Genomic DNA, 144,179 nt, shown 5'->3' on the forward strand with positions numbered 1-144,179 from the left:
TGGTGTTGAGCTGGGGGGAGGCGAGGCAAGTTAGTTAGGAAGGTGGGAAGTGGGTGCAGGTGGGGGTTGATGGTGATAGGTCAGAGTGGAAGGTGGAGCAGATAGGTGGGAAGGAAGAATATCAGAAGTACAAGAGGGTGCCGAGTTGGAGTGTTGGTTCTGGGCTACAGTGGAGCGGAGGGGAGATGAAGAAACTGGTGAAGTCGATGTTGATGCCATGTGTTGGAGGGTCCCTAGGCGGAAGGTGAGGTGTTCTTCCTCCAGTTGTCAGGTGGGTTGGATTTGACAGTGGAGGAGGCCCAGAATGTGCATGTTCCTGGTGGATTGGGAGGGGGGAGTTGAAGTGGTAGATTTGTCTCTCAGACCCCTCCTGATAAAGGGCATAAAAGATGCTGCAGAGACTTTACAAATTCTGGTGCCTTCAAAATCAGCCATCAGGTCTTTTGACATTGAACATAAAGTCATAGAGTCGTAGAGATGTATATCATGGAAACAGACCCTGCGATCAAACCCGTCCATGCCGACCAGATATCCCAACCCAATCTAGTCCCACTTGCCAGCACCTGGCCCAAATCCCTCCAAACCCTTCCTATTCATTTACCCATCCGAATGCCTCTTAAATGTTGCAATTGTACCAGCCTCCACCACATCCTCTGGCAGCTCATTCCATACATTTACCACCCTCTGCGTGAAAAAGTTGCCCTTTAGTCTCTTTTATATCTTTTCCCCTCTCATCCTAAACCTGTGCCCTCTAGTTCTGGACTCCCCGACCCCAGGGAAAAGACTTTGTCTATTTATCCTATCCATGCCCCTCAATTCTGTAAACCTCTATAAGGTCACCCCTCAGCCTCCAATACTCCAAGGAAAACAGCCCCAGCCTGTTCAGCCTCTCCCTGTAGCTCAAATCCTCCAACCCCGGCAACATCCTTGTAAATCTTTTCTGAACCCTTTCAAGTTTCACAACATCTTTCTAAAAGGAAGGAGACCAGAATTGCACGCAATATTCCAATAGTGGCCGAACCAATGTCCTGTATAGCCACAACATGACCTCCCAATTCCTGTACTCAATACACTGACCAATAAAGGAAAGCATACCAAACGCCTTCTTCACTTTCCTATCTACCTGCGACTCCACTTTCAAGGAGCTATGAACCTGCACTCCAAGGTCTCTTTGTTCAGCAACACTCCCTAGGACCTTACCATTAAGTCTATAAGTCCTGCTAAGATTTGCTTTCCCAAAATGCAGCACCTCACATTTATCTGAATTAAACTCCAGCTGCCACTTAGCCCATTGGCCCATCTGGTCCAGATCCTGTTGTAATCTGAGGTAACCCTCTTTGCTGTCCACTACACCTCCAATTTTGGTGTCATCTGCAAACTTACTGAATGTACTTCTTATGCCCGCAGCCAAATCATTTATGTAAATGAGAAAAAGTAGAGGACCCAGCACCGATCCTTGTGGCACTCCACTAGTCACAGGCCTCCAGTCTGAAAAACAACCCTCCACCACCACCCTCTGTCTTCTACCTTTGAGCCAGTTCTGTATCCAAATGGCTAGTTCTCCCTGTATTCCATGAGATCTAACCTTGCTAACCAGTCTCCCATGGAGAAAATTGTCGAACGCCTTACTGAAGTCCATATAGATCACATCTACTGCTCTGCCCTCATCAATTTTCTTTGTTACTTCTTCAAAAAACTCAATCAAGTTTGTGAGACGTGATTTCCCACGCACAAAGCCATGTTGACTATCCCTAATCAGTCCTTGCCTTTCCAAATACATGGAGAAAGTGAGGACTGCAGATGCTGGAGATCAGAGCCGAAAATGTGTTGCTGGAAAAGCGCAGCAGGTCAGGCAGCATCCAAGGAGCAGGAGAATCAACGTATCGAGCATGAGCCCTTCTTCAGGAATGAGGAGGGTGTGCCAAGCAGGCTAAGATAAAAGGTAGGGAGGAGGGACTTGGGGGAGGGCCGTTGGAAATGCAATAGGTGGAAGGAGGTTAAGGTGAGGGTGATAAGCCAGAGTGGGGGTGAGGGCGGAGAGGTCAGGAAGAAGATTGTAGGTTAGGAAGGTGGTGCTAAGTTCAAGGATTGGGACTGAGACAAGGTGGGGAGAGGGGAAATGAGGAAACTGGAGAAATCTGAGTTCATCCCTTGTGTTTGGAGGGTTCTTGGGCGGAAGATGAGGCACTCTTCCTCCAGCCATCGTGTTGCTATGGTCTGGCGATGGAGGAGTCCAAGGACCTGCATGTCCTTGGTGGAGTGGGAGGGGGAGTTGAAGTGTTGAGCCACGGGGTGGTTGGGTTGGTTGGTCCGGGTGTCCCAGAGGTGTTCTCTGAAACATTCCGCAAGTAGGCGGCCTGTTTCCCCAATATAGAGGAGGCCACATCGGGTGCAGCGGATGCAGTAAGTGATGTGTGTGGAGGTGCAGGTGAATTTGTGGCAGATACGGAAGGATCCCTTGGGGCATTGGAGGGAAATAAGGGGGGAGGTGTGGACACAAGTTTTGCATTTCTTGTGGTTGCGGGGAAGGTGCCGAGAGTGGAGGTTGGGTTGGTGGGGGGTGTGGACCTGACGAGGGAGTCACGGAGGGAGTAGTCTTTTCGGAATGCTAGTAGGGGAGGAGAGGGAAATATATCCCTGGTGGTGGGATCCGTTTGGAGGTGGTGGAAATGACGATGGATGATACGATCTATATGGAGGTTGGTGGGGTAGTAGGTGAGGACCAGTGGGGTTCTGTCCTGGTGGCGGTTGGAGGGGCAGGGTTCAAAGGCGGAGGAGCGGGAAGTGGAGGAGATGCGGTGGAGAGCATCGTCGATCACGTCTGGGGGGAAATTGCTGTCTTTGAAGAAGGAGGCCATCTGGGTTGTTCGGTATTGGAACTGATACTCCTGGGAGCAGATGCGGCGGAGACAAAGGAATTGAGAATATGGGATGGCATTTTTACAGGGACCAGGGTGGGAGGAGGTGTAGTCTAAGTCGCTGTGGGAGTCGGTCAGTTTACAGCAAATGTCCGTGTTGATTCGGTCGCCCGAGATAGAAATGGAGAGGTCCAGGAAGGGGAGGGAGGAGTCTGAGTCGGTCCAGGTAAATTTGAGGTCGGGATGGAAGGTGTTGGTAAAGTGGATGAACTGTTCAACCTTCTCATGGGAGCACGAGGCAGCGCCGATACAGTCTTCGATGTAGTGGAGGAAAAGGTGGGGGGTGGTGCCAGTGTAGCTGCGGAAGATGGACACATATCCTACGAAGAGGCAGGCATAGCTGGGGCCCATGTGGGTGCCCATGCTACTCCTTTGGTTCGGAGGAAGTGGGAGGATTGGAAAGAGAAGTTGTTCAGAGTGAGGACCAGTTCAGTCAGTCGAAGGAGGGTGTCAGTGGAAGGGTACTGGTTGGTACGGCGAGAAAGGAAGAAGCGGAGGCTTTTTTGTCCATCGTGATGGGGGATGGAGGTGTACAGGGACTGGATGTCCATGGTGAAGATAAGGCGTTGTGGACCGGGGAAGCGAAAATCATGGAGGAGGTGGAGAGCGTGGGTGGTGTCCCGAACGTATGTGGGGAGTTCTTGGACTAAGGGGGACAGGACCATGTCAAGGTACGCGGAGATGAGTTCTGTGGGGCAGGAGCAGGCTGAGACAATGGGTCGGCTCGGGCAGTCAGGTTTGTGGATTTTGGGCAAGAGGTAGAAACGGGCGGTGCGGTGTTGTGGGACTATGAGGTTGGAGGCGGTGGATGGTAGATCCCCTGAAGTGATGAGGTTATGGATGGTTTGGGAGATGATGGTTTGGTGGTGGGAGGTGGGGTCATGGTCAAGGGGTCAGTAGGAGGAAGTGTTCGCGAGCTGGCGTTTAGCCTAAGTGGTGTAAAGGTCGGTGCACCAAACTACTACCGCGCCTCCCTTGTCTGCCGGTTTGATAGTGAGGTTGGGGTTGGAATGGAGGGAGTGGGGGGCTGCACGTTCCAAGGGTGAGAGGTTGGAGTGGGTGAGAGGGGTGGACAGGTTGAGGTGGTTAATGTCGCGGCGGCAGTTGGCTATGGAGAGATCGAGGGCAGATAAGAGGCCAGCACGGGGTGTCCAGGTGGATGGGGTGCATTGTACATCCTGTCCCTCAGGATTCCCTCCAACAACTTGCCCACCACTGAAGTCAGGCTCACCGGTCTATAGTCCCTGGCTTGTCTTTACCGCCTTTCTTAATCAGTGGCACCACATTTGCCAACCTCCAGTCTTCCGGCACCTCACTTGTGACTATCAATGATACAAATATCTCAGCAAGAGGCCCAGCAATCACTTCTCTAGTTTCCCACAGAGTTCTTGGGTACACTTGATCAGGTCCTGGGGATTTATCCACCTTTAACTGTTTCAAGCCATCCAGCACTTCCTCCTCTGTAATCTGGACATTTTGCAAGATGTCACCATCTATTTCCCTACAGTCTATATCTTCCATATCCTTTTCCACAGTAAATACTGATGCAAAATATTCATTTAGTGTCTCCCCTATTTTCTGTGGATCCACACAAAGGCCACCTTTCTGATCTTAGAGGGGCCCTATTCTCTCTCTAGTTACCCTTTTGTCCTTCATATATTTGTAAAAACTCTTTGGATTCTCCTTAATTCTATTTACCAAAGCTATCTCATGTCCCCATTTTGCCCTCCTGATTTCCCTCTTAAATATACTCCTACTTCCTTTATACTCTTCCAAGGATTCACTCAAACTATCCTGTCTCTACCTGTCATATGCATCCTTCTTTTTCTTAACCAAATCCTCAATTTCTTTAGTTATCCAGCATTCTCTATACCTACCAGCCTTCCCTTTCACCCTTACAGAAATATACTTTCTCTGGATTCTTGTTATCTCATTTCTGAAGGCTTCCCATTTTCCAGCCGTCCCTTTACCTGCGAACTTCTGCCTCCAATCAGCTTTCTAAAGTTCTTGCCTAATACCGTCAAAATTGGCCTTTCTCCAACTTAGAACTTCAACTTTTAGATATGATCTATCCTTTTCCATCACTATCTTAAAACGAATAGAATTATGGTCGCTGACATCTCAGTCATCTGCCCTGCCTTATTTCCCAAGAGTAGGTCAAGTTTTGCACTTTCTCTAGTAGGTACATCCACATACTGAATCAGAAAATTGTCTAGTACACACTTAAGAAATTCCTCTCCATCTAAACCTTTAACACTAAAGCAATCCCAGTCGATGTTTGGAAAATTAAAATCCCCTACCATAACTACCCTATTATTCTTACAGATAGCTGAGATCTCCTTACAAGTTTGTTTCTCAATTTACCTCTGACTATTGGAGGGTCTATAATACAATCCCAATAAGGTAATCATCCCTTTCTTATTTCTCAGTTCCACCCAAATAACTTCCCTGGATGTATTTCCAGGAATATCCTCCCTCAGCACAGCTGTAATGCTATCCCTTATCAAAAATGTCACTCGCCCTCCTCTTTTGCCTCCCTTTCTATCCTTCCTGTAGCATTTGTATTCTAGGAGAAAGTGAGGACTGCAGATGCTGGAGATCAGAGCTGAAAAATGTGTTGCTGGAAAAGCGCAGCAGGTCAGGCAGCATCCAAGGAGCAGAAGAATCGATGTTTCGGGCATAATTATCTTCCTATCCTATGTGCTTTGACTTTTCCACTAACCTATTACAAAAGAGATAACAAACGTCTTCTGAAAATCCAAATTCACCACATCTACTGCTTCTCCCTATCTGTTCTACTGGTTACATCCTCAAAAACGTCCAATAGATTTGTTAAGCATGATTTACCTCTTGCTGGCCTTGTCCAATCCCAAATTTTCAAATAATCTATTATCATGTCTTTTATAATAGAGTCTATCATTTTGCCCACTAATAATGTTGGGTTAACTGATCTGTAATTCTGTTTTTTTCTCCTTCTTTTTTTAAATAGATTGGTCACATTTGCCATCCTCCAATATATAGAAACAGCTCCAGAGTCAATACAGTTTTGAAAGATGACCATCAATGCATCCAATATTTCCAGGGCCACTTGCTTTATTACTCTCTTCAATGGGTCAGTTTCTGCACCTCCAGCACAATGATATCAAACATATCTTCCCCCCCATCACAGCATTATCTCCAAGATATCCAAGTCCACTCCTCAGCCAACAGCAACACCATGTCCTCTTCCTATGGCATCTTTCTATAAAAAAACAAGACATGCAACACTGCTCATTTACCTCCTCTTCTCTCACCATCCAAGGCTCCAAACACTCATTCTTGGTGTATCTGATTTAAGTATACTTTAAACTTTATCTACTGTATTCACTACTCTCTACTCTGGGACACCGAATGGAGATTTGGTGACCACTTCATGGAATACCTCCATTCAGTCTGTCAGCATGACCCTGAGTTTCCAGTGGCCTGTCATTTGACATCTTCCTCTCACACAACACATCTCTGTACTTTGCTTGATGCAGTGTTCATGTGAACAGCACTTCACCTTTGAACTCGGCCTTCCAGTCTCAATGCTGGGCTCAGACTCTAATCTGTTTCCCAATTTGACTTTATTTGCTTCTTTCATTTTTTTTCCAGTCAGCATCACATTGATTCTAGGCACATCTTCATTTCTTTGTTTCTTTTCTTGCACCATCACCAATTGCTTTGACCATGGAAGACTTTCATATTCTGTGGTCTCAGAACTACCTTTTGTCTTTATCCCGCCCAAGCCTTGCTGAGAGCTCATTACATCTGTAATTTCTCCTAGTTCGGATCAAAGATCACAGATCTGAATGCCAATTTCACTTCTCTCCGCAAAAGTTCTCACAAACTGCAAAGTATTTCCAGCAGTTCCTGCTGTTATCTCTATTTACAAGCAGAGAACTATAATTAGAAGCATCTATCTCATTTATTTCAAATGCAGAAGATTGGTGTGGAGTGGTGAAGGTAAAAAAGCTGGGAGTCTTTTCAAAGCAGGGTTGAGGGCATGTCCTTGATGAGTAAATGAGAAATTGGGTCGAATCACAGAATTGTTACAGCACAGAAGGGAACTATTCAGTCCACAGTGTCTTTGTCTGATCATTTAAATCATTGCCATTTTCCAGCCTTCCCCTCTTAATCATGAAGTCTTCCTTTTGAGGTAACAGGCGAATTCTCTTTTGAGTATACTGTTATGGATCAGACCAGATCCCCTCAAAATATATTAAGAAGGTAGCCTTGGTTCTAATTTAAAGGTAAATGTCAGGTGTTGTGTTCCAGATGCAATTTGATTGGTCAGACTATTCAAAGTTAAGCAATATAAATTTATTCAAGCACTATTGTCAAAATACAACAAAAGAAAGGAGAACTTGCAATAACCTAATTCTGTTGGAAAACTTAATAGAATAATAAATACAGTAATAGTTAACTGTTTCAATATAGTAACATCTCATGAACACACCCTTGGCAACTGGGCAAATTCAGAAACCAGACCACTCGAAACATTCTTAAGCAGGTAGCCCAGACCATAACTTTGCAATTTGTTTTGTTAAGTGCACAGCGAAAATTAAATTAGCAAGGTTGACGACCAGGTTTAAAATAGACAAAAAAATTTATTCACAAAATTACACAATTGAACACGAAAAACAGAATAATGAACCCCGATAGAACTCAGTCTATCCAAACTAGACTTAAGTATGCTGTTCCAAATATATACAACAGTCCCAATAAGCAAACCTCCTTTAAAACACAGTACAAACAAGGGTCAAATGCTTACAGGTTGAAGTTAGAAGGACAGGAAGAGAGAGAGAGAGGGCGCGCGAGAGAGAGAGACTGTACAGACAGTCCACTGCTGAACTTCCCAGCCAGTTCTGGACTGAACTAAACTGCTCAGCCAGACAGCTGACCACTCCCTTTTCATTCTACAGGTCACTTCTAAAACATGACCACTTTGGCCTGAAGTCTCATCTGTTTACAGATAAACAAAAGGCCTCTCAAAATCCTTTTCATCTCTGTACCAAACCAGTCTGATTGGAGCCTGACCTGATTTATTACCCCTCTGAAAAAAAAACAATGACAGAGTATCCTTGAGCCAAGGAACAACTCTTAGAAAAAAAAGTCTAGCCTTGTGACAGTATTTATCAAAAGACAATTCTGAGAGACGGTGCTAAAACCTAACAAAAAATCCTGCATTTGTGAGAGCTTGACTATACCCACTCAGGCTGCTCCTACTGTTCCAACTTGAAAAAAAACCTGAGGCTTCACAAGTTGTTTATCTTCTCATAGACTGCTTGCTACCTATCCCCTATTATCTCTCTAAAAGAAACCAGGACTAAACACATCTCTTAAAACCACATTATCATCACAATACAAATCAGAACCTGCCTCCATCACAGTTTCGGGCAGCATATTCCAGATCCTGACTATTCACTTCTCTATTTCCTTTGTCAATTACTTGAACTCTGCATCCTATCATTCTTAATGCTTTCAAGAATGGGTACAGTTATTCCCTGTCTACTCTGTTCAGACATCTCACAATCTTGGACATGTTAGATCTCATTTCAACTTTCTCTTTGACAAGGCAAACAGTCTGAACATCCTAATGTAATTCTCAGAAAGTCATAGCACTTCATTCCCTACTGTACTCCCTTCAATTAAGATCAATAGGGGGATGCTGGTGAACGTGATCATTCTCCATCTCTTGGGAACACATTGTCGTGTTGAGACACGAACAGTGAAATTCATCATTGTCCCCAATATGCTAGCTTGGTTCTTCAGTCGACTGAAAAGAAGAATATTTGAGAACCTGGTTTCTCAAACCTGGGACTGAAGTCAGGGTCGACCAGACGGCAATGATTCCTGTATGCTTGTTTAAGTTAGATATTTGACTGAGTGGGCTGCATGTATTTTTCCGAATCAATCTTATCAAAGATGGCATGACACACCTCTCAAGCAGGTTCAACCTGGACCCAGACCTTCTGCCTAAGGGTGAGGGACATTACCACAACACTGTGAGAACCATAATTCAGACTTTTGAACAGACCTCACATATAATAGAGTTGACTTTTCCCTGTGCTTATCAGTAGTTTTCATACAATATTTAGCAGGCTGTTCTTTTACCCTGTTTTGCTTATTTAAGGTGTGATTTGCTTGGATAGCACACAGATAAATACTTTTCACTAATACTGGAGATCACAGTGAGTCAGGTAGCATCAGAACAGAGTGAAAGCAATCTAAGGTTTCGAGTCTAGATGGCTCTTCATTAGATTCACTGTATCTCGATACATGGCAGTAATAAATCAAATCAAAGATATTTTTCTAATCAGCCTGTCATGACATATCTCTCGAGCAACTGGGGTTTGAAACCAAGCCTCCTTGATCAGACGTAGGGATATTACCACTGCACAAGAATTATTTTCAATATTTTTTCTGATGCTATTACACACTTCTGACGCAGCTGGGACTTGAACCCACCTAGGCCTCCTTGTTCAGAGATAGGGACATTACCACTGAATAAGAGCTATTATCCGTTTTTTTTCCTGATGTTATTACACACATCTGGAGTGGATGGGTCTTTAATCAACCTAGGTCTCCTGGATAAGAGTCAGGGACATTACCACTGCACAAGAAGAACGATTATTCGTTTTTTTCTGATGTTATTAGACACTTTTGCAGCAGATATGTCTGTAACCGGCCTATGCTCCTTGTTCAGAGATAGATTCATTACCATGGCACTACAAAGACCCCTGCTGCAGAACAAAAGAAAGTGGCTTCACCAGCATGCCTCGGAAAAGCGCATGCGCGGCCACCCCTACGCTGTTTGGGGCGCATGCGCGTCCCTCTCCCTGACGGGACAGGAACGCATGCGCGAGTCCTCCAGAAGGCGAGGATATCAAGGCGCCCCCGGCTCTCCCGAGGCGGGACCTGACGTCATCCCGCAGCCGGTCCTTGACACCGATTGGCTGAAATGCCGACCTATGAGAAGGCACCTTACTGCGGGCCTGGTCCGTGCTTCGGCTGGGGCCGGCCCAATGGGTGCGCGGCTGTTTGTGGGGTGGGCGAGTGGGTAGTTGTCTCTCTGGATGCTGGTCGCTGTGTTGACGGGACCTGTAGGGGGGGTGGGAGGGGGAGGAGGGAGGAGATCGCGGATCCTGTTCAGCATCAGTCGGTGAAATTTATGGCTGTGTGGGATTAACGTTGCGGCAGTGACCCGCGGGATGAGAGCGGTTGGGCCGGCGGCCGGTAAGGTGTGTGTCAGAGTGCGGGGCCCTGCGAGCCTCGGGCTACCCTCAGGGGGCAGAGGGAGCCTTGGCATCCTCCCCGGGCCCGGTGCCACTCTAACCCGCTGTCATTCATTGTGCCGCGGTGTTTCCAGCTTTACCTTCCCTCCCCGCCTCTTTACAGGGTGTTTAGTTGACACCCAAACCCCTCAGTTTGCTCAGTTATTGTACCGTCGATTAAACGAAATACAAACCAGTTATCCATATGTTTTTTGAGAATATTTCTCACACGGCGCGTCTGAAATCTATCTGTCAGTTCAGATCAGCGTTTCTACACAAGTGTCACATTCCCTTGTTCGGTGTTAAACACAGTTGTAGTATCTTTAATTTCTCTATTAATCCGGAAGGAGACCTTCTGACCTATTATGCCTCTGAAACAAAATCTCCAGTAAGTCCTTAACCCTCCTCTCTTTCCTCATTACCCCTGCCGGAGTCACATTTTTCAAACATTTATCCAATTCACTTTCGAAAGGTACCTTTGGATGGGCTTCCATCACTCTTTTTTTTGTACGAGCACGAATGTCAGTTTTCCTTGTGATCGATATGATTATAATCAACTGCTGCAAATGTGTTGCTGGTCAAAGCACAGCAGGCCAGGCAGCATCTCAGTTTTAGAGAATTCGACGTTTCGAGCATAAGCCCTTCATCATGATTATAATCAAGTTATTTGCTTTGTTCTGTTCGAAGAATGCAACGGTGCTAATTCATCTGTCATGTTAACTACAGTTTAAATTTACTTCAATAAATCTTGTCTTGCATTTTCTGTTGAATTCAATAGTTAAAGCACATAAATGTTTCTCTATGCAATTGCATAAATGGGGTTACTTCATCTTTTGTTAAATGCGTTGTTACAGAAGTAATGGTTAGTATGATTGTGTACTATATATTACCTGATATTCTATTTTTCATCAAATTATTTATCCTTTATAAAATGAGTTCTTTAATGTTCTGTTTTTAGTAAATCAGTCTTTCTGGTGGGATGGATTTAAACCTTACAGAAAATAAATTGTGTGACAGATGTGTGTCTCCAGTTGCTCCCAGAAACATGCTTCAAGGGTGAAATAAACTGTATCGCTACAAACCAGTTTGATTTTTAAATTGTGCATTGAAAATTTTAGTTTAGAGGCTCAGTGATTGCTCTGCATGAGATCTATTTAAACAGCTTTTCTGTGTGAAAAGATGAGTATAGAAACTAGTTATTGCGCATGTAATAACTTACTGTTTTTACAAAGCATACGCTTCAATGTAAACTCTGTCAAGTATTGGACGTAGATCTCTCAAGTTGATTTTTCAAAAATAATTCTTGTGGGAAAATTTTGTTTTCCTGTGACACTAGCTGAGAAATGTGTTGGTGTGCAAATAGGCCCTCTTTAATGGGGTTGATTTTTACTTTTACTTTGACACTGACACTGACCCATTACACCCAGCTTGCAGTGTCACTACATTTTTATATGTAAGCAGTTGAACCTCATTAAGATAGTTGACAAGTTCTTCTGTACTTCAATCAGGAGTATTTCTTAAAATTTTCTTTCATGTTGTGATTTATTCTGCCTTATTAATTGTGCTAATGCAGAAGTTGCTGGTGTATTCATCAGTAATCAGTGGCACATGAATGCAAGATAAAATACAAGATTTTAGGACAAAGTTCTTCACATTGTCTTGGTTCACACTGATTTATTGGGGTGTAGGTCCTTCCGCTGATACAATGAGATGCTGTATTGGACTAGAGTCAGAGTTACAGCGTCATAGAGATGTACAGCATGGAAACAGACACTATGGTCCAACTTGTCCATGCTGACCAGATATCCTAACCTAATGTAGTCCCATTTTCCAGACTTGGCTGATATCACTCAAAATCCTTCCTATTCATATACCCATCCAGATGCCTTTTAAATGTTGTAAATGTACCAACCTCCACCACTTCCTCTGGCAACTTGTCTTATACGTGCACCATGCTCTGCATGAAAGAATTGCCCCTTAGGTCTCTTAACTTTGTTCCCCTCCCTCCTAAACCTGTGTCCTCTAGTTCTGGACTCCCCCACCCCAGGGAAAGTTGTCTATATTCCCTATCTATGCCCCTCATGATTTTATAAAACTCTACAAATGAACAGAAACATACTAAATTGGTGGCTTGTCACCGGCATAGAATATTTGTGTGTATCCCTCAGCATTTTGTAATTACACATTTGTAATTCTTAGATCTTGAGATTTTGTATTTTCAGAATATTATACACAGTACATAATTTTATCAGGTTGTGAGTTTGCTTGCTGAGCTGGTAGATTTGTTCTTGGATGTCTCGTCACCATGCTAAATAATGTCATCATTGAGCCTCCAGTGAAGCATTGGTGTTCTATTTATTTGTAAGCTATTTATTTGTCTCAGTTTGTTGTGGTAGGCGATATCACTTCCGGTTCTGTTTCTGAGAGGTTGGTAAATAGGGTCCAAATCTATATCTTTGATGGAGTTCTGGTTGAATGTCAGGTCATAGTCATAGAGATGTACAGCATGGAAACAGACACTTCGGTCCAACCCGTCCATGCCGACCAGGTATCCCAACCCAATCTAGTCCCACCTGCCAGCACCCGGACCATATCCCTCCAAACCCTTCCTATTCATATACCCATCCGAATGCCTCTTAAATGTTGCAATTGTACCAGCCTCCACCACATCCTCTGGCAACTCATTCCATTCACGTACCACCCTCTGCGTGAAAATGTTGCACTTTCGGTCTCTTTTATATCATTCCCCTCTCACCCTAAATCTATGCCCTCTAGTTTTGGACTCCCTGACCCCAGGGAAAAGACCAGAACAGCCGCAACATGACCTCCCAACTCCTTTACTCAATACTCTGACCAATAAAGGAAAGCACACCTTCTTCACTGTCCTATCTATCTGCGACTCCACTTTCTAGGAATGAATAGTTTGCACGGGTTATTTACAGAACATATAGTTGAAAAGAAAACACGCACTTTCAACTTTATAAGTGCTGTTGTTGGGTTTTAATAATGTCTACTAATGAGCATGTGAGATTATTGACCGTATAGTGAAAGGGAAAAAGTGAGGACTCCAGATGCTGGAGATCAGAGTTGAGAGTTTGTGGCTGTGCTTTTCCAGCACATCAGGCAACAACTGAGGAGCAGGGGAGTCAATGTTTCGGGCATTAGCCTTACGTTAATACAGCAAATTATACTTGTTTTCCTCCAATTTTGTGATTAATAAGAGACATTCATTTGTTAGGTAAAAACAAGGACTGCAGATGCTGGAAACTAGAGTCTAGATTAGAGTGATGCTGGAAAAGCACAGCAGCCAGGCAGCATCCGAAGAGCAGGGAAATCGTCGTTTTGGGCAAAACCCCTTCATCAGGAATAGAGGCAGGGAGCCACATTCATTTATTATGCAACTGAGTTGTCCTTTAGCACAGCTTCATCTGGTTGATTTGATATTTAATATTATGTTATTTAAAAATCCATAAATCAATCTCTAAGCCAGAGACTGATGGAAGCATTCTATTGCATATGGGTATTAAGTGAATATCAGTTTATATTTCAGTAAGTTGTCACATTCAGTAAAGCAGTTGCGAAAATTATGGGGAGATACGTCTCATTGATGTGAACATTTTAGTCCTCTCACTTTGATACTTGCAACTTCGGAAGTAGTAACTTGTCTCATGATAAAGTCATGTTGTAAAGCCACAGCCTAACCATAACCTGAACATGAACTTGATACAGAAGTAGGTGTGAGAGTTGATACTAAGAGATACGACCCTAAATTGTGGAGTTGTTACCAATTCTTAAGCTTCCTATTTATACAAGGCCAAGAATGAAGCAAAAAATAAACAAGTGTTGTTTCACTATTTGCAATTAGTTACTTTCACTCATCAGCCAGATCTTCGACATAATGGTCCATAATCCCTGTACTGTGGGAGAATAATCATCTTAGCAGCAGGCTATTTTGAAGAACAGGTTCATTTGTTTTTCCATAAGCACAAACTCTTTTTGTTATTTTTCATTTTCTGATAAGTATTAAATTAATGATTTTCATAGAATTCCATCCTTCTAATTCTAAAACACTAGTTTCTAAACTTATGAAACAGATTTAGAATTTGATTTATTTAAATTATTTATTTAAGTCAGAGGCAAGGAAATATTGGATTGTGTGTGTGTGTGTGAGCGAGAGAGAGAGAGAGAAATAAAAATGATAAAGAAGAAGTAAGAAAAACTGGCTTCCCCTTAAATTTATTTATGATATTTTACTCAACTACTCCACGTGTTAATAAGTGCCACATACTAACCGTTCTCTGGGGAAATAAGATTTTGTTTTCCTGAGTTCCTTTTTGGATTTCTCAGTGAATATCATTGCACTTAACTTCTCTAGATTTAGATTTCTTACAAGTTGAAATGTCTCCATATCCACCTGAAGGAAGTTTTTAGAATATGAAAAGGCTCAGAATTCAGAATGAAGAGTCATTGGACTTGAAATGTCATCCCTGTTTTATCTCCACATGCTGCCTATCTAGTACTTTGCTGCTTCATTCAGAACTTAAAGGCTCAATGAGCAAAAAGACAAGGCAAGGCAGAGATGCTGTATGCATTGAAGTAGGTGCAAAGTGAATGAGTATTGAGAAAGCAAGCTAAGAGCCCTGACATACAGCCTATGCCAATGCATGAGATTGGACCCTTTCCCTCTGTGCAAAGCAGTCTGGCAGTAGAATTGAAATGTTAGGTGTCGATGAGTTCCAAAGTGTCGTACTGAAGTGAGTGAGTCTGAGATATACTAAGATGATATGCTGTGGCTTGTGCTTGGCTGATGCCAGCCTCTGTCTGTGCAAGGTCCAGGCTCTAACTGTCCATGTAGGTTTTGTGGAATACTGGCCAAGATAGAATCCTGGAGAAGACACCAGGAAGTTGCAACTGCTAGGTATCCTCTCTGACTTCTATGTTGGGAATTGCCACTGGCTAGTTTCTCTTCACTGCTGTGGAAAATAGCAACCTGCATATAGATGGGGTGGAATTAGGTTACAATGATCCGATATCAATGCATGCAAATAGATCCCTCAATGCTCATGTGAGATTCTCATCTAGCCATTGAAACCTCCTGCACTAAATTGCATGTTTTTTTCGTCACCAGGCATCCAAAACCATACTTTTTTCATTTTCTCCTTATTTTCCTAGTTATCTCACCATTGCCCACAGTGTTCAGGGTATAGCAGAATTCAACCCTGGATTAGTTGGGCATTTTAACACAAATTGTGGTTATTCCATTGTATTTTGAGAGATCCATCAGCAGGTCAAGCAGCATCTGTGAAGATTTCAAGTCTGTTGAATATAGCCAGCATTTTTTTTGTTGTTGTTTTTAATGTCCTATTTCAAGCTTCTGCAACATTTTGCTTTGGTAATAGCAATGTCATATCTTAATGATAAGCCCTCAAGAAACCTAAAGAAGATAAATATATAATAAAATTTTGAATTTTAACTTACCTTCCTTCACAATATTTAGAATCTATCTATACAGTTAGTTGTGTGCTATTCTCTAATTATAGGGTGATACAGCATGGAAACAGACCCTTGAATCCAACTAATTCACATCAACCATGTGTCCAAAGTAAACTAATTCCATCTGCCTGTGTTTTGCCCATACCCTTCCAAATGCCTTTGAAACGTAACTGTAGCTGTATTCGCTACTTCCTGTGCCAGTTCATTCCACACACTAACCACTCCCTGTGTTTAAAAAAAAAACCAAAAAGGTTGCCCCTCATTTTTTTTTTAAACTTTCACCTCTCACCTTAAAAATATGCCCCTTAGATTTGAATTCTGTCCTTTTCTCTCCCCAGGGAAAAGACTTTTGCTAATCACTTTATCTATGCCCCTCATGATTTTATAAACCCCTATACGGTCATCCCTTCACCTCGTATGTTCCAGTGAAAAAGGTCCCAGCCTATTTTTATAACTTAGACCACCCATTAACGACAGCATCCTGGTGAATCTTTTCTGAACCTTCTCCAACATAGCAATACCTTTCCTGTAATAAGGCTACCAGAACTGCACACAGTATCTCAGAAGAGGCCTCACCAACGTCCTTTACTACCGCACATGACATCCAACCTACTATACTCAAAGATCTGAGCTATGAATGCAAGCGTGCTCAATACCTTCTTAACCATCCTGTCAACATGTAATGCAAATTTCAAAGAATTATGTACCTGGATCCCTAGGTGTCTCTGTTCTACAACACTACCAGAGCCATACCATTAATTGTATTAGTCTTGCCTTTGTTTGTTTTACCAAAATGCAATACCTCACATTTATCCAAATTAAACTCCATCTGCTGCTCCTGAGCCCATTGACCCAATTGGTCAAGATCCTGTTGCACCATTAGATAGCCTTCTTCACTGTCCACTATACCATCAGTTTTGGTGTCATCTGCAAACTTACTAACTGTGCCTCCTATATTCTCATCTTATCATTCATATAAATGACGAACAGAAGTGGACCCAGTATTGATCCCTGTGTAACACTACTGGTCTCCAGTCTATAAAACAACCTGCCACCACCTCACCTCTGTCTCCTACCATCAAGCCAATTTTGTATCCAATTTGCAAACTCATTCTGAATCCCATGTGATCCAACTTTACTAGTTAGCCTACTGTGCCGAACCTTATCAAAGGCTTTACTAAAGTACAAGTAGACAACATCTCCACTGTGCTCTCATCAATCTTCTCGGTTACTTACTCAAAAAAAAATCAAGCTTATGACCCAAGATTTCCCTCGCACAAAACCATGCTGACTATTTTGAATCGGTTCTTGCCTCTTAAAATGTATGTTAATCCTATAGTTCAGAATCACCTCCAACAACTTACCCACCACTGACATCAAACTCCGGTCTACAGTTGCCAGGATTCTCCTTACAGCCTTTCTTACATAACGGCACAACATTAGACACCCTCCAGTCCTCCAACACCTCACCCATGATTATAGATGCTGGACCCCTGCACTTTCACCCTCAACTTCCCACAATGTCCTGGGATACAATTGATCAGGCCTGGAGCTTTACCCACCTTTATTTTTCTAAGACTTCCAGCAATTTCTCTTCTGTAATGTGAAGTGTTTTCAAGACAACAGTTGTTAAATTACTTGCATAAAAACCAAAAAGAGACATTTTACTCCGAACTCTGTAAATGTGATATTTTCACTAGTTCCATTCCTGTGACATGAGGTATACAGTAAACATATCACTGCAATGTTAGCATTATGTTTTATTCCTGGCTGTAATTAGCTACATAAAAATGCATAAAGACAAGATATCGCCAAACAATTTGTACTTTCTCTCCTTCCTGCATTCAGTATTAAGCTTATGAGTTTAAAAGTTGTAGTTAAGAAATCAGCAAGTTTCACAAGCTGTCAAATGCAAGTACAATCACAACATTTAAAAGACATTTGGACATGTGGATGAATAGGAAGAGTTTAGAGGAATATGGGCCAGACTCCAAAAAGTGGGACTAGTTTAGTCTGGGAAATAGTCATACAGCATGGAGACAGACACTATGACTACAACTTTCCAGCAATTTCTGTTTTTATTTCACAAAGGTAGGTGGGTGTTGTGTGTGTGGGTGGTTGTTCAGTTGTATAGTTAGACATTAATTGGGAAAAAAAATGGCTTTACATTTCCTCTAGAATCCAGATATGTAAAGTCTCTGACTTTACCTCAAAATCACCAGACTTTTTCAGAATGTGTTGGGGAGCAGGGGACTTGCCTGGAGGAGGTTCAAACTTCTTGAGCATTTCTAGCACAGTCAGTGTGGTAGGGCTCACATGGGATCCTGATATACAACTCTAGTCATTCTGTAGTATCCAGCTTTAAGATCTGGGCCAACATCTTTGGATATTAAATGCTAATTCAACAGAATCGCATAGCCTTGTTTATAAAGTAATTTCCCCTTGTGTTTTGTCATCCACTGACCCAGAACAGATAAATGCTCTGCTCCCACAATTTTTCTATTCTTAAGTGGTCCACTGTTTACTAGGTCAGGTTAAGTGTGACATAACTTTGCTCCAAGCCACTATCTTTGATAGTTTTCACCCCCAAAGAACTAAGCATGCTAACACCCTTAAGTGAGAGGTTTTATTTTTCTGGCTAGAGCAAAAGAGCTCAATTGTAAAATCATGCAACGTTTAGAACGCATTCAGAATGTTACTTTGTGAAGTATGTTTTAGAACTAACCATGGAAAAGACCACTGTGGGTTTAGTGATGAGCAACAAACCAGAATTAGTTAGCCATCTAATTAGTAACTAAGTGATTGAATTTGTTGTTAGATTTGAGAGGGATGAGAAATGGTCATGAACTGTGAGGAAACTTTAACAAGATGAGAAGTGAATTAATTGCATTAAACTCCGATGAACTATTAACGGTGAAACTATAGACAAGCAGTAACGAGTATCTTTGGAATTCTCAACTCCAGAAGCCTGTGGATGTTCAGCTGTTGAATATATTCAAGAGTATTCACTAGGTTTGTTTTTAAACTGATTTGGCAGTTTAATCATACTGAATCCAATATGGTGATTTGGCAGAAAGGAGGAACTGAAATCAGTTCAACAATGTTGGAAGAATGTTGAGAGGTGAAGGGCTGTATGATCTACTTTTTGTTTCTTTTTGTTCTTATACTAAATTATTGCTTTGAATGCATGAAACAAAATCCATGCACGCACAGAAAAAGCAAAGGTTCTATTCAAGTAGCTAATTAATCACAGTCAGCAAATGCAGTAAGGACTTGAGTGAAGGCTTAACAAATGCCACAAAATCTAGAAGACCAGAAGAGTTATAAGAAGCAACCAATAAACAATTTTTTTTACAGAGGATGGTTTGTGTGTGGAATGAACTTCCCTGAGGAAGTGATATTTGGGTAGATACATGAATTGGGAAAGGTTTGGAGGGATATTGGCCGGGGAAGGCAAGTGGGACTAGTTGAGTTTAGGATTGTGTTTGGCATGGAGTAGTTGGATCTGAAGGATATGTTTTCAGGATGTATGATTCAATGACTGTATAAGCAACTAAGAGAAATGAAAGTAATTTGATGCGAAGAGAAAACATGAAAAGAATTTGCCAGATAACAGCAAAATACGTTAGGAGTATGTTGAGAAGTGTGGTAATGAGAATTGTGGACCCATTCAAGACAGATACAGACAAAACTCCAATGGATAGTAAAGAAATGACATTCTGACATAATAAGTATTTCTTGTGTGTTCACAGGGAAGGAAGGCGTACAATACTAACACTACAAGGAAATGTAAAAATAAGTCAAGGGGAGGAACTGAGTGGATTTACATTCAAACTGGTAGTGGAGAAAATAATGGAGCATAAGAAAAGAGAATTAGTCTAATTGCTCAAATTGCAGATTTGTTGGTCATAACTCTTCTTCAGCCTCAGAAATTTGTTTTTTTTTTGACAGTTGCAGAACTCAAACACTTGAGAGGGAGACACCAGTAACTTTAGACCTGTCAGTTTAACATCAGAAAGTTTCTCAATGAATGGCAAGACAGGAAGCTCAGAGGAGCAGAGGGTTTGCAGGGTGCTTGTCCACAGATCCTTGAAGGTGGCAGGACAGGTTAATAAGGTGTTTAAGAAGGTATACGGTTCACAGAATCCGGACAACACAGTTTCTGCACTAATCCTCCAAAGGGTAACCCACCCAGACCCAGCCTGTAATCCTCCAATTTATCATGGCTAAGCCACCTACCCTGCACTTCCCTAAACACAATGGGGCAATTTTAGCATGGCTAATTCACCTCCCCTGCGCATCTTTGGGAGGAAACCGGAGCACCAGAAGAAACCCTTGTAGACACTGGGTGAATGTGCAAACTCCACACAGTCTCCCAAGGCTGAATTAAACCCAGGTATCTGGTGATGTGAGGAAGTAGTGGCTTAATCACTGTGCCACCATACTGCCTACTTGGCCTTATCGTTTGAGGCATAATTCAGAAGAGCAAGGAGGTCATGTTGGAGCTGTACAGAACTTTGGTTAGGCCACAGCTGGAGTATTGTGTGCATTTCTGGTCACTGCATTATGCGGGGGAATGTGATTGCACTTGAGGTGCAAAGGAAATTTACCAGGATGTTGCCTGGGATGGAGGACTTCAGCAATGAAGAAAGGCTGAATAAGTTCAGGTTGTTTTCTTTGCAGCAGAGAAGGTTATGGAGAGGTATATAAGATTGAGGGGAAAGAACTGGTTGAATAGAATGTAGCTGTTCACCTTAATTGAAGGGTCATTAACAAGGGAGCATAATTTTAAAATGAAAGGTAGGGGATTTAAGCAAAATACTTTTTCACCAATGGGAGTCTGGAATGCACTGTCCAGCTGGATAGTTGAGGTGGGAAACCTCACAGAATTTGTAGAGCTAAAGTAGAAGGTGAGCCACCTCCAGAGACATGTGTTAATTTATTTTGATCAGTTCCGTGCTCAGACTATTACTCAAAAAAGGCAAAATTGGTGTAGAATTAATTCAAAAGTCTGAACAATGATTTGCTGTCTGATTTGAATGCATTTTTCAGCACCTTCAATGTTAAGGGCTCATACAGGCAGTTGAACTTTTGAACATTTATATTTTATATTTTTCAGCATCAACAATTTGGCTCATATATCAAAATTAAAGGGACAAAACTCAATTTTAACAAGAACTCACAATTGCTTTTCATAGTGCCTGCCAACTAAATCATATCAGAGCAAAATACTGCAGATGCTGGAAATCTGAAATGAACACTGAGAATGCTGGAGAAACAGAACAAGTCTGGCAGCATCTGTGGAGAGAAAAAGGGTTAACATTTGACTTTCTCAGAACTGACTCTTCTGGTAGACCTGCTGAGTTTCTCCAGCATTTCCTTTTGATTTTGTACTAAATGAGATACTTGGTTTCAAAACCACTCACCCTCTAACTTGTGTAAAATGTGTATTTTCTGTTAGGATTTTTTTTTCATCTGTTTGGTATAATTTTGTTTTAATTGTTCTTGTGATATAGTAACATTGGCAAGACTGCATTTATTGCTCATCCCAGTTTCACTGGTAAGGTGGTAACTGAATGATACTTAAGCCACTGCAGACCAGGTAATGATGGGTGACCTCCAAGTAATATTATTTAAATAATGCAATTGTCAAATGAAGGATCAGGTCTGCATCATGATTTTTATCTGTATGTAAAGGATACGGTTCTGTGATTTTTTTTCCCCCCCTTATTTTCCTCTTTTCTTTAAGAGGTATTCTCTACATCCTAAGAGAACAATCCTAGGCAACAATGTTATTTATAGAAAAACTTTCAAGACTTACTTTGACAACTGGATTGCTGTCTGTGCATAATGTTTAGCACAGTTTCTTTTCTCTCTGGAGTAAGATTTCATAGGCTAGTGCTGCTCACGTTTCAGAAGAATCATCAAAGCCATGTTAATGAACAATGATCCAGGTTCATCTTCCCATTGGTAAAAGACAAAAACAAGAGGGAACAGTTTTGAAGTCATTTGTAAAAGAAGCAATTGTATTGTGAGATAAAATGTTTGCGTAACAAGTATTTAGGATCCAGAATTAACCTGGTTCACAGGTTCAATGAAGACATTCAGGCGGGCATTAGGTGATTGTTTCTATTCAGACAAATGCAGTGTTATGGGGAAAAGGCAGGAGAATGACACTAATTCATGATGTTCATAGAGCTATTGCAAATGAATGGGCTGAGTGACCTCCTTTAGCACTATGGCAATATTAGGATTCTGAAATATCAATCACAATGACCATGTAAGTGTGGGATTGTTGTAAAATCCTATTTGGCTCACTAATATCCTTTAGGACCATCATCACCTGGTCTGATTTCAGGCCCACAGTTTGACTCTCAACTGCACTCTGAAAAAAGCCTAGCAAACCATTCAGCTAAGGGCAATTAGGGTTGAGCAATAAATACTGGCCATGCCTGACTACTGTAGCATATGAACAAGTTTTTAAATGTAAGACATGAATCTGGAGCTGTAGGCCGAAGAGTTAACCGTTTAGAGAGCTTTAGAGCTTGTATTTGGAGTTCATGCAGCTGGGCACATCATGTGAATTTCTGCTACTTGATGTGTGGCTTGTGTGTATTTACTTGTTTTCATTTTTCACGCAGCTTGTTCTGTGGCTCACCGTTTGGCATCACTCTGAAACATTGAAAGAATAAATCCAGATGACTTCTCAAATCTAGAAGACATGCTTGTCTCTATGTGGTCTACAACTATTGAGGAAATGGAACTGGAATTGGAGTTGGGGAAGGATCATCTGGAAAACTGGGAGGACGATTTTACAGTTTGGATAGCTTTCAAAGGGAGCATGAAGGATGATGATTTCGTGAATAAGCTAAACACAATCATTGATAATATGTCATGCCTTCTGGAGATGGGTAAGAACTCTATTCAAAGGATTAATGTTTTCAAATTATGCAGTCAGAATTAATTGCGTAGGACAGTACATAGATTTTGAATGTTACTTCTTCCCATCATTTTTAACTTGTTTCTCTTTATTATTATGGCCTAGACCAAGCCCCCTCAAAATATATTCAGAAAGCCTAAACCCTGCTTTTTGTTTATTTTAAGGGTAAGGCTTTGCGTTCCAGATGGAATGTGATTGGTCAAACTACTCTATTTTTAAGCAAAACAGACTTTGTATTTTAACTATAATGTAAAAATAGACAAAATTAAGATAAAAGAATTAGCTTAACAGTAACTATCGAAATGCTTAAAAAAAATATGTTAAATATTACCAATTAACTGTTCCAATATAGTAACATCCCATAAACATGCCCTTGGGAAAGGCAAATTCAATAAAATAGTTTGTCTCACATGCAAATTAGCAACTGGAAGAGAGCCTTAACTTTAGCTTTAACAGCGAGGACAAAGAGCTTCCACATCCAGCCTTAAGACCCCAGCAACGATAGAAAGCTAAAACTAAAAATCCTGATTGTATGGGAGCTTGACCCCACCCATTCAGGTTGCTTCTATTGTGGCAACATTTTTGAAAAAAACAAGGCCTCACAAGCTGTTTACTCTATTGGCTTTGAGCAGACTGCTCGTCGCCTCTGAACCTTTCTTCACAAAAAAACGAACAATATAGAGGTCTTAAAGCCATAGTATCCTCAAATTACCTTTTTAAGGTTTAAATATGTTAATTACTGTTTCCAGTCATTTTTATTTCAACTTGTTCTAATTAATACTTTATTCTGATATGAGCTCCTTCATCTGGTCAGTCAGTGAATGATGATGATACCAGTGTAGAGATGTTTGAACTAGCCTGTCCTGCATTAAAGAAAATTTGGTGGTAGTCAGTCTCTTGAAGGCTCAAAAGTTGGATTGAAAAGACTACAAGTACACATTGCGTTCATACTGAGCTGTGATTTGCTAGCTTTGAATACCAAAAACTCTGCTTCTGAGATGCCATCTAAAAAGGCTACTTTTTAATTTTTCAAGTCCTATATTAAACCATTAACCTCTGATCAGACCCTCTTTTTTTTTTAATTAACCATGGTTAATGGCTTTAATAGGGCATAATCTCCACCTTAGTGAAATGGCATTAAGTTAAATCATGATATTTGCAAATATTTCTTTTAATATCTTGAACAGTACTTTGGGAAGCAAGTACCAAATATCAAATATTTACTAACATTTCAACCAGATTCAGAGAAACTAAGGCCAGAGAAAGTGGAACCATGGAACAGTGTCCGTGTAACGTTTAATATTCCCCGTGAAGCTGCAGAGCGATTACGACTGATGGCTCAGAATAATAATCAACAGCTCCGAGATTTGGGCATTCTTTCTGTTCAGATTGAAGGTATTCTGTCTATTTCTGACATTTTAATGAATGCTTCATTGGATGAGTGGACATTCTAGTTGAGTTGTGCACAATTTCACCTAGATACTACAAATGGGTGAGAAGTCACCAAGTGCGACGGTTTACTGCGCAAACTCTGTGAATAAATTCAGTTTCTACAATGTTAGCAATGATACTTGATTATCAAAAATGTTTGCTTTTTTATAGAAGTTAAGATGAACAATTATTAATCCATATCAAACTTTTTATCAATAAACCTGTGACAGGTTGAACTGTGAGCTGGAACATAGAACATAGAACATAGAACAATACAGCACAGAACAGGCCCTTCGGCCCACGATGTTGTGCCGAACATCTATCCTAGATTAAGCACCCATCCACGTACCTATCCAATTGCCGCTTAAAGGTCGCCAATGATTCTGACTCTACCATTCCCACGGGCAGTGCATTCCATGCCCCCACCACTCTCTGGGTGAAGAACCCACCCCTGACATCTCCCCTATACCTTCCACCCTTCACCTTAAATTTATGTCCCCTTGTAACACTCTGTTGTACCCGGGAAAAAGTTTCTGACTGTCTACTCTATCTATTCCTCTGATCATCTTATAAACCTCTATCAAGTCACCCCTCATCCTTCGCTGTTCCAACGAGAAAAGGCCGAGAACTCTCAACCTATCCTCGTACGACCTATTCTCCATTCCAGGCAACATCCTGGTAAATCTTCTCTGCACCCTCTCCAAAGCTTCCACATCTTTCCTAAAGTGAGGCGACCAGAACTGCACACAGTACTCCAAATGTGGCCTAACCAAAGTCCTGTACAGCTGCAACATCACTTCACGACTCTTGAATTCAATCCCTCTGCTAATGAACGCTAAAGGAGGGAGAGATACTTCAATGTGGTTTGAGCAAGTTGAGTAAGTGGCTAAATGCGTGGCAGATAAAGTATAATATGGATAAATGTGATGTTATTCACTTAAGCAAAAACTGGAAGGCAGATTATTGTCTGGTAGGATGGTGCATCAAGACCTGGGTGTCTTTGTACACCAAATGCTGAAAGTAAGCATGCAGGTGCAACAGGCAATGAAAAAAAATGTTAGCCTTCATAGTGAGAAGATTCGAATATAGGAGCAGATGTATCTTGCTTCCTTGATGAGACCATACCTTGGAATATTGTGTGCAATTTTGGACGTCCTATCTGAGGAAGGATATTCTGACAACAAAGGGAGGGAGTGCAACAAAGTTTACCAGACTGATTCCTGGGATGACAGGACTGATGTACGATTAGAGACTGAATCAACGAGTGCTACATTCACTGGAGTTTAGAAGTAACCGATGAATTTCTAACAGGACTTGTTAGAAGGATGTGCCTAATGACTGGGGAATCCAAGATCAAGGGTCACCACGTAAGGATATGTATAGGCCATTTAGGATTAAGATGAGGAGAAATGTCTTCAGTGGTGAGCCTGCAAAGTTCTATACCATAGAAGGAGATTGAGGCCACAACATTGAATTTTTACAAGAAAGAGTTATTGTTCTTTGACTGAAGAGATGAAAGGGTATGGGGGAGAAAGTGGGACAGGATTCTGAGGTGGAAGATCGACCATGTCATATTGATTGCCGGAGCAGGCCGAATGGCCCACTCCTATTTTCTGTTTCTATGAAGAAAATTTCAAAAGTCTGAAAGTTTATTTTTTAAAAATATATGTTCTATTCCATTTCAGGTGAAGGAGTCATTAACTTGGCTCTGGGGCAGCAAAGAGGCCAAGAGATCAGAGTAAATGGGCCAGTGAATCAGATTAGAATGGAATCAGGATTTTCTTTACAAGGAGGCCAAGGTACGGAAAATATTCTACCTCAATGCACTTCTTGGAATGAAGTGATTGTATTGTTGCATTTTGAAAGAAATGGCAAATTAGATTCTGAGAAGTGCATTGTTGCTTTCTTTTTATGAAGTGAGACATGTTTCCATAGGAGGTGGGCTGGGCAGAGTATATAATACTGGCTGTACAGAGGAGTGATTATATAAGATGCAAAATCACAGTTATGATGAGAAAAACCATCTTTATTCACCTGTTCAAATCCCTTAAGCATCAATTGTTAAATTATTTCTGGGGTTTGTTTTCAGTAATTACACTGGATGTTGATCCCTCTTCTCCACTCTGGCACATAAGTAACATTGTAAAGTGCACTATTTAATTAAAAAGTCTTCTGAATTAACATAAATAAGCAGTGTGATTGTTGTATCTAGATCCCAATACATGATCAGTCTTAAGAGAGTTGTAAAATGTAATCAAAGAAAGAGATTGTCACTTGGTTAAAGGACTAGGCTAGGTAATGAGAGAGAGAGAGTAATGTTACTCTTTTTCTTAGACTACAGGATGCACCAGGAGCTTAACAAAAAATATTTAGGCATGACCTTTGGATCTTAAGGCATTTGGTAATTTTAAATATCTTACTCCAAAAACAGTGAGTCTTTTGGTCAAGCAAATACAATGACTAGGTGGATTTTAACTTTTCTCAACAAGGATAGTCGTTGGCTGTATTTACACATCTTGATATAAGAATACTGAGTTTTAATCTGAGGACCGCATGGTATGACAAAGTGAAATTCTGCATAAAGAAGAACATTCAGAGGCTTGCAAAATTGAATGCTTATTTGGCTATGTTAATAACCATGCATTAATGCTCATTAGTATTCAAAGTTATAAAATTTAGTATGGATCAGGATAATAATGTAGCAGAAGTAGGTGATGCCAATTGCAATTATTAATGAAACAATTATAATTCCATGTTTTGTTTTGGAAAAAGGTTTGATTAGAGTGAACAACCCATCGGCTTCCATGGTTCCTTCAAGTAGCAACATAGCAGGTTCCTTAGTTAGTAGTGGAGCAAGTTCAGAACTACTACAAAACCGAATACCGCATTCCTCAACTCGAACCACCACACAGCCTGGTAAGGAGGGGATTAAGCATGTTAAAAACTTATTTCTTACAGAGGCAATGCATGACAGAGAGCTTTCTGAAGGGTGTGCATCTTTCCCCATACAAGGCTAGTTCAGCAGTGGATTTGTTTTGTACATGTATTTGAATTAGTGTACACATTCCATAAAATACGTTACATTTTTCTAGCTCTTAACCTTGCTGTTACTATGCACTAGCAATTTGAGTGGTTTTTGCTACTAATAGGATGCTGCTGTCAAGCCACAAAGATATTTTGCCTATCACACAAATGAATCATGTGGTATGTGAACTTCATTGCCCATGTGTGCCAGGTATGTAGGCTATACGTTACAAAAACTGGCAGATTATGTCAAACAGCATATCCCTTCAGTGTTCGCTACAGGCCGGTACCTAACCAAATTGAACTTGCAAAGCTTACAACCCAGAGCATTAGCTGTGATTCTTCAGTTGGACAACGTCAGCTGGATATCTCGTATGTGAAGAATTATGCTGACTGACAATTTAGAATTGTCAGTCAGGCTCACACTGTGGCACACCTGTGTATATTGGAAGCTGCATACATTAATGCATAGGGTGCTGTTCTTTGCAGACAGGCATGTGAATGAGCCTAATTCAACCCAATAAAATTGGTGACTGCCATTTGCTAGTTCATTTCTCTGGCAATGCCATGATTAAACAGTCAGTTTTCCTGGTTTAAAATGTAAATAAAGCCGATCAATTAATTGTCAATCATTATTAATTGGTCCATTCCCTGGCATCACCTCTACAAATCTGAGTCTACTTGCTTACAATCAGTACTGTCCTCATACAGTATCAATGTAGGCTTTCCTATTTAATTGCAGAGTTTGCAAATCATCCTGATGAATACAAGATGAAAAGCTTCAAAGAAATCCTTTGTTTTTAGCAATTGTCTTCCGTTTGTAAATGTACACATAACGTTGCTTGAATATAATGTCATAGAGATGTACTGCATGGAAACAGACCCTTCGGTCCAACCCGTCCATGTTGACCAGATATCCCAACCCAATCTAGTCCCACCTGCCAGCACCCGGACCATATCCCTCCAAACCCTTCCTATTCATATACCCATTCGAGTGCCTCTTAAATGTTGCAATTGTACCAGCCTCCACCACTTCCTCTGGCAGCTCATTCCATACTCTTACCACCCTTTGTGTGAAAACGTTGCCCCGTATATCTTTATATCTTTCCTCTCTCACCCTAAACCTATGCCCTCTAGTTCTCGACTCCCTGACCCCAGGGAAAAGACTTTGTCTATTTACCCTATCCATGCCTCTCATAATTTTGTAAACCTCTAAGGTCACCCTTCAGCCTCCGATGATCCAGGGAAAACAGCCCCAGCCTGTTCAGCCTCTCCCTATAGCTCAAATCCACCAACCCTGGTAACATCCTTGTAAATCTTTTCTGAACCCATTCAAGTTTCACAACATCTTTCCGATAGGAAGGAGACCAGAATTGCACGCAGTATTCCAACAGTGGCCTAACCAATGTCCTGTACAGCCGCAACATGACCTCCCAACTCCTGTACTCAATACTCTGATCAATAAAAGAAAGCATACAAATGCCTTCTTCATTATCCTATCTACGTGCAACTCCATTTTCAGGGAGCTATGAACCTGCACTCCAAGGTCTCTTTGTTCAGCAACACTCCCTCGGACTTTACCATTAAGTGTACAAGTCCTGCTAAGATTTGCTTTCCCAAAATGCAGCACCTCACATTTATCTGAATTAAACTCCATCTGCCACTTAGCCCATTGGCCCATCTGGTCAAGATCCTGTTGTAATCTGAGGTAACCCTCTTCGCTGTCCACTACACTTCGAATTTTTGTGTCATCTGCAAACTTACTAACTGTGTCTCTTATGCTCATATCCAAATCATTTATGTAAATGACAAAAAGTAGAGGACCCAGCACCGATTCTTGTGGCACTCCACTGGTCACAGGCCTCCAGTGTGAAAAACAACCCTCCACCACCACCCTCTGTCTTCTACCTTTAAGCCAGTTCTGTATCCAAATGGCTAGTTCTCTCTGTACTCCGTACGATCTAACCTTGTTAATCAGTCTCCCTTGGGAAACTTCGTCGTACGCCTTACTGAAGTCCATATAGATCACATCTACTGCCCTGCCCTCATCAATCATCTTTGTTACTTCTTCAAAAAAACTCAATCAAGTTTGTGAGACATGATTTCCCATGCACAAAACCATATTGACTATCCCTAATCAGTCCTTGCCTTTCCAAATACATGTACATCCTGTCCCTCAGGATTCCCTCCAACAACTTGCCCACCACTGAAATCAGGCTCACTGGTCTATAGTTCCCTGGCTTGTCCTTACCACCCTTCTTAAACTGTGGCACCATGTTAACCGACCTCCAGTCTTCCGGCACCTCACCTGTGACTATCGATGATACAAAATGTCCTTGAGTTTTAGATCATTTCTCAAATTAACTCGAACTCTGGTCTTCTGGCTGTTCAGCAGAGAGTTTTTCTACTTTTAATTATTACATAAAGAGTTTTGAGCAAAGTATTGAACAGTTGTCATTGAATAGTTCATAATTCATGTTAACATAGTGGATTATTTAAACTGATTCTACATCTGCAGGTTTCCTGTGGAGCATATTCATGTATGTATTTAAGTTGTTCATACTAGCGTAATGTGCTGTGGCATAATAGGATGCACATTCATGTTTGCATATCCAAAAATATAAGGTCTCATTTTGTTGTTGTGTGAAAGAGAGATGCTTTACAGAAGTGGCAGAATGCACATTTTTCTGGCCCAAATAGGAAATTATATGGAAGGATGTAAGACACATCTAATGCAAATTAATAACCTTTCATATTTTGAATAGTGAATTTGCAAACCTGAATGCATTAATGCCAGCCAGGAACTAGTTTTGCATGAGACTTTTGTTTCTTTGTTAATTTTTCTACTGATTACAGACATTTTCATTTTCAGTCATATTGTCACACTGGAATTATTGGATATGTTCCAAATTTGTGGATTAGATGTTTTCATGGGATCAGTTCACTAGTCATTCCCATAAGTAGAATACCTATCCCATTATGAAGAGGGCATCTTATTCCAAGATATAGTTAAATGATGTGAACTGGTAAATGGAATGTCAACTGTTTTATCCATTGTCTAAGGTCATGTTGCACTATTTAAATTCTTCTCCGCATGAAAGATTGACAGTAAAGCATTCAAGCTAACTATATTTTCACATCAGCCTGGTGTCAGAGGGTAAGTGAGCTCAAGCCCTCTGATTGACCTACCAAGCTCTCAACAACCAAGGGCACTAAATTAAGTTAACCATGAGAATAATGTACAGTGAATGAATGTTGGCTAATTGTTCAATTTACAACTGGTGATGCAGTGATACTGTCTCTACCTCTAAGCCAGGAGACCAGAATTCAAGTCCCACTTGCTGCAGAGATATCTAAAAATATCTCTGAAAAGGTTGATTAGAAAATATGTGCAACTGATGACTCAAAACTTTGGAACCTGAATAAATGCGGATGGCAAATATTTTTCAAAGAGCTAAAAGCTTTAGTTTAAAGGCCATAGAAATTGTAGTTTCTTCCTGCAATTCTGGGTTAATATTGGGTCAAAATGTGCTGTATTCCATTGGAGATGCAATGTAAAAGCTGAACCTAATTGTTCTAGCAACATCAAATTTAAAACTGTAGCTGGGCAAGACAAATAAACCACAAAACTTTACAGAATCTTAAGAAGAGTCCTACTACATCTGAATTGTTAATAATATTTATTTCTGCTGATGCTACCAGACCTACTGAGTTCCTGCAGCATTCACTATGTTTGTTATATATCTAATTTCAATGTTGAAAGCATTGTACTTCTTATCATTTTATAATGTTTGAAATTAAATGCATATTCTTCTTTTTAAACAAGATATGGATTCTGTTTTGTCAACGCTAAACATTCAAGCATCAAGCCATCCCTCTGGATCATTGCCTTCACAGACTAATATCGTGCAAACGATGTCAACCAACAGGCAGATTGTCCCAGCCAACCTTCAGCCTCATCAACTGCATGGGGTGCGGCCTCCATTTAACCGGGCTCAAATTTCCATAGCTGCCACGTGGAACCAAGTCCCAGCTGCAGCAATCCAGTCATCTCCACAGGGGGCCTTAGGAACCCTCGCAAATCAGATCTGGAAGAAGGCTCCAATGCCTGGACAAATGCAGCCCCAGCAACTTCAGGTCAGACCGTCCCTAGCAACTGTGCAGACACCAGCTCACCCTCCTCCTCCATACCCATTTGGAAGTCAACAAACATCACAAAGCCTTCAAACCTTTTGTCAACCTTGCGGCTCCCCACAGTTTGCATCACCGCCCCCTAAGAACCATCAGGGAGGACCTTCTCGAGTACCTACGCCCTTGCAACAGCCTCACCTGACCAACAAGTCTCCAGTCTCGTCTCCTTCCTCTTTCCAACAAAGCTCACCTTCTTCTTCTCCAACAGTGAACCAGCCACAGCAGCACATAGGACCCAGGACGCCTCAGAGCAGCTCCCTCCCTCAAACGTTCCAGCCAGCTGTGTGCCAGAGTTCTCCAAGTCGAGGTCCTGTAGTTCAGCAAGGAAATGTGCCTGCTGGGTTTATGATGCAAGCAAATCAGGTGGCACAGAGTTCCCATTCTGGTATAGGAAGTAAGTATTGACACATTTGGAAATAAATTGCCAGGAAATAAATAATAATGCATTTTTATTTTGAGGGATCAAGTCAAATGCTACAGGAACAGAAATCTGAGGAAGTGTGAACCGTCCTGTGCATTGAGCACTCAATCACTATGAAATACTTGAGTGTGCATATTTTCCAATTAACCACAAAGCTAATTAAAATAATTAGTTTTGCTTCCCTCATGGTTAACCAATGCCCATTTTTAACATAAAACCAACATAATGCCTTTAGTCTTCATACATTTCTATTACTACTCCCATTGTCTTTGTTTTGCAAGTATTTGTTTTAGTTCATAAAATAAATGCTATCATTACTCAGAATATAATTCCCCCCACACCCACTTCTGGCTGCTAGTTTTAGAATTGATAGCTTTATACAATGATCCTTTACCCTAAAAAAAACTGATTGGAAAAGCCCAAATTCATTTGCCAGGCTGTTTTAAGCTTTGATTTACTTACAGCCTTGTAGCCAAGTGATCAGTTACACTTCCCTCCCATCCTTCCAGTGATCAAATTTTCAATTGGAACAGATCAGAAACTTTATAGAAGAGTTATATGCACTTCACCCTATTCAGAAAAGCACTGATATCGTTTAATGTGTTCCGGTGTTTGAGTGGAAGTACTGTATTAGTTCTGTTTTGGTGGAAACTCGACTGATTTGTGTGAATGATTTGCCATTCTATTGTACCTTCATCAAATGTTTAATACCAAGATTTGATCAGAATTAGTCAGGTAATCTTATTTCTTTAAGGCTCCTTTCTCAAATGTAAATATTGTGAAATGGGAATTACTAGCATTTAAAATTTGTCATCGAAAGGTAAGGTATCGAAGGTGATGCAGAGTGTATCTACTTTTAATGTTGTTGGTTACTATTGGAAAGAATTTATTTATTATTGGTTCTGATTATTCAGTGTTAATTTTCATTTAATTGATCAGCCATATAATCTCCTGTATTTTAAAAATACACCCACTAAATTCAGTTTGCTATTTAGAGGTGACAGAAATATTAACTGTGTACAGTCTGGATTGAAATCTTAATTCTCAAAGATGAAAAGAAAATGATTTTATTTTACATGGCATACCAGTTAGGCAATCGTGTTTTAATTGTCAACCAAGGTGCAGTAGATTCCCTCAAGATTGCAATATGCCATTTCAGAGTTCTGAGCTCATAATCTACTTGGGCAATTCATTGCTCTACTGAAGTAGTACTGCACTTTGAGATGTTATTTTTTGGGTACTATATGGTGAATGAGCTGGATGTAAAAGATCCAGCGATAATACTTAAAAAGCGAGGGAGTTTTCTGTGGTGTTTGGACCAATATTTATCCTACAATCGACATCAAAAAAACAAGATAATCTGGTTAATTTTTGCTTGTGACATCTTGCTGTGGGCAAACTGTCCCTTTTGCAAAGGTCACTGTCCTTCAAAAGAATTTCATTCTCTGTGAAATGCTTTAGAACATCCTGAGATCATTAGCATCAAGTTACTTTCTCCACTGCAAGGGCTGTTTTATGAAATGGCATTAAATTAGCAGCAATGCTGAAATGAAAACTCAACTGTCGCTCTTTCCCTTAGGCATGCCAAAGCGTCTTCCACCAACCTTTCCTCCAAGTCAGCCTAATCAGATCTTCACTCAAGCGCAGATAAACCAAGCTGTTGCATCGGGCACCTCAATGAACAGTGGAATTCTGCAGGCACAGCCCAACCAGAATGTACAGCATACAGGTTGTTTTATTTTCTCTCTCCCAGAAGATAGATTAGTATTTAAGCGTCATTCATTGAAGGAATTGACACAGGATGAGAGTGGTGGGGGCAGCTGCACTCTATGTGAGAAATGATTAAATCCCATTTCACTGTGATAATGGAATCAAACACATGATCCATGACATTATTGACCTAGAAGTCGGAGTGAGCCATTGCTTTTAATCATAAGCATGTTTTAATGATGAACAGAACTTAATTTTTTGAGTTCTGAAATGGAGGAACATTTTCTCCTTAAATGAATAAAGACAGGATTGGTTTGAAAAAAATTAATGCTGTTTTGCCTTTTGTTTCTAGGTGGTCAAAATAATGCTACTTCCCAAAATCCGATGAATGTACAGTCTCATGGGCCCCCTAATGTAATGCAGGCAAATCTCGTTGGACTTCATGGAAACCTGAACAACCAGCAATCTATCAGTGCTCCTCAAGTGAATGTGGGTAATGTGCAAGGACAGCAGGGCCCTCAATCACAGTTTGTTGGGATGCACCAACAGATTGCACCTACCCAGGGACAGATGATGAATGTTCAATCCCAAGGTCTACATCCTCCAAACCAGATGATTATTTCTCGTCCTCAGCTGATCCAGAATCAAATGATGATGGCGGCATCTCAAGGCCATAATATAATTCCATCTGGACAGAGAATGACTCCACCCAAGCAGTTGCATTCACAGCAGGGTCAGCAAATCATGACTACGCATGGGCAAATAATAGGAGCTCCAGGTCAAGTCATATTACAGCAAAGCCAGATGATGGGACTTCCTGAGCAAGTTGTTGTCAGTCAGGTGCAGGGAAACAAATCAGCATTCAATAATCAGAACCAGCAAAATACAATTGCAGGGCCAAGTCAGATGATGAGGGGACCTGCCACAAACACTCAAGGTAATATGGTTCAATTTTCCACACCGATGATCCAGCAGAATCCTCTGAATGGGAATTCTTCCCAAGGGATTGGAATGCAAGGACAAGTACTTAGACCTTCAGTATCTCATCTATCTCAGCAACATGGTGGTGACCTTACAACATCAGCTAGTGATGTCAATCTAACACAGATGCTCCCTGATGTACAAATGCAGCAAAGTGTAGTTGCTTCTCACATGCAGACAATGCAGGCAGGTAGCTCTGCGGGGCCACATTTTTCAGGGCATAGCATGCCTTTCAATGCTCCTTATAGCACCACTGCAAGTGGGAGTCCAATGACATTAGCCACTGCCTCTGGTTTTCCAAACAACAAAGATGTTACTCTGACCAGCCCATTGCTTGTCAATCTGCTGCAGAGTGATATCACATCTGCACAGTTTGCAATGACCAACAAGCAAAACAACCAGAATGCCAATAAACCGAAAAAGAAAAAACCTTCACGATCGCAGAAGAAAAAGAACAGTGGCGTTCAGCAGCCAGAAGAGCAAATGCAGCATGTGTAAGTTTCTTTTTAAAAGAATGGTGCTCTTCCCTGGACCATCTATGCTAGATGTTTTGGCTGGTGACATTACAAATTGCTTGAAATCAAAGGAGTCCCTTGTGTTTGAAATGCACACCACCTTGTCGCATCTTAACTCTGTTGTATTAGTATTGAGCTTGGTCTAAATTTTATTTTTTTTAATATAATAGTTTTCTTCATTTTCCTTTTCCTGTCAATTTTCTCCCCTGTCTTCCCCACCTTCCAAAAACATTGACCCTTTGCAGGGATCTAGCTCCACAGGTACCAAGAGTCTTCTGGCCATTCCTCATGCGTGAGCCAAGACAGTGAGTATCAACACGCTATTCTATAGTGTGGTCATTGTAACCAAGCCCAACCCTATCCTTACCCAACATTTTAATAAGGATCGTTGGAATGAAATGTTCCCTATTCTCTCCCGTCAGAGGCCAGTTGCACCTTCCTGTTTGTTTTTTCCTGTAACATTGCACAGATAAGTGATCAAACCCATGACCTCCATGATTTCTCCCCTTCAGGCCATCATTAACTTAACCAGCTGACTCTCCAAGGAAAGTATCACTTTATATCTTTAAGCAAACTGGGTTATAATTCAATCTAGTCCTCCTGTTCCCCGTTCTTCTCTAATGGACAGGAACCTAACTATTTGCTTCTGGTCAGAGTGTATGGAAATCCAAATGAAAATACTTAGTGGGCTCAACTTCACTCTTACTCCCTCAGTCTAATACTGAGTGTTAAAGGTGGACAAGTGGGTCAGATGCTCGATGATCTTCAGCTCTAAGTTCAGAAAAGAATCCCCCGCTATAGCAATGGGACATTCACAGTTTCCACCCTATGTACCCTGATGACATTGATGAAAGAAGCTATTAAAATACACACTTATTTCAAATTAGATAGTCTTTAAAAATAAACATTTTCTTTTGCTATGGGCTAGATGTATATTTAACAGCCTGTTTTTACATTGTACTCCAGCAACTGTAATACAGCATTGGGATAAAGGATTCAAACTGAATGACAGTTCAGGCTTGAAGGGCTGAATGGCCTAATCTTCCCAGTTTCTATATTTAGCAGGGACAGAATCAGGGAAAATTAAGTTCTTTGCAAGTGTCAATATTTTTACATTTTCTCTGTGTAAAATACTCTTTCTTTTTACAGGTGAAGTATTCCTGTAGTGGAGTCACTGTTGTAATATAGTAAAATGTGGTACCTAATTTATGTTAAGGCTCCAAAAGCAATCTGATAAATAATCTGATAAATGATCAGATAATTCAATTTGCTGATGTTGACTGAAAGGTGAATGTACCGTATAATCTTTCAAATCCACCCAAGAGGATATGCAGCTCATTGGAAGGATAACACATCCCACAGTTCACTCCTATTTAGGACAACATTGTTATGAGCCCAGAATATTTGTGCAATTTTCTGAAGTCTGGATGGACTTCAGATTTTGTTGAAGATGCTGCTATTGAACAATTTCAAACTTTTCTTTCGGTCTGCTTTTACATATCAAGATGCTTGTTGAGCAATTTACGGTTTGTTCGCTGATATTCTGTTGATCGATCTGAATATTAATGGAACAACAATAATTATTTTTCAGTTTTCACCATCTTTTTGGGAAAACGTCAGACTTCAGTCCTCTGCTTTCTATGTTTGTTTAGCTGATTGATACCATTGACTTCTGGGGAAAGTTAAGAGTTACAGTTTAATGTACAATTCACTTGTGTAATAATTCTAATTTAGCATTATAATTGCTTCTACCATTAATTCCAGATCTGTAACACACCATTTATTTGACAGTATATTTATTTTCAGTGCTTGCAAGGATAAAATGTAGAACTGCACTACTGGATTTTATTGGCTGTTCAAGTGACTAATTTTACATACTTGTCCAAGATTACACTTTACCATTTTGTTTTTTGCTGTCTCAGGCTACTTAGCTGATGCTTTCAGTTATTCTATAATATCCAATGTTTTTGTTTATATGTTCTTCATAATTGGTCTTCTATATTGAAAGAATATCTGTACATCTATATTTCATGGATAGACTAAATATCAAGTATTGAGGCTTCATGTCAGTGCAGCCACCTTCATCCAAACGGCCTGCATTCTACAGGTCAGCTTTTAAAGTGCACCTGTATTACGTATCTCCCACACTTGACAAACACAAGGAATTGTGGGTAATTATTCCATGAAGCAGCCTTGGAAAAAGATTCATTCAGATACAGAGTGATTATATCATCAGAAGCACTCCAAAATAGTTTTGCTTGCAGTGAAATATTCTGTGTAGGCAAGTGTATTATGTATCTTTCCCCTCAACTCCCACTTCCCCAAAATCCTTAGTTTGCTGTTGCATTTCTCATTAGCCCTGATCCAGTTAGCCTTACAGTCGTCATTCGGGGCAGCAGGGATCAATGGAGCTCAGACTGCCTGGTTTAGTTTCAGAATATGACTGCTGAAGAGCCATTGTTCATGGACTAATTCTCCTGAGTTGCCACCAGCAGGACTGAGAAGACAAATCCCGCAATCCAGTAGACTCCAGCTGAAAAGTTAGAATCCATATGTTCAAGCATATGTAGCCTCTACTACCTTCTAGTTTTGGCCTAAGTTTTAGTCCCAAATTCTGTATTGTGACTACTTCAGTTTGGTTCACAAATTCCTACTGTTGGCCTTAAAAACATATCACAAAGTATGAAAGATAAACTTTTCTGTGAGGGGTAAAAGCCACAAGCATCGAAATGAAAGTTTTTTTGGTATCATTGGCAATATAACTACTTCCTTTTGCATGCCTGCTCAAGCTTAAGGCCAGCTTTTTAAAAATTGACACAAATGAAATATGATGGTAGTATATCATGAGTTTCAAGATCACAGACTCCTCTTGTATTTTTTTCTGTCTTATTGCTTATTCTGACCAGTAATGATGTTCAAGTAAAATTGAACATTGAAGTTGTATTTTACTAACTTGGACAGAAGAATGCACACTAGCCTGATGATTAACATCCACACTTTCAATCCAAAACAAACTTTGGGCCATTAACAAGATGATGGAATAAAAGAGTATCATTCTAAGCAAGTCAAAACTTGACATGGAAGAGGAGATTTGAATATAACAAATGAAAATTATTTTTTACACTTCCAAGTCTCTGAAAAATCTGTTCCTTTCCTTAAGTTTCAAATCACGGTCCATTTCTATAATTCAACCATTCCATTTCTTTGTAGATGCTGATTTTATTATCTACTATCCTTTTACCTTTCATTTCTAATTTACTGAAAGCAACATACCTTTTTTATTTTGGTGACTGGTTACTTGCATTAAATCTTTTCTCTCTCCAACCTTCCTGCTCTCTGTCCTCTAAAACGATAAATGTACCTGGCAGAGATTGGCTATATTTGATGGCCTCTGGTAAGTAATTTTGGTGAGTTGCTGGTTTGATTTCATTTGTGATTTGAGTTCTTGAAATTTTTGCAAATCACAGTATGTTTCTTCCTTATTACTTTTCCTTCAAACTTCTGTGGTGCTGTTCAACTCTCCCTGCAGGTTTTCTGGCATGATGTATGAAATAATTTCATACGTGCATAGTATGGTAAAACCTTGTCACTTGCTTTAGGATTTCAGATGCCCGTCAGATGCAGCCAAGTCTGGATGATGCTGACCAGCAACAAATGACAGGAGAGCAAGGGGTAGGACTTGATCCAACAGCCAACAAACTGTCTGAATTTGCGAATCGACCTGCAGGTAAATACTATTTGTGAGAAGGGCTTGGGTTTGTTTATTTTTCAAACAACAGTCTATGTATAAAATACATTTATGCAATGATTTTTAAAAAATCACAGAAGAAGTGAATATGCACAAGTCTGAAGCATCTGAAGGAAATCATTTCAATATTTTAAATGGAATTCTTTCAGGTTGTTTTTATTTATGTAGCAGTTGTGGTTTATATATCAATCAGAAGTTATTTAGTTTCAGTTTTCAGAATTGGAATTCATGTTTGTCAGATTCAGGAAAAACCTTAGGCTTTTTCTTTTTTCTTTCCAGAATAATCTTTTTAATCTAAGTATTATCCACAGTTTTGATTTTGTTTTAAGTGGAATAGGTGCTATTTTCAATAGAAATGTGCAATGTAATTCCCTTTTCCCGTCCTCTTCCTGCCCCCACTTCAATCATTCTCCATAGAAACCATGGCTTTAGATAAGGTTTAAAGTACCTGACTTCACAGAATTAATGGGATAGTGATGATTCAAAGGATATCAATGTTTTCTAAAATAATTAAGTTTTTGTTTTTAAATTATTTTTTATGGAAGGATGTTTCTGATCCATGTTTCATGTTCCATACAGGATTTCATATGCAGACAGTCGATCAAAGGCCTCTACAACAGACAACTATTCAACCCATGCAGCAGTCACAGCAATTACAACCCCAGCAGCAGCAAATGATGATGATGTTGATGATGAAGCATCAGCAGCAGCAGCAACAGCAACAGCAGCAACAACAACAACAACAACAACAGGACTCAAAGGCAATTAAAATTCCAATGACACCAAGTACACATCCGTCAAAAACTGCCTTAACTCCTGATGCCTCAAGGATGCCAATGGCCCCAACTGGTAATATGCCAGTCATGGTAACCTTGCCTGGGCAGAGTGGAGTGCCACCCTCACCAGATAAATCAAGAATGCCTTTGTTAGTCGGCCATCAACCTGTCAGCACTCTGAGGAAGATGTCCTTTCAGGAAACTCTGCAAAACGTCCCATCGTCCGTACCTGAGGAAGTAAATCCAGTTACACATCATCCAGATGCAGTTGGAGCTGAGCTTCCACTTTCTGTTGGAACCCAAGTTAACTCTGGACAACAAGCTGTTCCTCCACCAAATCAAGTACTTATTACTGGGCCTAAGTCAGGTCATTCTCAAGTCCCAACACCACAAGGTGGAAATTCACAGCAGCAGGGAACTATTCCAGTGCAAGGCACTCATAATCTTCATTTTCCTAATGCTACCACTAACACCCAGACCTCAAGACCAAAAACACCAAATCGAGCAAGCCCCAGACCCTACTTTCCTCATACACCCACCAACCGACCACCTAGTACAGAACCTTCTGAGATAAGCTTATCTCCTGAAAGATTGAATGCTTCAATTGCAGGTCTCTTTCCTCCTCAAATTAATATCCTTTTACCTCCTAGGCAGCCACCTTTAAATAGAGGGTTTGATCAACAGGGTCTAAACCCAACTACTTTGAAAGCAATTGGGCAGGCCCCAACAAACATGCCTCCACTCTCAAATAATCCATCTGTTTCTGCTGCGTCACAAGTTAATAAACTGGATTCTGTTATAGTTAGTTCAGGAAAACAGGTAACTGGAAAACGAGCGAGTCCTAGTATCAGTAGGAGAGCAAGCACTAGCTCCAGTAGAAAAACTGGTCAAAATCCAAGTAGACAAAGTGGAAAAGCCTTGAAGTCATCACTGGTCCCTCAGCAGAACCCAGCCTTTTTACCAACCATTGATGTACAAAAGAATATTCTAGCAAACTCTGCACAAATGTTGTCAAATCCCTCTCCTGGAATTTTGAATGACCCTATCAACATAGTTTCAGGTGCACAAAATCCAACCATTCCGGTCAGGATATTGGGTAACAATCCAGAAGAAAACAAGGAAGGACCAACATTGTGTGGAAATGATAGTGCGTTGAAGCAAATCCCCATTAATAAAGAACAGATGACCTTTGAATGCAATCCTCAGAGCACACCCAAGTTGGAGAAGAAAAATGTCCCTCAAGTTCAAATAGCTATGGGAAATAAACCTTTGGAACCCAGTAAACCTAGCGGAGGTTGCGATGACAAAAGCTTGACCCTGCTACCATTAAGAGAAACTCCAATTTCACTTAATCAGCTTCTGGACACTTCTTGTAGTCCTGGTGTTACTAATAAGGCTACTAATTCCAATCAACTAGAACAGTTGATACCTTCTGGAGATAAAGCAAAAACAGTAATATCAGATGTTCCTACTATTAAGGAAACACCTAGTATGCCAATTCCACCACAGATTGTTTGTGAGAGTGGCAAGGCTATATTACGACCAGACACAGGCGAATTAGTTAACAATGTGACTCAAAGTGGCCTGACAATGGTGCCTACACCAGTCGTGTCTGCATCCATTTCTGTCTCAAATCAGATCACAGTGTTTGTAAGTTCTAGTCCCATTAAATCTACAACCAATGTTATGGCATCTGCACAGATCCAATCCCAACCTACTGTTGTTTCTTCTGTAGTCACAATGCCATCCCCAAACAACAAAGTGGTGTCTGAGGTACAACCAGCAGTGCAGTCTGGTTCACAACCAGCATTTATCACCACACCTGTGTTTATAAATACATCTGTATTTCAGGTTGTTAAAGAACCTTTGATACCTCAGTCAACCACTGTGCCTAAAGTAACTGTGCCTTCAACTTCTACATCGGCATCTCAGTCAGTTACTGTAATCCAGATACCACAATCGGCTCAGAGTTCATCGTACCCAGCAGTTTCACCCACTCCATCTGTTAGTAGCTCTATTAACTCCAATTATTCGCCAACGAATAGAACTGCGGTCCAGAGGTCATCACCAGTTCAACCACCATCCAGCTCTCCAGCTCCTCCAAACATCTCCTCAGCATCTCCTCATAGACCAGCAGCGGACTTCAGCCTCAATGAATCTCTTCAGAATAATGGCATTGTTGACCAAAGTTCTTCAGCTTCATCCCATACAACAGCAGTTGCAACGTCACCTACATCTACTAGCCCAGGTAGCTCTTCTAGTAGTAGGCGAAGTCCAATATCATCCAACAAAGGAAGAGGGAAGGTAGATAAGATTGGTCAGTTTCTTATGACCAAGGCATGTCAGAAGGCCTCCCCAGATAAAAAAGATGACCCAGTAGCAACTGAATTGGCTTCCCCAGGTGTTGATGATCAGGCACAAAAGGCAGCACTTCCTGGTAGTCCTGAAGGAGGAGTTCCTCCTACAGAAACCAAGCAGATTATTCTTCCAGCTAGTCAATCAGACATAGGCACTTCTGTTAACGTCACGCTTGGCTCTTCTAGCAGCTCTGCTTCTACTGTCTCTGTTTCCTCACCTGGGAGTACATTGAATAGCACTGCTCAAAACAATTTGACGTCAGCCATCACTCCCCAGAATCCTGAGCCTGAATCTGTAGTACCTGTTGGTGATAGCAGTCTTGCAGTCTCACAATCTGAGGGAAGTTGTTCGTCAGGAGAGAAAGTGGGAGCAAATAACGATCACCTACCAAATACAGGTATCTAACTGGTACAATGCATGTGTTTAAGGATTCTGTGTAAACTAAGCATCAATACAGAGCCTTACTCATTTTATTTTTAAGCAGACTTTAGTTCAGCCACCTTGTCTACATCTTTGAGCTTTATTTTCTAAAATCATTCTGATCCAATCATCCCTGGATACTAGATGAATCATGATCTACCTCTGCTCTGCTTGAGACTAACAGTTTTGTTTTTGAGGAGAAAGTGAGGACTGCAGATGCTGGAGATCAGAGTTGAGAAGTGTGTTACTGGAAAAGCACAGCTGGTCAGGCAGCATCCGAGGAGCAGGAGAGTCAATGTTTCGAGCTTAAGCTCTTAAGGAATTCCTGATGAAGAGCTCCTGCTAGAAATGTCGACTCTCCTGCTCCTTGGATGCCGTCTGATCGGCTGTACTTTTCCAGCTGAAAATGTGTTGCTGGAAAAGCACAGCAGGTCAGGCAGCATCCAAGGAGCAGGAGAATCGATGTTTCGGTCATGAGCCCTTCTTCAGGAGGGCTCATGCCCGAAACGTCGATTCTCCTGCTCCTTGGATGCTGCCTGACCTGCTGCGCATTTTCAGCTCTGATCTCCAGCATCTGCAGTCCTCACTTTCTCCTGTACTTTTCCAGCACCACACTCTGCGAGTTTTGTTTTTGAGCCAATGTTTTAATGCAGATCTTTGAATATAAAATTACAAAATTTAATGTTAATCTTTGAATCAAATTTGTCTTGATAAAATCTATAAGCTGCTGTTACTCATTGATAAGTGGTTTGATATCTAAATTGTGTGAACATCTTTGAAACTTAGGCATGTTGGTCATTACTTGAAACTTAAACTAGAGTACTGCTTTCACCTTTGCAAAATTGATTGTGGTACATACTATTGATTTGGGGTGAGTGGAAAAATTGGAATATTTCTGCAATGTGCCACCTAATCTGAAATGAAAGTTGTTGGTTATGATTTCAAATGTGGCCAAGTTGGTACAACTTCACTTCTGAATCAGATGATGATAGGTTCAATTTCCATTCCAGGACTTGAGCACAAAAATCAAGGCTGATTCTCCATTTCATTAATGAAGTAATGTATTTTCCGGATAAGGTGCTAAACCAAGATCCGATCCACCTGTCAAGTGAACTTAAGTCTTTAAGAAACTGCAAGGGAATTAGCCCCTGTGTACTCACCAATATTTATTTCTCAATTAATGTCACAGAGGCAGTTCATCTGCTCACATTGTAATTTATGGGACTGTGGTGTGTGCAAATTGACTGAATGTAGCATTTTCTGCATTATGACAGTAATTTGCACTTAAAGTGCTTCTTTGGTTGTAATAGCACTGTGAGAAGCCTTTATCCATGGAGGGAACTGTACAAATGCATATAGAGTCGTCTTCTTTAATTTGATATTTTTCTCTCTTCGTTTACTACTTCGACGAAAAATTGATTTGTCTTGTGTTTGCAAAAGAACATTGAAAAAATATTGAGAACTTTATTTATGTAATTTAATTTTACTGTGCCATTTTTCAATGCAGAGTAATACAAAGCATTTTAAAATAAAAAGAATGCTCAGTAACTGATTTGAATGGCGAAACATCCTTTCATTGTTCTGCTAATTCTAATTTAAAAAGCTATTTTTTTAGGGATCAGTTGATCCTCTCATTAATCCTTTCTTCCTAAATTTAGAATTTACTGGAACTTTCACATTGAGAACTGTTCCAAATGAAGTGTTTGACACTCAGAAAAGGAGGTAATTGATTTACATTCCAACCTGACTTTTGTGAAATCCAATCAAAGAACTGCATGATTTTAATTCAGTGGGCTTCTTAGCAAAATGAAAATCAATTGTTCATTTGTTTTTGTCGCATACATTTTCCCCAAATGGCTAAAAAATGTCTTTATCATGCCCATAGACCAAAGTACTGACTGATAATAACTTATGTGGTGTCACTGTCATTTTGTAACAAAACATAACTGCCAATTTGCAACAGCAAAGTCCCATAGATTACAGTTAGATGTAACATAAACCAGTTAGTTAATGTTGTTGCTTGAGGAATGAGTGTTAACTGTGATACTGGAGAAGCTTCCTGCTCTTTGTACAGTGGCATAAGTCTTTTGCAGCTAATTTTTACACAAGAACCTTTGCCTTGCAGGTGCACATCTGTTGTGCAATGTTTTACAACGAAGCATACAGTCATAGAGATGTACAGCAAGAAAACAGATCGTTCGGTCCAACTCATCCATGCCGACCACATACCCTAACCTAATCTAGTCTCATTTGCTAGCAGTTGGTCCAAATGCCTCTAAACCTTTCCTGTTCATGTGACCCATCCAGATGCCCTTTAAATGTTGCAGTTGTACCTATGTCCACCATTTCTTCTGGCAGCTCATTCCATGCACCACCCTCTGCGTGAAACGTTGCCCCTTGGGTCCCTTTTATATCTGTGCCCCCCCGCCCCAACTCGAGGGAAACGTTCTTGTCTTTTTCTCCTATCTATGCCCTTCATGATTTTATAAACCTCTATAAAGTCACCCCTCAGCCTCCAACACTCTCGGGAAAACATCCCCAGCCTATTCTGCCTATCCCTCTTTGTGAATCTTTTCTGAACCCTTTCAAGTTTCACAACATCCTTCTGATAGGAAGGAGACTAGAATTGTATGCAATATTCTAACCGTGGCCTGACCAATGTTTTGTACAGACACAACATGACCTCCTAACTCCTATACTCCATGCCCCGACCAAGAAAGGAAAGCATGACCAAATGCCGCCTTCACTATCCAATCTACCTGCAACTCTACTTTCATGGAACTATGAACCTGCACTCCAAGGTCTCTATGTTCAACACTCCCCAGGATCCTACCATGAAGTGTAGAAGTCCTGCAAAGATTTGCTTTCCCAAAGTGCAGCACCTCACATTTATCTAAATTAAACTCCATCTGCCACTCCTCAGCCCAGTGGCACATCTGATCAAGATTCTGTTGTACTCTGAGGTAGCCCTCTTCGCTGTCCATTACACCTCCGATTTTGGTGTCATCTACAAACTTTATTAACTATACCTCCTATATTCGCATTCAAATCATTTCTAAAAATGAAGTAAAGCAGTGGACCCAGCACCAATCTTTGTGGCACATCACTGGTCATAGGCCTCCAGTCCAAAAAGCAAATGTCCATCACCACCCCTTGTTTTCTACCTTTGAGCCAGTTCTGCATCCAAATGGCTAGTTCTTCCTATATTCCATGCGATCTAACCTTGCTAACCAGTTTCCCATGAGAAACCTTGTCAAATGTCTAACTTAAGTCCATATAGATCATGTCTACTGCTGTGCCCTCATCAATCCTCTTACTTCAGAAAGCTCAATCAAGTTTGAGCTTTGAGATATGATTTCCCATGCATAAAGCCATGCTGACTATCCCTGATCAGTCCTTGCCTTTCCAAATACGTGTAAATCCTGTCCAGCAGGATTCCCTCCATTGATGTGCCCACCATTGATGTCAGGCACCCTGGTCTATAGTTCCCTGGCTTGTCCTTACCACCTTTCTTAAATAGTGACACCATGGTAGCTAACCTCCAATCTTCCTGCACATCACCTGTGACAATCGATGATACAAATATCTCAGCAAGGGGCCCAGCAATCCCTTCCCTAGCTTCCCAGAGAGTTCTAAGGTACACCTGATCAGGTCCTGGGGATTTATCTTCTTTTGTGTTTCAAGACATACAGCACCTCTTCCTGTATAATATGGACATTTTACAAGATCGTCATCATCTATTTTCCCACATTCTATATCTTTCTTGTCCTTTTCCACGGTAAACACTGATGCAAAACATTCATTTAGTATCTCCCCCATTTTTTGCGGCTCCACACAAAGGCTGACTTGCTGATCTTTGAGGGGCCCTATTCTTTCCCTAGTTACCCTTTTGTTCTTAATGTATTTGTAAAAACCCTTTGGATTCTCCTTATTTCTATATGCCAAAGCTATCTCATGTCCCCTTATAACCTTCCTGATTTCCCTTTTACATATGCTCCCACTGCCTTTATACTCTTGAGGTTTTCCTTAACCAAAACCTCAATTTCTTTAGTCATCCAGCTTTCCCTACACCTACCAGCCTTTACTTTCACCCTACCGGGAATATACTGTCTCTGGACTCTTGTAATCTCATTTTTGAAGGCTTCCCATTTTCCACCTGTCCCTTTATTGTGAACATCTGCTCCCAATCACCTGTTGGAAGTTCTTGCCTAGTACTGTCAAAATTGGTTTTTCTCCAATTTAGAACTTCAACTTTAGATCCGGTCTATCCTTATCCATCTCTATTTTAAAACGAAAAGAATTATGGTCGCTGACTCCAAAGGGCTCCCTCATTGACACCTCAGTCACCTGCCCACCTTATTTCCCAAGAGTAGGTCTGGTTTTGCACTTTCACTAGTAGGTACATCCACATACTGAATCAGAAAATTGTCTTGTACACACTTAACAAATCCCTCTCCAATTGAACCCTTAACACTTTGGCAGTTCCAGTCTATGTTTGGAAAGTTAAAATCCCCTACCGTAAACACCCTATTATTCTTGCAGATAACGGAGATCTCCTGACAAATTTGTTTCTAAATTTCCCACTGACTATTAGGGCATCTATAATATAATCCCAATAAGATGGACAACCCTGTCTTATTTCTTGGTTCCACCCAAATAACTTCCAAGAAATATCATCCCTAAGTACAACAGTAATGCTATCCCTTATATTAAAAAAAAAGCCACACCACCTCCTCTCTTGCCATCCCCCCACCCCCACCCCAATCCTTCCTGTCGCATTTTAATCCTGGAGCATTGAGCTGCCAGTCCTGCCCATCTCTGAGCCATGCTTCTGCCATTGCTATGATATTCCAGTCCCATGCTCCTAACCATGCCCTGAGTTCATCTGCCTTCCCCGCTAGGCCTCTTGCATTGAAGTAAATGCAGTTTAATTAATCTGCCTCCCATTTATATGACTTTCCATTAATGCAAATGTGCTGTTTGTGCAAATAACTCAACGAGGGCAAGTGGTTAGTTAAAGAAGATTCTTTTCACTTCCTTCTAGAATATAACAGCCACCATATATTTTAGAGAATGGGGCAATGGTAATGTCATTGAACCAGTAATCCAGAGGCCTAGTCTAATGCTGTAGGGGACATGGGTGCAAATTCCACTACAACAGTGATGAAATTTAAATTTAATCAATAAAATAAAATCTAGAGTATCGAAGCTGGACTCTGTAATGGTACTGTGAAAGCACCATTGACTGCTGTGCTGATGAAATCTGTCAGGCTTAAATAAAACAAAGAACTGTGGATGCTGGACATCTCAAACAAAAACAGGAATTGCTGGAGAGACTCAGCAGGTCTGGCAGGACTTGTGGAGAGAAAACAGTTAATGGTTTGAGTCTAGTGACCCTTCTTCAGAATCTGCAAGCTTACATTGTCTGACACGTGACTCCAGAACCACAGCAATCTGGTTGGTTCTGAACTGCCCTAAGAGTGGCCTCAGAAGCCACTCAGTTCAAGGGCAATTAGGAATTGGCAACAAATGCTGGCCCATATTTCTTGAAAGAATTAAAAAACTGTCTTTTTTGTGCCCTACAGTGACCTCTTCTTGTTTGTTTTTTTTTGTCTATTTTTTTGAATTTTCTTTTAATTCTTTCTCTGATCCAGTCTTCCTGAAGAACCATTAGTTAAGCTTTACCTTCAGCTCATGTTATTGCAGCTTTCCATTAAATTATAGAGACAAAAAAAAATCTGCAGATGCTGGAACCCAAAGTGGACAGGCAGGAGTCTGGAAGAACTCAGCAAGCCAGGCAGCATCAGGAAGTGGAGAAGTCGACGTTTCGGGTGAAACCTTATTCAGGACTGGGTGTGGGGGGAGCTGCAGATAAAGGGGGTGTTGGGGGCAGGGTGGTAAAGTGGGGATAGGTGAAGACAGGCAGAGGGTACGACCTGGTTGGTCAATGGGAGGAATGAATCCAGCAATTTGCGCTGTCCTGACTGTACAATTCTGTGATATTGTGGCATTGCTTCCTGGTTGGAGTGTACTGGAAGAATGTATTTTTCCATCTCCATCTGTCAAATTCAGAATCTCCCCTATGTTTGTTGCTGTGACTACGTGGACAATGACTCATTTTTTGGAGAACAATTAATTTCAGGAGAGGTTGGAATTTTTAGGCTGGTTTCTTCATCTGGATAGTAATCAAGTCAAATGAAATTGTACTCCTATTGAACTGTTTCACAATTTTATTTGGTTGCTCAATACAACTTTTGGTCATAACACACTCTCCCAACTAAGTGAATCTGAATGTTCTGCATAAATATTGAAAAATACTGATATATAAAGGTTTGACTAAGTCGTTTAGCAAGGGTGTGAGGGTGCTACGTGTTTAACCATAGTTCTTTATATGAAAAGCTATTTTCATAAATGAAAGAGGTTCTTGATCACTGTTTTGAATAGAAATATTATCTTTTGAGACCAATCCTGATCTGAAGACCTTTTTTCATGTTTGAAAAACTTGGTTGAAATGAAGGCACAAGCACCACCCCAAATATTGATTTGTAGGTGGTACATTAATTTTAAAGCTCACTACTCCCATGTGGGAGTCTCTGATTTGAAATCTAGCCTCTGTCGGCAAATGTGCTCAGGCTTTCCGAATCAACTAAATTATGTTGAGAGCTGAACAGAGCACTATGTAAAAGTTAAGGAAATGTTTTCCTCACAGTCATACCTCCTTTCAGCTGAATCAGTACCAATACACTTTTGTAAAGGTGGACCAGTCACTGCAAGACTAACTCTAGTGTAATGGCACAATTCAGAACAAAATTGCAGCAGTGTAAAAAACGTATAGCAATTTTTTTCATTAGATATTGCCATTACCAGGTTGATCAGCCATTTTGTTTACACTGATAATCTAGTATTTTAAGAGTACAGATCTCTAACTTTCTTTTCCAGATGCAACAAAACAATAATTGTTTACAGTTTCATTAAGCTTCTGTAAACTCTGCAAATTGATGAGTAATTTTAAGAAACTTGTTCAGAGTTCATGCAACTTTGGTAGAAAAGGAGGAGAGGAAAGGGACATTTAAAACATAAATCTATGTTCAGTGCACCTTTTATGATTATAGTACACTTTTAAAAAATTTTGTAAATGTGTAAATACTGAAAAAGAATTCTTCTTATTGGATTTCATTTCTAATAATTTAGAAAACTCTTCTAGCTTTCTAAGTTACAAAATTTAGAAATCTAATTTGGCCCCACACTTCTCATGAAATCCTACAACACGGGAGCTATTATCCCTGAGTTGCAGCCTTGAGCAAGTGAATTAGTCTGACTCTCCTGTTCCTTCTCCACAACTCTCAAAAGGTTTTCCTTTGCAAGTCTGAACTTCAGTTCTGTTTTGAACGTTTTAGTGACTCTGGTTTCTTCATCCTTGAGACCGTGAATTCCACGTCATAATTTACTGCAAAAAAAATGAAATTTCATACTGCCTTTGTTCTTCAGCAAATTCGCATAGATAGGTGTTCTCTAGTTAAAGACATTCTTGCCAGTGGAAAGAATTTCTTCCTAATTGCACTTTTCAGAACATCTTCTGATTTGAACACTTCTGTCAAATCACCCTTTAACCTTCACTTTTTCTGCTCTGAAGAGAACACTCCTCTCTCCTCCAGTCTTTCCATAAAACTGAAGTCACATTGAGTCATAGAGTCAGATGGCACGGAAACAGACCATTCGGGTCCAAGTTGTCTATGCCAACCAGATATCCCAATCTATCCTAGTCCCATTTATGAGCCAAATGCTGGCATCCTTCTAATTCTTTCCTATTCATGTATCCACCAAGATGCCTTTTAAATGTTGTAATTGTACCCAGCTCTGGCAGCTTGTTCCATACACACATCACCCTCTGTGTGGAAAAAGTTACCCCTCAGGTCCTTTTCTGCCATCTCAATCCAGATGTTGTTGATCCAATAGAATGGACAGAGGTAACTTGCCTCTTGCTCTTTCTTTGTGCGCTTCAAGTGTTTTGTTCTTTTCTACCTGGTGCTGTTACTAAAAATTGGGAATTACAATAGGGAATTGTGGGTTTAAACAGCTGGTACAATTCATGAATTAGTGTTTGATAACCAAAACAATGTTGTGAAGTATTTTTGTGCATTTTAGTCTTTTTTTTCAAAAAAGAACTGATTCTGATTTGATTACTTATTGTAACATTTGTTGTCATTAGCTTAAAAAGATTGCTTCCCTATCTACTATTTTTATATACTCGTCTCTTGGTAGGTGAGCAGAATACAGAGAAAAAAGAGGCTTTGGAACTTTCAGATACAGGACCACTGCCTACAAGTAAGTCACTTCAGTGTTGTATGAAGATATTGTTTTTAGTTTCTTCCACAATAGTTAGGAGTATTTCAGTTGAAGATGCCTGAACTGAACCTGAGCTCTATTTGGATTCATGACTTTCAAATAGAAGTTGAAATGCACTCCAAAAATATTGTTTTCTATAATATTCTGAAACCAAATTTCTCTTGGTTATCTATTGTTGGCTTTTATGACTTTCCCAATCCTCTGATTTACCACTAATCCTTGCCACATTTGTTTGTTTTTAATTTCATTTTGGTGCTATCCTTACCTTCACTGGTTAACCACGGTCAGTTTGTCCCTATCCTAGAATCCTCCTTCCTCACTGGATATATCTTTGTTGTGAGTCCAAAATGGAGGTTGGTTTAGCTCAATTGGCTCAATATTTACATTGTGAAGCAGTGTGATGCCGACAGTGTGAGGTCAAGCCCCACACAGGCTGAGGTTACCATGAAGGACTCTCCTTCTGAATCTCTGTTCTTGCCTGAGATATGGTGGCCCTCAGGTTAAATATCACCAATCATCTCTGTCTAATGAGAGAACCGCACTACGGTCTGACATGGTGACCTCATATGATTTTGTTAAATGTTTGCTATTGTTTCTCATTTTCTGCTAAACTCCTTTCAGGGTCTGTTCCAGCCAACACTGTCCTCATTTGGATGCAACTATGTTTAGTGCAGCTTTTCCCAAGTTTCTCCCCCTGAAATGAATACTAAATTCTACGTTTTCACTGTTCACTAGGGTCTTTTTCAACTCTGAGATCATTCATTAAGCCTGCCTTATTACACATTACCAGATCCAAAATAGCATGATCCCTGGTTGGATCCACAATGTGCTATTCTCAGCAACTATCTGCAAAAGGCTCTATGGGAAAAAAAATTTCCAGTATCTCTCCACTTTTTTCTATTAGTTTACAAGCAAAGAACAGTAGTTTAAGACAGAATTTAGGTAGCTTTATCACCAGTTTTCTTAGAATTTCAGCATGTTCATACCCTTGAGGTGAAAGGCAAGAGAGTAAACACCCTTGCTCCTCATTTCCGTACTTTAAAAGTTCTGGCTACAAGTATTTAGGATTGTCTGCCATTTTGAAGTAAGCTACATTTTATACAGTGTTCTCTTTTCTCCTAGTTTCTCCCATGTCTCCATCAATTGTTTTTTTTCCTGAATCCAGGCTAGTTAAGTATTGGGACAGTATCTCTGCTGAACTCTGTGCATTGATTCTGCAAATATTGAACTACTATAGCTTTATCCTCCTTGCAGCAGCATAAAGATGTGGCTTGTGTCTTTATTATTTATATTGTTATTCCCTTGAAAGAAAACACTAGAAATTGAGATTAAAATTGTGCATTTGGAGACTTGCTTTGGTATACAGTGAGGTGGAGCAAGCAGCAATACTGTTTCAGCAACTGGCTTCACTGCTGATACTAGCAGGTTCCTATTGAGGAAAAACCTTCTGACACCTTTTCCATCCAGGTATTGTTTTGGTTGAGTAATTAATAACCGTATTTGGTCGTGCAGACCCCATCTTCCTGCCTCCTGCATTTGGCAGGGTGGGCAAGCAGCAGAGGTTAGGAATTGGTTATTTTTAATGTTTGAGACCCATTGGAGTGACTCCTTGATCCCCCTCCTACAATCCTTGCCACCTATGTTGGGGCCATTGTCCTGCTGGCTTGAATAACTAGGGCTGTAGTGAGGGGTTTAAACTAGTTAGAGGGTTTTTGTATGGTTTGGAAAGGAGTTTTACATCATAAAAAGGAAATGGCAGCATTGCAGACCAGCTATTTTGATTTAGAGAAAGCAATGAATAGGGTCAAAGTGGCAAGAAAAGTTTAAAAAGGCATGTTTATTTAAATATGTGTAGTATTCAGATCAAAATAAATGAATTAACAGCACAAATAGAGGTCAATGGGTATGTTCTTGTAATCATGTCTCCATACTAATTACAAGGAGATTAAATCGGGGAACTAAATATTCAGGGGTATGTGACTTCAAAAGGGCAGGCAGGAAGGAAGGAAAGGGTGGTAGGTTACTTTTGGCAGTACTAGACAGAATTATACAGTAGCAAGAAATTATCTTGTATCAAATTATCTTGTAAAATCCATATGGTTGGAGGCTAAAATTAACAAAGGGAAGAAGACACCAATGAGAGTAGTCTACATATCCACTAACAATAACAATTCTGTAGGACAGAATAAATCAGGAGATATTATGGGCATGTAAAAAAAGCCATTACATTAATTGTCTTAGATCTTTATTTAGATTGGGAAAATTAAATAGGCAGTGGTAGCTATGATGAAGGATTGATAGAATTAATTTGTGATAATTTCCGAGAGCAAAGCATTGAGGATTCAACCAGGGATCAGACTATTTGGATCTGAGAATATATAATGAGGCAGCGTTACTTAATGATCTCCAAGTGAAAAATCCCATAGGAAACACTGACCATAAAATTATAGAGATTTGGTACGAGGAGGGCATTTCAAGATGGCAATCTGTAACTAACTGTGTGCCACAGAGATCAGTGCTGGGGAACAATAATTGTAACATATATTAATGATTTAAGAGTCGTGGAGAAGTATAGCACAGAAACAGACCCTTCAGTCCAACTCATCCATGTCAACCAGATATCCCAACCTAGTCTAGTCCCATTTGCCAGCACTTGGCCCATATTCCACTAAATCCGTTCTATTCATATACCCACCCAGATGCTTTTTTAAATGTTGCAATTATACCGGCCTCCACCAGTTCCTCTGGCAGCTCATTCCATACACACATCACTCTCTGCATGAAAATGTTGTCCCTTAGGTCCCTTTTAAATTTTTCTTATCTCACCCGAAACCTATGCCTTCTAGTTCTGGACTCCCACCCCAAGGAAAAGACCTTGTCTGTTTATCCTATCCATGCTCCTCATGATTTTCTAAACCTCTATAAGGTCACCCCTCAGTCTCTGACGCTCCAGGGAAAACAGCATCTGCCTGTAGCTCAAATCCTCCAACCTTGGCAACATGCTTGTACACCTTATCTGAACCCTTTCAAGTTTCACAACATCCTTCCAATAGAAGGGAGACCAGAACTGCACACAATATTCCAAAAGTGGCCTAACCAACACCCTGTACAGCAGCAACATGACCTACCAATTCCAGTGCTCAATGCTCTGTCCAATAAAGAAAAGCATGCCAAACATCGCCTTAACTATCCTATCTACCTGCAACTCCACTTTCAAGGAACTATGAACTTGCACTCCAAGGTCTCTTTGTTCACTTTATTGGAGTACTCATTGGAGTTTAGAGGAATGAGAGGAGACCTTACGTGAAATCTGTATGAGTCTTAGGGAGCTTGACAGACTAGATGTGGAAAAGTTGTTTCCCCTTGTGCATATCCAGGATTAGAGAGCATAAATCTTAGAGTAAGAGGTCACCCATTTAATGCAAAGATAAGATATTTATTTTGAGTCATCAATCTATGGAAACTGGGCTGTTAAGTTTATTCAAGACTGATTGATAGATTTTTCGAGAATCAAGAGTCATGGGGTAAAGGCAGGAAAAAGTAGGGTAGAGGATTATTAGATCAATTGTGATCTTATTGAATGCAGAGTTGGCTTGTTGGGCCAAATAGCTTTTTTCTGCTTCAAAAATTGGGAGTGGATCACAATAAAATTAATACTTCCTACCAAACTCTGCAACAATCTTCTTTTAGTGCATTTATCCATTTCTCAGAAAATCAGTTTATCAGATAATCTGATTTATTGCAAGATTTGCTAATACAGATTAGTCTTGAGCAATTATCTAACTGTAATCAGTTGCTACTTCTGTAATCATAATTTGAGAAATATGGACTGATTGTAAGCTGAACATCAATCCTTCACTGGACTATCTTCCTCATTGCTGCCATCGTGGCTGAGTTCAAAATTGTGCAATGTTCAAAAGGACTATATATATTAAAAAAAGTACATATACAACTGATTTTACACAGTAACTTTTATTCTGCACACAACTGGAGCTCATTGCCAAAGCTGAAACTTCTGTACGTTACTGAGAAAATGCTCCATTTGCATTAGGTTCCATCTTTCAGAAGAGGGTTTAAGCCAAAGTCAACATTATTTGTTCAACTAACAATTCATTCTTCCACTGCCACAAATCAATTAACTGGTCGTTAATATCTTCAGTATTTATTGAGCAAATGTCTTCGCATAACTGTCAGCCAGGATTCGGGTGGGATTTAATAGTGGGACTTGTACTCTTTGAATCCAAGTTGCATCAATGTAATCAATCCCGTCCACTTTGTGGTATAGTCTCTGGGTTGATTGGATAATTCTCCTTATCAGCTGACTCCATTCTGAACAGGAATAGTTGGTATCATTCAGGTTATAAGTTTGTTCGCTGAGCTGCAATCATTGGTATTATTATATGCAGTTGTTTGTTGGGCTATGCTTTATGCTTATTAGCTAAAGTTTTAGTCAGCCATTACAGTGGCTTCACTTCAAGAGTACATGAATGACAGTGAGGCACTTCTGAGGAGTATGATAACTGACATATAAATACAAGTGCATTTGTTTGATTGTTTATGCTGCAAATGTGTTGCTGGTCAAAGCACAGCAGGTTAGGCAGCATCTCAGGAATAGAGAATTCGACGTTTCGAGCATAAGCCCTTCATCAGGAATAAGAGAGAGAGAGCCAAGCAGGCTGAGATAAAAGGTAGGGAGGAGGGACTAGGGGGAGGGGCGATGGAGGTGGGATAGGTGGAAGGAGGTCAAGGTGAGGGTGATAGGCCGGAGTGGGGTGGGGGCGGAGAGGTCAGGAAGAGGATTGCAGGTTAGGAGGGCGGTGCTGAGTTGAGGGAACCGACTGAGACAAGGTGGGGGGAGGGGAAATGAGGAAGCTGGAGAAATCTGAATTCATACCTTGTGGTTGGAGGGTTCCCAGGCGGAAGATGAGGCGCTCCTCCTCCAGCCGTCGTGTAGTTGTGTTCTGCCGGTGGAGGAGTCCAAGGACCTGCATGTCCTTGGTGGAGTGGGAGGGGGAGTTAGTGTTGAGCCACGGGGTGATTGGGTTGGTTGGTTCGGGCGGCCCAGAGGTGTTCTCTGAAGCGTTCCGCAAGTAAGCGGCCTGTTTATGCCCCTCATTCTCTGCTGTTATAAATATTGTAGTGTATGATTATTGCTGTTATTTCCATATCTTCTCTAAGCATATTATTTTATTCTTAGCACCTCAAATTGTCCCAGAACAAGTATCAGCCTGTACAGTACGACAAGGGACCATTGTGAAAAACGGTAGGATAATCGCAACTGAAATATTTAAAATCTCCAATATTTTTCTCACAGGAAGGCATTGGTAATGTCACTAAACTAGTAAACCAGAGACCTAGGTAAATGTTCTGGGGTCATGAGTTTGAATCACACCATGGAAAAAATCTGCAATTACTGTATATACTAGTGTAAAAATCGACCTCATGTCAAGGTCAACCCATTAGTTTTGGCCAAAAAAATCTTGTATTTTCCATTTTATATTGTGGAGAAGTTAACCCTACTATATCGTATTATAAACCTCTTATAAAGGAGACTGCATGTTCCCACTAACTCACTTAAACAAAATTGCAGTTATTCATACTAGTGACTCTACTGATCGCTGTTTGTTTACTATATTGCATCTCTATTCATTCATTTACTCATAACTCTATTCAGCCTATTTTGTTTACTATAGTACGTTTTGATTCATTCCTTCATTCAGACTGGTACTAAGTCTATCAGTACTTATTGCACTTTGTTCACTATACATCTAAAAGCTAATATCGTTAAAATGTTAATCATTTTAATTGTGTTGTATCTGAATAAAAGTGAGGTATATTAGCCTCATATATATTTAACTCTTTGCCAAATTTGTTAATGTTGCTGAGGTTCATTACATATGAGAGTAAATGGGAGGGAAATGGAAGAATTTGGCAGGAAAGTTAAAGACACATACACATTCAGAATTTAATAAATGTTTCATTTTAAGTGTGCCATTATACCAGGCCATGACAATGTTGAACAGCGTGATTTTGTAGGATTTCAATGAATCTTTGACACGTTAAATTTTTTTGTCAGTATGTATAAATAAAATTTACTACCAGTAATTCACTCTGGTTTCTCTTGCTTTTACCCGATAATCACCTTTACTGGAATTCATTGTGTATTTCTTTTTTACCTGGGATTAGTTGAGCAAACAAATCGACTTCTGCTAATAATACAGTATTTCGAACTGCAGCGTGAATTTCAGCTTTTCAAAACTAGTGCCCATGTAATGCTCAACCATATAAATTGAACATTTAAATATAGTCTAAAAAATTCGACACTTATACGAGTATATATGGTTAAAGCCATTCTAATAGTGGTAACCATTATCAATCATTGTTTTTAAAAGCAGGTCTGGTTCATTAATATTCGTTAGAACAAAGAACAAAGAAAATTACAGCACAGAAACAGGTCCTTCGGCCCTCCAACCCTGCCCCATCCTGATCCTCTATCTAAACCTGTCACCTATTTTCTAAGGCTCTGTATCCCTCTGCTCTCTGCCCATTCACATATCTGTCTGGATACATCTTAAATGACACTGTAGTGCCTGCCTCTACCACTTCAGCTGGCAATGCGTTCCAGGCACCCACCACACTCTGTGTAAAGAACTTTCCACGCATATCTCTCTCAAACTTTTCCCCTCTCATCTTGAGTAATTGAGTCCCCCATTCTGGGAAAAAATTTCTTGCTGTCCACCCTGTCTATACCTAACATAATTTTGTAGACCTCAATCAGGTGCTCCCCTCAACCTCTGTCTTTCTAATAAAAATAATCCTAATCTACTCAACCTCTCTTCATAGTTTGCACTCTCGTTACCAAGAACATCTTGGTGAACCTCCTCTGTACTCTCTCCAAAACATCCACATCCTTTTGATAATGTGGCGACCAGAATTGTACATAATATTCCAAATATGGCCAAACCAAAGTCCTATACAACTGTAACATGACCTGCCAAGTCTTGTACTCAATACCACAATGAAGGAAAGCATGCCGTATGCTGCCTTGACTGTTCTATCGACCTGCGTTGCCATCTTCAGGGTACAATGGACCTGAATACCCAGATCTCTCTGTCCATCAATTTTCCCCAGGGCTTTTCCATTTACTGCATAGTTCACGCTTGAATTGGATCTTCCAAAATGCATAACCTCATATTTGCCCGGATTGAACGCCATCTGCCATTTCTCTGCCCAACTCTCCAATCTATCTATATTCTGCTGCATTCTCTGACTGTCTTCTTCACAATCTGCTACTCCACCAATCTTAGTGTCTTCTGCAAACTTGCTAATCAGACCACCTATACCTTTATGTATATTACAAACAACAGTGGTCCCAGCACAGATCCCTGTGGAACACAATTGATCACAGTTCTCCATTTTGAGAAACTCTCTTCCACTACTACTCTGTGTCCTGCTGCCCAGCCAGTTCCATATCCATCTAGCTAGTACACCCTGAACACCATGTGACTTCACTTTCTCCATCAGCCTCTCATGCGGAACCTTATACATGAACTTCAGTAAGGTGTTTGATATGACATCTACAGCCCTCATCAATTTATTCCCTCATCAATCAACTTTGTCACTTCCTCAAATAATTCTATTAAGTTGGTAAGACATGACCTTGCCTGCACAAAACAAAAGTTTAAAGAAGGAAATTTGTCATCCTAACCTGTTGTGGCTTACATTTTACTGCAGACTCCTAGCAATGTGGCTGACTCATTACTGCCCTCTGTAATGGCTAAGCAAGCCACTCAGCTCACAGGCAATTGGGAATGGGCAACAAATGCTGGATCTGCCAAGGAGACCTCCACATCTCACACAAGAATAGAAAACATTCACTTAATTCTAACAATGATGCAATCTTAGCAGCTCGCCATTTCATTGTACTATTTATGTTAATCAACAGAACTGATGTAGTGATTTATTTAACAGTGAGGTACAGGTGCCTCCAAAGACACACATGACAATTTCTCTGAAAGCCTAGTGGTATGGTCACCTTCTCTGAGCTATGTAAACACATAAAATACTAGGATTCATCCCTGTTCAGGGTTAACTTAGTTAATCCTAGCTAAGGCATCAGTAGGGCACTGAAATTATATTATTGGTCATCTCCATAGCCAAAAGCAAAACAATTACATATACAAAGTGCACGTTATCAAATTGCTATGTGATAATGTAAAACTTCAGTTTTGTTAAAACATTTTATCAAAGCTTTTCATCTTGCTTGCAAAAGGTCAATTGATAAAACAGTATCTATTCTGTATGAAAGGAGAGTACTAATTAGTTTTATGTAAAATCTGGCAGTGAATAGATGACTTGTTCTAACTATCATCTCCTGAGCATTTTCTCTTTACTGCTGTCCTTTTTATTATGTCAGGGGTGTTAGTTTTGAATCGGAGATAGCAGTCTAACCTCCGTCAGTATGTCATTGTTTCCAATCTTCCTCTAAAGTGTTGAGTGCACAACATTATGCAACACATCTATATAGGTCTGAAGGAGAATTTCACTACTGAAGGTCCTGTCTTTGAAGTGAGAAATTAAGCTAGTGTCGCACTTACCTTCTTTGGTAAACTTAAAAGATTCTGTGGCATACCTCGAAGGTGAGCAGTTATTTTCTAGTGGCCTAGAAAATATTTATTCCCTGCTCAATATCGCTAAAAGTAATTTTTGGATAATTTACTTCATTGATTATGGGATCTGTAGTTGTCTCTATGTCTATACTTCCAGCATATTGCTGTGACCTGAGCTTGTGCAATGTAAATGTGTTGGTTCATTCTCGCGTATCTTTCCTCGTGAGCAGAATAAGTAGGTCTCAGCTACAAATGTATTATGCACCTTTACCTTGTTTTCGCTAATTAATTTATGGGCTTTCTTGTGCAGGAGAAGACTTTAATATTGGAAGTGAAACAGGTCAGAGGTAGGTTTTTACTGTCGGTATTAGTCATTTCATTTTTTATCAAGGGCAGAGGTACCATTATCCTTTTGTTAACACTCAATTTGTAGTTCCACTTTAACTTGGTGATTAAAAGATTTTATTGTAGAGAGAGATGGTTTAAATTTCCTTCATGAATTACCAGCACTAATTTTGGTGCAGATTAAGCTAGGGCTTTCCTAGATTAATTGGCTTCCAAGTTTTTGCGCATAACTTTTCTGCAACATTATTAGGGGGAAACTTAAGGTGAGAATCACGGGTATGAACAGTTCATTACCATTTTACTGTATTGAGTTGGCACGTCAGCTTGATTTGATGGAATGCACATCATCTTCAAATTTGTGTTTTACTTTAATTTTTATTTTCAAGAAGATTTTTTTTGTGGGTCCGATGATAATTGTTCCTAAAATATCAAGCTCCACACTTACTGCTATGTCTGTGCATCATTTTGGAATCTCTTCGAAAAGATCTTAATTTCAAAATCAAAATTTGTTTGACCCTCTTCCCACACCCCCACCCCCCTCACAACCACCCCAAACATTTTAATATTTTAATTCTTTATTCCCCTGTCAGCAGGGGCAGACCATAAGAAACAATCTCTCCTCCCCCAGCCTAAAGGTCTCCTTATAACTAATCCTCCTTTTATGAGAGGAACTGACTACCTTCAACCTGTGTAACTTTGATTGAGAGTTTACCAAAATTGACTGTAGCTGTGTGTTGGATTGTTTTAAATATTTTTCCCATTTTCATTTGACTCGTTTGCTTGCTAAATCTAAACACTAGCTTCTTGCGAAAAAAAAAGAACTTCGATCCTCACTGGGCACATACTCTGACTGAGTCAAAGGATGTGATGATTAGAGTTCTGGTTTTGCAATAGGGATGAATCTGACATAAATGGTTTTATGTAAAACGATCTGTCAAATATCTTTCCCCCAAACCGAGAAATGGAGAGGCTTCGCAAAGCAATCAAAAGGGGACTGCCCTGTCAGCATATTGAGATGCCTGGCTTGAGTTTGAATTCCTCTGTCGCGGGCAGTTGTTTTCAGTTGTAACTTTATTTTATGCTAAAGGTTGCTCTCTTTTGCTTTTTCACCAAGTATTGGCTAAAATTGTTGAAGGGATCTTGACTTAAATTAGCCCTGAGATTGCAAGGTGATTTTTAATTGTTTTTAAGACTGACGGGAAGCAACAGTTCATTAGAAGTGTATTTTAATAAAAGGTGGAAATAATGCTCACTTTTATATTTTATTGGCAGTGAAGCAAAGAACAATCTAGAAAAATCAAAAAGTCCCAGTAGAAGAAATATAAAGGCTGAAAAGGAGAGTGAGGAATCTTCATCCCTTCAGGAGTCTTCTGAAAATGGACAGCGGAAAAGACCTTCACGACCAGGGTCTTCAACAGGGACAACAAAAGGTGGAGCTCAGCTTCTTTTAGTGGTTTATATGGTGGCTACTCTGACTGACTGACTGACTGTCATTTCATAAAATTAAGATGGATGGTATCTTCCCTTTTTATTTAAACAAATTTCTTCAGAAAAATTAACAAATTTTGTCAGGGATTTGCCAATGAATATTCAGGCTTGGGGGATGACCTTTGTACCACCAGATGGTTACGGGTTCTGTTGCTGTCTTATGGCATACTTGATCACACAGTCCATTAAGTCCTAGTTCAAGTTTTAGTCTCTAAGTCACCAGTTGGAGCTCTGCAGTTGACCTTAATCCCTCATAACCTCACCCACTTCCAGGGTTGGGGGGGGATGGTGGAGGGGAGGGAAGGATCAGCTGGGATCCTCTGTAACCAGTGACCTTTTCAAGAAATTCATGTGTGTAAATATTATGATCTGTTATTAGTATTAGAGCCTTCTCCAGTAGGCCACTAATGTCTTCCTCTATTTAGGTTCTCAATTAAGTAATAGGTTTTGTAGAGATATTGCATAGCACCTTTCACAACCAGTGGATGTCCCACAGCACCTTACAGCAGATGAAGGGCATTTTGAAATTATTGTAAACTTCTCAGGTGACTTAGTTCCATCTTGTGTCAGCATGGCTTGGAAAGGAAGGAAAGTGGGGAAACTGGGTCTTGAGTACCAAGCTATCATTTAATTCCCTGAAGCAGTCTCTGGTGAAAGTTGTTCATCTTGCAAAACCAAAACTGGATAGGAAGACTGGATCAGGACACTTTGGAGTCATGTTAGTTCAACTTCGAACGAACTATTCAGTGAGAGTATACAATTTTCGCATCAGTGAAGTGTTAAAACACTTTGATGTGAGGAACAGGGCATTGTATCCTGTGGAGAAGTGTTTACCATACAAATGTTAATAGTTACACGTGTAAATATAGATGTTTTATTTCTTTCACGTGAGTGCAGCTCAACGACAGTCCCTTGGCACTCTGATTATATTGGTGGGCTTTCAATACTCTGTACCCTTGACAAAGTGAGGAGACAGGCCCAAGGTCTGTCTCCATAATTGAGGAATGGAGATTGGTGCCAGCTGGGTAAGTTTAATCTGAACCACATGTTGACCAGTTTGTCTAACCAGTCTCCATATGTATGTAGATACACTCTGCACTGGGGCAAAGCTTGTATAACTTCCTGGTGAGAACTTCAACAGTGAAAAGTGGAATGGGAAACGAGAGCATCTTTTGAGGCAGAGGAATGAGTGGAGGAACTTTAGTATTTAGTCAATTATTGACTCATGATGGTTACAGAAAAGCACTCCTGAACTGTTCTCATTTATCAAAGCTGTGCCCTACTGCTTTAGAACTTGTAAATAAAACAAAAACGGTCTCTTCATGGTGCCAAATGGACCAAAAGTAAGAATTCTGTGTGACGTTTTATGGCAGTTAGCAAAGGGCATAATCCTATTGCTCAGTGTTTCTTGAACTCTGATGGGAATATGGTTTTTGGGATACCTTCGGCAGGCGGCCACTTCTTTTGTGCAAAATTGAGTAATAGTGTTGGTAAGCACTTTGACAATGGGGTTATTCCTAATTTAAAGACAGCAATTTCTCCTCCCACATGGCTGAAGATGCCCTCCAACGCATCTCAGCCACATCCCGCACCTCCACCCTCGAACATCTCACTCCAACTGCAACAAGGACAGAGCTCCCGGTCCTCACCTTCCACCTCACCAACCTCCGCATAAATTGCATCATCCACTAACATTTCAGCCACTTCCAAACGGACCCCAACACCAGGGATATATTTCCCTCCCCGCCCCTATCCCCTTTCCACAAAGACTGTGTTCCCTCTGCGACTACTCGGTCAGGTCCATGCCCCCCAATAACCCACCCTCTCTCCTGTCACCTTCCCCTGCCACTGCAGGAATTGCAAAACCTATGCCCATACCTTCCTGCTCACCTCCATCCAAGGCCCCAAAGGAGCCTTCCACATCCATCAAAGTTTCAACTGCACTTCCACACGTCATTTATTGTATCCATTGCTCCCGATGTGGTCTCCTCTATATTGGGGAGACCGGACACCTTCTCACAGTGCGCTTCAGAGAACATCCCATCGCCCCGTGGCCAAACATTTCACCTCCCCATCCCACTCTGCTGAGGACATGCAGGCCCTTGGCCGCCTCCCCCACCACTCCTTCACCACCTGACGGCTGGAGAAAGAAAGCTCCATCTTTCGCCAAGGCATCAGTGTGGACTTCACCAGTTTCGTCATTTTCCCTAGACCCCACCTTACCGTAGTTCCAACCTTTCAGCTCAGCACCAACCTCATGACCTGTCCCACCTTTTCAATCTACCTTCCCACCTATCTGCTCCACCCTCTTCTCTGACCTATCACCTTTTACCCCCACCTGCATCCACCTATCGCACTCTCAGCTACCTTCCACACCCCCCCCCCCACCATATCTCTCCTCTCCCAAGTCAGCCTCATTCCTGATGATGGGATTTTGCCCGAAATGTTGATTTTTTCCTGCTCCTTGGATGCTACCTGACCTGCTGTGCTTTTCCAGCACCACTCTAATTTTAAGTCATTCCATCTTCACCCATTATACGCATAGTGTGTGTTCTAACAGATCTTGCAAACCCTATGGGTCTTCCTTTTAGGCAAATCATCATGTTTGGTCCAAGCAGGGGAGAGGCCAGTTATTACAATAGTCACACTTATGAGCATCGTGTGAAATGGTTTCTGAGATTTCAGTGTTTCGTGCCTTTTGTGTGGAGCTCCTCTCGTAGTAATGTAACTGTCAAATATTTAACCTGTTTCCACCTTGGACTAAAATGCAGATGTACATTGGGTACTGCCTTTACTAATTAAATAATCTCAGAATATCTACATTTTTTCAAAGAAACATGCTTATCTTTTTTCACTCCTTTTTCTCCTAGATACCAGCACAGGCACCAGCCCTACACAAACAAAACGAAGAAAATCCAAATGAAATCTCTCCTGTATACGTGTGAAGTGTAAATGTTTGTGAATTTAATTAATTTTTTCCAGGCTACTTTTCTAGCATGAACTTGTGTATAGAAAACTGTTTTAATATTTGTCCCACTGCAATGTGACTTTAAAAAAAAAATTCTTTATATTCTTAAACTGTTTAACAAGGTAAAAACCTGTCATACAGTCAGTTTAAAAAAAAAACCTTCCAGAATGTAAGTGTACTGGTAATTTCTGTTGCAAAGCTAAAGTAAATTGCCAGTTTTTGTCACTGTCATAAATCTTGTTAGAATGTAGTATCTTGTTTTTAATTGGTATTTCTGATTGTTGAAGTGAGTGTTTTAAGTCTTAAGTACTGTATGTGAGTATTTGTATCAGGGTGCAATGAACCCATCTCCACTGGATAGTTAAGTCCAAATTATATCCCTTTCCAGTTAGTCTGTGCAGTTATTTCACTTCAGTGAAAGCAAAATACAGTAGATGTTGAAAACCTGAAACAAACCAACAACACTGAAGAAACTCAGCAAGGCTGGCAACATCTGTGGAGAGAAAAATTCAACATTAAGTTTGGTGTGACGTTTCTTCATTCCAACCTCGAAACATTAACTCTGTTTTTCTCTCCCAAAGACTTGCTGAGTTTCTGCAGTACTTTTGCTTATTTCACTTCCGTTACATGCTCATGTACATTAGTACTCAACCTGTATCTATTCAGGGAAGGGAGAAAGGTGTAAAATAGTGAATGATGAAAATCTGAAATAAAAACAGAAAATGCAGGAAAAATACCCAGCTGGGTTTTACAAAATGTCTCAATACAATATAACTGCCTCTCTTTCTGCAAACGTTGCCTGACCATTTCCAGCGTTTTCTGTCTTTATTTAAAGAAGCAACCACGTGGCTGGACTGCAATCTGGTGTTTGAAGAGCCAACCAATTCTAGCAAATTTCAGTGCCACTTTGTCACAGGCATTGAGGTTGAAGTAGCATTGCAGACTGCGCTTTATGTGGAAATAGTTAGTATGAGTAATCGCTCCTGCAATGTCTGCCATCGAACATTACATTATGATCTAACACTAGGTGCAAAAAGCAATTGAAATTAGTTCCGGTGGTGACTGAATTAATGGCTATTAGGTAAGAAAACAAATAATAATTTAGACTCCCCAACAATTCAACAGCAGTACGGTGTTTCTATGCAGTCATGGAAACTCCAATGCTTATCCATTTTCAACAAGACATAAGCTAGGAGTGTAGTGGAATACCATCCACAAATGTACAATGTCTGCCTGATTGACATCTTAGAATATGTATGTCAGAGTGAATATTTGTTACTATACATTAACCCTCAATGTACTGCAGTAAAATCAGCCAAGTTCCTTGGTGCTAGCTGTAACTCCAACCAGGAGCGTGCTTTCCCCACCTTAGCCTTAATTTTACGAGGACCACATAATCGCTACATTCAAGAGTGATCTGTCAGTTTTTCAGTCCTTGCTTGGGCCAAAACAGCAAATGAAGGCTGGAGCTAAGTGCAATAAGGAACCATAGAATCAGAGTACAGAAGACACCCTTCAGCTAATGAAAACTACTCAAATCTACACCAGTCTTACACAGTTGAATGTTATGACGTTAAGTGCTCATCTTTTAAAAGGTTGAGAGATTTCCTGCCCTCACAGCCAGTGCATTCCAGATTCCCACCACCCTCAGTGAAAAATTCAAGTTGCCTCTAAACCTGTCTTTCACCTTTATTTATGACCTTTCAAAAGGGAACAGCTGCTGTCTATACATGATAGATGAACACCAACTAGCCACAAAAAGACATGACCCTCTCTCACTAGTATCGTCACACACAGGTGAGGAAGGACACCACTGCGACTGGGACAACACATCCATCCTAGGACAAACCAAACAAAGGCACACACAAGAATTCATAAAAGCAAGGCATTCCAACTAGACCTCTAATCAACAAGCCCATCAACCACCCCCTGAGAAATAGGAACAGGAAGTAACCACCACAGGAAATGACATCACCAACCCAAACAAATAGAAAGCAGGAATTTTCAGCATTGCTTCGCATGAGGTCCACTGAAGATGTTACCTAGTAAGGTAACAACACGTCTGGAAATGAACCTTTCAGCTCAGCAAGCAAACCTACATCCAAAACCTCAACCAGAGTTACAAATCTTCTCAAAACATGCTGTCTATCCACTCCATCTATGACCCTCTTAATTTAAGTCAATTCAATTCAATTAGGTCAATACTGTCTGCTTTAAAGAAAACAATTCAAGCTTTCGCTGCTTCTTCATAGTTAAGGCGCTTTATCCTAGTCAACATCCTCGTGGATCCTCCTTTGCGTCCCCTCCAGTGCAATCTCATCCTTCCACTCATATGCTGACTAGACTATAGTATAGTGAGTTCTGATAAGATTACATGATAATGGAACTGCTACATCATGTGGTAAGAAAATTGTGCAATAGCCACACCATTTAAACTAATGAGGCCAGAATCTCATTATAACAGCACAGGTAAGGAAAGTTGGTGTTCTACAACTATCTTTAATTGCATTAAAGTCGATTCATGCTGAAGAAAGACATTGTAGGGATTTTATGCTGCAGTCTACATTGACCCTCTGAAGAGTATCCCACCCAAACCCATTCCTCTACATTTACCCCATCCCTCATACCGCCACTGCCACTCCCCCCCCCCCCCCCTTTTTATCTTCTATATCACTCATAGAAGTGACCAAACACAAAAAAAACTGCAAAAAGAAAATGTAGGGTAGGCAGCAGCTATGTAGACTATTTCAGATCTGTGATCTTAGAACAGGGAATAGTTAGAGATAATAACTTTTAAGCACAGAGTAGGTGGGATACAGTCAGATCTGTGAAAGGGTGGAAGATGGAGATTGAATGACAGCAGAGTTAATCCTCCAGCAGTGTATCTCTGCATCAGTGCTGCCAAACTTGAGTTTTTCCAGCATTTTGTCTATATCAGATTTCCATAGCAGCAGGATGCTCCGGTTTGATTGGGTTTTGCTAGGATGTCTTGGCTCCAAACTGACCATTGATGAGCAAGATATTGGTGAACATGTTGCTTAGTATAGACTATTATGGTGGACATTCGGTCACGATGGAAGGTTTGAAAGATCAGAATATAAAGAATTAGGAAATTATTCAAATATTAGTGAGCAGCCGGAGGTAGAGAGCTTTCAAGAGAAGTTAAACCACTCACTACAGCAGACAGAGGCTATAGAACAAAAAGGAGAGTGAGCCTATTCTGCAAAGAAATAAGGCACAGGAACGGAGGGATGAAAATGTGCTCGAGATCTAGGATTACTCTGTCAGGAAGGGATATTTCATCACAGAAGCCCTACAACGGGGAAACAGGCCCTTCCCCCCCAATAAGTCCACACACCCTCTAAAGAGCATCCCAACCAGACCCATTCCCCTACCCTATTACTCTACATTTCCCATGACGAATGCACCTAGCTTACACATCCCTGAACATGATGGGCAATTTAGCATGGCCAGTTCACCTAACCTGCACATTTTTGGACGGGGGGGGGGGGGGGGGGGGGGGGAGAGAAGAGGAAACCCACACAGACACTGGGAGAATGTGTAAACTCCACACAGCTGCCAGAGGCTGGAATTGAACCAGAGTTCCTGGTGCTGCAAGGCGGCAGTGCCAACCACCATGCTGCCCATTTGGAACAGGTATAAGAGGTATAAGCAGCAAGAGTCTTTTGGGGATAACTGTGCTGCCCTGTATATTCATCACCACCAGGGATTACAGCCTATTAGGCTGGTAGAGGCAGAAATGATCAGATCCTGACTGGGTTACTATGGAGGGCTGCCACATGTTATGACAAAATCTTTCAACCTAGACTAGGAAACTGTTTTGCATTGTAAAAGCGTAAATATTAAACCCCAAATTAACTTAAACTATCAGGAAAAAAGGTATCCCTATTGCAACCTGTAAGAGAAAAAAAGCCATGAGCAAGAATTTGTGCATCATTCATGATTTCTTGTAGCCAGTGTTGGGAACATTGTTTTAATTCAAGTATCTTGAATCAACCTGTTCAGGCAGGTTACGGCACACTTCTGGAACAGTTCTAACTTGAATTCAGACCTCCTAGCTCAGAGGTAGGGAGTGTACCATAGGAGTACATAATGTGTGCAGTATGCTAAATGGCTTCCTAATATAAAGTAACAAGTATAAACCTGGTGATTCAAGGAAAGTCTTGTATGACTACAGCTGAATCATTTTTTAAAAATTATAGTATGTACAATTGAGCTGCGCTTGGCCAAATTTCACAAATTATTTCCATTAATATTCAATATGATACTGACTAAAATAATGTTATTTACAGGACTTTAATGTGTTGTGGGTGTGGAGAATTATAACATCGTCAAAATGCTACAAAATAAATCATGAAAGTGAAAGACTCAGGACAACACTTTTGGAAAAAAGTGAACTTTTATGAAAATAATGAAATTCCCACAGTCAAGTGGCTACAACAGTATTAATGTAAGCAGTAATACCACACCCATCATCCAGTTATAGATTTCACACTTCCAAGAATTAAAAAATTAATGAAAGACTAAAAGGAAAACAAGCTGCCTCTTTTTGCATAGGACTTTACTGTTGCTACTCAAGTCTCCATTTCTTTTTAAAGATATATGTACACAATTTAAAAACCCATCAAACCATCTCCAAAGTGAAAGGCACATACACAGTCAACTCAATACATGATGAGGGGTAAGTTACTCATGAAAACAAGTTTTCTAATTTTAAATATTTTGTACATTATCTGGTAACACACTACAGTATACACCAGGAATTGTAATTAGAACAAGAAATCAGTTATCATCTGGTGTTATTAAAAAATGTGGCCTGCTCACTATAGCTGCTCAGTAGAATATGCAAAATCATTTATAATACAACTACAAATTATTTTTAAAAAAAACACCATTTAGTACTATGTTTCACCCTAATATGCAGTGTGTAACCTGGCAATGCCCAGTAGATGGTGCATGAAACAAAATTGCAATTAGATTTAGAATTGTATTTTCTAATCCTGTAGCTGTGCAACATTAATGAGGGAAACAAAGAGGAAGAATGTTAAGCAGACTTCCTTGGGAAAAATATTGACCTTATAGAAAGCAAGCAAGAGACTGGAACTAAACTAGGTAGCCCATCTGGCAAAAATATTAAGATAAGTGTGATGGATTAAAATGTCCCATTTCCATGCTGTAATCTCAGATTTAGAAATTACTCTCTGCTTCTGAAATTCAGCATTTTTTTGCTTTTAAAATTGAATAATCTAACTATTTGCAGACCGACAAATTTGGAGAGGGCGGGGTGGGAACATAGCAAGGAATGCCATTTGTACATTCACTGAACTTCACCAGAAGAGTATTGCTTTAGAAGTCCAGGCTAAGAATATTTTTCAAATGTGACACAAAGCACTTAACATTGTACATCAAGACATATTCAAACACACATTAATTCCTTAAATGAGAAGGAGTCTGGGGATCAGACAAAGTTCCCAGAAAGATTACAATTCAAGAATTTGTGAAAAGATAGATTCTTAAGTAGATGAAACAGCTGCAGGATACACAAAAGTATTTTGAAAAATTAGACCAGGCCCTGCATTAAATTAAAAATTTATCAATGTAAAAGATGATAGAGGCTTGTCTGTTGAAAATGTTCAAGTACTAAAGAAATCATTACATTTCCATACGACAGAGTGGATAAAATTATCCTAAGTGTGAATTCTCAAAACACCATAGATGAAGAATTCCAATATTATAGTAGACTAAGTTGCTTCATTTGAAAGAAAGCAGTCTTCATGCAGAGAGTAGTGACTTTTTTTTGTAAAAGTTACTTTATTATCCACCCTGAAATTGTAATGAACAGAAACCAGAAAAAGATCAAACTAAGTAGGCACCAAAGCCTCAGAAGCTTTATCTTGTTTTTGAATTAAAAAAAAGCACGCACTGCATTGTGACGTATTATCCCTGAGAGAGTCTGCACTGTCCAGAAAGGAAAATTGTGGCTCACATATCACATATATCCTTAAATAAATCAAACAAAACATACATCAGCAGAACACTCTCATTCCAGTCACTGACAAGCAATTCTACTTCAGAATACTGATTTCAATAGCACAGCATATACTTCAAAATATTCTTTTCCATTTAACATATAATACTGTCCACAAACGTATGTGTTTTCAGTTACAAAATAAAGTTATTTTTGTCAGTCAGCACCACACTTGTTGATCCAGAAGTTAGACTATAGTGTCATGACTTTCTTTTATAGAAAGGCATTCAGTACAAGTTAGTCACTAGATATAAATTGCTGTTGAAAGCCCCAGTTACACTAGTGCAAGTACAGTGCAGTGTGTATATTTACCAAAGCATCTTACAAAACAACTTATACAAATAGTAACAAGCATTTTTCCCAAATTGGCAATTAGATTTTTCTGTGCACTTTCCCCCTCCTCTTCCCAACCCTCCAGTCATCTGTTAACTCAAAACTGGAAGAAAGTAACCCTCGAGGTGGAAAGGAATTGTGGGCTGTGTCACTAGTTGCTCAGAGAGACGATGATAGGTTGAACAACTTCCTTCTGCACCTTTACAATTCTGCAATTAGTACGATAGGAGCTTCAAAGTGAATTAAGGTGGAGATGGATCTGGTTGTTAAGTAGCTACAGTAGTGAGATTAAAAAAGGGACCAAAGACTGATCTAGTTAGTTAGGAAAGGGAGATACAGTTGTTCACAAAAGAAACAAATTCCTGAAAGTGCACAGCAATTTGATCAGCACCCAAAAGAGGCAAAGGGTTCAGTACATGATGAGTGAGATGTAGCTGCAGTAGTAATGTCACTAGACTAGTAATCCGGAGTCTTGAGCTAATGTTTTGGGGACACAGGCTCAAATCCTAAACATAAAAGCTTGAGGAATTTGAATTCAATTAATAAATCTGGAGTTAAAAGCTGGTCTTGGTACACATGACCATGACATGTTTCACAAATGTCTTATAAATGTCTTTTAAAGAAGGGCATTTGCCATCCTTAACCAGTCTGGCGTGAATCTAGACCAACAATGTGGGAGACTCTGAATTGCTCTAGCAAGTTCATTAGTTCACAGAGTCATAGAAATGTACTTCGGTCCAACTCGTCTATGCCGACCAGATATCCTAACCTAATCTAGTCCCATTTGGCCCATATCCCTCTAAACATTTCCTATTCATATACCTATCCAGGTGCCTGTTAAATGTTATAATTGTACCAGCCACCACCACCACCTCCCTCTGGCAATTAAGGATGGGCAAAAATGTTCGCCTCGACAGTGACACGAACACCGCGCACCCCCCACACACACCTCCCCCCCCCCAAAAAAAATCCCATGGAAGAATAAAGAAAAATCTCCCATGTTTTAAGTAAATTTCAAATGTTACACACTCACTTTTTGTACAAAGTTTACATAAATTTGAGAGGAATCGCAGCAAATGTAAAGTTTAAAATAATTCTTTTTCTCAGTTCATTCTTTCTTGGAACCAAGCTCCGATGTCTGTTTTAGGAAAATAGGGGTTACATTTTCCAGTGAATATGACTGGAAATAAATCCATCGTAAAAGCTACGTCGCCCAGCGATTAAAAGTAAAAACACGTTTGCAAGTAACAGTGGCGAAATATGTTGTATGATCCACTGTTGCAGTGCGAACATTACTAATCAAGTTCAGGCAATTTCCCACATGAAAAGCTCCATGTCAGAGCAGATTAAAAAGTATAAAAACAAGGACAGGTTAATAGTTCACACTTCTGAGCAAGAGCCAGAGATTTTTCCCGGGCAGGATTGACTGGTACGAGAAATCATAGTTTGAAGATATTAGGAGGAAGGTATAAAGGAGACAAAGGTAGGTTCTTTACGCAGAGAGTTGTGAATGCATGGAATGTGTTGCTAGCGGCGGTGGTGGAAGCAGAGTCATTGGGGACATTTAAGTGACTGCTGGACATGCACATGGATAGCAGCGAGCTGAGGGGTGTGTAGGTTAAGTTACTATATTTTGCTTTAGGATTAAATCTTGGCACAACATCGTGGGCCAAAGGGCCTGTTCTGTGCTGTACTTTTCTATGTTCTTCTATAAAAGTGAATTAACTGATTTTTGCATGAAAAGGTCATTTGAACAAATCTGAGAGGGGCAACAGGACAGGGGAGATGAAATGCCCTCAAAGATTAGGAATGGAGGATAGAAATCATGAATCCATTCTCTCCCATTTAAAGACACAAAATCAGTTTGAACATGAGTGCCTCACATTTTCAACCTGGAGAAAGAGGAAATCAGTGAATCAAAATTAGTCCTACAGAAAATTCTCATTTTTATAAAGGAAGTACATAAAGTAATCACTTTCCAGTACTAATATAACTTTTGGAAAAAAACTTTTCACATTTATACATTGGCAAGGCTGTTTTTGGTGTCCAACCCTCGCCTTAATGGCTTGATGTGGTGGTAATGGAAGCGCTAGAAGTTTCTGGATTGGAATTCTACTCTAGACAATTATCTGGCTTGTTGGATGGCAATTGAGAAATCAGGGTCATCAAGAGTCATTACTGGTTGCTCAGTTCAGTCCAGTCTGTCTGTCTCACCAGACAGTCACCAACTGCCTCCCCCCAAATTCCCTGTAGCCCTGACAGACTATTTCCCTCAATTTTCTATTCAATTTCATTTTGAAATAATTTACCTCCAATGCCGACCTGACTAGGTAAAAATAGCAGAGTTTCTTCCTGAAAAGAACATTAAGTGAACTAATTGGGTTTCTAAAACAATAATGACAATTTTAAGCTCAATTTTACAGGTACCAGTTTTTCATTGGCAAGTTTTTATTTTAATAAAGTGAATTCAAAATCTTGTAAGGCTATGATTGAACAGTAACAAATCACTGTACCATTGTCTTATGAAATTAGTTACCTGGAGACATTCTTAAAAATTAATAAAAGATCAATATCTAACATTTTCTTTGTTAAACAGTTACTTTTAGTAAGTGATTTTCCTGCATTTTAAAACAGGATAAATACACAAATGCCTCTCAAATTTATGCAGATGGAGTAAAGCTTTCCAAATATTGATTTAAAATGAACTAGATTTTAAGAAGCAATAAATCTCTCTGCTGCTTCCCTCCTTAATTAATTAATTTAACCAAGTCTGACCTGACACTTGGAGTAAGCAGGAAGGCTGAAAGGGAAGCATCAAATAGAGGTTCACCAACTGTATAGGCACTTGCTTCCCTCTTCCTTCCCCAAAATCTGGCAAATTCACTTAACCCACACTAATCTCCTTCAGATTAAAACCCTTCCAATGAAAACATTACATGGTTGAAACAAAGTCAACGCCTTACCCTAAGGTCACCTTGACCCCAGGGTCATCACTTCAGCCAAACCCCAGCTATGACCTAAACCAGATTGGTCATCAAGGCCAAGACAGTGAAATATGCAAAGGAGACCAGTAGAGTCTTGGTGACCAGTGTAAACAAGGTTAGAGCACCTGGCACCAAAGGCCAGTGCCAACAATAAACAAGGGATCAAAAAAGTAAAGTTAATTGTACCATTTTGGTTATTACAGCGTCAAGGACCAGGAATTCAGCAGGTATTTAAAAAAAATAACAATTGCTGATACTACCCAGTGAGATGATCTCTCAAACAAACAGTTCTTTACACACTAGTGTAATGTACAAAGTAAGGACCACAGCATCTATTCAATCCTGAGGGCTCTTGTGACAGTGATAGTGTCCCTACTTCTGAGGCAGGAGACCCAGGAACAAGTCCCATCTGTTGCAGCAGTGTATTAACATCTCTGAAGCAATGGATTTAGAAAAAGAAATCTATGTAATCCCAAGGATTCTTCAAGTGATGATTGTGACGTTGAATGGGACGGAAAATTGGTGACTCCTGTGGTTTTGAGAAGTTTTTTTTCTGACCCAAACCTTTCCAACTTTGCCAGGCAAATGCAGTAGCATCCTCATTATGGACTGATGCAAATTGTTAACAGGTTAATATGTTAACAGCGTCATCGCTTCCTTCCATTCCCCCACCACACCATTCAATTAATAAACGCAAACACTGCACCACAATGACCACAAAGTGAGTGTAACTGAGGCTTAAATAGAAAGGACCCGATACATCTAAAACAAAGCAATGAAGACACAGGAAAGGAGGAGTAAAAATTAAAGAAAAAAAAAGGTCCCAGATGATGTGTCCCAGTCGCAGAACGGAACGACTTTTATTTTGGAAAGCTACTCTTAGAAGCCAGCTCAAGTTCAAAATCTGTGCAGCGAGTTGCACAGTGTGTCCAAACCCATTGCTAAATGTTGTCTCTCTGAGCCCTTCCTTCCTTCTGCCGTTGATGTTTGTTTCACTCTCTCCCGCTGCCCCTGGATGGTTTAGTGGTTATATTGGCGACGGCATGGCTGGTACACAAAGCTGCTGTGGTGTTTGACTCGGTGGAAGCGGCTCTCCTTGACCAGGTTCTGCCTCTGTATGTGGTTACGGCTCAGCTGGCGTCGCTCTGCCCGCTGCTTGGCTCGCTGGATCCGACGGACCTGACTCGCCTTCTCCAGGATACCGCCAGCTCGACCCGCAACGGCTGCCGGAGCTGGAGCAGCCCAACGTTCCACCCTGTGCTGAGCGGTGTTCCTACAAAAGATGGAAAAGAACATGGATTTTACCCTCTTGGAAACACTCCCGACAACCAATGAACATCCCAGCATACAGAGTGGGCATTTAAACCATTTACAAATCAGCGACGATATAACCAAGCTCAACGAAAGCTGGAGAGCATCTCATTTTCCACCTAGACACTTTACAGCATCTAGGACACAATATGGATATTAACATCAAGAGGTGACCTCTATCCTCCAATTTGCCGATGGCCCAGCCATGTTTTGGTGACCAATTGGTTTTGCTCTCAGGAAAATACCCACTTTGATTACCCATTTGGTTCACTAATATCGTTTAGGGAAGGAAACTGCTGTCCTTACCCAGTTACTTGTGCACTTGACCCCAGAGCAATGTGGTGGACTTCTAACTGCTCTCTGGGCAGTCAAGAATGGGCCATAAATGCTGGCCTGACCAGAAACACATTCTGTGAATGTTGGGAAAAAAAGCACATAGTTCCCTCCTCACCCCTATCTGCTTTCTGTAAAGACTGTTCCCTCTGCGGCACCCTCTAACAATCCACCCTCCCCTCTCAGCACTTTCCCCTGCCACTGCAGGAATTGCAAAACCTGCGCCAACACCTCCCCACTTCACCTCCGTCCAAGGCCCCAAAGGAGCCTTCTACCTCCATCAAAGTTTTGCCCGCACTTCCACACACATTTCCTGTATTCATTGCTCCCAATGCAGTCTCCTCTACACTGGGGAGACAGGACACCTACTTGCAGAGCGCTTCAGAAAACATCTCTGGGACAGCCACACCAATTAACTCCACCACCCCATGGGCAAACATTTCATCTTCCTTCCCCACCACCCCCCACCCACCCACTCTGCTGAGGACATGCAGGTCCTGGGCCTCCTCCATCACCACTCCCTCACCACCTGAAGCATGGAGGAAGAACGCCTGATCTTCTGCCTTGGGACCCTCAGTTACTGTCAGACCTAAGGAGTTTCCCCAGCATTTTTAAATTTCAGACATCCAGTATCCACAGTATTTTTCTTTTATATACTTTGCGATGTTTTTGCTTACAATTCCATTAACCTTTATTAATTTGTATTAATTAAACCTTGAAAAAGTCTACCTTGTTAAACATTTTGCATCAAGTCTCCAGGTAAAAAATGAGGTCTGCAGATGCTGGAGATCACAGCTGAAAATGTGTTGCTGGTTAAAGCACAGCAGGTTAGGCAGCATCCAAGGAACAGGAAATTCGACGTTTTGGGCATAAGCCCTTCATCAGGAATGAGGAGAGTGTGCCAAGCAGGCTAAGATAAAAGGTAGGGAGGAGGGACTTGGGGGAGGGGCGATGGAGACGTGATAGGAGGAAGGAGGTCAAGGTGAGGGTGATAGGCCGGAGTGGGGTGGGGGCGGAGAGGTCAGGAAGAGGATTGCAGGTTAGGAGGGCGGTGCTGAGTTGAGGGAACCGACTGAGACAAGTTGGGGGGGGGGGGGGGGGGGGGGGGGAGGGAAAATGAAGAAACTGGAGAAATCTGAGTTCATTCCTTGTGGTTGGAGGGTTCCCAGGCGGAAGATGAGGCGCTCCTCCTCCAGCCGTCGTGTTGTTATGTTCTGCCGGTGGAGGAGTCCAAGGACCTGCACATCCTCGGTGGAGTGGGAGGGAGAGTTAAAGTGTGGAGCCATGGGGTGATTGGGTTGGTTGGTCCGGGCGTCCCAGAGGTGTTCTCTGAAGCGTTCCGCAAGTAGGCGGCCAGTCTCCCCAATATAGAGGAGGCCGCATCGGGTGCAGCGGATGCAATAGATGATGTGTGTGGAGGTATAGGTGAACTTGTGGCGGATATGGAAGGATCCCTTGGGGCCTTGGAGGGAAGTGAGGGAGGAGGTGTGGGCGCAAGTTTTACATTTCCTGCGGTTGCAGGGGAAGGTTTCCCTGGTGGTGGGGTCCGTTTGGAGGTGGCGGAAATGACGGCGGATGATATGTTGTATACGGAGGTTGGTGGAGTGGTAGGTGAGAACCAGTGGGGTTCTGTCTTGGTGGTGGTTGGAGGAGCGGGGCTCAAGGGCGGAGGAGCGGGAAGTGGAGGAGATGCGGTGGAGGTTTCCCTGGTGGTGGGGTCCGTTTGGAGGTGGCTTTCCCTGGTGGTGGGGTCTCTTCCCCTATCAGCGTTCCGCAAAGGTCCCCTCCCCTATCAGCATTCCGCAAAGACCACTCCCTTCGTGACTCCATCGTCAGGTCCACACCCCTCACCAACCCAACCTCCACTCCCGGCACCTTCCCCTGCAACCGCAGGAAATGTAAAACTTGCGCCCACACCACCTCCCTCACTTCCCTCCAAGGCCCCAAGGGATCCTTCCATATCCGCCACAAGTTCACCTGTACCTCCACACATCATCTATTGCATCTGCTGCACCCGATGCGGCCTCCTCTATATTGGGGAGACGGGCCACCTACTTGCGGAACGCTTCAGAGAACACCTCTGGGACGCCTGGACCAACCAACCCAACCACCCCGTGGCTCAACACTAACTCTCCCTCCCACTCCACCGAGGACATACAGGTCCTTGGACTCCTCCACCGGCAGAACATAACATGACGGCTGGAGGAGGAGCACCTCATCTTCCGCCTGGGAACCCTCCAACCACAAGGGATGAACTCAGATTTCTCCAGTTTCCTCATTTCCCCTCCCTCCACCTTGTCTCAGTCAGTTCCCTCAACTCAGCACCGCCCTCCTAACCTGCAATCTTCTTCCTGACCTCTCCGCCCCCACCCCACTCCGGCCTATCACCCTCACCTTGACCTCCTTCCACCTATCACATCTCCATCACCCCTCCCCCAAGTCCCTCCTCCCTACCTTTTATCTTAGCCTGCTTGGCACACACTCCTCATTCCTGATGAAGGGCTTATGCCCGAAATGTCGAATTTCCTATTCCTTGGATGCTGCCTAACCTGCTGTGCTTTAACCAGCAACACATTTTCATCAAGTCTCCAGACCAATTTCAGAATTAGCTTAATCTCCCCCCAGATGTATTCCCAAGCCAGTAGGAACAGCCTATTTATTTTTGTCATTTACTCCCAACTCTTTCTCAACATAACCCATCAACCAAGATAAGAGTTTTTTCACACATTCCACACCAGGTGGAATCTTTGGAACTTGAATTGACTGAAATGGGCAGACTAGAATTGTTTTCATTGGAGAAGAGGAAACGAAAGGAGACATGACTGAGATGTCAAACATTAAGGGGCAGCAAGCTTAGACGAAGAAAAATTGTTTCAGAGGGTGGTGGGCATCTGGAACTCACTGCCTTCAAGGATGTTAAAGGCAGAAACCCTCAATATTTTATTAGTATTTAGAATTGCCCTTGCAATGTCAAGGCATACAAGGCTATGGGCCAAGTGCTGGAAAACCAGATTAGAATTGGTGGCTGTTTTTGGCTGTTGTGGAATTCATGGGCCATAGGGCCTTTTCCTGTAATATAGATCTCTATGAAGAACATCTTTTATTGTCATGTGTTTTCAATAAGATAATGAAATGTGCATACCCTCACTGTACATAGAATAAAATAATTTAATGTGCTTCCTGAGCAGATATTAGAATAAAGAAGTCCTTCAATATTCTTTAAGAGGATAATTTCAAGTTGAGTGAAGGAATGAAAGGTTGTCAGGGGTAGGTAGGAACACGGATTGAGCTTACAATCAGATCGACCATTTTATTGAATGAGAGAACAGACTTGAGGAGCTGAATGGCTTACTCCTCCTTACGCATATCTCAGGGTATCTTAGTGGATGACCCATACTAGCCTCATCAACCACTAAAGAAAAAGGTGCAAATATCTCAAACATAAACACTTTATCCTTGGTAAACTCCCTGTGTATTGCATCTAAGCTTTGTCTTTCCCATTTTCATCAGGTAATTGTTATATATCAGTCTGGCTGGGCATTTCAAGATTGCTCCAATTCCATTGGGTTTGAGTTGTTCTGCCGGTGAAATCACAAATGGCAGGAATTCCATTTCCCAGGAATTGCCCAGTTATTGCCTTCATTGGATTTGGGAAACCTGCACAGTTCACAGCAATTTGCCAAATGCTTTTATAAAACTTGGTAGACCTGGAATATAAGTTTCTAAAAAAGTACACGTGGGAGGCAATTGTTTAGTGGTTTTATCAATGGACTGTTAATTCAGAGACCCAGGTAATGTTCTGGGGACCAGGTTTGAGTCCTGCCATGGCAGATGGTGGAATGTGAATTCAATAAATATCTGGAATTCAAGTGTCTATTAATGACCATGAATCCATTATAGATTGGTTCACTACTGTCCTTTAGGGAAGGATACTGCCATCCTAACCTGGCCTGGCCGACATGTGTCTCCAGACCCAAAACAATGTTTTAATTAGATTAGATTACTTACAGTGTGGAAACAGGCCCTTCGGCCCAACAAGTCCACACCGACCCACCGAAGCGCAACCCACCCATACCCCTACATTTACTCCTTTACCTAACATACGGTCAATTTAGCATGGCCAATTCACCTGACCAGTTGACTCTTAACTGCCCTCTGGGCAATTAGCGGCAGACAGTAAATGCTGGCCGAGCCAACGACACCCTCATTCCATGAATGGATAAAGACAGAATTGTAGACTTGAAGTGTGAATTTGTTTGTCCATAAATTGTGATAGATATTGGTAACTAACCTGTTCAGACATGTATTTGCAATACATCAGGTGGGACTTGAACTCCGGTCTTCCAGCCCAGAGGAAGGACACTACCAATGGGGTGCATAGAGTCATAGAGATGTACAGCATGGAAACAGACCCTTCAGTCTAACCTGTCCATGCCGAACAGATGACCCAACCCAATCTAGTCCCACCTGCCAGCACCCGGCCCACATCCCTCCAAACCTTTCCTATTCATACACTCATGCAAATGACTTTGAAATGTTGCAATTTACCAGCCTCCACCACTTCCTCTGGCAGCTCATTCCATACATGTACCACCCACTGCGTGAAAAAGTTGCCCTTTACGTCTCTTTTACATCTTTTCCCCCTCACCCTAAACCTATGCCTTCTAGTTCTGGACTCCCCGTTTGCCTATTTACCCTATCCATGCCTTTCAATTTTGTAAACCTCTATAAAAGGTCACCCCTCAGCCTCTGACGCTCCAGGGAAAACCACCCCAGCCTGTTCAGCCTCTCCCTATAGCTCAAATCCTCCAACCCTGGCAACATCCTTGTAAATCTTTTCTGAACCCTTTCAAGTTTCACAACATCTATCCAATAGGAAGGTGGCCAGAACTGCACGCAATGTCCTGTACAGCCAATGTGACCTCCCAACTCCTGTACCCAGTACTCTGACCAGTAAAGGAAAGCATACCAAACGCCTTCTTCACTTTCCTATCAACTTGTGACTCCACTTTCAAGGAGCTATGAACCTGCACTCCAAGGTCTCTTTGTTCACCAACACTCCCTAGGACCTTACCATTAAGTGTATAAGTCCTGCTAAGATTTGCTTTCCCAAAATGCAGCACGTCACATTTATCTGAATTAAACTCCATCTGCCACTTCTCAGCCCATTGGCCCATCTGGTCCAGATCCTGTTGTAATCTGAGGTAACCCTCTTCACTGTCCACTAAGCCTCCAATTTTGGTGTCATCTGCAAACTTACTAACTGTACCTCTTATGCTCGCATCCAAATCATTTATATAAATGACAAAAGGTAGAGGCCACAACTGATTGTTGTGGCACTCCACTGGTCACAGGCCTCCAGTCTGAAAAACAACCCTCCACCACCATCCTCTGTCTCCTAGCTTTGAGCAAGTCCTGTATCCAAATGGCTAGATCTCCCTGTATTCCGAGATCTAACCTTGCTAATCAGTCTCCCATGGGGAACCTTGTCGAATGCCTTACTGAAGTCTATATAGATCACATCTACCGCTCTGGCCTCAATCTTCTTTGTTACTTCCTCAAAAAAAACTCAATCAAGTTTGAGAGACATGATTTCCCCACACACAAAGCCATGTTGACTATCCCTAATCAGTCCTTGCCTTTCCAAATACATGTACATCCTGTCCCTCAAGATTCCCTCCAACTTGCCCACAACCAACATCAGGCTCACAGGTCTATAGCATCCCAGCTTGTCCTTACCACCCTTCTTAAACAGTGGCACCACGTTTGCCAACCTCCATTCTTCCGGCACCTCACCTGTGACTATCGATGATACAAATCAGTAAGAGGCCCAGCAATCACTTCTATAGCTTCCCACAGACTTCTCGGGTACACCTGATCAGGTCCTGAGGATTTATCCACCTTTACCTGGTTCAAGACATCCAGCACTTCCTCCTCTGTAATCTGGACGTTTTGCAAGATGTCACCATCTATTTCCCTAGTCTATATCTTCCATATCCTTTTCCACAGTAAATACTGATGCAAAATACTCATTTAGCATCTCCCCCATTTTCTGTGGCTCCACACAAAGGCTGCCTTGCTGATCTTTAAGGAGCCCTATTCTCTCCCTAGTTACCCTTTTGTCATTTATGTATTTGTAAACACTTTTTTCTATTTGCCAAAGCTATCTCATGTCCCCTTTTTGCCTTTCTGATTTCCCTCTAAGTATACTCCTACTTCCTTTATATTCTAAGGATTCACTCAATCTATCCTGTCTATACCTTACATATTCTGGATTAGTAGTGCTGGAAGAGCACAGCAGTTCAGGCAGCATCCAAGGAGCAGCGAAATCGACGTTTCGGGCAAAAGCCCTTCATCAGGAATAAAGGCAGTGAGCCTGAAGCGTGGAGAGATGAGCTAGAGGAGGGTGGGAGTGGGGAGAAAGTAGCATAGAGTACAATAGGTAAGTAGGGGAGGGGATGAAGGTGATAGGTCAGGGAGGAGAGGGTGGAGTGGATAGGTGGAAAAGGAGATAGGCAGGTAGGACAAGTCATGGGGACAGTGCTGAGCTGGAAGTTTGGAACTAGGGGGAGGTAGGGGAAGGGGAAATGAGGAAACTGTTGAAGTCCACATTGATGCCCTGGAGTTGAAGTGTTCCATGGCGGAAGATGAGGTGTTCTTCCTCCAGGCGTCTGGTGGTGAGGGAGCAGCAGTGAAGGAGGCCCAGGATCTCCATGTCCTCGGCAGAGTGGGAGGGGGAGTTGAAATGTTGGGCCACAGGGCAGTGTGGTTGATTGGTGCGGGTGTCCTGGAGATGTTCCCTAAAGAGCTCTGCTAGGAGGCACCCAGTCTCCCCAATGTAGAGGAGACCGCATCGGGAGCAACGGATACAATAAATGATATTAGGGCTTGTGCAGGTAAAGCTTTGATGGATGTGGAAGGCTCCTTTAGGGCCTTGGATAGAGGTGAGGAAGGAGGTGTGGACGCAGGTTTTACAGTTCCTGCAGTGGCAGGGGAAGGTGCCAGGATGGGAGGGTGGGTTGTACTGGGGCATGGACTTGACCAGGTAGTCACAGAGGGAACGGTCTTTGTGGAAGGTGGAAACGGATGGGGAGGGAACTATATCCCTGGTGGTGGAGTCTTTTTGGAGGTGGCGGAAATGTCGGCGGATGATTTGGTTTATGCGAAGGTTTGTAGGGTGGAAGGTGAGCACCAGGGGCGTTCTGTCCTTGTTACGGTTGGAGGGGTGGGGTCTGAGGGTGGAGGTGCGGGATGTGGACAAGATGCATTGGAGGGCATCTTTAACCACGTGGGAAGGGAAATTGCGGTCTCTAAAGGAGGAGACCATTTGATGTGTTCTGTGGTGGAACTGGTCCTCCTGGGAGCAGAGACGGCGGAGGTGGAGGAATTGGGAATATAGGATGGCATTTTTGCAAGAGGTAGGGTGGGAAGAGTGTAATCCAGATAGCTGTGGGAATTGGTGGGTTTGTAAAAAATGTCAATGTCAAGTCAGTCGTCATTAATGGAGATGGAGAGGTCCAGGAAGGGGAGGGAGGTGTCAGAGATGGTCCAGGTAAATTTAAGGTCAGGGTGGAATGAGTTGATGATGAATTGCTCAACCTCCTCGCGGGAGCACGAGGTGGCGCCAATGCAGTCATCAATGTAGCGGAGGAAGAGGTGGGGAGTGGTGCCGGCGTAATTACGGAAGAGGCATCTTTTACCTTGTTGATTTTATACCTTACATATATTTCCTTCTTTTTCTTAACCAAACCCTGAATTTCTTTAGTCATCCAGCATTCCCTATACCTACCAGCCTTTCCTTTCACCCTGACAGGAATATACTTTCTCTGGATTCTTGTCATCTCATTTCTGAAGGCTTCCCATTTTCCAGCCGTCCTTTTACCCACGAACATCTGCCCCCAATCAGCTTTCGAAAGTTCTTCTCTAATCCTGTCAAAATTGGCCTTTCTCCAATTTAGAACTTCAACTTTTAGGTCTGGTCTATCCTTTTCTATCATGATTTTAAATCTAATAGAATTATGGTCGCTGGCCCCAAAGTGCTCCCCCACTGACACCTCAGTCACCTGCCCTGCCTTATTTCCTAGAGTAGGTCAAATATTGCACCTTCTCTAGTAGGTACATCCACATACTGAATCAGAAAATTGTCTTGTACACACAAATTCCTCTCCATCTAAACCCTTAGCACTATGGCAGTCCCAGTCTATGTTTAGAAAATTAAAATCCCCTACCATAACCACCCTATTATTCTTACAGATAACTGAGATCTTCTTACAAGTTTGTTTCTCAATGTCCCTCTGACTATTGGGGATCTATAATACAATCCCAATAAGGTTATTGTCCCTTTCTTATTTCTCCGTTCCACCCAAATTATTCCCTGGATGTATTTCCGGGAATATCCTCCCTCAGTACAGCTGTAATGCTAACCCTTACCAAAACTACCACTCCCCCTCCTCTCTCGCCTCCCTCTCCATCCTTCCTGTAACATTTGTATCCTGGAACATTAAGCTGTCAGTTCTGCCCATCCCTGAGCCATGTTTCTGTACTTATGATATCCCAGTCTCACGTTCCTAACCATTGCTGAGTTAATCTGCCTTCCACGTTAGGCCCCTTGCATTGAAATAAATCCAGTCTAATTTATTAGTCCTACCTTGTCCCTGCCTGCCCTGACTGTTTCACTCGCTTCTGTTCTCAGCTGTACCCGTCTCAGATTGAACTCTTTCCTCACTATCTCCCTGGGTCCCACCACCCCCACCTTACTAGTTTAAATCCTCCCAAGCAGTTCTAGCAAATTTCCCTGCCAGTAAATTAGTCCCCTTCCAATTTAGGTGCAATCTGTTTTTTTGTACAGGTCACTTCTACGCCAAGAGAGATTCCAATGATCCAAAAATGTGAATCCTTCCCCAATACACCAGCTCCTGAGCCATGCGTTCATCTGCTCTATCCTCTTATTTCTGCCCTCACTAGCTCGTAGCACTGGGAGTAATCCTGATATTACTACTCTCAAAGACCTCCTTTTTAAATTTCTGCCTAACTCTTTGCGATCTCCCTTCAGAATCTCACCCTTTTCCCTTCCTATGTCGTTGGTTCCAATGTGGACAATGACCTCTTGCTGGCCCTTCTCCCCCATGAGAACATTCCGCACCCTCTGAGACATCCTTGATCCTGGCACCAGGGAAGCAACACACCATTCTGCTTCTTCGCTGCTGGCCATAGAAACGTCTGTCTGTACCTCGAACTAGAGAATCCCCTAACACAATTGATCTCTTGGAACCCGACATACTCCTCGTTGCATTAGAGCCAGTCTCAATACCAGAAACTTGGCTCTTCGTGCTACGTTCCCCTGAGAGTCCATCACCCCCTACGTCTTCCATAAAAGTATACCTTTGAAATGGGTATATCCACAAAAGACTCCTGCACTAGGTTCTGGATCAGTGGTGCTGGAAGAGCACAGCAGTTCAGGCAGCATCCAATGAGCAGCCTACCTCTCTTACCTTTCCTGGAGTTAACCCATTTATGTGACTGCATGAGACTTTCCCCCCACTTCCTATAACTGCCATCTATCACATACTGTAGCTGTTGCAAATTCTTCATCACTTCTGTCTCTCCAACCGATCCATTCGATCTGATAAGATTCGCAGCCAACAGCATTTATGGTAGATGTAATCCACAGTAACCCTTAAATTCTTTGGGAAGTACTGGCCCACAATGTTGCAAAACATCCAGAGACAGCCTGATTGAACACAATTTGATACCTAGCCACATAGATCACCACAAGCTTGAACATAGAGGTAGGTTTTAATGAGGATCATAAAAGGGGAAGTGGGGTAGAGAAGGTATTCCAGAGGTCTTGGCAGCTGAATGCACAGCTCCCATTGGTGAAGTGACTGAAATTACACAGTGTTCAAAGAGGCCAGAATTACATGATCACACACCTTAGGGAAGGGTCATAGGGCTGGAGGCAATTACGGAGAGTCAAATACTGAAGTGGACTTGAAAACAAAGATTTGAAAAATGTGGTGCTGGATAAACACAGCAGACCAGGCAGCATTCGAGGAGCAGGAGAATCAGCCCTGAAGAAGGGCTTATGCCCGAAACATCGATTCTCTTGCTCCTCGGATGCTGCCTGGCCTGCTGTGTTATTCCAGCATCACATTTTTCCAACTCTGGTCTCCAGCATCTGCAGTCCTCGCTTTCTCCTAGTTGAAAACAAAAGATGACAATGTTAAAGTTGAGATGTTGATTGACCTGTACGTCAGCTAGCAAAGCACAGGTCAGGCAGCATCAAGGAGGAGAATCGACGTTTCGGCCATTAGCCTTAATGAAGGGCTTATGCCCGAAATGTCGATTCTCCAGATCCTTGGATGCTGCCTGACCTGCTGTGCTTTTCCAGCGCCACACTCAACTCTGGTCTCCAGCATCTACTGTCCTCAGCAAGCAGAGTTATGGGCTAACAAGACATTGCAAGTCAGGACACCAGCAGAGTTTGGATAATCTAAAATTCACAAATGATAGAACAATGTCAGGAGTGGCATTGGAATAGCTCGTCTAAAGGTAGCAGAGGCATGGGTGAGGGTTTAGACTACAGACAAATTGAGTCAGAGCTGAAGTTGCAGAGGGATCAATGATAAACTAACAACCCTTAAGGGTTACAATTAAGTCTCAGCTGTGCAAAGTTTGAAGGGTTTTTAATCATCCCCTAAATGTTGAGTAAAGATTAGTCACAGCAATGATTTTTTTTAGACCTTTCATAGGATGTGGTTGCTGACAAGGTCAGCATTTATTGCATACCCCTGGAGTGAGCTGCCTATGTGAACCAATGCAGTATTGTATGTATAGTTACACAAGTTCCAGGAATGTGACTCCACCACAGTGCATAATGGAAAGTTCCTAACTCAGGTGGCATGTGGCTTGGGAGGGGAAACTTGCAGATGGCAGCGTTCCCATGTGTCTGCTGCTCTTGTCCTTCTAGATGATAGAGGTTATGGGAGGTGTTGTTGAAAGAACCTTTGTGAGTTGCTGAATTACTGCTTGTAGACAGTACACATTGCTACCACTGTGAGCTGGTGGTTGAGAGAGAGAGAGAGAGAGAGAGAGAGAGAGAGAGAGAGAGAGAGAGAGAGAGAGAGAGAATATCTACAGGGTGAATGGGGTATGAGTCAAGCCACTTTGGTCTCAGTGGAATCAAATTTCAATGGATTGGGATACAGTACAGGACATTAATCTATTAAAGGATCAATAATTTATTAATTAGATGTGCAATGTCAAGGCATACAAGGCTTTGTGTCAAGTGCTGGCAAACAGAAGGGGACTAGTTAGATTTAGCCAATGCATCAATTTAAATAAGTCAGGAATGGGTGGTAATTTTCTAGAAACCTGCAACCATGTTTTACATAACACATGGAGCTTAGGGTAAACGGTTTTAGGCCATTTAAATTCATAGAACCTTAGGGATATACCGATCAGAAACAGATCCTTCAGTCCAACTCGTCCATGCTGACCAGATACCCTAAATTAATCTAGTCCCACTTGCCAGCATTCAGCCCCATATCCCTCCACACCCCCCCCCATTCAAATATCCATCCAGAAGCCTTTTAAAATGTTATAATTGTACCAACCTCCACTTTGTCTGGCAACTCATTTCATACACGCACCATCGTCAGCGTGAAAACGTAGCCCCTAGATCTCTTATATCTTTCCCCACTCAACTTAAACCTATGCCCTCTAGATTTTGACTCCCCACCCCAAGGAAAGGACCTCATCTATTTACCCTATCCACACCCCTCATGAATTTATAAACCTCTATATGTCACCTCTCAGCCTCTGACGCTCCAGGGAAAAACAGCCCCAGCTTATTGAGCCTCTCCCTATTGCTCAAACCCTCCGGTCCTGGCAACATCCTTGTAAGTCTTTTCTGAACCCTTTCATGTTTCACAACATCCTTCCTATAGCAGGAAGGCCAGAATTGCACACAGTATTACAAAAGTGGCCTAACCCAAGTCCTGTACAGCCACAACATGATATCCCAACTCCTGTAGGAGGACTGCAGATGCTGGAGATCAGCACTGAAAATGTGTTGCTGGTAAAGCGCAGCAGGTCAGGCAGCATCCGAGCAGGAGAATCAACGTTTCGAGCATGAGCCCTTCTTCAGGAATGAGGCCTGACTTTCCTTATTCCTGAAGGGATCATGCCTGAAACATCGATTCTCCTGCTCCTTGGATGCTGCCTGACCTGCTGCACTTTTCCAGCAACACATTTTCATCCCAACTCCTGTACTCAATGTCCTGACCAATAAAAGCATACCAAACGCCTTCTTCACTATCCTAATGCCTGCAACATGACAATGAATCTGCACTCCAAGGTCTCTGTTCAGCATCACTCCCCAGGACCTTACCATTAAGTGTATGAGTCCTGCTAAGATTTGCTTTCCCAAAATGCAGCACCTCACATTTTATCCAAATTAAACTCCATCTGCCATTCCTCAGCCCATTGGCCCATCTGATCAAGATCCCATTGAAATCTGAGGTAACCTTCTTTGCTGTCCACTACACCTCCAATTTTGGCATCATCTACAAATTTACTAACCATATGTCCTATGTTCATATCCAAATCATTGATATATGACAAAAAGTAGTGGACCCAGCACCGATCCTTGTGGCACTCCACTGGTCACAGGTCTCCAATCTGAAAAACAATCCGCTACCACTACTGTCTTCTACTTTTGAACCAGTTCTGTATCCAAATGGCTAGCCCTCCCTGCATTCCATGTGATCCAACCTTGCTAACCAGTCTACCACAAGGAATCTTGTTCAAAGTCTTACCGAAGCTGAAAATGTGTTGCTGGTTAAAGCACAGCAGGTTAGGCAGCATCCAAGGAACAGGATTTCCTGTTCCTTGGATGCTGCCTAACCTGCTGTGCTTTAATCAGCAACACATTTTCAGCTCTGATCTCCAACATCTGCAGACCTCACTTTTTACTCGAAAGTCTTACCAAAGTCCATGTAGATCACAACCACCACTCTACCCTTATCAATCCTCATCATTACCTCTTTAAAACACTCAACTAAGTTAGTGAGACATGATTTCTCATGCATAAAAGCCATGTTGACTATCCTTAATCAATCTGTACAACCACTACTTGAGTGACTTGGAGGTTCACTTGGAATTACTAGGAGGAGGTACAGACAGGTGAACGTAACTAATTATCACATTAAAAACAAAGCTTTGGAGAAACTGAATTTCCAAAGGGTCATATTTGACTTGAAACATTGTTTCTCTCTTCACAGTTGCTATCAGACCTGTTCACTATCTTCAGCATTTTCTGTCTTTATTTCAGGCCCCCATCATCCAAGGTGGCTTGCTTTCAATTAAATTTCAGTTTGGAATAATTCAAGGCAATGAGAAAGTTCCAACATTCTAATAGAGGAAGGGGATCAATGATTCAAAATGAGCCTCATACAAAAAGTTTTATCCAACAGAGTCTACAGGTTGTTGACATCCTCAGCGGGTCATGGTAGAGAGGTTTTCTTTTGTTTAAAAAGAAAAAGGAGAGCTTTGATTCTTGTTGGTACAATCTGGAACACAAGAGGATGTCCACTTTCTTAATATCCAGTTCGGAATGACGTCCTGAGGTTGTGAAAGATGTAACATAATTGCAAGTTGTTTTTCAGGCCAATGGTACATTCCAGGAAATTGTAGGCACCCTGTTATTCAGTTGCCAATGTGGGAAGTAACCCTTGATTTGTGGTGCAGGCTTGAGGATTTGTATTTAGTTAATTGAACTTGTATAGGATGTCCTGCACACAGTCAACAGGCACTCTAATTCAATTATCACGGAATGGTCAATGTTCATGGATCTGAACTAAAAAGGTTGATTTACCACTTTTAGTAAAGGTTAAAAATGGTCTCCATGGGGGAATACTAGTGGAGATTATAAGACCACAATATCATACCATATAGGAGCAGAAGTAGGCCATTCGACCCATCAAATCTGCTTCATGATTCAATGAGGTCATCACGGCTGATCTGATAATCCTCAACTCCACTTTCCTGCTTTTGCTCCATAACCTTGAATTCCCCGATTAAAAATCTGTTACCTTTTTGGTAAGGCAAACCAATCTATTCAGCCTGGCCCTATAGCTCAAACCCTTCAACCCTGGCTACAGCCTTGTAAATCTTTTCTGCACCCTTTCAAGTTTAACATCTTTCCTACAGCAGGGAGACCAGAATTGAAAGCAGTATTCCAAACGTGGCTTAACCAATGTCCTGTACAGCCACAACATGACCTCCCAACTTCTATACTCAATACACTCGACTAATGACGAAACGGGAAAGACAGATGGGAAGTGAAAGACGGGTAAAGGCAGCATTATCAAAATTAACATAACAACAAGTAATTGTATTATCACTGCTCAAATCAGTCACCTGTTCCAGGTGAATGTTAGAGGCTCATGATGCATAGTGTCACTTTCTCTAAACCCAGGAGGCACAGGTTCAAGACCCACATGGACCAGAAAGGCATAACAGCATCTCTGATTAGATAATATTTGTTCTTATTGGCTGCACTTTTATTTTTCTAATAATACCTGTGCTAGAATCAAAATAGATCCTTATTTGCTAAAAGGGTCCTCTTTTAAAAGATTTGTTTGAAATACCACACAGATTGAAATGAGGAGCAACATCCAACCAAGAATGTTCTCTGGTGATCAACATGTCTTTACATTATCTCGATCAGGTTTATATTTGAAAAGTTCTCTCTGTGGGGAAATACCAGTGCAGATTATAAGACCATGAGATGGAGGAGCAGAATTGGCTATTGAGGCCATCACATCTGCTTCACCATTCAATGAGATCGTGGCCGATTCGACAATCCTCACCTCCACTTTCCTGCTTTTGCTCCATAACTCCCGATTCTCTTACTGAGTAAAAACCAGTCTGTGTCAACCTTGAAGTTTGAACCAGCTTCAACAGCCTTCTACAGTAACAAATTCCACAGATTCGCTATGCTCTGAAAGGGAACTTTGGAGTAACTGGACAACCCCTTAGTAAGATTGTGTCCTCTAGTCCTAGAGTCTCCCACAACCTCTGCACCTCTATCCTATCAAACCCCCAAAGAATCTTATGTTTCAATAAGGTCTCCTCATTCTTTTAAACTACATGTCCCAACCTACTCAACCTCCCTTCATAAAAGGATACCTCTAGACCCAGGATCAACCTAGTGACGCTTCTTTGGGTTGCCTCTGATGCCAGTATATCTTTTATTTAAAAGGAGATCATATGTTGAGATTAGCCAAAGAGAGACAAAACTCCTGTGCAGAAGAAAACCAGTTGTCCTATTTGTGTTTTAACTCTATGCAGCACACAAAAATTAAGGGATTAAAGCGAAGAACTGCAGATCGGAAATAAAACCAGAAAGTGCTGGAGAAACTCAGGTGGTGTGGTCATAATGTAAAAGCTGCTGCGTCATGGAACATTTGAGACACTTAGCGTTGTGCTATTACATGGGAAACAAGACAAGCCACGAGTGAGAAAGAAATAGAAGGACGTGTTGATTGAGTTACATCAAGACTGGGTAAGAGGTTGACATGTCAAAGCAGTGTAACCCTGTCAGACAAATTACTTACTTTTGCATTGGAAACACTTGGTAACGTGGAACAATGGAGGAAGTATTATTCAAGCAGAAATATTATTTAAGAACAAGAACAAATAGGCTAGCAGGAAGGAGTAGGAGCAGGAACTAGAGAACAGGTCGAATAAGCACTTTTAATCCTTCAAAGCACAGCAGAACTGATGAAATATGGATCTCAATCCAAACCAAAAGTGGTATAACTAAAAGTGAAGATTATTCACACTGCTTATTCACTGAAGAGATCAGTTTTACAGTCTATGTGCTTTATTAATTGCACATTTTTAACATTCAGGTATTCAAGTTTTTTTGGTTAACAACAAAAGTAGGTGGCACGGAGGCACAGTGGTTAGCACTGCTGCCTCACAGCGCCCGGTTCAATTCCCGACTCAGGCGACTGACTGTGTGGAGTTTGCACGTTCTCCCCGTGTCTGCGTGGGTTTCCTCCGGGTGCTCCGGTTTACTCCCACAGTCCAAAGATGTGCGGGTCAGGTGAATTGGCCATTCTAAATTGCCCATAGTGTTAGGTAGGGGTAAATGTAGGGGTATGGGTGGGTTGCGCTTTGGCGGGTCGGTGTGGACTTGTTGGGCCGAAGGGCCTGTTTACACTGTAAGTAATCTAATCTAATCTAAAATATAGGTAGAATGGAAGGTCAATTATGCAAGCTTACTTTGGGGTGGCATAGCAGCTCAGTGATTAGCACAGCTTCCTCACAACACCAGGGACCTGGGTTCAATTCCAGCCTCAGGCGACTGTGTGTGGAGTTTGCACAATCGCCCCATGTCTGCATGGGCTTCTTCCCTTGGCCCAAAGATGTACTACTTAGGTAAATCGGCCATGTTAAATTGTCTGTAGTGTCCAGGGTTAGGTAGGTTAGCCAGAGGAAATGCAGTGTTACAGGGAAAGGATAAGGGCTGTGGGGTCTGGGTCAGGTGCTCTTTGGAAGTATCAGTGTGGACTCAATGTGCCAAATGGCTTCCACACTTGAGATTTTATGATTCTGTTCTATTGTACTGATAAATTTGATGCACAATAGATTACTTAATAAAATTGAGACAAATTGTTGTTTCCAGTCACAAACAGGACAAGTAACTGTTACTTTATACTGAGGGGGAGAAAACAGAGAATGCGTATCCTCAAACATCCAGTTAGGGCCCTTCCCTCTAACTTACCCATCGTTGATTTCATCATTGGCATCTTCCTCCAGTGTGATATTGGTGTTGCTGGCAGCATAGACGGACATGCTCGGATGCTCAATGAGCAGGTTCTCCAGGGGGCTGCTCTCCACTTGGACTTCATCCTGGCCTTCTGCAGTAAAACAGGGGGGAGGGGTGACAAACCAACTCTCTTCCAAAGTGCAGGGTAAAGACTGTGGAGGACTGGAGTCACTTCCACAGTGGCAGAGACTCTCAAGGGAAGAGGAGGCTGATGGAGGGGATGCATCGGAAAGGCGAGAACTAGGCCCGGCAACATTTGCCTTCACTTCCACATCTTCACTTGAGGGGGGAGTGCAATCATCTAAATTTGGGCGGGGTGGGGGTGTGTGGGTCAGGGGTACATGCGACCATCCAGTGACACGAACAGTAGTCATAACAATTTGTGCGAGAATCAAAAGGAAAACCAAATCAAAAGAATCAGGTTGAAAGGGTGGGGGTGGAGGAGTTAGGTGGGAACAGAGGGAGGGAGTGGGAAGAAAGCAAAAAAAAACAAAAAAGACTGATTAGTCATTTTTTCAGAATGACAGGCCTAGTCCAACATTTTCAAAAGTTGATCCTCCTTAAGAGCAAGTTGCTGAAGAGCAATTTCCTCTAAAGAGCAATTTTTCCATTTGTAGCAACGTCAAGGTATTTTACCACAGCCTCAGTGAAAGGCAGAACAAGTTTTTTTAAATGGGCAAGGGGGAAGAAAAATGGAAACAATGTTGAGATCCTATTGGGTCGCCAGAAAAACTGAACTGAGTTGAAAATAGGGTCAAAAGAAACAAAAAACAAAAAGCAACCAACCTGGATGTGCATGAATTACTTGTAGGGGAAAAAAATACCCCCCACCTTCCCCCAATTCCAGTGAATCTCTTACTGAAGAACACATTATCACCATTAGAACAAATCAAAAAACATTAACTTTATTTTGCAGAATTATTACTTTTTAAAACTATTTAGTTCATTTTCTTTTTTTCTAAATTAATGCAATATTCCAAATTACCACCAACTTTTTGATGTTCCCTTGAACCATGTTTCTACATAATTAACGATTCACATTCCTCAGAGTTCAAAGCTCATCACCACCATGATTGTTGGCATCATTAATTAATTACAGAGAATAAAATTAGGGGTTATGTTAAACTTCTAACAGCCACTTAATGAAGGGAGGAGATCAGAATCAATTTGTACTCAGTTTACATTTATTCATGGAGTGAAATTACTCCTCCACCCCCTCGTGTCAATTTTTATACTTTCGAAATCACTGTTATGACAAACCTCTGGAACAGGTGGGGCTTGCATCCAGACCTCCTGACTCAGAGGTTGGGTCTCTGCCACTGTGCCACAACAGCTCCTCACCCCAGAGTCAATACGTGTCTCAAACAGGTGCTCAAGTAATGAACGCCTCCCATCTGTTTATTCGTGCCTTTAATTTGCACAATATTGATGGCACTCCCTACAATCTCCTCTTCCAGAAAGGGAAAACCTAGACTACACGGTTTCTTGTTTTGCTTACTCATTCCTAGAGCAATAAAAAGGTAAGGTTGCTATAGCCCTCCCTGACCTTCAGTGTGCTCTCTCATGAGAGATGACGGGCAGGGGTTTAATCAGAGGGTCACCTTGCCTCAGGTGAGGTGAGAGGTTGACAAGGAGCGTCCTTCATCGTGATCTCAGCTAGTGCTGGGAATTGAACCCACACTAATCAGCATCACTCCATATCACAAACCAGCTGTCCAGCCAACTGAATTACCCTGACCACCACCTACACAGCAATACTGCATTTAAGAATAAAAAGGCCATCTCCTCTTTCTCCAAGTAGAAAGGACACTTGGTGAAACACTCCCTCCCTTTCTGTAGAATGGGTTTGAAAGGATTACTTTATAGGCAAAAGTGAGGACTACAGATGCTGGAAACCAGACTTTAGATCAGAGTGGTGCTGGAAAAGCACAGCGGGTCAGGCAGCATCGAAGGAGCAGGAAAATCGATGTTTCGGGCAAAAGCAGGATAGAGGATGTACATCTTGTGATGAAACTTAATGTGAAGCTACTCCATCAGCTGCCAATCTTTATTCCAGAGTAAACAAAAAATATAAACCACGCAATATTTTCAAACCAAAAAGCAAGAAACAATATGCATCTATCCTTCACCTTCTTTTCCAGCAAATACTCAGGTGTACTACAAACAGACCCTTTGGTTCAATTCATCCATGCCAACCAGGTATCCTAAACTAATCTGGTCCCATTTGCCAGTACTTGGCCCATATCCCTCTGAACCCTTCCTATTCATATACCCATCCAGATGCCTTTTAAAATGTTGTAATTTTACCCGCCTCCCCCTGGCAGTTGAATCCATACATACACTACCCTCTGTTAAAAAAGTGCCTCTTTAGGTCCCTTTTAAATCTTTCCCCTCTCACTCTAAACTATGCCTTCTAGTTCTGGACACTCACTCCAGGGAAAAGACCTCATCTATTTACCCTATACACACATGATACCTTGCATTCCCAAGGTATGCCGATCAATGGCAAAAGGCTACATTTGTGTCTCTGAGGGCACTCCCACAGAACCATTAGCTAAGTTCAGGTATTTTGACCTGGGAAATGTAGGATGTTCCTCGTGACTGAGGAATCTGGAGTCAGGGGTCCACAGTCTAAAGGATACACAGCAGTCCATTTAGGACAGAGATGAGAGGATATTTCTTCACCCAGAGTGGGGAGCCTGTGGAATTCACTGCCTCCGAATGGGATTGCAGCCATAACATTGAATGCTTTCAAAAAGGAGATAGATATAATTCTTGGGGTCGAAGGTAACACAGTGGGGCAGAAGTGGGAACAGGATACAGAGTTGATCAGCCATGATCACACTGAACAGTACAGCAGGCTTAAAGGGCAGAATGACCTCCTCCAGCTGCTCTTTTACACAATAGGTGCAGGAGTAGGCCATTCAGCCCTTCAAGCCTGCACCGCCATTCAATACGATCATGGCTGATCATTCCTAATTAGTATCCTCTTCCTGCCTTATCTTCATAACCCTTGATTCCACTATCGTTGAGCGCTCTATCCAACTCTTTCTTAAATGAATCCAGAGACTGGGCCTCCACTGCCCTCTAGGATCTATGATCCAGTCTCAGTGAAGGAATGGCAAGGTATATCTAAGTCACAATGATGAGAGACTTGGAGGGAATGGTGTTGCCATGTGTCTCAGGTGCTGCTGGAGAGAGTAATGTTTGATACATGGGAACTAGATTAGGAGCAGAAATGTAACAGTAAAACCAGGACTGCTTCGCCCCCATGACAGAGAATTAGCATATGGAGCTTATGATAACATATCCTAGCACTATTTATTTTCCCCAAGTCTTTGACTAGCATACATTTATGAGGTGGAGAATGGAAATGGAATCAGTGAGCTCACAAAAGGGGAGAAAAATAAAACAATTAAAATGATGAGGTTACAGCAACATGCTCCACCCTTGATGTTCGTTAAACTCACTCATCCACTAATCAGTGTTAGCACAAGCAATTTTTAATCATAAAGTTAAATTTGTCTGAGTTTCAACATAACACCTACACTTGGAAATGGACATTTGTAAACAATAACAAATCACGAAGACAGTATATGTTAATTTTAATGGAACAAGATGAGGCTATTAAAGAGAGAGAGGGATTTATGCATGGGAAGATGCAAAAGGTCCGAGGTAAGATTTGACATTTCTCCTTGGCTCATTTTTCTTTACAATATCTAAGTAGCATTTGTTTTTTTTTAAAAAAGGTCCTGTTCCTCTACACATAACCTTGAGCTATTACTGGTCAAGAGAAATGGAGTACATGGCACTTTCAAAATCAGCTAAACCACATGTTAATGTCAGCATTTATTTGCAAAATGCAGAATATTTTGTGCAGGTTTTTTTGACGAGAGATGGAAGGAGAAACATTTTATTCTTAAAAAGTGCATTGTGTGGTAATGACTTTGAACCACAATGTGTGTTTGGACAGCAAGTCATAGAATCCCTACAGTGTGGAAAGAGGCCATTCAGCCCATCTAGTCTGCATTGACCCTCCGAAGAATGTTTAAAAATAAGGGGCTACCCATTTAAAGCAGAGGACGACTTTTTTTCCCCTCAGATGATTAGGAGCTTTTGGAACTCTTCCTTTGAAAAATAGTGGAAGCAGAGTCTTAAACTTATTCTAAGACATGGATAGATACAGTCAGTCATTGAAAACTAGGGGTAAAAAGTTATTGGGGTCAACAAAAACAAGTAATCAAATTGGCAAGGATTTATAGAATTGAAGACGGGGCTTGAGGGGCAGAGTGGCCTATTCCTGCTCCAAATTAATTGTTGGTACAATCCAATGGGTTTGATTCCAGCTGGTTGGCACTCACCTACATCCCCTAGTACTAACCCACTACTGAGTTTTGCACCTTCAAGAGCAGGACATTTTGAAATAACCTTGAAGAGGTGTACTATAAGGGAGATAATCAGTAGCCATTTACTCATACCATCAGATCTCTCAAACAGAAATAAGTAATTCAATTGGTTTGAGGAAGAGAGGAATGTTGTCAACAGCACAAACAGCATTCCCACCAGCTTTCCAAATACAATTCTTCAATATCCAGAACTGGCAGATAGTTGCAGGTTACACAAATGTCTCATCTCAAGAATGGCCAAGAAATCCAAACTGGCTTTTTAAATTTGACAATAACAGTTAAATCCATTGCTGAGAGGGGTTTCCAGCTGGTTACTTGGCTGGGTGGGATGTGACTGTCTCCTGCTGGGTATATTACCTGATGCAACAATGCTTAGGTTATCCAATGAACATAAGAAACAAAACTGGATATTGTTATTGAAGAATCCACCAAGAGATTTGTTACACCTAGCTATTGTATACAGAGATACTATCTTCACAAAATAATGTCTGGGCTAACATGAAGTAGTCAAACAGAGTAACATGCTTCTCGTAGTGCATCATGCTTCAAGTAATCAGAGTTAAGATGGAGTGTGTGATCTTTATACACTTACATCAAGTGCTACGATATCTAGTGATTGTGCCATGGGTGTGTCTCTTAAGGGAAAGAGAGATACTAACCGTGAGACATAACATAACTGAGGGGAGGGGTGCAGGAATGGGAAAGAAACAGGGATATAGGATGAATAGTACAGTCACAATGGACTGAATGGTCTGTACTTTAAATATTTATAACTATGCACAATTCTTACCAGCTAACAGAAGCTGGGGGGAAAATCCTCAAACAAGTTTCAAACAAATTAGTATGCATACTAATGACCTTGGGGGCAGTTACAGGTTGTTCCAAACATTTAGTTTGGAAGCACAAAACTAGAAAAGTAACAACAATGCAGGAATGTCTAATCAGAATGGCAAGTACACTTCTGAAAGGCTGGTTCTGACACTTGCAGTTCTCCAGAAGGGAAATTCCTGATTTCAGCAGTGCCACCAGAAGTATTATTTTGAGAATTCACAGATAACTAGTAACAGCATGGTCACAGGTGATACTGAACAGGGATGAAGTGGATAAAGGGCTGCTTCAGCACATTGGGTTTGCTTTGCCAATTATGGATGCTGGGATTCTCTGCTTTGGTAGCAGCATGGGTATAGGCTATCCTAATATACTGGCTGCTTTTGTTTTAAGTAGTATCTGACTTTTAACATGGTCCTTAACACCAACTCGTGCTTACCTAGCATCTTTAACATTATATATCCCAAGGAATGTGGAAAGTAAAATTATCTTGAGCTACATAAGGAGCTACCAGCTAGAAATGGTCAGTCTTTTGGCTTCAAAGGAACATCTTAAGACCATAAGACCATAAGAGCAGAAGTAGGCCATTCAGCCCATCGAGTATACTCCATCATTCAGTGAGATCATGGCTGATCTGATAACCCTCAACTCCACTTTCCTGCCTTTTCCCATAATCCTCGATCCCTTACCGATTAAAAATCTGTGGATCTCAACATTGAATATACTTAATAATCCAGCCTCTACGGCAGTAAAATTTCCAGATTCACAACCTTCAGAAAAAAATACCCCACCTCTGTCTTGAATGAGACTCCTTCTTTAGATAGTATTCCCTCAGTCTGAAACTCACCCACAAGGGGAGACAACCTTTCAGCACCTACCCTATCAAGTCCTCTTAGAATTTATTGCTTCATTAAGCTCACTGAAAGACAGTGACAGAGAGGAATAGGGAAAGAATTCCAAGGCTTTAGCCCTATACAGTTGAAGGCATGACCATCTCATTGGAGATGGTGGAAATTGGTAATGCACAAGAAATAGAGGACAGAGTTGCAGGACTGATATCACTGAGTTTGAGTTGATTGTAATTACAGAGTTAAGGAAAAGAAGAGGCCCTTGGAAGAACATTAAAGTGAGGACGAGAATTTTAAAACAGAGACATTGCTTAATTGGAGTTTAACTTGGGTCAATACTGGTCACGTTAAAAACATTCATGGCTAAAGAAATCTTCACTGTTCAATGGAGACACTCACAAGCAGTACAATGTTCTCTGGCTTGAAATGCTTAAAAAAAAGGATTAAAATAGATGAAAGTTTAAAGACTTGGCATGGAACAAAAGAGGCTGTTCGGCAAACTACGACGTTAAAAACCCTGACTGTATTTTTGTACCATATGTCAAGACTTGAGGTTCTGAGACATGCCAAGGTCCAGGAGATGGAGAGATGGGACAGAATATCAATTTGTCTGATTTGCTGACTGAATTTCATCTAAACAAATTGACAAAAGAGCCCATTGTTGACACCACGCAATTATTCTCAATGACGTGATTGCATCATTCCAAGAGATCAACAACGTGTGCATCATGTAACTTGAATTTGACTCAGTGGGGCTTTATTTCAAAAGAAAAATAAAGCTTGGACTTATATGAAAGTTCTTCCCCTACCCATCACCTTCCAATAAATTCACATCTCTAGCAAGTCAAGACAAAAATGAGCACAAATTCAATGTGGTCTTATTCCTTCTCTGTCTCTTATTTCCGCACAGCGGGAAGCAGAAATCTAATGGAACGAAGAACAAACTCGCAGCCTCTAGGGTTAGAAACTAATCCTCAAGGGTTACAAAATTACAAGAATTAGAAAACCAGTTTAAGGAGAAAGGGTAAAGACTTAACAGCGACCTATGGGGTAACTTTCACACAGAGGGCAATATGTGTATGGAATGAGCTGCCAGAGGAAGTGGTGGAGGCTGGTACAATTACACCATTTAAAAGGCATCTGGATGGGTACATGAATAGAGGGATATGGGCCAACTGCTGGCAAATGGAATAGATTAGGTTAGGATATCTGGTTGTATGGACAAATTGAACCAAATGGGTCTTTTCCATGCTATACATCTCTATGCTAAAAATGTGCTGCTGGAAAAGTGCAACAGGTCAGGCAGCATCCAAGGAACAGGAGATTCAATGTTTTGGGCATAAGCCCACCTGAAGGGCTTATGCCCAAAACGTCGAATCTCCTGTTCCTTGGATGCTGCCTGACCTGCTGCGCTTTTCCAGCAACACATTTTCAGCTCTGATCTCCAGCATCTGCAGACCTCACTTTCTCCAATACATCTCTATGACTGACTAAAATATTTCTGCACTGTCTGAGGTGTATGACAAAGAGTCTCCCAATCCTGGAAATGGACACCAAGTTGAATCTCAGACCTCAGTTGGATGATTTGGAGGTTCTTATTACATTTTTTAAAAAGTCACAAGTTTGGCCACAGCAGTTGAGACATAGGCAGACCCTGAAGTCATTGCACCAGTGATACCTTGGTACAGCTGAATGCAAATTTTAAAAAAAAATCCATGTTTATAAAAATTACCTTGTCGCATCTTTCTAAAAATGCGCACACTTACATCCGCAGAGCTCATTGCAGAAGCAACTGTAGTGACCTTTGAGAATTCATCTAAAATTTCACAATTAGTGCTGAGCAGTTTTTGATGTCAGATATTTCTATATAAAGCATTGCTTTCGTATATTCTAAATAAAACCAAGTATTCTATTCACAATGGCAAACGGCTCTGTACTAGATAGAACAATTCAGAATTTAAGTTTACAACAGAGATTTGGTACACACTGCTAGCATGACATCGATTGAAGACACTCAAGAGGAGAAAACATGGAGTGTTTTGAACTTACCTGGAAAGTCAACGATGAGCCAGCCGTCATCTTCCTTTTCAGTCAAACTGGGATCAGGACCCTGGGTGCAGACCTCCTCCGTTTCCCCATAGAAAAGACTGGTGAGTCGGTGGAACATGGCGGTCTGGCTGTGAAGCTGGCCTGCAATTTAAATGCACAGGCAGACAACCACTCTCTTAGCGGGAGACAAGAGGCCGATGAGCAGACAGTGCACAATGATCCCTCAGGCGGTATTCAGCTTAAACAGAGACCACAATGCAAAGTGTCATATGGCCGCTCACTTGGGTTTACATGGAAAGAAGGCCTAAAACAAAACATGGCAGAGAGAGAAAAGAAAACACATTACTACATCTTCCAGTCGCTACCCAACAAATGCTGACTAATCATGTGTTACTATGTACCAGTGGGTTAACATAGCTCTAGAGTCCGAGGTGTACAGCATGGAAACAGACCTTTTGGTCCAACTTGTCCATTCCAAACAGATATCCTAACTTAATCTAGTCCTTCTTGCCATCACTTGGCCCATATCCCACTAAACCCTTCCTATTCATATACCCCATCCAGATGCCTTTTAAATATAACAATTATCCCAGCCTCCACCACTTCCTGTGGCAGCTCATTCCATACACACACCACCCTCGGTTGAAAAGTTGCCAGAGGTCCCTTTTGAATCTTTCCCCTCTCACCCTAAACCTATGCCACCAGTTCTGGACTCCCTCACCCTGGGGAAAAGACCTTATCTATTTATCCTAACAGTGCTCCTCATGATTCTATAAACAACTATAAGGTCAACCCTCAGCCTCTGACACGCCAGGGAAAACAGTTGGTGAAGAAAACAATAGCATACACGTTTTTAAAGTGAGTCAGTTAATTAGGTAATTACATAACCGGTCAGTCAGGTAATTACATAACCGATCTCTCACACTTTGGGCTAACACCAATCGGGTTCAATAAAGCAGCAAAAAGTGCTGGAGAAACTCAGCAGGTCTGGCAGCATCTGTGGAGAGAGAGCAGAGTTAATGTTTTGAGTCTAATTCTGAACAGTCATATTGGATGGGAAAAATTAACTGTTTCTTTCTCCACAGATGCTGACAGACCTATGGGGGATTCACCAGTGCTTTTTGTTTTTATTTCAGGTTTCCAGCATTGGCAGCATTTTGCATTTTTTTTTGATGGTCTGTTTCAATGTTAATTGCTGACTCAGGTTTAATGTTGTGAGGAAGATTCATGGGTTCTCCTCTCACCCCACACAATACTCCAAAGCATTGAATACCCTATCATCAGTCCTCTTGTTGACTAACCCATCAATCCTCTCAGCACACTAACTCCAATACTCGATGGGCTGAATGGCCTCTTTCTGTGCCACAATAACTATGGCCAAATCGGAAGTAGAGTTTTAACCGTTGGTCAGACAACCAACTTTCTTTCTCCATCCTCAATATTTTGAGGATCAATATATTAAAATGTAAAGAATTTTTGTTTTAAATGCAGTATTTTCAAAGCCGGTGATTTTTCAAGCTGCGCACTGCAGAGTTCTGGACATTAATCTTCAATTTCCATAGTCTCAAACCAATTGCAATATTAAGCATCTTTGGTTAAGTAATCTCCCAACATCCATGTACAACACAACCACATAGAAACGATACCAGTAGAGGTCAGTGACAAAGAGCCCTTATCCTGAGGGAGATAAAAAAACCCAACTCTTCAGGAAAAGGAGAGAAAGCAGTTCTTAAAAAGTTAAGATAGGGATAGAATTTGCTTTTCAAAAAGAGAAATAAAATTTTCCAGCACTCAATTGGCTAAACACGCAAACTCTGGTGATATTTGGAGCATTTCCTTGGGTACTCACATTCAAGTATCACCACATCATATTAGGTGCGTCAAGTGACATGATGGCAAGAAAATAAGGCTATCAAGCCTACAGTTTGCAATTACTCTTTAAAGTCAACCATCTTCAACACTGACTCCCTCCACCATTGATGCACAGTCTTAGAAGTGTATCTGCAAGATGTACTGCATCAACTCACCAAGTCTCCTTTGATAAGACCTTCTAAACCCATAATCCAGAAGGGCTAGGGCAGCAGATGCATGGGAACAATAAATCCTCAAAACTCCCCTCCAAGCATCACACCATTTTGGAATTGAACTATATCACTGTTCCTTCATTGTTACAGTAAAAATCTTGGTAATTCCTTTCTAACTGTACTGCAAATGTCCCTACAGCAGATGAACTACAGCTTTGCAAAAAGACAGCTCACCGCCACTTTCTCCAGAGCAATTAAGGATGGGTAACAAATGCAAGTCTCGCCAGCAACCCCCAAATCCCAGATTTAAAACGGGTCTCAGGGTCAACCTTTACTAAATAATTATAGTAGTATAGGAATTCCACAACAACTGTCAGAAGGCATATTTCCTTGCAGTTCCATCAATGTAATATTCCTCATTTGGGCTGATTTATTCCCTTGAAAACCGTTCCACTAACTTCGGAGTTTTGCTACAAATCAAAATGTAGCATTTTGTCAAGAGAAAGCAAGTGCAGGAGTTGGAGAGTGGTGCAGTATTGAACTGCCAGTAGTGCAAATCTAATGGTGTTCATTGATTCCACTTTTAAGTAAAAACGAGACAGTATCACATTAATTCCAGAAACCGTAGGGAATAACCTTATACATTTTCTCCCCCCACCCCCCCCCCCCAACAGAGACATTTAGCAAGCACAAACTCTAACAGACTGTTACGTAGCTTTACTTTAATTGAAAGCAGTTCTACTAAGAGTTCACATTGAGAATTTAAAATTTAGTTTCAAAATCTGGAAAATAAAGTTGGCACCAACAAAAAAAAAGTGACTATGAAGCTAAATAAAAACAAAGGAATGCAGATGCTGTAAATCAGAAACAGATTGCTGGAACAGCTCAACAAATCTGACAGCATCTGTGGAGAGAAATCAGGGTTAATGTTTCAGGTCAAGTGATCCTTCCTCAGAACTGTGGTGCTGTTGGATAGATGTTTAAAAAAGATCACAAGTCCATCAGGGAACAAAAATTGCCTTCCACCAACAATATGTTGGCTCCACCGCATATCTATGGGTTTAAGTTCTAACTGCCCTGTAAAGTTAGTTGGCAAGTCAGTTATATTTAATGAAATAACCAGCCTTGCCAGAGATATCAACCTCAATGATTTTTTTTTCCAAAGAATTATCTGCTAGTCATTCCATTGTTCTAGTCTAGTGCAAACAAAGCTAATTGTCGGACTAACCACAGGGTAGATGCACAAGTATTAAACATTTAGCAGTAATTCAGAAAGAGGGAAAAAGATACTTGATTTTGTGTAGTTTCTCTCAAACACTGCTCAAATGAAGTACTTTTGACATGTCCAGGTCATTCAGTACAATGTGCGTTTCGTCAACACGAATTGGCGATAACACAATTGATGAATTGTGTATGACATTTGGATAACACAAACTTTCTGCTGAGTAGGTATAGTGATGTTTATAGTGATCTTCTACAGTGTGATTTTCTTTAGCGATTTTCCCATAGCACAGGATTGCAGAGGAACACAACTGCCACGTTATAGAACAACCTGGAGTTTTAGTCAAGATAGAGGAGTAGGAGGGCTCCTGCACTGAAGCCCATCTGCTCCAAATCATTTCTTTTTCTTACCCACCCTTCCTCTTTCTACTTACCTTTCATTCCCACATGGCATCAGGGGTAATGAGTTGAGCCAGCGCAGACTTGTCTGTTTTTACATTATTTCTTCCTTTACATTTGACCTTACTTACCTTCTGTGGAGAGCAGCTGGCAACTTCAGCAGTGGCTGCATTGTCAAGTTTGGCCTAGCCTGGTCTCATGGCGACAGCAAGATGACACTGAAGAATTGCATCATGGTTGTGTGGCAACAGGGCAGTGATGGTCTCAGCATCGAGGTGGAAGGATTGAGATCCAGACCCATAGCTAAGCACTCGGGGACTGTAATGCTAAACATTTAACTTTATTTTCTTCTTTATATTCAAGATTTTGTACCTTGGTACCCAAAATAGTACTGGACAATGGCGACTTTGAAAACCGTACAATGTACTTCTGTACTTGAGCACGTGACCATAAAACCTAACTCTAATACAGGAAACATTGCAACCAATTTGCCCACAGTATGTTCACACAATGAGCAGTGTGATAATGGCCAGAAGGTCTGTTTAGCTGATACTGATGAAATCATTGCTGAGGCCACTGAGGAGAATTCAAACTTTTATACTACAGGGTCTTTTACATTCTGAGGCGCGGTGGAGGGGCTGGCCTAGGTTTTAACGTTTATCTGGCAGTACAGTGTGCTCTCTGTAAGTCAACCTTCATTTGTGTGGGGAGGTTCTGGAGTGAGATTGAACCCAGAACATTGAGACTCAAAGGGATAGGTGTGTTAAAGCAGAGCCCACAGCTGGTATTTAGCTCATTGCGCAATCAGCAGAGCTATAATTTCCAGTTGGGAGTTAAATAGCAATTTTTTTTGTTCTTTACAGTTCATTTCCAACATCTACAGGGTGTCATCTATAAAAGTGGGACAAGTGCTTTGTTTTTACTCAGGTAACCTAGCTCCTATATCATTACAGTGCGTCAGCCTGAGAATCATTCCACTGCCTCAGTCTATTCTCCAAAGGGCAGAGAGGAAAGATATAAAAACAACTACCAAAATAAGAGGCTTGTGGTTTATGTTGTAGTAATTTAGGAATCATACATTATATTTTCCCAGTTAGAGAATTGTTTCCATCATTGTAATTAGGTATCGTTGCAAAATGGATGTAATAACAATACTCAAGAGAGTTACAGGTTACAACCTACTGAGGTGTCCAGATACTTTAGGTAGTTGGTAGTGAATCACAAACTGGAATTTGATAAGACAGATTCAAATAGCATCAGCCTAGAGTTTCTAATCTGGTGCAAGATGTTGGAAAGTTGGGTTAAGGAAAAGGCTTCTACTGTATATACAGCACCTTCCAGATTATCCCAAAGCATTTTAGATTTGATTAGTTTCATTTAGATTCCCTACAGTGTGGAAACTGGCCCTTTGGCCCAACCAGTCCACACTGACCTTCCAAAGAGTAACCCACACAGGGCAATTTCCCTCTGACTAATGCACCTCACACTATGGGTAATGTAACACGGCCAATTCACCTGACCTGCACATCTTTGGACTGTGGGAGAAACTCCACCTTTAGAGTGTGGTTACAAGTGTTGCATAGTCAACTGTAAAATATTTGGGGAAGGGTTGGCTTAGCGGTATTAAGGCTAGACTGTTAATCCAGGGACCCAGGTAATGTTCTGGGGACCCAGGTTCAAATCCCATAATGGCAGATGGGTGAAATTTGAATTCAATAAAAATCAATAATTAAGATGACCACAAATCCATCATCAATTTACCAATGCCCTTTAGGAAAGGAATTGTTATCCTCATCCGGTCTGGTCTACATGCGACTTCAGACCCACAGCAATGTGGTTGACTCAACTGCCCTCTGGACAAATAGGGATGGGCAATAAATAATTCAGGCCACAGCGAGAGATGGGACAGATTTCTCATTGGGAGATTGCCCATTGGTGGGAAACGTTGCTTCAAGGTTTCTCTCCTGTAAGCTCCGGGAGGTCCGAAGCATCTAGAAATTGCCAAAAGGCAGCTACTGATATTATAGCAGTCTGAAAACTATAGTGAAGACCCACCATTTGTTGGAGATGTGATGGCAGAAAGGTTCGTGATTATGGAAAATCAAGTAATGCAGGCTGTGCTCTAGGGTAAATGGGAAGTGAATACATTGAAGATGATGATGATGATCCTACTTTCATCAGCAGAGACCTGTGATCAGGATTTGAAGTAAAGAACTGAAATATTGTATGAGAGAGCAATTTATATACTCACATAATTCCTCTGATGCAAGCATTTATAGGAGCTACAAAGAGGGAGGGCAACCCTATCCATGTCTCAAGAGTAAAGTTGCAGAAGTATTCTACCTCAATAATGCAGCCCCAATAGTGTAGAGTCACCAACCAACACTCGTCAATACAGCCTTTGGAAGGGAGAACCCCACAGGCTTAAGTCAGACAGTAACAGAATTTATATAGAGACAACTACAGAGCATAAAACACATTAGCATTGGTACCTATTCAAAGAATGCATGACAGGCACAACACATAAGCAACACTTAAGGACGTTGCATGTTTGTGGAGGCAGTGGTGTGTTTATGATCATGGAACAAGAATAGGCCCTTTGGGCCAGCTCTGCCATTCGATAAGCTCACGGATGAACAGATTTTAATCTCAACTCTACATTCCTGCACACACCCAATAATCTGTGTAGTAGTAATGTAACTTCACCAGCAATCCAGCACCCCAGGCTCATGTTCAGGGCACACTTAATTTGCACCATGGTAGGTGGTAAAATTTGAACTCGGAAAAACCTATCTGGTTCACTAATATTCTTTCAGAAAGGAAATCCGCAATCCTTACCAATTCTAGGCTACATGGGACTCCAAACTAACAGCAATGTAATTGACTCTGAACTGCCTTCTGGGCAATTTGCGATGGGCAATAAATATTCTAGCTTAGCAAGCATTACCCACAACTCAGGTGATTTATTTAAAAAAAACCCTAGAAAATGGTGGATGACTAAACATGGAGCACAATACTTTACGGCATGAGATTTGTCACTTTTAGTCCACTCAAGTGCCTTTGAAACCCCAGAAATGGCAATTGTAATGTGCGAGTACTTGAAAATAAGTAGTGACACACTCGTGAGTAAGGATGCTTTCTTCAGCTGTTTTCTTAGAGATGCTTGAAAGAGACTAGGCCTATACAATAGCTTTCCATATTCCTATTAGCATCAGAGGCAATAGGATTGAAATTCCAGTCAAGTATCAAAAATCCAAAGGATTGTCACCATTTCTTCAGTCTCCTCTGTGTGTCTTGGTACTATCACCCGCTCATTGTTTTTGCCCTCTATATTTGGATTGATGACCAAAGATAACAACTAATAAATAGGGAATTCTTTACCCAGAGAAAAGTTGGAATGTGGTTCCACATAGAGTAGTTTGAGGCAGATAGCATGAAATGCCTTCTGAGGGAAAGTGTGTGAAAGACAAAGCAATATATTCACATGCGACTGGGTTAGATGGAGGAGGACGTAGAGCATTAATGATAATGACAGACTAATTAGGTTAAAATGGTCTCTTTCTATGCAATAAATTTTATGGGCAGCCATATTCACCTTGTCTCTGATGCTAATGTTATGGACAGACAAAAAGGCAATCTGAATGAAATTTCAGTCAAATATCAAAAATCCAAAAGGACTGTCACCATTTCTGGTGGCTGGCTGACCGACAGAAGGCAGACAGTGATTGTAGATGGAAAGTATTCTGCCTGGAGGACAGCGTTGAGTGGGATCCCACAGGGCTCTGTTCATTGGACTCTGCTCTTTGTAGTTTTCATAAATGACTGAGGAGGTCGAGGGGTGGGTTAGTAAATTTGCAGATGACACAAAGGTTGGAGGTGTCGTCGATAGTACAGACGGCTACTGCAGCGCGACAGACAGCATGCAGAGCTGGGCTGAGAAATGGCAGATGGAGTTCAACCTGGATAAATGTGAAGTGATGCATTTTGGAAGGTCAAACTCAAATGCTGAATGTACGATTAAAGATAGGATTCTTGGCGGTGTGGAGGAACAGAGGGATCTGGGTGTGCAGGTACATAGATCCCTCAAAGTTGCCACCCAAGTGGATAGGGTTGTTAAGAAAGTATGTGGTGTTTTGGCTTTCATTAACAGGGGGATCAAGTTTAAGAACCGCAAAGTTTTGCTGCAGCTGTACAAGTCTCTGGTGAGACCACACATGGAATATGGTGTCCAGTTCTGGTCGCCCTACTATAGGAAAGATAGAGGCTTTGGAGAGAGAGTGCGAAGAAGGTTTACCTGGATGCTGTCTGGACTGGAGGGCTTACCTTATGAAGGAAGGTTGAATAAGCTCAGACTTTTCTCTCCAGAGAGCTGTACAAAATAATGAGAGGAATAGATAGAGTCAATAGGCAGAGACTTTTCCCCAAGGCAGGATTGATTGGTACAAGTCGTCATAGTTTGAAGATATTAGGTATAAAGGAGACATCAGAGGTAGGTTCTCTATGCAGAGAGTTGTGAATGCATGGAATGCGTTGCCAGCTGTGGTGGTGGAAGCAGAGTCATTGGGGACATTTAAGCGACTGCTAGACATGCACATGGATAGCAGTGAGTTGAGGGGTGCGTAGGTTAAGTTATTATATTTTACATTAGGATTAACCTCGTCACAACATCGTGGGCCAAAGGGTCTGTTCTGTGCTATACTTTTCTATGTTCTACATCTATGTTCTAACATCACTGTCGCTATCTAGCTTAGCCTCCCCATACTTATCCCACAGAACACCTCTTGTATTGGAAATATCTCAATTGCTTGAGTGTATGCAGATATTATTGTAGGTAATGGTACTTTGCCTCCCCACATTTCTCACTTATCCAGCGTGCCACATGTGCAGTCATTGTGCAATCAGATAACTAGAATTTTTTTGTCAGATCAAATCTGTACTTCATGGGATTATGATCCATGTCTTCAGCCCTTTTTCTGATGGCTGCTCCCTGCTACACGTGCTCTCAATTGACAGGGGTGCATAAAAACTCTGAATATTTTCCAGGTTGAAGTGAGCAACATCTGTGTACATCTGTCCTCGTATCCTTAGGAATGCTGTGTGCTCCCAGAGAGGAGAAGCTTGGCCCCACATGTTCGCATTACAATCAGGAGATTTTAATCGAATAGAAGATTAACAGGCTCACCAATACTCAGCTGTATTCAAGGACAGGTACCTCCAATACTGCTCTGTAACAAGGCAATTTATACTCTGCCAGGGCAGCCAATTTTATCCCATGAAGGAAGCAATTAGATTCTACTCCTCTTCTGCCAGAAAGTATGCCCAGTTAAGAAACAACATGTTGGGGATCAAATGCACAAAACCACATCCAGCCAAAACACACTGAAGTTCTAATGCCTTCAGAAAAATAAATTCTAGAGTACGTCTGGAAGGTCATTAGTGGTTTACATCAACAGTACTAGACCACACAAGCATTTCATAAAGAATTTATGCAAACAGTTAATATACAACAATCATTTAAGAAAATCCATCTTACTTGCCTGGAAACTCCAGACAATATCTAGATGAATGCTGAAGAAGTGGAAATTAAAATAAAATAAGGCAGAGACTATTTACAATATTTTGTACAAAGAATGATTTCAGCACAGGCTGGTCGAAGACTTGAACAAAACTAAAATCCGATAATAAGTGGCACTTTGTTTCACCACAGAGTTTCACATGCTGTTAAATCTGATTAACAAAGCTAATTCTTTCCAGGAGAAAGGGAGTGGTTGAATTAATATAACACTGAGACAGTGCCATGGTGACTGACAAATATCAAAAGGTTAAGCTCAGCCTGATCCAAAAGTAGTGCAAAAGAAACTTTGCATGGTGTGCCTTGCAAACGTTTTCTTAAAAGACACTTTTGTAAAGAACAAAAACAAAATAACACTTACTTTATTTTTTAAAAAACAGCGTCTTCTAGCCTGCTCACAGACATTTTTGAATGGCTGTGAATTGATGGGCAGCTCGATTGGTAGTCTTGGTGCCTCAGTCACCAAGTTCCAAGCTGTACTCCAGCTCTGGAGAACAACAACTAAATTGTTCCCTGGGACAAGGGGTTGTCTTATGATGGGGCTGAGTAAATTGGGTAAGTAAAAGAGAGGACTGCAGATGCTGGAAACCAGAGTTTAGATCAGAGTGGTGTTGGAAAAGCACAGGAGGTCAGGCTGCTCAGATGCTGCCTGACCTGCTGTGCTTTTCCAGCACCACTCTGATCAAAACCCTGAGTAAATTGGGTGCATATTCTCTGGAGTCTAGATGAACAAGAGCTTCTCCTATTGAAACATACAAGGACTCTGAAGGGATGGATGGGGTAGATGCTGAGAGATTATATTGAGATTATATCACCCTGCCATAGGAAAGATATTATTAATGGGTAGGGTGCAGAAAAGACCTACAAGGATGTTACCAGGGCTAGAGGGTTGGAGTTTTAAGGAGAAATTGGACAAGCCTGGACTTTTATCCCCCCAGGAGGTCGAGGGGTGACCTTAATAAAATCATGAGATGCACAGATAAAGTGATTAGCAAATATCTTTTCCCTAGGGTAGGGGAGCTCAAAACTGGAGGGCATTATTTTTAAGGAGAGAGGAGAAAGATTTAAAAAGGGAGCTGAGACACAACTTCTTCACACAAAGGGTATGTGGAATGAACTGAGGGGAAGTGATAGATGCAGATACACTTAAAACATTTAAACATTTTTGGATCGGTAAATGAATAGGAAGTGTCTAGAGGGATAGGGACTAAATGCAGGCAAGTGGGACTACTGGGGTTTGGGAAATTTGGTTGGCATGGACGAGTTGGACCAAAGGGACTGCTGCCATGCTGTATGACTCAGATTCTATAATCACTGATGAAGGGCTTTTGTCCAAAGCGTAGATTTTCCTTCTCTTCAAATGCTGCCTGACCTGCTGTCCTTTTCCAGCACAACTCTAATTTGGACTCTGATCTCCATCTGCAGATTGTCTGATCACCTGATGAAGGAACGTCGCTCCGAAAGCTAGTGTGCTTCCAATTAAACCTGTTGGACTATAACCTGGTGTTGAGAGATTTTTAACTTCATTTTGCATAGTGAGGGCACGGATTTCCTTCTCTCGCCTGGCAGTTTGTGGTCTGGGATGTTTGTCCTTACTCATGCGAGAGTGACTGTCTGGTTCTGTTAGGTTTCTGCTAACTTTTATTTATACACAGAACGTAACGCTGTTTTCCAAAAGGTACACCTCTCACCAGTAGAGGACTCCATTCTCTCTTCAGCGTCATGATATATATCATTGTTTTATCCATCTACATTATACTAATGTTACAGCCAGTGTCCAAGGTTCAACCTAGGATCTTCTTTGTAACTGTTAACAACTGCTACTCTAGAGTGTTTTGAACCACTGACCTTGCAGAAAAGCTTCTTACCAGCTAGCTACAGTTAAAATCTTTTCAGGAACTTTGCCATTATAAAGCTCCACCGCACTCAGTTTTAAGCACAGAACACAGTTTAAATAATTGCAAGGATCCAACTTAAAAGTTAACTGTAAAAGAATTTGTTTAAGCGTATAATTATAGCAGTATTTGCACAGAAAGTTCAGCTAGACCCAATGCTACACTAACTGACCACACAGTTCAACCACTGAATTCAGGCCAAGTGCAGCACAGTTCAGATAGGAAACTGACGCATTATATTAAAAAAACCTGGTAGTTTTTTTCTGTTGTCACAAGGCATTTTTTATGAACTATCTTTCCCATCCTACTCAAACTCTTCCCCAGAACTTCATTAAGTATGGATTCCAAGTGTCCTTCTAGTCTTTACCACCTCCTACAATCTTCAGTCTTTAAACAGCCAGTATTAGATGTAATCCAATCACACCTTTTCAATTTACTTCCTGTGTGGTTTACCACCTTAGTCGTGTCCCATACTATCAGCCTTAACCCACTGCCCAATCTGAAGGCAAATCCAAAATGACTCATTGCACCAGTGGAAAGTTTTCACTCAAGTTCAGCTCCTAAAATAGCCTCAACCGAATACTCAACAAATACAACATTACACAAGCTGACAAGAGGTAGTTTGTTCATTTCCATACTTGCTTTTTTTTAAAAAAAAACTACGTTTGAGAGTTCTTATGGACTGTTTTCACTTACATTGGTTTCATATCAGAGTCAATAGATGTGGAGCCACTTTTCCAGTTCCACATCTATTGACTCTGGCTTCCAGCAGCTGCAGTCCTTTGGTCTCATGTCTATAAAACAAAAGGTTCCTTTCCTCACCCCATCAGTTCCACAATCAAATCTCAAAACTATACTTCCATTTCTGGTAATCGTGCCTAATAGAATGCAGAGACCCGAAGGACTGATGATTACTTCAGTTACATGATCTGCCAACTGCATTAAAATGTAGGTGTGTGACACTATTTGTTTGAGTAATAAATAGATAAATTCATGAAATCTTTTCAGGGTGATACCCGCTAACTGTGTTTGGTAAAATAGAAACAGCACAAGGAGTTTGCAATATTTAACCAGATACAAATATTAAACAAGTTATACATCTGCTACCCTCTGAATATTTTTGGGATTATCAAAATCAAATAAATGGCACGGTGGCACAGTGGTTAGGGTGGCACGGTGGCACAGTGGTTAGCACTGCTGCCTCACAGCGCCAGGGACCTGGGTTCAATTCCCGCCTCAGGCGACTGACTGTGTGGAGTTTGCACGTTCTCCCCGTGTCTGCGTGGGTTTCCTCCGGGTGCTCCGGTTTCCTCCCACAGTCCAAAGATGTGCGGGTCAGGTGAATTGGCCATGCTAAATTGCCCGTAATGTTAGGTAAGGGGTATATGTAGGGGTATGGGTGGGTTGTCGCTTCGACAGGTCGGTGTGGACTTGTTGGGCCGAAGGGCCTGTTTCCACACTGTAAGTAATCTAATCTAATCTAAATTTTCTTTCACATTCTCTACCAAGGTAGAATGGTGAATAAACCTCACACTAGAAACTGAGATTTGATCAAACTCCAGAAAATGGAACCGACTCAAACGCTCTGGTGCTGGCATGCGCAGACAGAATTGCCAACATGTGCTCCAACCAACAAGTGTTGCAGAAAACTCTCTACACCCAAACTTCCTCTGGTCCTCAATCTTGCTTTTCCCTCCTTCACCCAGCCTATGATTCATGTACCAATGGCTGGGATGAATCCCTCGGTCTATTACAGGGTCATTCAAGAGAGCAGAGTAGTCCAGGACATAAGCTGGGATCAGGATCAACAGAAAGTGAATGGTGCTTGTGCTGCGCTGATAGCGTCCCTATCTCTGGATCAGGAGGCCAAGGTTCAAATCCCACCTGCTCGAGAAATGTCTAAGAACATCTCTGAACAAGTTGATTCAAACCAATAGGGTCGAGAGATGTTTTAAACTGGGATCGATGAAAAGTTTAAAAAATGAAGATTAAATGGCTACAAAAGGGGATTCGATGAAAACTGAAACTGGAGGAGTGAATAGAGCGTGTGGGTAAAGAAAGCAGAATATGCTGAGACAAGAGTGCACATTAAAAAGGAGGTGTGTGTGCAAATGAAAACACAGAGCAGGTCAAGGGGATAGACTGCCACCTGCCACATTTACATCGTTGAAAAAGGAGTCTCAATACACATTATGGTGTAAGATCCATCTACTAGATTTAGTGACAGATATAGGACAGATGTCAGAGGTAGTTTCTTTACTCAGAGTAGTAAGGGTATGGAAAGCTTTTCCTGCAACGGTAGTAGAATTCGCCAACTTTAAGTACATTTAAGTCGTCATTAGACAAGCATATGGACGCACATGGAATAGTGTAGGTTAGAGGCTTCAGATTGGTATGACAGGTCGGCGCAACATCGAGGGCCGAAGGGCCTGTACTGTGATGGAATATTCTATTTTCTATGGTACTGCCACTATCCATATGCCTGGCAGGGATCCACAGGGGCCACTTGGTCTGGCTGGGGTGCATTCATGGAAACCACCTTTTAGTCTCATGGAAGAGGCTCTCATCTTACATTTTTGTTTTAACCACTTGTTATCAAGCAATAAACTACAAGTTACATAAGGATTATTAGGGAAACTTCCATCAAGTCTTTCTCCTTCGACATCCAATGTTGTTCATTCCCCACCTGACTCCATGTAAAATCATGCTAAGCAATTCTTAACACATTGCTCAGCATTAAGCCTTTCAGGCCTTTTCATACAAGGACAGTTTAGCCCGTAAGATCAAAAGACATAGGAGCAGAAATTAGGCCAATCAGCCCATCAAGTCTGCTCCACCATTCAATCATGGCTGATAAGTTTCTCAACCCCATTCTCTCACCTTTCCCCCCCATAACTCTTGTTAATCAAGAACTTATCTCAGTTTTAAACATACTCAATGACCTGGCCTCCACAGCCTTTTGCGGTAATGAATTCCATTGATTCACCACTCTGTGGTTGAAGAGGTTTCTCCTTATCTCCATTCTAAAAGGTCTTCCCTTTACTCTGAGGCTGTACCGTCACATCCTAGTCTCTCCTACCAATGGAAACACCTTCCCAACATCTACTCTGTCCAGGCCATTCAGTATTCCGTCTGTTTCAATTAGATCTCCTGTCATCCTTCTAAACTCCATGAGTATAAACCCAGCATCCTCAAATGTTCCTCATACGTTAAGCTTTTCATTCCTCAGACCTCATTTGCTCTCCCTCAAGCCTTCGGCATCATTGACGTGGCTCCTGGATCCAGCTTCTGACGTCACTTCATTCTGGCAAAAGATTCACAGGCCCATCCTGCAGCACGGAGTTCTTTATTTGACTAAAACCCTTTTGTTTTGGGGAAAGTAAAAGGCAATCAGCACATCAGGATAGTTTTTCTGCCTTGCGCGCATGAAGTACACACTTCGATCAGGATACGGGATCTTTTGCAACTTTGCTGTCACCATGTAAAATTTATTTGAAATCAACATGAGAAAAGTTCTGAGCATTGACAATGGTTTGCTTTAGCTGCAATGACTGCATCATGTAAAAATGCAGTATTTCCTGGTATATACTTGGTACAGCAGTAACTTCATCTTCAAAAACATACTAAATAAATTTAACGTTTAGGTCACTTCCTGTGTACTTTATTTGGAAAAGGCTATGAATCAATTTCAGCACCAGTAGATTTTAGCAATGTGGTTAGCACTGCTGCCTCACAACGCCAGGGTTCAATTCCCGCCTCAGGCGACTGACTGTGTGGAGTTTGCACGTTCTCCCCGTGTCTGCGTGGGTTTCCTCCGGGTGCTCCGGTTTCCTCCCACAGTCCAAAGATGTGTGGGTCAGGTGAATTGGCCATGCTAAATTGCCCGTAGTGTTAGGTAAGGGGTATATGTAGGGGTATGGGTGGGTTGCGCTTCGGCAGGTCGGTGTGGACTTGTTGGGCCGAAGGGCCTGTTTCCACACTAAGTAATCTAATCTAAAATATGAAGTATTAATAGGAAGTCACAGCAGATTGCCTACACTAACAGACTGACCACACTTCACAAGTAATTCATTATCTACAAAGTGCATTGAGACCCCCAGTGGTCATGAAAAACGTTATATTCCCTTTTAGAACCTTACACTCAGATTCTGACCAAAATCTGCACTTATAAAAAGTGGCACCCCCAGCAAAACACAGGTTCATAAGAGTTTGCACTTGGAGTTGTGTCCACATTAACACAACACAGTGTGAAACAGTTATTTTTAAAGGCAATCTCTGATCTCTGGAAACTTTATAAAAGGCTTTAATTGTTGTTCTCCTTAATAATACAAACTTGCCGTCAGGACCAGGGCCCCATGCATACTCAGTGGTAGTGCTTTAATTTTATATGCAGAGTGCTATTTACATACTTCAGTATTACTGAGATCTTGCTGCCTTGTACAGTAGTCAGGTGGTGACATTCCAACTGTGGTGACGTGCAGGAACTTGGGGTGCGTGTTCTCATAGATCAAGGGATGGACTTTGTGTCTTTACTTTTCAGGTGGCGAGGACTCATGGAGGTGGTGGGGGAGTGATCCGAACATTGCGTTTTCTTTTGGCTGTTTCTTTAATTTCACCTTTTGTTTTTAATTCCTATCTTTTCTTTACAAAGCTAGCATCGGAGAATGGCAACTTTGTACACTTTTCACTGTACTCCCGCTTTCTTATACTCAATGAAAAATAAATCTAAGTCATCAATAAAAAAAAGACCAACCATCAATACATCCTCATGTGAATCATTCATTAGGGAGCAAACCAAATGTTTCCATTACTGATGACAATAGAGGCAAAAAAGTTTAATATATCTTCTCAAGCCTATTTACATATTCGCACAGCTAATTGAAAGTTGTCTGCACATGTTTCTTCATAAACTTAAGCACACAAGGGATGTTGGAGGGAAGAGACCTTAACACTTTGTATATGAACATTTTACTGACAATTTTTGTTTATACAACTTTCAGAATAATGCACCACGATGAAGGATGTCAAACAATGCCCACTAGATGATTTTCAAAACTTGACCGAGATACAGGTTTGTGGAATCTCAATAACAGACACAAACAGGCTATGTTGTGTGTGTGCGTGTGTACAGCCACTTCACAACAGCCTGACACATCGCTGGAAAGGCTCTTAATTCTACTTATTGGCAAGAAGCTAATCTTTTAGACTTTGTATAAAGAGTTGCTGAGCATTTTTTTTGGTTGCTTGACAATACCTTAAACCCAGTAAATGGGCCCAAGTGCTTTCACAGGATAAGAAAGAAAACACCATGTAGGTACACATTAGGACAGGTGACCAAAGTTGTATCAGAGGTAACTTTAAAAGAAATGCCTTAGAATAAGAGAGCTTATGAACTAGATAGTTATGACAATGGAAGGCTTTAGAAAAGGTCCTATGATATTTTTGTAGACATCACAACATTTGGAAGTTTCTGTATCAAACCAGATACCTTGGACATCATAATGATTCTTCAACACCAGCAATAAGTGACATTTGCCACCCAACCCTAGGAGGGCAACGCCTAAAGCTCTAGTGACACCACCAGAATTGAAATAACAGGAAGGCAATGAAGTTTACATTCATTTCATTGTTGTTCTTTGCAATTTGTCTCCAGACTCATCATCAAAATGCCACTCAGTAACATTCACTCACTTCTCAAAGTGATCATACAATGCATTAAATTGTCACAAGTAATCCAGATTAACATGTTGCAATCAAACGAAACTTTGAAAGTATAATTGAAAGTACAAAAGAATCAAGTTTTGAGAGGTAATAGTGGCACATGAATGAGGAAATAAAGAGAGTGTGGTAGGAGACAAACGGTGAGGGAGGGGAGACAAAGAAAAAGAATGCACGAGAGAAAGGGAAAAAAAAATGTGTACATTAGAAAGGACAGAGAATGAGAATGCACACGAACAAAATAAGCGGAGTGTGTGCAAGGCAATAATGGTTAATTTCCAATCTTGCACTTTAAATGAGGGAAGACAAAATGAATGAAGAGAATACTAGTAAAAGTAGTTTATTAAAAAAAAGTGTCATACTCATCCCCAAGTGGTAACTGTTTCTCTCCACAGATGCTGCAACATCTGACGACTTACCCCAGTATTCGGTGTATGTTACAAGTCTCGAGAAAGTTTGTTTTCTTATTTTTGCCAGTGAACAGTGTCAGGGGATTTTAATTTAATAACATTTCTCATGATAGAACAGTTTATGCTGACTTTTATTGGACACAGTCATCGTGGATGTTTTGATGTGCATAACACTAATATTAGATGATGAAAGATCTGAACTAAGTTACATGTTGTTCTGAATCACCGTATTGCAGGAAGTTGCATCATTTGGATATTGAAGGCCACAAAAGAACAAATGAAGCATTCAGTTCTCTTCCTACACGCATATAATTCACATAAAATACACAAAGTAGGACAATAAACACTAGTGCCACAATTAATCCATCATTGAAAAATATGTATTGCAATTTTGATGGCAAAACTGCCGGCTCCACCAACACTTTCCATACCAGAAGGAACAGTCAATGCACTGAGTAAAAGTGTCAATTGGGCCCTAGAGTGCTACAATGTTGAGTTCTAACAATAGTATTCCACAACATCTATGGAATGAAGGTTTTGTACTGGACTAGCAACTCAAATTTATAGGTCATGCACTATATCACCAATAAAGCTGCTGTTGTTGCAATAGTCAAACCAGTTCATTCAGCTCCTTTAGTGAAGGGAATTTGGCACCTTTACACAACCCCACTCCTGGATAGGGTCCCTGAAGCTATTCATTTGTACATTTACAATGAAATAGCCCTTTGCTGCATTCTCAGAGCATCAGAGTGCAGCTTCGCCAACTTCAACAGCATCCTGAAAATACATACTGTTTTAAATTGGCTGGGTTTTTTTGGGAGCTGAAGATGTGTTGCTGGTTAAAGCACAGCAGGTCAGGCAGCATCCAAGGAATAGGTACCTGGGTTGTTTGGGAGGGAAATCTAGGTGGAACAGGTGCAGGGAACAGGGTTAGGGAAATGATGTTGTTTACTAAAAAAAAAAAATTTGATTCACAAGACCGGGCAGATCTCATGGGAGATTAGAGTGGTGCTGGAAAAGCAAATCACAGCTGGTCAGGCAGCATCCGAGCAGCAGGAAAATCAATGTTTCGGGCAAAAGCCCTTCATTAGGAATAAATCTCATGGGAAACTTGTTCAGCAGACACAGGAAGACACAGCAAACTCACATGCTAGCTTTCATCCTGAACGACATTGTACCCACCTACACTGAAAGTACTGCAGTCACCATGGCATTCAACTCAATGCCCTCAGCTATTTACAATCTACATTAATGAATTACATGAAGAAACAGTACAAAGTATCCAAGTCTGGTGATGATACACATCTAGGTGGAATGTAAGCTGAGAGCAGGACATGGAGACTCCAAAGAAATATTGACTAGCTAAGAGAATGGTTAACAAGGTAATAAGATGGCATAAAATGAGGAAGGAGGCAGTGATTCACTTGTAAGGATAGAGAAGCAGTGCATTTAAAATGCCAAATTTGTGAAACTTTGGTGTTTTGAGAGACTTGTGCACACTTGTAGAAACATCAGAGCAAGCATCAGAGGGGTGGGTTGGTGTAGACAGGAGCGGACACCCAAGGCCCTGCTAAATGTGTCTGAAAAATCCAATGTAATAAACTGAACTTTATTTCATCCACCATACAATAGGCCCAGTCATAAACACAAGATTACAGAATTCCTAACACACTGGTAAGATTGCAACCAAATCAAAGGCAGAACCGAACTTACTTTATCACCACAGGCAACAGCAAATAGTCAGGCTAGGATTCCACTATTTATTTTGCATCCTGCCTCACTAGAATATCCTTTTACTGAGAAGTTCCCAAGGAAATTCCTTACTAAGTTACAAATCGCTGGGTCACAATGCCAGGTTGTTGAAGGTGGGTGGGGGCGTATAGGGAGGATTGGAGAAGCAGCAGGAGGTTCTCAACTTGAAATTACAGAATTGCTCTTGATACTCTCTCGTTTGCCTGGCATCCCCAGGTAGCTTTCACAAGTGGGCAGCACTGAATATAGGTCAAGAACCCTGCTCTCTTCCTACAGTTTCTTCAAAGATATGCCACTTCAAAACATTCCAAAATAACAAACATTACTTTCCAATAGGAGCCTCAACATTGGGATTGAAATCGACTACAGATTTTAACCCTTTCCTGGTGGCGGCTTGGGTTGGAGGGGGGAGTGGATGAAATATGGAGGGGTGGATACGATGAATTGATACCCCACAGATCTTGGTTAATAAAACCAAAAGTGCACATGCTGGACATCTGAAACAAAATAAAGTGCTGAAGAAACTCAGCAGATTTGGCAGCATTTGTGGGGAAGAGGAAACTGAATTAAATGTTGTGACCAGTGGCTGGATTTCAGTGACAGCAGAGGTGCACTGGACTTAAAATGTTCAGTTTTCTCACTCTCTGTAATGTTTGCCCTGGAGTGTCAGGGGCTGAGGGGTAACCTTATTGAGGTTTATAAAATTATGAGGGGCATGGATAGGATAAATGGGCAAGGCATTTTCCCTGAGTGGCGGAGTCCAGAATTAGAGGGCATAGGTTTAGGGTGAAAGGGAGAAAAAAATTTACAAGTGACCTAAGGGACAACTTTTTCTCCCAGAGGGTGGTACGTGTATGGAATGCCAGGGGAAGTGGTGGAGGCTGGTACAATTGCAACATTTAAAAGGCACCTGGATGGGTATGTGAATAGGAAAGGTTCAGAGGCATATGGTCCAAGTGCTAACAAGTGGGGCTAGATTAGCTGAGGATATCTGATCGGTCATGGACGAATTAGACAGAAGGGATTGTTTCCGTGCTGTACATCTCTATGACGCTAAATGCTGCCAGACTTGAGTTTCTCCAGCAATGTCTGTGCTTGCTTCAAATTTCTGTGGGGAGGGGGGCGGGGGAGGCGAAGAGGGGTTGGCATATATTAGAATTGGGCAAACAGTTTTCCAAATTCTCCTACAAAACCGACACTTGGTATGCAATAGTACACTAAATCTACATTTTTTGAAAAAAGTATGTTAGAAAAGCTGAAATTACATCAATGTTCAAAATATAAATTTCTATAAAATTGATCCTAGTGAGAACCTTTTAAAGACCTGGCTCCCTCCCCTCATTTAAGTAACTACGGGTAAACCTACCGTTCAGATGTAAAGACAGACAAAAGCAGTTTCAGGGGCCAGAGTGATCGAGGTGGTCCCTTTAAGGAGGATGGCGTCATTGTGCTGCTGTGTTTTATGTTAATAACCTTCACGTCACCTTATTGACTAATCCCAACTATCCAATACCAACAAAATCAGCTGTTTTCACAATGGATTGACAGCAAGTCCGATTTACAACAAACTGAGATATACAATACGAGTAACAAATGCAATTCTCTGCACGGAAGACTCAATTATAATGTGCAGAATCCCTCATTTCATTTTTCTTAAAAAATGACAATAGTTAATCCGTTTCCGAGTTAACATCCCTCTGGGGAAAAGCAGACGGTTACATATTCAAACACACACTTACGTACATCAATGTCCATTTCAGGTCGATACTATACAAGGGGTTGGCAAAACAAGGCTTACATAATACATCGAAACAGTTCTCTCATACACAATCTAGGCGGGAGTTAAGTCACAGCGATAACAGTTTAAGAGGAGAAAATGCGGTAGGTATTGTTCAGTGGGAATCATAAATATTTTTCCGCAGGAACAAATTGCCTGCTCAAACTCCAAAAGGAAACAAACTGAAAGGATAATAAAGGTCCAACAGCATAAGCACTAAATACCTGACAGCAACTGCAGCCTCAAGTAACAAGCGTTGTAATAAGAAAAGCTGACCTATAACACAAGGAAAGATGTCACAGTGAGGGAGGGGAAGTGATACTTACCTGCCTTCTCTCTGTCTCTCTTTCTCTTCCCGTGTGTGTCAAGTATTTTTTGCAGTCACTTTGTAAACAAGATGAAAACCAAAATTTTCAAAAGAAACTACACGGGCTGTTCAAGTGAGGTAGAACACATCTGCGAATACAGCAGGGAGGGGAGGAGTAAAGTACTGACTGCTTGTGTATTTTGGTTGCTTAAAAAAAGACGTTCGTTCTTCTCAGAAGAAAGGCTCTCTCCCCCCCCATCCACCCCAGCCAGTGCCGCTGTTATTTTGCACCCAGTTGGTCCCGCGGACTGTATCAGATTTTGGAATTGACTGAACAGCTGATCGGGGGCGGGGCCTCTTTGTGACGTTCTCCCCATCACCCCGCCAATCAGCGTCCAACTCACCCATCCCCACGTGACCTTGCAATTGCAATTTTTCTCTCCCCTTGAAGGGAGATTATGCGTAAATCCAGGATCATGTCTGATGTCACTTTCATTGAGACCTCGCAGGTTTTATAAATGCAAGCCTCAGTGTGGAAACTGTGTTTTTTTAATTTTAAAAGTAAATTCTTTTAAAGTGTAGGAACCCTTTATATTTTCTACTCCCTCTCTTTCCCTATAAATAGAGATTGTTCTCTAGCTACCCAGCAATGTTACTCAGTGTCAGAGGTGCTCTCTGGGTGTCTCCCAGCCCCCAGATCTGTTTGTGGGCGGTGGCGTGAAGAACAGTTTGTTCAGATATCTAGGCCAATGTCGATGTGGTGTTATTAGCGAGTGACAGGACACTACAATCCTGAATAAATTGCCATGAACGTAACTCCCTGTATTTTTTTTATCAATGGGAGCTTCTAGCATTGATTCTGCGTTGAATCTTCGCGAGGGCAAACTTGAAAAACAAAATTGTGTTGTAAAACGTTTTTTTTTTTGTTTGTTTTTACACAAACACATTCTGCAGGTTTGTCAGGTCCTGTTTACTGCCGAACCGCATACAGTACTCCCCTTTTGTCAGACTTCACGTTTGGTTTGGAGTTGTGTGGCTGGGGCATTTTGTTCGAAACTTTCCTAATTCATTCAAAAGGACGGGGGTTGCGGGGGTGGTAAGTCTGAGACTGGAAGCCATCCTTTTCCTACCCACTCTGTCATGGCAGGGCAAGCAAGTGACCTCTGCCCAGGTATGTGCCAATGTTGAGGGAAGATGGCATATGTCAAGGTCATATTACTGCCAACTGCAAGACTTTTATGGGCATAAACATTGATACGGATTGCTGGCCCAGGTGTTGGAAACAAGTACATCTGTTTGTTGCTTTAATAAGCAGCATAACACCATGTGGCACTTTAACATCCCTTGTTGCTTCTCCTCTTGTTCTTACTGGGTTTCCTTTGCAATGGTCTCTTTCCCACAAATCCATCTTTGACCTCATGAAGTCTGACGGCTTCCCAGACCATATCATTGGCAAAGCCATCTCTGACACAGCTCAGTCTCTGAACCACCAAACAACTTGAAATAACTGCACACAGGCTGATAACCCTGTCAGCAAGGCACCCTTTAATCGCAAGAGACCTCGCAGCTCAGAGTTGGCCGCTACAGGAAGCAAACCCCTCTGACACTCCTGTTTATTTTTTTTCTTTTTCTTGGCAGGTCTGTTTATTTTTTATTAAGTTAGTACACAATACAGTTTACAAAACAATTAATATTAATAGCTGTATACAGAGAAACAGCACTTTACAAAGGAAAGGAGCAGCAAAGCCAGGCCCCAAACCCCACCGTTCAACCAGTTTTCAGAGAAATGAGGGCAAACTAAATCCCACTTTGTCATCACAAAACAGTAACAGTAACAAATACATAATAGACAGTCCAATAAAAAAAAAATGCATAGGATACAGTCTCCCGCAACAACCTACCCATCCCTCCCACCTTCCGGCCACTCTTAAGGCAGCCTGCCCTACACCCTTTCCAGCTTTCAGTCTGAACCATGCCCCTTCCAGTCCTCGGTCCACCCTGATACACCTTCCAACCAACTGTAGGACAGCCCGTTCTGTTTCCCCCTGCCACCCTCCAGGATAACAGCGGTCAGGATGGCCTAAACGTCCTTCACACCTTCCGGCACCTCCAGGACAGCCCGCCCCAGTACCTGTCCAGGGTGACAGTGCTGAGGACGGCCGACCCGCCTTCTCGGTCTGCCCCTATGTACCATCTAGCTCTTGCCCACCCCAATGCGCCATCTGGCCTGTGGACTGCCCTGACACACCTTCCAGCCACCTCTAGGAGAGCCAGTCCCCTTCCCTGGGACAACAGCATGCAGGGCAGCCCACAAGCCTTCCGAATCTCAGCCTGCCCCAACACACCTTCTGGCTCTCATCCACTCTGACACACCTTCCAACCACCCCTTGGACAGCCTATCCCGACTACCCCTTCTCGGGGCAGCAGCGCTCAGAACAGCCTATCCATCTTCCACCTTTAGGGGCGACTGGCATCTGGTGCAGAGGATGGCGTACCCACCCTCCAGCTTTCGAGCGACAGCTTTCAGGACAACCTATGAGCCTCCCAGCTCACAGTAAGACTTGCCAGGCCCAGGGACATAAGATATTGCAGGTGATAAAGCCAACAAGCAACAATACAGAGTCAATTACCAACATACGGAATCCTTTCTGGTACACAGAGTCTTGTACCATAACCAGTTCTCTTCAAAATGCAGAGACCATTCCCAGGAACAGAATCCTCTCCAGCATGCAGAATGCAATGTCAAAATTGAGTCCACTACTAAAGGCAGAGTCCACTCCTGAAGGCAGCAAATACACACTCCATAGCACACACACACACAGTTGTTCAGTCTCCATAGAGGCCTGGTTTATCCACAGGGATCCAGGCCCACTCACAGGAACACAGTACATTGTGAAGGTGCAGTTAACTGACAGGGGTTTGGTCCACTCTCGAAGGCAGAGTCCATTCCCAAACCCCAGGACACAGCAAATGCTCACCTCCCAGCACACACACCGATGTTCAGTCTTTACAGAGACCTAGTCCACCAACAAGGGCCAGGCCTACCCACAGGAACAACTCATCTCACAGGGGTTTGATCCACTCCCAGAGACAGAGTCCACTCCCAAACTCCAGAATGCAGCAAATGACACTACTGTTTATATCTGTCAGCCAGAGCTCCTTGATTGGACCAGGCTAACAACCCCAATCAAGGATCTCAGTCAATGAGACCGCCTGGCCCACATACCAATCACTACGTCCCTCCCAAGTCCAGCGGATGCAGGCCTGTCCCTTTTGTTGAGGTTTCTCCTATGATGTTTTCCCCCCAGGTCTGGTTTCTCTGACTCTGTGCAGGTGATCAAGCCAAAAAGCTACAATACAGGGTCAATTACCAACATACGGAATCCTTTCTGGTAAACAGAGTCCATTACCATAAACGGTTCTCTTCAAAATGCGGAGACCATTCCTAGGATGGTATGTTAGGACAGTAACCCATCTCTTGCACCCAGACTGTCTCAGGAGATTTTCCTCCTATTCTTCCTCCGATAATTGTATCAAGGCAGCATCCATCTCAGACTCTGAGGTTTCTTTGATGCTCGATGGAGGGGAAGAGTCCAGGCATTCTGACAGCCGTGCTGGCTATTCTAAGGGTCAGGTATGTTTTCCTCCAGCACCGTTTGTGAGTTAGCAGCTTTCAGGTAATCCACATGTTTGTTCAGGATCATTGAACCTTTCCAAACTTCATGTGTCATGGGACCTGACCTTGCCTAGTATCCATGCAAGACCATTTCTGTGGTTTCAACACCAACATTGTCCCCTGAAGTAAACTGTCTCTCTCTCGCACATAGAAGAAGCTTGTGGCCAGCATTGGTGTTCCAGATGCCCTTTTACCCATCCCTTCAGGTCCAGGAATATCAGGCTTAACCTGATGCAGAGTCTTCTCCCCATCTGCAACTCTGCTGGAGATATCCCTGTAGTTGCATGGAGCGGTCCTCTAATCAAACAGGAACTGGGGCAGTTTGGTGTTGAGTGAAGCTGGAGGTGATTTCTTCAAGCCTGCCTTTGATGTTTTGACTGCTCTTTCTGCCAGACCATCAGATGATGGATGGTATGGAACTGTTTGAACATGCTGAATGCCATTTGACTCAGGAAATACTGGAATTTTCCGTTAACAAATGACGTCCCATGACCAATACTTCCAGAAATCTGTGTACCACAAACAATGCTCGAAGCTTTTCAATCGTCATGCCAAATGAACTCTGTGCACCTCCAACCACTTTGAATGGGCATCCACAATGACCAAGAGCATTGTGCTCATGAAAGGATGAGCATAGTTGATATGCAACTGAGTTCAGGCCATTCCTGCGATTGTGAGGGAGCTAATGGCAGTAATTGTTGTCCTTGTTGGCACTCTATGTACTGCCCCATCAAAATAGCCAGGTCTGCATTCAATCCTGTCCACCAGAGTTAGCTTCTTGCCAACATCTTCATTTTGGAAACCCCTGATGACCCGGGTGGAGTTCAGCCAATGTCTGGCAGTGACCATTGCAGGGGACGATCGTTCTTGCTCCCCGTAGTAATATGCCGTCCCCTACAGTGATCTGGTCTCACCAGGTCTGGAAAGGTTTCAATTCTGGTTCTGAGGCCCTTTGTTTCCCCCATCACCACCAGCTGTTTTAGTCTTGCCAGGACAGGATCTTCACATGTCCATAATTGTCAGCAGTGACAAGAAGGGTGTCTAGAAAGTTTAAAACCAGAATGGTCTCTACCAAGGGAGGCACTACCAGTGGTGTATCTGCCAGTGGGAGGAAACTCAATGCATTCGCAGTTTCTACTTGGCCTCCTGGATGGTGTTTCAACCGGTGATTGTACGCATTGAGAGTATTGGCCCACTGCTGAATTTGACCAGAGGCTATGGCCAGCACGGCCTTGTCTTCTTTATGTATCCTGAGCAGGGATTTATGATTCGTTACTGTTACAAATTTGCTTCCATAACGTTATTGGTGGAACTTTCTCACGCCAAAGATAACCACCAAATCTTCCTTCTCTATCTGACAGTATTTGGGTTTGGCATCAGCCAAAGTCCAGGAAGCATAAGCTATCAGGTGTTCTGCTCCATTGGGCCACTGGTGAGCCAACACCACCCTGATACTGTAGAGGAGGCATCGCATGTCAGCATCACCTCTCGCTTTGGTTCATAGTGGGCCAACACCTGAGATGGCAATAGCTGACTTTTCACTTCCCTGAAGGCTACTTCTTAGCTACGCGACCATTTCCAAGGCTGATTCTTTTTCAATAACAGGTGTAGTGGTGCCAAGATGGAGACCAGGTTGAGTATGAATTTCCTGGTTCTCAAACTGCCTAATAAACTGGATTGTGTCTCAGAGTCTCGCAATATTCCTAAACTAACCTTGTCAATTCATGAGAAAGGTTTTAGTATCTGGTGCCTCAGAGAAAATTAGGCTCCTAATAAATGAAAATGCTGCATGTCCACAAGCAGTCAGAAAGATTACTCATTGCTTTTCATCTGCCCCAATGTCATTGTTCTGGAAAATATAACACATTCTTTCCAAATACTGGGCCCAGTCTTCAGCATCAAGATTGAATGAGTCAAGTTTCCCAAATAAAGGCATAATACCAGAAATGCTTAATGGAACGCAAAGACAACTGTTGTGAGTGAATTTTCTTCAGGCACATACTGTTTTCCCTCGTCGCCACTGAAATAACTGCACAGAGGCCAGTATCCTGTCACCAAGTCACCCTTTACTTACATGTGCACTGTTCATGGGCTCTGACCTGCCAGCTCAGAGCCAGTCCCTAGAATGATAAGACTCTCTGAATCTCTTGTTAATATCTGTCAGCCAGGGGTCCCTGCTTGGCTCAGGTTAACAACACCAATCAGGGATCTCACAGTCAATAAGATCCACCCAGCCCTCATTCCAATCACTGCACAACTATTCAAAATTATTGTAATGTATCTATGGAAATAGACAAAAAATAGCTGATCTATGGATACCTGAAGGTCCATCATGTAAAAGTGTTTATTGAGATGGATGGTCAATGTGGGTGACCAACTAGCAGGTATGGTCAAGAGGAGGCAACTGAGCAGCAACCAGAACCAAAATTAGTGAGAGTTAGATGATGGCATTACAGTGTAGCCACCACATGAGCAGTGCAGGTTGGCCCAGCTGTCTCACTCAAGACACGAAAGTAACCTTTTCACACTAAACTGAGTTATATATTTTAATGAGGGCAGTTATCTTTCTGCAGTGAGAAGCAGACATACCTTTATTGACATTAAGGAAATATCTGTTTTCTTAAATGCATGTGTGCATACTGCGCACATGCGATACCTCCATGTCTTGCAAGTCATAATTTAGATGCAGTGGTACGTGACTACAATGTACGTGATAAGAGGTACTACCACTAAAGAATTTGAGAGCCATTAGATTGTAGTAATGGATTTTTGAAAGGGTTGTGATACCAATACTTTGTACAATTAACATTGGTCTGGCAGGCAAGTACTTTAAGTGCTTCTGAGGCCTTGGAGCTGAGCAAGTCTCCCTAAAGAGTGTGGCTATCCCCACTGGTTTGTTCCAGTCTCGTTGAAAATCCCATTAATAGGTCAACCTTCTCACTATGAAAACGTAAATAATGTTGTGGATGCATTTTACCATTCAGCTTCAGTTTCTATCATGAGAGGGCTCTGACCTGTGAATTATTCTCTTGAAACTTTAAAATTAGAGTATTTATAATTCATGTAAAATATTGTAATGTGTTAGTATTTTAATAAAACAATTAAATCCATCGAACAAATGGGCAATGTTAAGAATATAACAAATAAGTGTAAGAGGAATCAATTTGACCCCTTGATCACTATGGCCACATTTTTACATTCAGGATAGATTGCAGAAGAATATTCAAGAACCAAAAAATATTTTGGCTGATTCAAAATTTTGCATTGGGCTGCTAGTGAGCACTATATAATGCATTCCCTCCCATCCTGACCCTTTTCCCTTTCCAAATTGAATTACTATTCTGTACAAATGCATGCTACTGGGGCTTTATGATAGCTGAAGAAGGCAATATGTTGTAGTACTGTTGTAAAAGCTACAAAATTATAGATGTCTCAAGTAGACCAAAAGAATATCCAGTTATTTAGATGTAAGGGGTTACATTCAAGAGGAACATTTAAACACTGAAATTCATTCAGAACAGAGTTATAATCTCTGTCTAACTTTGGAGACATTGCAACAACAGAATACCTTAGGGTGTATCGTATCTTTAACATAAAGAAACATCTGACTCACTTTGCAGAATTGTTGTACAGTAAAATTAGACATTAGGCTACATAAGGTAATACAAGGGCAGATGACCAAAAGTTTGGTCAAAGGGGTAGTTTCATAGACTATCTTTCATTTGTATAGCACCTTTTTACAACATCAGCTATCCCAAAATGCTTTGTAATCAACAAAGTGCTTTGGAAGTTAACAGTCGTCGTTAATGTAATGCAAGAAATACTGCAGCCAATGTGCACACAGAAAATGTCGACAATCAAGTGCGTCACACAAAGAATGATTAATACATGAAACACATTTCTGGATAAAGCAGTGGAGATTAAAACCTTGGAATTATTTAAGCAATTAAAAATATATACTGAAAGAGAGAGAGAGATCTTTTGGGATAGATGATCTAAATTGGACTCACTGGCCTCCTCATCTGAAATTGATTCTGTGATTTCCAGTTAGCAATAAATTCATCTCATTATGAATAGTAATGGAAAATGGCCTTAAACCTTCTCGGCTAAGCGGAATAAACAACAGTAAATTAAGACACATAGGGAGGTCATTCAATCATTGAGTCTGTGCTGCAACTCTGTCAGAGCAATCCAAAACTGCTCAAAGCTACCCTGTTCTCTTCCTATAGCTCTGTATCTTCTATTGCTTCAAATATTTATTAAAGACCTCCTTGAAAAATGGTTCCTGTGCTAAAGTATTCTCTCTTCCAACAATCATCCTCACAAAAAAATTCACCTCACTTTCTTCATAAGCATGCTAAATTTGATATTTTTAATCTCTTACTCATCATATAATAATAACATATTTATAGCAGAGAAAAAATACCACTTGTCCCATTGTATTTGCACCAGTGAAGCAAGAATTAGTCTTTCCCTATTTACTATATCAAGTCCTTTCAGAAATTTGCAATATTTCTTAATAAGCATGCTGTTTGTCATTGTAGGAACAATCCCATTATTTCAAGTCTCTCTTTATTACTATTATTTCTCATCCCTTGAGCCATCACAGTCAATATATATTCGTTACACTCTATGGATTTAATTGTTGTAAAACAATAACAATTAACAATAACTGAAGGCTTTGTCTGAATTATGATTTTTTGCCTTACACTTGTCCTCTCTCTGTAAAATCACATTTGGCCTATTTCATAGTAGAATTTAGGAAACTATGTATTTGGACACCTTTATTCACCCGCACCATTCAGTATTCTCTATTGTCTGTATATTGCCATTACAGAATTACACCAGCCACCTGTTTTCAGAAAAGACCCCCTGCTGGTAAGTTGATGTACGTAGCTGAGTTAGGATCGGGCTAAGATACCAACTTTTCCCCACAGCTTGCTGTCTATTTAGAGGTTTGCCACTAAAGACTGTTGATATAAATCACTATTAGATTCCCTACAGTCTGGAAATAGGCCATTTGGCCCAACAAGTCCACACCGACCCTCCGAACGTCACCCACCCAAACGTATTCCTCTACTCTATGTTTAACTCTAACTAATGCAACAAACACTATGAGCAATTTAGCATGGCTAATTCACCTGACCTGCACATCTTTGGATTGTGGGAGGAAACCGGAGCACCCAAAGAAAGCCCGCACAGACACGGTAGAATGTGCAAACTCTACACAGACAGTTGTCCGAGGTGGAATAAACCCTCACTGGCACTGTGAGGCAGCAGTGCTAACCACTGAGTCACAGTGCCACCCACATTGTTAATGTTAATGTTATTACCATGGATCATTTCCCCAGATCACCTGTGGACACATTGAAATTTTAATAACATTTAGTTTACTTAAAATGAAGGTTAACAGCCAAAAAATGATTAAAACCATGGATTGTCATGAGAGAAATTCTGGAATGTCACACCTGAAGGTGTGAAAGAAGCTTTAAAGGGGGAAGTGCATTTCAAACTGAACTTGCATTATTTCAAATCTCTCTTTATTACTATTATAGATAAGCACATGGATGATTTTTGGATAGTGTAGGGGGACAAGCTGAGAATAGTTCACAGGTCGACGCAACATCGAGGGCCGAAGGCCCTGTTCTGCGCTGATTTGTTCTATGTTCTATATTCTATGTTCTATTATTTCTCAAGCTTAGAGCCATCACAGTCAAAATACATTCTTTACACTCTATGGATTTAATTGTTGTAAAACAATGCAACACTCATAACTACACACAATAACCAAAGGCTTTGTCTGAATTATGGATTTTTTTCCTTACACTTGTCCTCTCGATGTAAAATCATAATTGGACTATTTCATATCTGTATTTAGGAAACTATGTATTTGGACACCTTTATTCACCCATACCATTCAGTATTCTCTATTGTCTATATATCTCAGACTGCAAACATGCTGAGAAGGCAGCAGTCTGCAAAGAGACATGTTTGGATTTGCCCCTTTCAAAATGAGTTTCAACCCTAGTCTGTGAATGCTAATAGGCTAAAGTACCCCGATTTGCTGGTGGTCATGTGGACTAGCCTGGGTTTGAGGGGTGGAATGCTATGAAAGTCACAGTGGAATATCCATCTGTCACATCCACCAGTCTCCCTTGGTTGCAGATAAAGTATTGTTTCTCTCAGACAGCTTAGCAAGACAGTTTAAATGGAAACAGAACAAAGAATTTTGGCTGAACTACAAAGTGAAGAATCTCAAAACAACTGTTTAGCTCTCAATGTTCCACTGTCCACTTATTACAAATGACTCTGAGACTGATACATGCATCTCTTAATGTTTACACTTTATGGGACTCACTTCTCATTTCTAAATTTTGTGTTGTACTATCACCTATTCTCTTGTTAAGTAACAAACACACAAAAAAAATCACTCTATTGTTCAGAAAACCTGGTTAGATTGACACCTTTTAAAACTTAAATTAATTTGGCCTGGAAGAATCTGTCCAAGAGGGAGAAAATCCTTCTTATTAACCTTTTACTCTGGGAAATGACTTGTGAATTATTAATACTATCTGGTTCATAACATAATTCTGAGAAAGGCTAAATAGGAAACAGGAAAATTGTTGGTAACGTTGGGTATTTGGTGAATCTACAAATTCAGCATTTACATGAAACCAAATATTAGGCAAGGAATCGGACATTTTCTCCACTGTAACAGGTATATGAGACATTCATGTATCTTTAGCCCTGACACGATTACAGGGATATGGTGAGGAGAGGAACAAGTCGGATGAGTTCCTTCAGAGCACCTGAATGGATACAATGCTCTGAATGGCTTCCTTCTGTACTCTAATTTCAACCTATTGCAACAGAATACGGAAAATATACAACAGAAGATTTTTAATAAATCAGTTATGGTCATGGGTGTCACTGTCTGACCAGTATTTATTGCTTGTTTCTAGATGCCCTTGAGCAAACAATGGTGAGCTGCCTATTCATTTCAAAATGGTGACCTATTGTTTAGCCTTGAAACATGGCAACAGACTAATGTGTTTATTAGTGATCACAATACATTGTGAGTTAAGTACAATTAAAGATGGCTGGAACTAGTGTAGCGTGCCTTCTGTTTTTGTTTGTAATAAGTGGACCTTTTTCTCTGAAACAGAAAGTTGATATTATATTTTATTCAGTTGAGAAACAGGTGAAATCTCACACCAGTTATAAACAAGATAGGAAACAGCAGGAGCACATGCAAGATAAAGCAGGGGACAGATGATGAAGATGATAAGGCTGGATTTCCAGAGCTTGCAGATTGTAGACCCTAAGAGGTTGAGAAGCATTGCTGTTTTTGTAGTCCTGGGAAAGGGTGAATTAGACAAGGCCAGAGTGCAATTAATCTTGATTTAAACACAGATGTGAGCAGGAAGTAAAGTCTGTTTGATGTCATACCAACAACTTAAATGGCACAGGAATTGAATTATAAGAAAAAGGCTTTCAGAGAACAGAAAATGGAGACAACTTCCAGCTAAAGTAGAATGTCATTGGAAATGCATTGCGGCAGTCCAGTTCATTCAATCCAAAGAGATGTACATGGCAGTATTAAATGATTTCACACATTTGCATACAGGAAATAAATGATGGCATTTTTACCAATGCAAGGTCATAAAAGAAAATTCTTCACAGTAACTGTCCTTGTATTTTTTTACTACCTTTATTATTATTCGGCACTACTTAAGTTTAATACTCAATTTCCAAAACAAATGCCAGAGAACTTTCTGTTTTTGGCATTTTAAGCTTTTTCTTAAAACCTCCAAAGATGATAATGTACAAGAGAGCCTTTAGCATTTCACATGCCTGTTGGTGCTTTTTAAGCTGGATCCCGGGTGCTGCGATACAAGAGGTATGATCTAAGGGGATGTGCTAAATCTTTGTGCTTAGCTGCAGCTCTCATCAGATAGAGAAATTGAACAGCAACAGGAATCACATCTCATTTGGAGTGGTTTCTTCCGAGGCTGGTGTAAAGCGGTTCTGTCAGACGTGTGATGCAGCTGTGATTTCAATTCACAATAAAAAGATAAGATAATGCTTGCATTTAGATAGTGCTTTTCATGGCTGGAATACAAGGATGCAGGAGTTATGCCGCAGTTATACAAAACTGTGTTCAGACCCCAATTGTGTACTATGAGCAGATCTGTTATTTTATCTTGAGGTAATCTGATCGATGTCTTCAAGACATTAACAGGAAAACACAGGGTAGATATACATAAACTATTTCCACTGGTTGGGGATTTTGGAACTAGGGAGCATAGCCTGAGAATTAGGACCAGACTGTTCAGGAGAGATTAGATTACTGACAGTGTGGAAACAGGCCTTTCGGCCCAACAAGTTCACACTAACCCGCCGAAGCGCAATCCACCCAGACCCGTTCCCCTACATTTACCCCTTCACCTAACACTACAGGCAATTTAGAATGGCCAATTCACCTAACCTGCACATTTTTGGGTTGTGGGAGGAAACCCACGCAGACACAGGGAGAATGTGCAAACTCCACACAGTCAGTTGCCTGAAGCAGGAATTGAACCCGGGTCTCTGGCACTGTGCCACCATGCCACCCATAAAGAAAAATTAAATGTTAGGAAGCAATTCCTCACACAAAGGGTGAGAGAGGTTTGGAACTGTCTTCCACAAACAGCAATGGATGCTGGATCAGTTGCTAATTTTAAATATGGGATAGATAAATTTTTGTTCGTCAAAAATATTCTGGGATATGGGGCCAAAGACGGGTACATGGAGTTAGGTTACAGATCAGCCAAGATCTCATTGAATGATGGAACAGACCTGAGGGGCTGAATGGTCTTTTACTGTTCCTAACATTCCCATGAGACTGCAGCTGTATAGCCATCGAACTCCTTTTGAATCTTAATGGAGGAACACAGCAGCTAATTACCTGACAAGTGGGATACCAGCACATTGATTTTAGTGATATCACTTGCGGGATAAGTGTTGACCAAACACTAGGGACAATTTTATTAGAATACACAGGTTTGTTTTCTTTAAATAGAAAGCTATCTGTTCAGACATGGTATGACACATATATACAGAGTAGGTAGGTCTAGAATGCAGGCCTCCTGGCTCAGAGATAGGAACACCACCACCGCACCATAATTGCTCCAGGAATTGTGTTCGTCTAGATGGTAGAAGTCAGGAATTTGAAAGATGCTGTTTGGTGAGTTATTGCACTGCATCTGGTAGATGGTACGTACTGCTGCTACTAAGTTACTGATAGAGTGTGTGAATGTTAAAGGTGGTGGATGTGGTGCCAGTCAAGCAGGCTGTTTTACCCTGGATGGTGTGGAATTTCCTGAGTGCTGTTGGAGCTTCACTCAACTGAGCAAGTGCAGAATATTCTACCACACTCCTGACTTGTGCCCTGTAACTGGTGGAGGAGTCAGGGGTGAGTTGAATGCTGCAGAAATCCCAGCCTCTGAGCAACTCCTGTATTGTCTGTGTATTCCCTACATTACACAGTAACTGCACGTCAAAAGTAGCTCATTAGGTGTGATGTCATGAAAGGCTCGAAATAAACATATCGATTTCTTTTATTTTCTTGCAGTGATGTGAGATTCTGGAAAATCCTATCTATATCACTTCCATTGACTTTCAAAAAGTTTTTGAGTTAGCCACTCATTTGACCTGCATGAAGACGTAATGCAAATTGGTGACCAAATATAGGAACACAGGACGTAGGAGGAGTGAAGCTCAATCAACCCCTTTTCCCATTCCGTCATTCAATAAGATCACAGCTGATCTGGTTGTGGTCTCCGTTATGAAGATTTGGGCCGACTGTACCTTTAAGAGAGTTAAAAGCTAGCAGAACTACCTGACACAGCACCATGTTCTGAATAAGGTAACAATTAAATACTTGGTTGAAAGCTAGATTAGCTGGTTGCCTGGAAACAACAAAACAGATTTGAATTAGGCCAATCAGTTTGAAAAATACCAAACTTCAATCAAGTTTGAATTTAGTATATTGACAATCTTAAAAGACAATGCACAATTCAATGCTTTGGGGTATAAGAGCAGGGAAAATTAAACAGTTGGGAGGAGAACTGCCAAACCACTGACATCTACAGACTGCCTAGAGAATAACTCTCTTAAAGATACCTTTATCGATCCATGACCTGCAAAGTATAATCCCAAAAGAAAAAGAAAAGAAGACACAGAAAGATACAAATAAAAGATTCGGCAGCTGGCTGATCTTGAAAATTTGAATTTTTGGTAAATCTTAATCTGGGGCTTTTATTGGACTAGTATTATAAAAGGGAGGGTAAAAGATAGGTTAGAAGAAGGAGTTGTAAAAAGTTGTTAGCTAATTATTCTTTGTTATACTTTGAGAAATGAAGTTGTTACCTTTTACTTTAAATAGCTCTTGAATTCTCAAACTTGTCTGTGTTACTGATTTAAATTAAGCAGGGGGGTTTACCCCATGTCATAACAGTCTCAAATTCCAATTTCCTCGTAACTCTTGACTCTTTCATCTGCCAAAAATCTACCTAACTCAGCCTGAAATAAATGGAATATCCCAGCTTCCACTGTCTCTGGGGAAGTGACAGTCTGAGGAAAAAAACAAAGATCGACTTATATTGTTTTTGAAAGTGGGATCTCTTCTTTTAAACAGTGAGCTCTATAAGCCTCCTCCTCTTGGGAAACCATGGGCTGCCCTGGATGACCATGGCTAATGGTCTGCTGAGATGGTGCGCCCGGACTCGAAAAGGGAGCCATTCCTCTATTAAAAGAAAGAAAGTGCTTTCAGGAAGGAAAGGGTTGCCATTGCCCTGCTGGAGGAGACACATTTAACTGGTAAGGAACATCTGAAGCAGGGGATTATGGTAGAGTGTTCATCTCTTACTTTAGCTCTAAAAGTAAAGGAGTGGATACGCTGGTAAGAAAGAACCTCCCATTCCAGGTAACTGAGCAAATTAAGGGCAAACATGGATGGTTCATCAATCTTAAAGCTCTAAGAATATGGAGAAGAATATGGCAACCTGAATGTTTATTGTTCCCCGGCGCACCCTCTTAAATTTCTAATTGATGCAGTTGCTAAATTAATGAATCTTGGAGTACAATCATTGGAGGACCTAATGGATCCCAGGGTAGACAGGATGCCAAGGGGCCTGGTGGGCAAGCCCGTGCAATGTAGACAGTTGGTGGACTTGTGTGAGGAGTTGGGATTGGCGGATGTGTAGAGTATCTCCACCCCAATGGAAGAGACTCTACTTTCTATTTCAACCCACACAAGTGCCACAAGCGAATTGATATGTTCCATATGCCGTCAATCTGTTTGGACAGAATATTGGCTTGCAAAATTAGGAATATAACTATCTCAGACCATGCGCCAGTGTGGTTAGATGTTAAAATCAAGGGTGGTAGAATAGCTGTACAACACTGGCGCATGGACCCATTCCTGTCAAGGGATAGCAAATTTGTTGAGTACATTAGAAGAGAGTTCAGGGCCTTCTGCGATATCAACTCGGGTACAGCCAGTAATCTGTCAGTACTTTGGGAGACCACTAAGACATATTTACGAGGCCTGATCATTTCATATTCAAAAACTAGAAAGAGGCAGATGGGGGAAGCAGCAATAGATGCTGGAGGCCCAGCTGAAGAAGCATATTATAATAGGCCTTCAATAGTCCAGCTGCAGTAGGTCACTGCTCTCTGGACTGCTCTTGACTCAGTGCATACACAGCTGGCCAAAATAGAGGTCTCCTTTACCAGGGGCAGCATGGTGGCTCAGTGGTTAGCACTGCTGCCTCACAGCACCAGGGTCCCAGGTTCGATTCCGGCCTTGGGCAACTGTCTGTGTGGAGCTGATGATACAAGTGGTGCAGGAAGCAATAAAGCATCTCTGGGGTGGCAAACACCGGGGCCAGATGGATTCCCAAGTGAATTTTATCAGGAATTCATAAATGTGTTTTGGGGATGTATAGCTATTCATATACCCAGGGTTGTCTTCTGCCCTCTCTTAGGGAGGCTAATCTCTCCCTCATTTTAAAGAAGAGGAAAGACACCAAAGAATGTGTTTCATACAGACCAATTCTGTTGTTGAATGTGGACTTTAAAATTCTGTCAAAGGTGCTGGCCCTGAGGTTGGAAAAGATATTGCCCTATATTATGAAACAAGGGTCATAGCTCCTTCAACAATATCAGGAAGGTACTGAACATAGTGCAGCTATGCCAGCAAAGATTGATCCCAGGTCTGGTGGTCTCCCTAGAGGTGGAAAAGGCATTTGACTGGGTAGAATGGCCGTACCTGTTTGGAGTCCGAGATCGCTTTGGTCTGGGGAGGGCCTTTGCTAGGTGGGTGGAGGTATTTAATAATGATCCTAATGCATCCTAGTGCACAAATGGCACTATGTCAAATAACTTTAATATGGGAGAGGTAGTCAACAGGGATGTCCTCTCTCACCGCTGTTATTTGGTAATTCTGGGTAATCCAAGATGGAGGACGGTAAAAATTTCTGGCTGTAAGAGCTGCTCCTTTTTTTGAGGTATTGTAGGTGCTGGAGGTGATTTCCTTGAATTCCAGGAGCAGCGATTACTGTTTTATATGCTGTTACATTGTTTTGGAACGTTGGGAAAAAAAAGTCAAAACAACAGCAGTTTTAAAAGGGAGAAGAGCAGACAAAGGAAGCACATGGAGAGGACAGTGCAGGAGAGAGAGAGAGAGAGAGAGGGAGAGGGAGAACCTGCACAGTTACTGCCTTTGCTGATTGAATCCGTGTATCGCTGGACATTGGAGTGCATCTGGGAAAATTAACAAACAGTGAAATTCACAACTAATCTTGGAGGAACCGGTTTGGGCGAAGTTCACAACACAGAATCAGATAAGTTCATTGTTGTTTTAAGTCTGTCCAAGAGAAAGGCTGTATTAGTGAGTACAGTGGGTTCTTTCTTGATTATAAGTTTTTGGAGATAAGTCTCTTGATTAAACTTAAAATATAAGCCATAGCTCTCAATTTAATCTGGTGCAGAATTTTGAAGAGGAATAAGATGGTGTTATTTTCTGGGTCTGTAGATTGTGAAGGAGCAAAAATGGCCTTTGCAGTGATATGTACTTCTTGTCAAATATGGGAGTTTAAAGAGAGTTTAAGGGTTACTGTGGATTATATCTGCCATAAATGCTGTTGGATGCGATCCTTATCAGATCGAGAGGATCGGTTGGAGAGTCAGATAGAAGCGATGAGGAATTTGCAGCAGCAATAGTATGTGATGGATGGCGGTTATAGGAAGGGGGGGAAGTCTCAGATACAGTCACATAGATGGGTTAACTCCAGGAAGGGTAAGAGAGGTAGGCACTTAGGGCAGGAGTCTTTTGTGGATATACCCATTTCAAACTGGTATGCTGTTTTGGAAAATGTAGGGGCTAATGGATTCTCAGGGGAACTTAGCACGGACAGCCAAGTTTCTGGTATTGAGACTGGCTCTAATGCAACCAGGGTATGTTGGCTTCCAAGAGATCAATTGTGTTAGGGGATTCTGTAGTCCGAGGTATAGACAGACGTTTCTGTGGCCAGCAGAGAAAAAGCAGAATGGTATATTGTTTCCCTGGTGCCAAGATCAAGGATGTCTCAGAGAGGGTGCAGAATGTTCTCACGGGGGAGAGGGGCCAGCAGGAGGTCATTGTCCACATTGGAACCAACGACATAGGAAGGGAAAAGGTTGAGGTTCTAAAGGGAGATAACAAAGAGTTAGGCAGTAATTTAAAAAGGAGGTCCTCAAGGGTAGTAATATCTGGATTACTCCCAGTGCTACGAGCTAGTGAGGGCAGGAATAGGGGGATAGAGCAGATGAATGCATGGCTGAGGAGCTAGTGTATGGGAGAAGAATTCACATTTTTGGATCATTGGAATCTCTTTTGGGGTAGAAGTAACCTGTACAAAAAGGGTGGATTGCACCTAAATTGGAAGGGGACTAATATACTAGCAGGGAAATTTGCTAGAACTGCTCAGGAGGATTTAAACTAGTAAGGTGGGGGGGGGGACCCAGGGAGATGGTGAGGAAACAGTTCAATCTGAGACGGGTACAGCTGAGAACAGAAGCGAGTGAAACAGTCAGGGCAGGCAGGGACAAGGTAGGACTAATAAATTAGACTGGATTTATTTCAATGCAAGGGGCCTAACAGGGAAGGCAGATGAACTCAGGGCATGGTTAGGAACATGGGACTGAGATATCAAAGCAATTACGGAAACATGGCTCAGGGATGGACAGTACTGGCAGCTTAATGTTCCAGGATACAAATGCTACAGGAAGGATAGAAAGGGAGGCAAGAGAGGAGGGAGGGTGGCATTTTTGATAAGGGATAGCATTAGAGTTGAGCTGAGGGAGGATATTCCCAGAAATATATCGAGGCAAGTTATTTGGGTGGAACTGAGAAATAAGAAAGGGATGATCACCTTATTGGGATTGTATTATAGACCCCCTAATAGTCAGAGGGAAATTGAGAAACAAACTTGTAAGGAGATCTCAGCTATCTTGTAAGAATAATAGGGTAGTTATGGTAGGGGATTTTAACTTTTCAAACATCAACTGGGACTGCCATAGTGTTAAAGGTTTAGATGGAGAGGAATTTCTTAAGTGTGTACAAGATAATTTTCTGATTCAATATGTGGATGTACCTACTAGAGAAGGTACAAAACTGGACCTACTCTTGGGAAATAAGGCAGGGCAGGTGACTGAGGTGTCAGTGGAGGAGAACTTTGGGGCCAGCGACCATAATTCTATTTGTTTTAAAATAGTGATGGAAAAAGACAGACTATATCTAAAAGTTGAAGTTCTAAATTGGAGAAAGGCCAATTTTGACGGTATTAGGCAAGAACATTCAAAAGTTGATTGGAGGCAGATGTTCGCGGGTAAAGGGATGACTGGAAAATGGGAAGTCTTCAGAAATGAGATAACAAGAATCCAGAGAAAGTATATTCCTGCCAAGTTGAAGGGAAGGCTGATAGGTATAGGGAATGCTGGATGACTAAAGAAATTGAGGGTTTGATTAAGAAAAAGAAGGAAGCATATGTCAGGTACAGACAGGATAGATTGAGTGAATCTTTAGAAGAGTATAAAGGAAGTAGGAGCATATTTAAGAGGGAAATCAGGAGGGCAAAAAGGGGACATGAGATAGCTTTGGCAAATAGAATTAAGGAGAATCCAAAGGGTTTTTACAAATATATTAAGGACAAAAGGTAACTAGGGAGAGAATAGGGCCCCTCAAAGATCAGCAAGGCGGCCTTTGCTTGGAACCACAGAAAATGGGGGAGATCTAAATGAATATTTTGCATCAGTATTTATTGTGGAAAAGGATATGGAAGATATAGATTGTAGGCAAATAGATGGTGACATCTTGCAAAATGTCCAGATTACAGAGGAGGAAGTGCTGGATGTCTTGAAACAGTTAAAGGTGGATAATTCCCCAGGACCTGATCAGGTGTACCTGAGAACTCTGTGGGAAGCTAGAGAAGTGATTGCTGGGCCTCTTGCTGAGATCTTTGTATCATTGATAATCACAGGTGAGGTGCCAGAAGACTGGAGGTTGGCAAACGTGGTGCCACTGTTTAAGAAGGGCGGTAAAGACAAGCCAGGGAACTATAGACCGGTGAGCCTGACCTCAGTGGTGGGCAAATTGTTGGAGGGAGTCCTGAGGGACAGAATGTACATATACTTGGAAAGGCAAGGACCGATTAAGGATAATCAACATGGCTTTGTGTGTGGGAAATCATGTCTCACAAACTTGATTGAGTTTTTTGAAGAAGTAACAAAGAAGATTGATGAGGGCAGAGTGGTAGATGTGATCTATATGGACTTTGGTGAGGCGTTCGACAAGGTTCCCCATGGGAGCTGATTAGCAAGGTTAGATCTCATAGAATACAGGGAGAAATAGCCATATGGATACAGAACTGGCTCAAAGGTAGAAAACAGAGAGTGGTGGTGGAGGCCTGTGACCAGTGGAGTGCCACAAGGATCGTTACTGGGTCCTCTACTTTTTTTCATTTACCTAAATGATTTGGATGCAAGTATAAGAGGTACAGTTAGTAAGTTTGCAGATGACACCAAAATTGGAAGTGTCGTGGACAGCGAAGAAGGTTACTTCAGATTACAACAGGATCTTAACCAGATGGGCCAATGGGCTGAGAAGTGGCAGATGGAGTTTAATTCAGATAAATGTGAGGTGCTGCATTTTGTGAAAGCAAATCTTAGCAGGACTTATACACTTAATGGTAAGGTCTTAGGGAGTGTTGCTTAACAAAGAGACCTTGGAGTGCAGGTTCATAGTTCCTTGAAAGTGGAATCACAGGTAGATAGGATAGTGAAGAAGGCGTTTGATAGCTTTCTTTTTTTGGTCAGAATATTAAGTACAGGGATCGGGAGGCCTTGTTGCGGCTGTACAGGACATTTGTTAGGCCACTGTTGGAACATTGCGTGCAATTCTGGTCTCCTTCAGAAAGATGTTGTGAAACTTGAAAGGGTTCAGAAAAGATTTCCAAGGATGTTGCCAGGGTTGGAGGATTTGAGCTATAGGGAGAGGCTGAACAGGCTGGGGCTATTTTCCCTGGAGCGTCAGAAGCTGAGGGATGACCTTATAGAGGTTTACAAAATTATGAGGGGCATGGATAGGATAAATAGACAAAGACGTTTCCCTGGGATCGGGGAGTCCAGGCATAGGTTTAGGGTGATAGGGGAAAGATATAAAAGAGACCTGAGGGGCAACCTTTTCATGCAGAGGGTGGTATGTGTATGGAATGAGCTGCCAGAGGATGTGGTGGGAGGCTGGTACAATTGCAATATTCAAGAGACATTTGGATGGGTATATGAATAGGAAGGGTTTGGAGGGATATGGGCCGGGTGCTGGCAGGTGGGACTAGATTGGGTTGGAATATCTGGTCAGCATGGACAGGTTGGACCGAAGGGTCTGTTTCCATGCTGTACATCTCTATGACTCTATAATTGAGCCATTAGCCGAGGCTATCAGGAAGGATCCTGAAATAGGTGCCAAGGTTGGGAATGTGGGAGTATCGGATCACCCTATTTGCTAATGATGTCCTTTTATTCTTGGCCTATCCGGAGAAATCCGTACCCCGATTGATACAAAAAATTAATTCATTTGGCAGTTTTTCAAGATACAGGATCAACTTCACAAAATCGGAAGCCATGCCGGTGGGGGGATGTGTGGAGGTGCCTGATCTGAAGGATGGAATGCAGCTCCTGTTTAGATGGTCCTCAAAAGGGTTTTTTGTATTTGGGAATTTATATTACCCCTGCCTTCTACCAGCTGTATAAAGCTAACTATGTACAACTACTTTACTCAGCGAGTCGTGAGTTCATGGAATGCCCTGCCAGTAACAGTGGTGGACTCTCCCTCTTTATGGGCATTTAAACAGGCATTGGATAGGCATATGGAGGATAGTGGGCTAGTGTAGGTTAGGTGGGCTTAGATCGGTGCAACATCGAGGGCCAAAGGGCCTGTACTGCGCTGTATTTTTCTATGTTCTATGTTCTATGTTTTCTACTGGAAAGGATAAAACAGGATTTGCAGCGGTGGGAGGGATTACCGTTCTCATGGTGAGGCTGAATAGTCCTGATTAAAATGAATATTCTTCCTCACCTATTGTACCCCATGATAATGCTCCCTTGTTGCTATCCAGATGAGTGTTTGGCTTGGGTCCTTCAATGGGTGTTGTAGGTGCCTCCTAATTAAATTTACTAAATTGCAACTCTCGCAGGGTGAGGGGGGGAGGTAGACCTTCTGGACTTGAAGAGATATCAAATAAGCACTCGATTAGCATAGGGTGGGTGAGTTGGTAGTGGGGGATTCGGGGTCGATTTGGCTTGATGTTGAAGCCTCGCAGTTAAGATGTCCCATGGTTAATCTATTGTTCATGAATAAGATAAAATCCATGACCGAGCAATGTAAAAGCCCAATCATTTTGAATGCGGTGAAAACTTGGAGGATTATAAGGCAAGACGAAGGCGATTGGCTTAAGACCTCGCCCTTTACCCCGTTGGCAGGGGCCCCAGGATTTAAAGCTGGGGCAATGGACTCTGTCTTTAAGCTCTGGGAGAATAAGGGAACCTCTTGTTTGGGAGATTTATTTGAGGGGGACATCTTAATGTCATTTAGTCAACTAAGTCAGAAAAATGGATTGTCTAATAGGGACCTTTTCTGGTACTTTCAGATAAGGGATTATATACAAAGGAATACCACACTCCTGGCTCAGCCTTACAAGTCAGACATGGAGAAGAGAGTGCTCTGGTGTACGGGTGTTATTTCAGTTAGTATTCTGTATCAGTTACAGAAAGGACGTGCCTTAGGAGATGTGGAGAGACTCTGTGGGATTTGGAATCAAGAACTAGGAGAGGATATTTCATTGGAAACATGGGAAGATAAATGGGAAAATGTAAAGAAAAGCTCAGTAAGTAACAAAACGCAGGCCATGGAATTGAAGATTTTACACAGGGCTCATATGGTGCCAGAGAGGCTAGCTAAGTTCAAGAGAGGAGTGTCTACAGGGTATCCCAAATGGAAAATTAGTATGGGCACTCTTACACACTGCTTTTGGTCATGTTACAAGATCCGGATGTACTGGAGTGCCATAGTAAGGGAGCTGAAGGAAATTCTGGGAATTGAAGTCAAAGTGGACCTGGTATTTCCTCTTCTGGGGTTGCCAAACTTGCCTTCTCTGAGAGGAGCATGGAAAGAGACTGTGTAACATTCTTACGCACTGCGCGAGAATGAACATTTTAATGAATTGGATGTTGGAAAAAACCCTCCGGACTTGTGGGATGGCGCAGGCTGTGATGGAGAATATCCCCCAAGACTACCTCACACAAAACGGATCAGTTTTATAAGACGTGGCGGCCCTTTCTAAATTATATAGACTTGTCAGTAAAATTAACCAGGGCCGTGGTATAGCCGTGGGAGTCAGATTGGGCGTCCCGTGAGGCCATGGGAGGGGGAAGCTGGGAAAATACTCTGGGGTGGGAGGTGTAATGAATGAAATAGAATAAAGTAATGTGATGTAATTTAAGTTCATTTGAATTCAACTTAATTTAACTTTTATTTAATTTGTTTGTAGTTTAGTTTAAGTTAAGTAGATACGTTTGTTCTGGTAGAATAGTAGGGAGTTTATTATTAATAGTATTGCAATATGACACTGTTGTACTACCTCTACCTTTTTGTATTCTGGTCTTTTAAATATATATAGTTGCTTTTGTAAAAGATTTGAAAAGACTTTTAATAAAAATGTTTTTTTTTAAAACTGTGAGCTCTTGTTCTAGACCACACCCACCCAACATTCTCCTTGTACCTGTCCGATCATGTCCCCTCAGTAAGATCGCCTCTCATTCACCTGAACTCCGATGGGTATAGGTCGGACATGTACAACCTTTCTTCAAAGGAGTAAGCCCTTCATCCCAGGA

General features: G+C 41.5%; 2 protein-coding genes across 7 annotated transcripts; one reads left to right on the plus strand and one right to left on the minus strand.

The window, feature by feature from the left end:
- Positions 1–10,089: 10,089 nt before the first annotated feature.
- Positions 10,090–65,054, plus strand: ncoa6 (nuclear receptor coactivator 6). Of its 3 annotated transcripts, none has more exons than XM_060836499.1 (15): positions 10,090–10,180; positions 22,348–22,617; positions 23,886–24,041; positions 25,763–25,876; positions 26,850–26,993; positions 30,928–31,686; positions 33,293–33,442; positions 33,776–34,898; positions 38,519–38,646; positions 39,247–41,691; positions 50,484–50,546; positions 55,765–55,830; positions 59,487–59,523; positions 60,794–60,951; positions 63,880–65,054. In XM_060836499.1, exons 2-15 carry the CDS (start codon positions 22,428–22,430, stop codon positions 63,930–63,932), a joined length of 5,586 nt encoding a protein of 1,861 aa, XP_060692482.1. In that variant the 5' UTR covers positions 10,090–10,180; positions 22,348–22,427; the 3' UTR covers positions 63,933–65,054. The 3 variants fall into 3 exon arrangements, with proteins under 3 accessions (XP_060692482.1, XP_060692480.1, XP_060692481.1); XM_060836497.1 differs by having other exon boundaries at positions 39,247–42,198; positions 63,880–65,053; XM_060836498.1 differs by having other exon boundaries at positions 10,090–10,175; positions 39,247–42,198; positions 63,880–65,053.
- A 7,950-nt stretch (positions 65,055–73,004) lies between these two features.
- Positions 73,005–121,342, minus strand: LOC132822792 (tumor protein p53-inducible nuclear protein 2). 4 transcript variants are annotated; one of them, XM_060836143.1, is made up of 4 exons: positions 121,053–121,342; positions 99,959–100,262; positions 91,783–91,918; positions 73,005–74,616 (listed from the first exon to the last, which is right to left on the minus strand). In XM_060836143.1, exons 2-4 carry the CDS (start codon positions 100,074–100,076, stop codon positions 74,364–74,366), a joined length of 507 nt encoding a protein of 168 aa, XP_060692126.1. In that variant the 5' UTR covers positions 100,077–100,262; positions 121,053–121,342; the 3' UTR covers positions 73,005–74,363. The 4 variants fall into 4 exon arrangements, with proteins under 4 accessions (XP_060692126.1, XP_060692122.1, XP_060692123.1 ...); XM_060836139.1 differs by having other exon boundaries at positions 91,783–92,128; XM_060836140.1 differs by lacking the exon at positions 121,053–121,342 and adding an exon at positions 120,689–120,763 and having other exon boundaries at positions 91,783–92,128.
- Positions 121,343–144,179: the final 22,837 nt, after the last annotated feature.

Source organism: Hemiscyllium ocellatum, chromosome 15, assembly GCF_020745735.1.
Source record: "Hemiscyllium ocellatum isolate sHemOce1 chromosome 15, sHemOce1.pat.X.cur, whole genome shotgun sequence".
NCBI classification, from domain to species: Eukaryota; Metazoa; Chordata; class Chondrichthyes; order Orectolobiformes; family Hemiscylliidae; genus Hemiscyllium; species Hemiscyllium ocellatum.

Bases quoted from the DNA above. Each gene is read 5' to 3' on its own strand.
- ncoa6 (XM_060836497.1), top strand. From the start codon at position 22,428: ATGCTTGTCTCTATGTGGTCTACAACTATTGAGGAAATGGAACTGGAA. The intron at 31,687-33,292 runs GTAAGTATTGAC...TCTTTCCCTTAG, and splicing joins TTCCCATTCTGGTATAGGAA to GCATGCCAAAGCGTCTTCCA. The intron at 50,547-55,764 runs GTAAGTCACTTC...TTTTATTCTTAG, and splicing joins TACAGGACCACTGCCTACAA to CACCTCAAATTGTCCCAGAA.
- LOC132822792 (XM_060836139.1), bottom strand. From the start codon at position 100,076: ATGTTCCACCGACTCACCAGTCTTTTCTATGGGGAAACGGAGGAGGTC. The intron at 92,129-99,958 runs GTAAGTTCAAAA...GCCCAAATTTAG, and splicing joins GCTCATCGTTGACTTTCCAG to ATGATTGCACTCCCCCCTCA. The intron at 74,617-91,782 runs GTAAGTTAGAGG...CATCTTTTGTAG, and splicing joins AATGATGAAATCAACGATGG to GAACACCGCTCAGCACAGGG.